The 101,111-nt window shown below is 52.5% G+C and overlaps 2 protein-coding genes across 2 annotated transcripts; one reads left to right on the top strand and one right to left on the bottom strand.

Annotated features, from left to right (window-relative positions):
• Positions 1-1,678: 1,678 nt before the first annotated feature.
• On the bottom strand, positions 1,679-56,154 carry LOC105478541 (microtubule affinity regulating kinase 4). The gene is given in 18 exon segments (XM_011735944.3): positions 1,679-2,959; positions 2,961-2,994; positions 5,223-5,267; positions 7,035-7,313; positions 10,836-10,939; positions 18,245-18,462; positions 25,897-26,056; positions 26,148-26,257; positions 28,673-28,772; positions 29,271-29,390; positions 36,108-36,344; positions 40,789-40,845; positions 42,458-42,528; positions 42,619-42,684; positions 43,962-44,010; positions 44,163-44,216; positions 47,958-48,158; positions 55,882-56,154. Coding segments are annotated over 18 exon segments (2,259 nt in total). The 5' UTR covers positions 55,933-56,154; the 3' UTR covers positions 1,679-2,656.
• Positions 56,155-61,183: 5,029 nt separating this feature from the next.
• On the top strand, positions 61,184-95,360 carry LOC105478539 (exocyst complex component 3 like 2). Its single transcript, XM_071087130.1, is given in 13 exon segments — positions 61,184-61,360; positions 68,357-68,537; positions 68,539-68,896; positions 72,941-73,574; positions 76,210-76,321; positions 77,768-77,869; positions 77,973-78,073; positions 78,275-78,385; positions 81,135-81,270; positions 88,846-88,968; positions 89,472-89,627; positions 91,272-91,393; positions 94,379-95,360. Coding segments are annotated over 12 exon segments (2,409 nt in total). The 5' UTR covers positions 61,184-61,360; positions 68,357-68,372; the 3' UTR covers positions 94,668-95,360.
• Positions 95,361-101,111: the final 5,751 nt, after the last annotated feature.

Genomic DNA, 101,111 nt, shown 5'->3' with positions numbered 1-101,111 from the left:
CTAGGGATGTCCCCAAAAGTTCCCAGGGAGATTACTAAAGGTTAGAAGAGATCCCAAACATCAAGGTACGCAGAACCTGTGAGATGCTGGGATGTTCTTTACTGTACTGTCCCCAGTTGAAGATCCCAGCTCCACACCCAGAGGCTACACAGACCACACATGCCAGTGGGGACCATCTGAGCCAGCCAAATCCACAGTCCAGACACCTGTCAGTAACCATGTCCCGCCCACTTTGCCTCATAGGACTCTCTTAATCTATCCGTGCTTTCCCCATCTGTCAGGCCCAGACCTCTTTCCTGCTCTTCTGACCTGTTAACTTCCCTCCCTTCCACCCTGCACATAGCACAAACCCGCCCATCTCTACACTGCCCACAACCTTGCCATGGTTCCCTCAATGCCCTTGGAAGAAAGCCCAGTCCCCTGTCCATAACCTTCAAAGCCCTACTGACGCCCCTAGCCCCATACCTCACAGCAAATCTACACTTACCAAGTCACATGCCATTTGTTGAAGAATGTGTCCCCTCTCCTGCTCCCTGGCCCTTGTATGTGCCATTCGCTCTGCCTAAAATGCACTCCTATCCATGTCTAGCTGGCTCCTTCTCCTCCAGGAAGCCCTCCCTGGCTGAGGCAGGCATCACCTCTGGACTCCCCGACACCAGCCCTGCCCAGTCGCTGCCTGAGGACACATCTGCCTCCTCCATTGGAATGTGAGCTCTATGAAGGCAGTGTTGGGGCTGTCTTGATTACCACTGTGTCCCCAGCACAGAGGATGCTCTCAGTAATTGACCAAGCCTCTTCCCTGAAGTTCCCTGAACTTCCATGGCTCCCCAGTGCCATGGGGAGAAAGTCCAGCTTATTCATTTTGGCCCCAAAGGCACTGTGTGAATAAGCTCCGCCCTTCTGTACTGCACAGCCTTCAACCACTATAATCTGTCCAGCTCCCATGCCTTTTCTGCTCGTGACACTTGACCTTCCTTTGAGGAACCCCTACTAACTGCAGCTCTAAGTATGAGTCTGGCCACTCCAGAGTCACAGTGATTGGTTTAGAGAAAATCACATGGCCCATTTGGGCCAATGAGAGTCTGCCCTGGGACTTTTGCTGGGAAACTGACAATGAGGATCTTTCTGCTGCAGAAAGCTGGAGGGATAGAAACTTCTAACTGCTGAAGTCATCTGTGCCATCAGGAAAGGTGCACTTACTTGATACAAACTACTAGAATTCAACTTACACTGAAAAATAGATGCAATGGTCTGATGCCTGGATCAAACCTACCTGAAGTCAGGTGCCCCTGTACTATTGAGTAAGCTAAGCCAACAAATACCTTTTTGCTTAAGCAGTATAGATGGATTATTAGTCCTAATACAGCATTTCTCTTGTTAATTCTCCATCCATGCCCAACACAGTAGCCACACTGAAATTACCCAGTTCTCTGAAGATATACCACATACTCCCACTTCTGGGCTTTTGCCCAGGGCAAACTCAATGCCTAGCCAACTCCTACTCATCCTTCAACACTCCACTCAAGCATTAATTCCTCTAGAGCATCTTCCCCAGTGACCCCACCCTGCCCGCTTTCTCTTCTGGACTCCCCTGTCCAGTGTGTGTGTCAGAATCCATGTCTCCCACAGACAGGGCTTTGTGTGTCTGTGTCCAGCACTGGACCTGGCATGGAGTAGGCACGGGTCAATGATTGTTTATTGAATAAATTTACTACTGGAGTAAGAAGTGGCTTAGAGTCCAGTGTAACATGGTGGCTGGGAGTGTGAGTGGATGAATGGGGGGCCCGATGTAGGAACTGGGGCCTCGGGGATGAGGCCGAGTTCCATCCTGCCTTCTTCCATGACCATCCTTACCTTCCCACCCCCACTGCTCCCATTCTGCAGATGAGAAAACCGAGGCTCTGAAAGGAAAAACCACTGCCTGGATTCCCAGACCTCTTCTTCAACTCATTTGCAGGTGAGGGCAGGGAAGGAAAATTCTAGGGTCAGCACTGGGGTGGGGGGGGGGACTCTCCTAAATTTATTGGGCAACAGGCTGCAGGTGAGGGGGCTGACAGGAGGAGGGTCGGGGTGTAATAACTTAAAAACCGTAGGTGACAGCGGCAGCTCCTCAAGAGACCTTTGCAGAGGGGAGGGTGTGGGGTATTTACAAGGATTTGTACAAAGTGCCCCGCGCCAGCCTGGGGCAGGAAGTGGGGGTTTGAGCGGGAGGGGAGGGGAGGGGAAGGAATCTGCCTCTCTGACCCCCACTCCCAGTCCCCCAGATTCTCCAGTCTTTAGGCTCAGCAGCTCTCCCTGCCCTTGCCCAAGGCCTAATTTTGAGCTGTTGGGAGGAATGGAAGATTTCCTCAGTTTCCCTCCCTGCCCCTGCCCTGTCCCCAAAGTCTCCTCAGGTGCCCTCTTGGTAGGGTGAGGGAGGACAGGACTGGCTGGAGGCTCCAGGAAGGTGCCAGCTCCCCCCGCTGAGCCCCCTCATCCTTCTTCTGTGCTGAGCGGCCCCAGAGAACAGCAGAGGGGACAATCTTTGCCCCCAAATCTAATTCAGGGAAACTGAGGTGATGATAAAGGGAGAATTCCCCTCCCTGGCCCCTTCCCCTCCTTTAGAAGTGAAGGGGACAAGGGAGAGGAAGAGGAAGGGCCCTGGGGCCGTGGTGGCTCAGAGCTCGAGGTCGTTGGAGATGCGGGTGACGAGGGTGCGGAAGGCCAGGGCGGTGCCCGCCACACGGCGGAAGAGAACTCCCCGCAAGCCCGGCCGGGGCAGCTGGCAGACCTCCACTTCGAAGTGGGACAGGGGCTCGGGCCCGCCCGCACCCCCGTGCAGGCAGGCCAGCAGGAACGGCTGTGGCTGGCGGCAGCGGCAGCGGGCGGCTGCTGTGGCCTGGCGCAGAGCTGCCATCAGGGCCTCGGGAGGGCGCGAGCTGGTCAGCTTCACACTCCAGGGGAATCGGAGCAGCCGGGGGGGCGGTTTCCGTTTGATCCCAAGGTAGATGGCAACTGAGGCGAGAAGATATCAGGGGTCAGAGATGGGAGCGAAGAGGAATGTGGTGGAGGGCTGAAGGGATACCTCTTCCCAATTTGGGACAGATTCCTAGCCGTCCCCTCAAAAAACTTCTTCCCCTGCTATGCCAGTGACAGTTTCAACTGGAACAGAGCTGCCCCCCAGCTAGAGACCACACTTTCCAGCCTCCCTTGCAGCCAGGTGTGAGCCTGTCTCTAAATTCTGGGACATGAGCAGAAGTGAGGTGTGCCACCACATCAGTTCCTTCAGAGAACCTGCATGCTCCAGGCTCTCCTGTCCCGCATCTCCCAGGAGCTGGACTTAGCAGTGGCACAGGCCAGCCTCAACTGTGAAGATGACATGAGGGCTCCAGGGAATGGGGATGGAAAAACCTGGGGACGTGAATGATTGCACAGATCCGGGTGGCCCTACCAGCCTGGCTTGGCCACATGGTTTGAATGAGAAATTTGTTTTTTTTTTTTTTTTTTTTTTTTTTGAGAGGGAGTTTTGCTCTTGTTACCCAGACTGGAGTGCAATGGCATAATCTCGGCTCACCACAACCTCCGCCTCCTGGGTTCAAGCGATTCTCCTGCCTCAGCCTCCCCAGTAGTTGGGATTACAGGCATGTGCCACCACGCCCGGCCCTGGCTAATTTTTGTATTTTTAGTAGAGATGCGGTTTCTCCATGTTGGTCAGGCTGGTCTCGAACTCTCGACCTCAGGTGATTCACCAGTCTTGGCCTCCCAAAGTGCTGGGATTACAGGCGTGAGCCACCGTGCCCGAGCCACAGTGCCCAGCCACTTTTTAGTTTTTTTTTTGAGACAGGGTCTTGCAGTGCAGTGGTGCAATCACGGCTCACTGCAGCCTTGACCTCCTCGGCTCAAGTGATCCTGCTGCCTTGGCCTCCTGAGTTGTTGGAATTACAGGCATGAGCCACTTGTGTTCGGCCTCTGGGGGCTTTTTGTCATATGTTTTAGGATGGGAGCACTGTTGGCATTGACTAGGTTGGGGATGGGTTAAGTCAGGGATGATAAACATTCTCCAACGTGCGAAAGGGCCCTGCACAACAAAGAAATGTCCCGCCTGAAGTACAAGAGTGCTGCACTGGATGAGCAGCCCAAGGCTAGCCCCCCGTGTTTCCGTGTGGCCACCCCTCAGCTTGGGAGAGCACGAGCCTCAGCTCTGCCAATGAGAGCATTCTACTTCCGACCTCTGTGCTTGGATCTAGGGTGACCACATGACCACGTCTGACCAACCAGAGTACTTCTCCTCTCTGGCTGCAGACATTGGCTTAGGAATGAGCATGTGACCTAGTCCCAGCCAATGAGTCAGCCCTGGCAGTTTGTTGCAGCTGCTGGCAAGGCTCGGGTTTCCACCTGGGTCTCTAAACCGGGAACTCAGACTAAACCAGGGCTTGGCAAACTTCGGTGCTGTCTGCTTTTGTAAATCAAGTTTCATTGGAACACAGCCATATCCATTTGTTTTGTGTTGAATATGACCGCTTTTGCACTACAGTGGCACAACTGAACAGGCGTGACAGGGGGTGCCTGGCCCTCAAAGCCTAAAATCTTCATGATCTGGGTCTGTACAGATAATGTTTGCCTCCTGCTGGCCCTGAGGTGCCGGCAAACATTGTGCCATGACTGGATGAGAAGCAAAAGGAGGTGGGGGCATTGACCAGAAGTTGAGTTGTAGATGGGATCAGGCTTTTTTTTTTCTCTTTTTTTAGACGGAGTTTTGCTCTTGCTGCCCAGGCTGAAGTGTGATGGCACGATCCCGGCTCACTGCAATCTCTGCCTCCCGGGTTCAAGTGATTCTCCTACCTCAGCCTCCCAAGTAGTTGGGATTACAGGCATGCGCCACCACGCCCGGTTACTTTTTGTACTTTTAGTAAAGACGGGGTTTTTCCATGTTAGGTTGGTCTTGAACTCCCGACCTCAGGTGATCCGCCTGCCTCGGCCTCCCAAAGTGCTGGGATTACAGCCGTGAGCCACGGCGCCCGGTCGGAGGCTGAAGTTTAAGATGGTCAAGAGAAGGTGCTTGTGATGGGGTGGGAATGAGAGGAGCTGGCAGAGAAGGCGGGGGCCATAGGGCATTTCAGGAAGTTGGCCTTGCAGGATGAGACTGGGGCCCCATCTAATTCCCTGGGGTAAGTGTCAGGAGGTGCGGAGGCAGGAGAGGGGAAGGGCTGGTGTGGCAGTCGGGGGTAGGCCCAAGCACTCACCTTGTGACCTCAGGTCCCCCGATTCTCTCAGGTTCGTCTGCGACCCTAGGGGAGGGGAGGGGGACAGAGTGTCTAATCTGGACATAGGGAACCCACCTCCCCCAACCCACTGCCTCTGGGATTCTGAGCAGCCCCTGCCTCAACCCCAGTCCTTCCGGGCTGGCTGGCGAGGGCCCGGAGTCAGGATTTGATCTCCCTGTCCATCCCCATAATGGGGCTCATTCTGAAATGGGTTAGTGCAGGTCACAGGAAAGATACTGAAGAATGTGGAAGATGAAAGGGAGGGGAGTGGGCAGAGACACACCCTTATATAGAAAAGTGGCCAGAAAGAGAGAGACACGCACACACACACTCACATATACAATCATGCTTTGCTCAAACAACACCTTTGTGAGACCTGCCCTTTTTTCTTTTTTTGAGACAGAGTCTTACTCTGACATGCAGGAGTGGCGTGATCTCGGCTGGCTGCAGCCTCAATCTCCTGGGTTCAAGCAATCTTCCTGCCTTGGCCCCTGAAGTAGCTGGGACTATAGGTGCGTGCCACAAATTTTTTTTTCTTTTGGTAGAGATGAGGCTTTGCCACATTGCCCAGGCTGGTCTCAAACTCCTGGACTCAAGCGATCCGTCCAAAGTGCTGGGATTACTGGCCTGAGCCACCTCATCCAAAGGCCTGCCCATTTAATGCTGCACCCCTCCCTTCCCCACACCTCTCATTCTCCTAACTGTTCTATTTTTTTTTTTTTTCCAGAGACAGGGTCTTCCTCTGTTGCCAAGACTGATGATCATAGCTCACAGTAGCCTCAACCTCCTGGGTTCAAGTGATCCTCCTGCCTCCCAAGTCCATGGGACTACAGGTGTAGTCGCCATGCCCGGCCAATTATTTATTTTTTGTAGAGATAGGACCTTGCTATGTTGTCCAGGCTGGTCTTGAACTCCTGGGCTCAAGTGATCCACTCGCCTCAGCTTCCCAAAGTGCTGTGATTCCAGGCATGAGCCACCAAATGTGGCTTCTATTCTATTTTTCTTCTTCGTTACTTCGCACTACCTAGACGTCTATATAATAAGTATATTTTACTGATTTATTTTTTTGTCTAGATCCCTTGATAGAATGTTGGCTTTGCCAGGGCAGAAGTTTTATACTTTTTGCTCACCCTCTACTACAGGGCCTAGGACAGTGCCAGGCACACAGTAAGGACTCAATGAATAATAGCAATTAATAACTAATACACATGTAAAACACTTTCCAAGGCAAGGTTCTAAGCTCAGTCCATATATCACTTCATTTAGTTCTTACAATAACCCTAGGAGACAGGTACTGTTATTACTATACCCATTTTACAGAAGAGGAAAGTGAGGCCCAGAGACCTTGACTAACTGCCATTTGAACCCCCGAGTCTGGCTCCAGAGGCTATGCTTCTGTGAGTAAATGAACAACCAGACCCCACGTACTGACCCTGCACTCCACTCATATCCACAGAGCCCCCTCCCCAATGCCCGCACACACAGGTGAGACATGCAGACAGGGAGGCAGGGCCAGCGAGAACAGGGCATGGACGGGACTTACTGATCTTGGATCCCTGGGGCAGAGAGGCGCCCGAAACACAGCGGTTAGAGTTCTGCCGTTTAGAGGGATCGAGGGTAACCCTGCAGTGTGAGGAGGGCGGTGAGGGACGACAGGGGAGGAGGAAAGGAGAAGGAGGAGGAGGAGGAAATGTTCGGGTACAGGAGACAGAGCAGAGTAGAAGACAGGTTAGGTCCCACCAGCCCCCCCACCCTGCTCCACCCCGCTTCTGCCATCCCTGCGGAGCTCACCTTCGGGTCAGTTTGGAGGTCAGCTTGGTGAAGAGGTTGGTGGTGGGGCGGGGCCGCCCGGCAGGCAGGGGTGCAGCCTCATGGGCCAGCGTGGGAGAGGCAGGGGGCCCATTCTGCACACCCCCACCACCCCCACCCCCTGCCCGCCGGTCCCGGACCTGGCCACCGTGGAAGGTGCTGCGGATGGTGGAGCCGCGTGCCAGGCGGCTCCGCTCCCCTGATGGGGGTGCCAGGCTGTGACTGGAGGGGGAGGCAGGGGGCACCCGTGGGGTGCCTGAGCTGTGGGCAGAGAGACAAGTCAGGGTCGGGGACTGAGGCAAGCCAGGACCCCAGTCCCTCTGATTCTTCATAATCCTGTCCTGAGACCAGGGACTGCAACCAGCCTGGAACTCAGAGACAGGGCTGCAATGTACAGTTGTGCAGGCTGTGCACTATACAATCCTAGCATTATTTTACTAACTCTCCTCTCCTATTACCCCTCCTTCAAACTGTCCCTTCTTCAAACTCTACCCCCTCCAAACCATCTCCTATCACAACTCTCCTCTCTCCAAACGCAGCAACTGAATAGACGCACAGAAATTTTTGGGTGACTTCCTTGCTATTTCCCAAAACCCCAGGAACCAAATCAACTTGGCAAACACTTTGCTATCTGAACTCCCATCATCTAAAATCAGGAAAGGGAAAGATGTAAAGATCAAGGATACCTGTATTCACTATGATAATTTGAGCAGTGGGGGTCCCACTGTCCCAGGACCCTCCTCCAGCCCCTCGGACCCTCCTAGTCGACAACAGGGGCCAGACCTCCATCTTCTGAGTTCAATTCTCCTGCCTCACCCTCCCGAGTAGCTGGGATTACAAGTGTGTGCCACCATGCCTGGCTAATTTTTTTTTTTTTTTGAGACAGAGTCTTAACTCTGTCACCTAGGCTGAAGGGCCATGGGGCGATCTTGGCTACTGCAACCTCCGCCTCCAGGGTTCAAATGATTCTCCTGCCTCAGCCTCCTGAGTAGCTGGGACTATAGGCATGCAGCACCACGCCTGGGTAATTTTTGTATTTTCAGTAGAGATGGGGTCTCACCATGTTGGCCAGGCTCGTCTCAAACTCCTGACCTCAGGTGATCCACCCGCCTTGGCCTCCCAAAGTGCTGGGATTCCAGGCGTGAGCCACTGCGCCAAGCCCAGACCTCCAATTTCTATCCTTCCAGGGACTTCAGGCCCAGCTTGGATCTCAGAGAAGAATCCTGATTGTGGCAGAGGCTGTTACTTCTCCCTTAGAATCCATCCTCCCTGTTTTGCTCTTGGTACCCCTAAGGGTATGAGCACTGCACACGGCCACCCAGCCAGAGTCTACATTTCCCAGACTCCCTTGCAGTTAGGGATGGAGTCATGTGACCATGCTCCAGCCAATGGGATATAAGCAGAAGTGCTCTGTACGATCTCCGGGTCACGCCTTTAAAAAGCATTGCTGCTTGTCCCCTGCTCTTTCCCCACTTCTTGCTGATTAGGAAATGATGGCAGCTGGTGCAGTGGCCTCAGTCCCAGAGCTGGAAACTCATGTTGGGGCTGGAAGAACTTACCTGGGTCCTTGGAGGACCCTCTGGACTAAGCCTCCTTTTTATTTAAATTACTTTACCCTGGGATCTCTTTGTTTTTGTTACAGCAGCTGAGTCTATAATTTTTATTTTTTGTGTTTTTAAATTTTAAATTTTTAATTTTTTTTTTTTGTCTGAGTCTGTAATTTAACTGTTCTACTGTCTCTTGAGCAGAACTGGAAGGCCATATATTATGGTGATTACAAATAGATTCTGGAGGCCGGGCGCGGTGGCTCAAGCCTGTAATCCCAGCACTTTGGGAGGCCGAGACGGGAGGATCACGAGGTCAGGAGATCGAGACCATCCTGGCTGACATGGTGAAACCCCGTCTCTACTTTAAAAATACAAAAAACTAGCCGGGCGAGGTGGCGGGCGCCTATAGTCCCAGCTACTCGGGAGGCTGAGGCAGGAGAATGGCGTGAACCCGGGAGGCGGAGCTTGCAGTGAGCCCACTGCACTCCAGCCTGGGCAGCAGAGCGAGACTCTGTCTCAACAAAAAAAAAAAAAAAAAAAGAAACCAAATAGATTCTGGAGTCAGTCTGGAATCTGCTTCTTGACTTACCAGCTGTGTGGCCTTGGACAAGTTACTTAACCTCCCTATGCCTTATGTCCTCAGCTGTAAAATGGAGATATTAGGATCTACCTCACAGAGTTGTTAGGGGCATTGAGCCAGGCGATAGACATAGAAGCCCGGCATGTGGCTGCTGCTTCAGAATGTTCACTACTATTATTTTTATTTGATAACCACCAAGAAAAAGCACTCTCAGTCACTGAATGAAGGCCTCCTAAGCATCAGACCCAGTGCCAGGTACAGGACACACCTGATCTCTACTGGATCTCTATAATGGGGCCTGGAAGTAGACAGCATCAGCCCATTTTTTTTTTTTTTTGAGATGGAGTCTTGCTCTGTCGCCCAGACTGGAGTCCTGTGGCGCCATTTAGGCTCACTGCAAGCTCCACCTCCCAGGTTCACGCCATTCTCTTGCCTCAGCCTCCTGAGTAGCTGGGACTACAGGCACCCACCACCACGTCTGGCTAATTTTTTGTATTTTTAGTAGAGACGGGGTTTCACCATGTTAGCCAGGATGGTCTCGATCTCCTGACCTCGTGATCTGCCTGTCTCGGCCTCCAAAAGTGTTGGGATTACAGGTGTAAAAAGACCGCACCTGACCTTTTTTTTTTTTTTGAGACAGAGTCTCGCTGTGTGGCCCAGGCTGGAGTGCCGTGGCGTAATCCCAGCTCACTGCAACCTCTGCCTCCTGGGTTCAAGCGATTCTCCTGCCTTATTCAGCCTTCTGAGTAGCTGGGATTACATGCGCATGATACCATTCCTGGCTAATTTTTGTATTTTTAGTAGAGACAGGGTTTCACCATGTTGGCCAGGTTGGTCTCGAACTCCTGACTTCAGGTGATCTGCCCACCTCGGCCTCCCAAAGTGCTGGGATTACAGGCGTAAGCCACCGTGCCCAGACAGCATCAAGCCCATTTTATGGAGGAGGAAACAGAGGCTCAGAGATTTACCCAGTCATTCAGCTAGCAGTGCGAGCACAGAGGTAAGATTCGAACTCAGAACTGAGTATTCACAGAATCGTGACTGTTAACTACCTCATTCCCCTGCCCACACCCAGTGGGAAGATCTGCATCCACTAATCAGGTGCATCCCAGAGTGTGCCCTGGTGTTGGCCATCAACCTGCCCTACTGTCCCGGTGGGTGGCAGTGTCCTCGTTGTGGAGCCGGCCCCACTCTCACTGGCCTTGACCTGTGATGTGAACCAATCCCTTCCCTCTCTCTGCTCCAGCCAGTCTGAACTGGTTTCTCTCCCTTGCCAGCTGGAAGAGACCTCACAGACTCAGGCCAACAAGCTGGAAAACCAGCCAACCAGATGATGCCGAAGCTGTGACATTCTGGGGCTTCTCTCGCCTTCTAAAAATGGATCATTCAAAAAATCAATTCAGGTTCCCAAGGCTTGTAGGCGGAGAACAGGGCCAACTGCTTTCCTGGTGCTGAAGACTAATTAATTAAGTGGGGAGGATTTTCAGGGGGGTACATGGCAAGGGCACATGGCCAAGGGCAGGGCAGATATACTCCCTCTCTGGGCCCCGGTCCCCATGGCACCAGCCTCCAACGCCTACCATCTCAGATCCAGGGAGGTCCTATTTACCTACCCCCTACTTCCCACCCCTCACCCTGTTGCTGCCCCCTCCATACCTGTTTTCTTTCCCATTTGGCAACAGTGACGGGCGCTCAGCCCCCGGGCGTTCTGTGCAAACGTAGGTGTTTCTGCGGGTCATCATGCTGGGAGGGAGGTTGTTCTGCAGGAGACACGGCCAGGAAGGGAGTGAGGGGGTGAAGACACGCCCCTGAGCTCCACCCTCTTCCCTTGTCTGCCCTCCCCATCGACGAATGAGTCAGGGGCTCGTGTGGGAAGCCAGGGTGAGTAGGAGATGGTCAAAGGTCTCAAAGACGTGAAAGGCTCATGAGAATCCCAACCACCTAGGCTGAGTCAAGGGAGACCCCTGGAGCCCGGAGAAGAGGGCGACACTGAGGGAAAACGAGGCAGGGAAGGTTTCCAGGGGGCATCCTTGTCCATCGCTCTTCTCCCAGCAATGCCCACCTTCTCAAGGTCCGGCCCAGCCACACCAAACGTTTGCTAACGTACTTATTCATGCCACATTCTGTCACTCTGCCTAGCCTTTGCACTGGCTGTCTCACCTGTTAGAACATTCCTCCTACCTTTTCCCCTGACTCACTCCTACATATCTTTCAGGTGTCAGTTCATAATCTACCACCACCCCCGGCCCCAGGCTGAGTCACGTGCCTCCTTTGGGTTCCCACAGGTCCCTGGGCTCCCCACTGCAGCTTCAATCACTGCGCTATCAATGTCTGTTCTCATATATGTCCCCATCCCATACTGGGCTGTGAGCTCTGGGAACATAGGGAATATCAGGATTACGCTGCCTCATAAACATGTTAGGCAGAGAGCTTGGCCGGGCGCGGTGGCTCAAGCCTGTAATCCCAGCACTTTGGGAGGCCGAGGCGGGTGGATCACGAGGTCAGGAGATCAAGACTATCCTGGCTAACATGGTGAAACCCCGTCTCTACTAAAAATACAAAAAACTAGGCCAGGCGTGGTGGCGGGCGCCTGTAGTCTCAGCTACTTGGGAGGCTGAGGCGGGAGAATGGTGTGAACCCGGGAGGCGGAGCTTGCAGTGAGCCGAGATCACGCCACTGCACTCCAGCCTGGGAGACACAGCGAGACTCCATCTCAAAAAAAAAAAAAAAAAGGCAGAGAGCTCTCTTTTTCTATTCTCTGGAAGTTTGTGTAAGGTTAGTGTTATTTCTTAAGTGTTTGGAAGAATTCCACTGGTGGGAGTCATCACAGCTGGAAATTTTCTTTATGGGGAAGGTTTTCAGTTACGAATTCAATTTCTTTAACAAGAATAAAAGACTGTTCAGGTTTTCTATTTCTTCCTGTGTCAGTTTTGATACAGTGTGTTTTTAAAGTAATGTGTCCATTTCATCTAAGCTGTTACATTTATTGGCATAAAGTAGTTCCTAATATCATCTTACTATCTGTCAATGTTAGAACAAAGTTCCCCTTTTCATTTTGGATACTGGTAATTCATGTTTGCTGTCTTTTTTCCTTAATTGATTTTTACCAGGGATCCATTGGATTTTATTTATTTATTTATTTAGGACAGAGTTTCACTGTTTTTGCCCAGGCTGGAGTGCAATGGCATGATCTCGGCTCACTGCAACATCCACCTCCCAGGTTCAAGTGATTCTTCTGCCTTAGCCTCCCAAGTAGCTGGGATTACAGGCGTGCGCCACCACGACCAGCTAATTTTTTGTATTTTTGGAAGACACAGGGTTTCACCATGCTGGCCAGGCTGGTCTCAAACTCCTGACCTCAAGTAATCCACCCGCCTCAGCCTCTCAAAGTGCTGGGATTACAGGTATGAGCCACTGCGCCCAGACTGATTTTATTAATCTTTTCAAAAAACCAACTTTAGGTTTTGTTGCTTTATTGTACCTCTTCCTTCTCCTTCACTGATTTATTCTCTTTAATGCCTCCTCCCTTCTTTTTTTGAGATGGGGTCTTGTTCTGATGCCTAGGCTGGAGTGCAGTGGTATGATCATGGCTCACTGCAGCCTCCCAAGTAGCTAGAACCTCAGGCATGTGTCACAACACTTAGCTAATTTTTATTTTTGGCAGAGACAGGGTCTGTGTTGCCCAGGCTGGTCTTCAACTCCTGGGTTCAAGCAATCCTCCTGCCTCAGCCTCCCGAAGTGCTGGGATTATAGGCGTGAGCCACCACTTCTGGTCCCTTCTACTTTCTTTGAGGTTTATTTTCTTTTCTTTTTTTTTTTTTTTTTTTACCTTCTTAAGGTGTGGGTTTCATTTAGCAATAACAATAGCTCTCATTCACTGAGTGCTTACTGTGCCAGTATGTGAAGTACCTCATGTTTGAGATCTTACAAGATCCTCACAATGACCCAGGTTCTCTAATGAGCCCATTTCACAGAGTGAGATACTAAAGCTCAGAGAGATGAAGTTATTTGCCCAAGGTCACACGGCTCATTAATGTAATTCAAACTCTACGTGGCTTCAGAATCTTGGCCACTTTCTCAAACTGCCTCCACCCTTTTTCTCTTTTTTAAGAGAGAGGATCTCACCATGTTGCCCAGGCTGGTCTCAAATTCCTGGCCTCAAGCAATCCTCCCACTTCAGCCTCCCAATAGCTGGGACTACATGTGTGTGCCACCATGTCCAGCTGCCTCCACTCTCCTGTTCCTATATTGAGGATATTTTCATACTATGCTGTTCTTGGGAACTCAGATGCAGGAAAGGCAAGTACTACATTTCCCAGAGTCCTTTGCAGCTCAGGTTCTGCATACAAGTTGGGTTCCGCCAATCTTTGCATTCACGAAGATTTGGAAGGTGTAAATGGGGCAGCAGCTGCTGTCCTGCCTACTTTGACTTCAGCTCACACAGGCAAGGCTATGAGATGAAGGTCTTTGCTTCAGCAGGGCCCCATTGCCAGTTGTTCAGCCCTCTAGGCATCAATAAGCTCTTTTGACTGATGGAGGATGAGGTTTTTGAGTCTTGGGTTACAGCCATGTCAATGTGCCTTTTTTTTTTTTTTTTGAGACGGAGTCTCGCTCTGTCCCCCGGCTGGAGTGCAGTGGCACGATCTCGGCTCACTGCAGGCTTGGCCTCCTGGGATCACGCCATTCTCCTGCCTTAGCCTCCTGAGTAGCTGGGACTACAGGCGCCCGCCACTGCGCCAGGCTAATTATTTGTATTTTTAGTAGAGACGGGGTTTCACCGTGGTCTTGATTGATCTCCTGACCTTGTGATCTGCCTGCCTCGGCCTCCCAAAGTGCTGGGATTACCGCGCCCAGCCTTTTTTTTTTTTTTTTTTTTTGAGACGGAGTCTTACTCTGTCACCCAGGCTGGAGTGCAGTGGCCGGATCTCAGCTCACTGCAAGCTCTGCCTCCCGGGTTCACGCCATTCTCCTGCCTCAGCCTCCCGAGTAGCTGGGACTACAGGCGCCCGCCGCCTCGCCCGGCTAGTTTTTTGTATTTTTTAGTAGAGACGGGGTTTCACCGTGTTAGCCAGGATGGTGTCGATCTCCTGACCTCGTGATCCGCCCGTCTCGGCCTCCCAAAGTGCTGGGATTACAGGCTTGAGCCACCGCGCCCGGCCCCTTTTTTTTTTTTTTTTAAGACAGAGTCTCGCCCTGTCACCCAGGTTGAAGTGTAGTGGCGCAATCTCAGCTCACTGTAACCTCCGCCTCCTAGGTTCAGGCAATTCTCCTGCCTCAGCCTCCCAAGTAGCTGAGATTACAGGTGTGCACCACGCCAGGCTAATTTTTGTATTTTTAGTACAGACGGGATTTTTGCCATGTTGGCCGGGCTGGTCTTGAACTCCTGACCTCAAGTGATCCACTGCCTCAGCCCCCAAAGTGTTGGGCTTACAGGCATAAGCCACCATGCCCGGCCTAACAGTGCACTCTTGAATTTACCAGTGCTGGGGCAGCCTCAGAAGCAGCAGCTCCCTTGGTGGGTCAGTTCTGCGGTGTGGTTGGGACTGTTGTTCCTGCAAATCCCGCCCACTGTCCGCCCCGCCCACTGTCCGCTCCTCCAGTCCTTCCTACAATTTTTTCTTTTTTCTTTAACCACACTCCCACCTCATCCTCTCCTTCTCTGGCCCTGCGGCTCCCACCCATTCTCTGGGCTGTGGATCACTCTCTGACACATGGGCCTCAGAGGCTGCCAAGTGGAGCTCCAGGTCTCGGGGCTGGGGAGGAGCCAAGGGGCGTGAATTTGTACTGATCCGGAATACTCAGGACACACAGGCATCCCCGCCTCCCTCCTGTACCACCTGCCTGAAGTCGAGTTGATGCCCTCAAGATCTGTTTCCCTAAGGCCCTTCTGGTATAAGGTGGCCAGTGAGCTGTCCTCAGGGTCACCCTCTCCTGCCCCATCCCCACAGGGTCCCCTCACAACATTCCACTCCCCTCCCTGTACTGACCCCGGGCTCTGCACAGCCCTGGAGTTCAGGGCCCTCAACACGGACTAGCAGTCCTCACAGGTGGCGGCAGGGTCACAGCTGGTCAAACCAAACACAGCCGGTCACTGCCAGTCACTGCTGGCTACCGCTGGTCATGGCCTGACACTGCTGGTCAAAGCCTATCACAGCAAGTTAAGGCTGGTCATAGTCAGACACCAACAGTCAGGGACAGTTAAAGCTGGTCATGAGTGGCAATGGCCAGACACCACTGGTCACAGCCAGATACCATTGGCCAAGGGTGGTCACGGCCAGTCAAGGCTGGTCAAAGCCGGTCACAGCCAGTTGCTGCTGGTTAATACTGGTCATGGCTGGACACTGCCAGTAAAGGCTGGTTAAAGCCGGCCACAGCTGGCTGCCACTGGTAACAGGCGGACACTTGCAGTAAAAGCTTCAGTAGGGCCCTGGCAGGCATTGCCAGTGAAGGCCAGTCACAATCGGTCAGCCAGTCAAGGCTGGTAAACGCTGGTAACAGCCAGACACCACCAGCCACCACGGCTGGGTTCCTCCTGATGGTCAGGACCTCCGCAGAAACACCCCTACCCCGCAAACAGCCGTGCAGTGAGACCTTGGTTTGCCTTGGGTGTTTAGAACCAAAATAAAATGGAAGTACCCAGGGGCACCAAGAGCACTAAGAAGAAATTAAAAAGATGAATGTTCTCAAGTATGTACAAGAAAAATTAGTATTTAAAAACTTATTTTTTTGTTTGTTTGTTTGAGACAAGGTTTCCCTCTGTCGCCCAGGCTGGAGTGCAGTGGCGCAATTTTGGCTCACTGCAACCTTCGCCTCCTGGACACAAGTGATCCTCCTGCCTCAGCCTCCCATGTAGCTGGGACTACCGGCACGTGCCACCACCACACCGGACTAATTTTTGTATTTTTTGTAGAGAAGAGGTGTCACCATTTTGCACAGGTTGGTCTCGAACTCCTGAGCTCAAGTAATCCACCCACCTCAGCCTCTCAAAGTGCTGGGATTACAGGCATGAGCCACCACACCCGGTCAACTTATTTGTTAAAGAGCAAAATCTTATGGTAAAAATAAGATAACTATAAGTATTTTGTGTCTGTGTGGGTGGTAACCCATGCTTTTTTTTTTTTTTTTTTTTGAAAGAGTCTCACTCTGTCGCCAGGCTGGAGTGTAATGGAGTGATCTCGGCTCACTGTAAGCTCTGCCTCCCGGGTTCATATCATTCTCCTGCCTCAGCCTCCCGAGTAGCTGGGACTACAGGTGCCCGCCACCACGCCAGGCTAATTTTTTTTGTATTTTTAGTAGAGACGGGGTTTCACCGTGTTAGCCAGGATGGTCTCCATCTCCTGACCTCATGATCTGCCCACCTCGGCCTCCCAAAGTGCTGGGATTACAGGTGTAAGCCACCACGCCCAGCTGACCATGCTTTTTTTTTTTTTTTTTTGAGACGGAGTCTCGCTCTGTCGCCCAGGCTGGAGTGCAGTGGCCGGATCTCAGCTCACTGCAAGCTCCGCCTCCCAGATGTACACCATTCTCCTGCCTCAGCCTCCCGAGTAGCTGGGACTACAGGCGCCCGCCACCTCGCCCGACCATGATTTTAAAAGTTTAGGCCCACAACTGGCTCAGACACATACCTGTGTGCACCCCGGTCAAGGCTGGGACTTGGCTGGTAGTAACCTGCCATGACCAGCCTCGAAACACCAAGGGCACAGCCACGTGGGGCGGCTCCTGAACATGTGCAGAGCAGAGGAGCAGGGAGTGGGACAGAATGTAATGTAGATGCCGGAAGAGCTGAGGAGCTGGGGAAGCTGCTGCTGCTTCCTACGACATTTTTTTTTTTCTTGAGACAGAGTCTCACTCTGTCACCCAGACTGGAGTGCAGTGGTGTGATCTTGGCTCACTGCAACTTCCGCCTCTCGGGTTCAAGTGATTCTCCTGCCTCAACCTCCAGAGTAGCTGAGACTATAGGTGGATGCACCACATCCAGCTAATTTTCTGTATTTTTAGTAGTGATGGAGTTTCACTGTGTTAGCCAGGACGGTCTCGATCTCCTGACCTCATGATCCGCCCGCCTCGGCCTTCCAAAGTGCTGCGAGTACAGGCGTGAGCCACTGCATCCAGCCTTTTTTTTTTTTTTTTTTTAATGGAGTCTCACCTGTCACCCATTCTAGAGTGCAGTAGTACAGTCTTGGCTCACTGTAGCCTCCGCCCCCTGGATTCAAGCGATTCTCCTGCCTCAGCCTCCCGAGTAGTTGCGATTACAGGTGCCCGCCACCACGCCCGGCTAATTTTCATATTTTTAGTAGAGACGGGGTTTCGCCATATTGGCCAAGTGGATCTCAAATTCCTGACCTCAAGTGATCCGCCCACCTCTGCCTCCCAAAGTGCTGGGATTATAGGCGTGAGCCACTGCGCCTGGCCTGATTTTTTAAATTACTATTAATATTTTATTTATTGATTCATTAAGACAGGGTTTTGCTCTGTCACCCAGGATGGAGTGCAGTGGCAGGATCACAGCTCCCTGTAGCCTCAGCCTCCCTGTAGCCTCAACCTCCCGGGCTCAAGTGATTCTCCCACCCCGGTCTTTTGAGTAGCTGGGACCACAGGCACATAACACAATGCCTGGCTAATTTTTTTGATTTTTAGTAGAGATGGAGTGTTGCTATGTTTCTTAAACTCCTGGCCTCAAGTGATCCTCCTGCCTCGGCTTCCCAAAATGCCAGGATTACAAGCATGAGTCACCATGCCTGGCCCTTCCCACATTTTTAAAAGCACTTAATTTCCTGTATTAAATCCTTTCTGCCAAGAGTATGTTCTTCGCTTCTTTGACACAGAACGTTATACACGAACATCAAGTGTTTGTGTATAAATTGAGCTCAGGCAAACAGAGGCTCTCGATAAATGTTTGTTGTTTGTTGAATGAATGAATGGGTATAAGAAGGAATTGGTAAGAAGGAGTTCTGCCTGGGGAATGAGATGAAGGCAGGGCCTGAGGAATGTGGCTCGGGTGGTGTCCGCAGGCTGGCCACAGGTGGCGGCGCCCCCAGCCCTGCCCCCCAGCCCTGGTCACTCACGGGGGTGCTTGTGCTGTCCTTCCGCCGCTCTGGGATCTCTGCCTTGTTGGGGTTGTGGGCGCTGCTGACCATGGGGCTGGAGGGGGGCAGCCCTCGACTCCCGCTCCCCGCGGCACTGCAGCTCGCCTTCCGGCCTGGCAGCCGCTCCTCCTTCAGCTCTGCTTCCCCCGTGCTCGTCGGGCTGCGTTTGGGGTGCAGGGGTGCAGGGGATGGGCCACCTGGGGGAGGGGGCACCGTTTAGAGCTGGCATCACCACGGAAACCCAGAACTGACTCTGGGGGATCGTTGGAACCTAAGAATTCCTCACGTGGGCTGCAATCTCTGTGTGGGCCATTCTGACAGTATCTGTCAAAATTACCTCAAGATTACCAACGCACATATACTGACCTAGAAACTCCAAATCAATGACATCATGCACATACAGGCCATTCATTGCACCTTCTCTTTTTTTCTTTTTTGAGACAAAGTCCAGCTCTGTCGCCGAGGCTGGAGTGCAGTGGCGCAACGTCTGCTCATCGCAACCTCCACCTCCCAGGCTCAAGCGATTCTCCTGCCTCAGTCTCCCAAGTAGCTGGAATCACAGGTGTGTGCCACCCCACCCGGCCTGCCATTAGACCCTTAGTGGGGGAATGACTACGTAAGTCAAGGTATTTCCACAGTGGAAAATTATGCAGCTATAAAAAAGAATAAGGAAGCATTTTATGCACCAATACAGAATGACCTTCATGATAGACTAGAAAGTAGAAAAGGCAAGACAAGAGATGAGTCAACAATGTGTTATCATTTGTCTACAAAAGCAAAAAAGTGTGTATCTATAATCTCTATCTACTTGCTTATATATGAATATCTCCAAAGGACTATAACTTGTTTCAAAAGGGGAGAATTTCCTTATTGTTTTTATATATCTTCAGTTTCCTTCTTTCTTTCTTTTTCTTTTTTTGAGACAGGATCTCGTTCTGTTGCCCAAGCTGAAGTACAGTGGCGTGACCTCAGCTTGCTGCAACCTCGGCCTCCTAGGCTCAAGCCATCCTCCCACTTCAGCCTCCCAAGTAGCTGGGACTATAGGCACACACTACCATGCCCAACTATTTTTTGTACTTTTTTTGTAGAGACAGGATTTCGCCATGTTGTCCAGGCTGGTCTTGAACTCCTGGACTCCAATGATCCTCCCAACTTGGCCTCCCAAAGTGCTGGGATTATAGGTGTGAGCCACCACGCCAGGCCTCATATCTATCTCTTTACATGTTTGTTTATGAATAAAATCTCTCCAAAAGAATTCATATAAAACCCATAACAGGGCCAGGCACAGTGGCTCATACCTGTAATCCCAGCACTTTGGGAGGCCGAGGTGGGCAGATCACGAGGTCAGGAGATTGACCATCCTGGCCAACATGGTGAAACCCCGTCTCTACTAAAAACACAAAAATTGGCCGGGTGCGGTGGCTCACGCCTGTAATCCCAGCACTTTGAGAGGCCGAGACGGGCAGATCACGAGGTCAGGAGATCGAGACCATCCTGGCCAACACCGTAAAACCCTGTCTCTACTAAAAATACAAAAAAAAATTAGCCGGGCGTGGTGGCGGGCGCCTGAGCAAGACTCTGTCTCAAAAAAAACCCCCAAAATTAGCTGGATGTGGTGGCACGCGCCTCTAATCCCAGCTACTCGGGAGGCTGAGGCAGGAGAATCACTTGAACCCGGGAGACGGAGGTTGCAGTGAGCCGAGATCACCCCACTGCACTCCAGCCTGGGTGACAGAGCGAGACCCTGTCAAAAAACAAAACAAAAACAAAAACAACAAAAAAAAAACTCTAACAGTCGCTGTATTTGAGAAACTGTGAGCCGGGGATATGTGCTGGATGAAGACTTTTTCACTGTCTATCCTTTCCAAACTAACACATTTTCAAGGATGTGATTGTATGTACAATTTCAAAAGCAACACAAAATAATTCTGGTCCCTTGAAACATCTTAGGAATCTACTGTTTTAGAACCCAAGGGTGCAAAGTGATCTCAAACTTGAGAGAGTCAGAACATCTGCATGTTAGATCCTTAGGAGCGATACATGCTCAAAAATCCCAGAGCCACAAGCTGAGAGCTCTACAATGACAATGACAGATACCTGGCAGCTGCCAGCAATCCCTCTCCTGAGAATCCCTAGAACTCAGGTCTCAGTGTGGGGAGTTCTGAAGGTTACCATGTTCTAACCATATGATACCGAACTCACAAGCTCCTTAGGAACTTTCTGGGCACACCCTGTCATTTCACAGGTGGGGAAGACAAGACACAGGGGCAGGGAATGGTTTGACCATCCAGCAATGGTGGAGGTAGGGCAGAAGCACCACTTCCCGTGTGGGGCTCATGCTGACACCTCTCTCCTCCCTTACTTCAGTGTGGAGGGGAGGCCAGAGCACAGGCTCTCAGCAGCCACTTTGTGCCATGTGTCTTCCTGTGCCCCTGTTACAGTGGATTAATCCCAACTGGACTCAGTATCAGAGCTCCATCCTGATCCTGATGAGTGGACCAAGGAGATTCTAGCTAACACTTGGGGTAGATTTTTTTTTTTTTCCTGAGATACAGTTTAGCTCTATCACCCAGGCTGGAGTGCAGTGGCATGATCTGGACTCACTGCAACCTCAGTCTCCCAGGCTCAAACCATCCTTCCACCTCAGCCTCTCAAGTAGCTGGGATTACAGGTGCACACCACCATGCCCAGCTAATTGTTTTGTTTTGTTTTTGAGATGGAGTCTCTCTGTTGTCGCCCGGGCTGAAGTGCAATGGCACGATCTCGGCTCACTGCAACCTCCACCTCCCAGGTTCTAGCAATTCTCCTGCCTCAGCCTCCCAAGTAGCTGAGATTACAGGCACCCACCACCACGCCTGGCTAATTTTGATACTTTTAGAAGAGACAGGGTTTCACCATGTTGGCCAGGCTGGTCTCAAACTGCTGACCTCAGGTGATCCACCCAGGTCAGCCTCCCAAAGTGCTGGGATTACAGGCATGAGCCACTGCGCCCGGCCTAATTTTTGTATTTTTTTGTAGAGATGAGGTTTCGTCATGTTGCCCAGGCTGGTCTCGAACTTGTGAGCTCAAGTGATCCACCAACTTCAGCCTCCCAAAGTGCTGGGATTACAGGTGTGAGCCACTGCACTCAGCCCTGGGCTGGATTCTAAAACTGAGATGTAAGAAATCTAGGAGCGGCCGGGCACAGTGGCTCACGCCTGTATTCCCAGCACTTTGGGAAGCTGAGGCGGGCAGACCACCTCAGGTCAGGAGTTCAAGACCAGCCAGGCCAACATGGTGACACCGTCTCTACTAAAAATACAAAATTAGCTGGGCGAGGTGGCCTGCGCTTGTAATCCCAGCTACTCAGGAGCCTGAAGCAGGAGAATCGTTTGAACCTGGGAGACTGAAGTTTCAGTGAGCCAACATTGTGCCATGGCACTCCAGCCTGGGCAACAGAGCGAGACTCTGTCTCAAAAAAACAAACAAACAAAAGAAATCTAGGAGCTGAGAGATCTAGAAAAAGATAAGGTGAAATATGTAAGGGACAGAAAAAAAAAGATCAGACAAGCAGACACCCCAGTGCCTGACCCAGAGTAAAAACTTCACCCCTGCAGACAAGCAGGGCTGTAAAAAGAACAGAGAGTTGGAAAACACTCTGGAAGTTCCTCAAACTATTAAACACAGGATTACCAGATGACTCAGCAATTCCGCTCTCAGATATGTACCCAAGAGAAATGACGGCAAAACACAGCCACATGAAAACATGGACACAAATGTTCACAGCGCGTCATTCACAAGAGCCAAAAAGTGGAGGCAATCCACATGCTCATGAATGAATAAACAAAATGTGGTCTATCTATGCAATGGAATATTACTTGGCAATGAAAAGGAATGAAGTGCTGATACCCATATCATGGATGAACTTTGAAAAATTTCTGCTAAATGAAAGAAGCCAGTTACTGAAGGCCACACATCGTATAATTCCATTTACCTGAAACATCTAGAATAGCCAGATTCATAGACACAGAAAGTAGATTAGTAGCTGACACCCGGGCTGGAGCGCAGTGGCCGGATCTCAGCTCACTGCAAGCTCCGCCTCCCGGGTTTACGCCATTCTCCTGCCTCAGCCTCCCGAGTAGCTGGGACTACAGGCGCCCGCCACCGCGCCCGGCTAGTTTTTTTTTTTGTATTTTTAGTAGAGACGGGGTTTCACCGTGTTAGCCAGGATGGTCTCGATCTCCTGACCTCGTGATCCGCCCGCCTCGGCCTCCCAAAGTGCTGGGATTACAGGCTTGAGCCACCGCGCCCGGCGAAGAAGTCTCACTCTTATCGCCCAGGCTAGAGTGTAGTGGCAGGATCTCGGCTCACTGTAACCACTGCCTCCTGGGTTCAAGCAATTCTCCTGCCTCAGCCTCCTGAGTATCTGGGATTACAGGTGCCTGCCACCACGCCTGGTTAATTTTTGTATTTCATTGTGGAGACAGGGTTTCACCATGTTGCCCAGTGGTCTTGAACTCCTGCGCTCAGGTGATCTGACTGCCTTAGCCTCCCAAAGTGCTAGGATTACAGGCATGAGCCACCGCGCCCAGCCTGAAAGGTGACTGCTAAAGGTTGTGAATTTTCTTTTTTGGGGTAATGAAAATGTTCTGAAATCACTCATCATTATAGATGTACAATTCTGTAAATATGTTAAAGCCATTGAATTGTGCACTTTTTAATTTACTTTTTGAGGTGAGGTCTCGCTCTGTCACCCAGGCTGGAGTGCAATGGCGCGATCACGGCTCACCATGACCTCGATCTCCTAGGTTCAAGTGGTCTTCCTACCTCAGCCTTCCAAGTAGCTGGGACCACAGGTGTACACTACCACACCTAATTTTTAATTTCTCGGGGGGCAAGGGGACAGAGTCTCGCTTTGTGGCCCAGGCTGGAGTGCAGTGGCATGATCTTGGCTCACTGCAACCTCCACCTGCCAGGTTCAAGCAATTCTCTGCCTCAGTCTCCCAACTAGCTGGGACTACAGGTGCCCACCACCATACCTGGCTTTTTTTGTATTTTTAGTAGAGATGGGGTTTCACCATCTTGGCCAGGCTGGTCTTGAACTCCTGACCTCGTGATCCGCCCACCTTGGCCTCCTAAAGTGCTGGGATTACAGGCATGAGCCACCGCGTCTGGCCAGTGTTTAATTTTTTGTAGAGACGGGGTCTTGCTTTGTTGCCTAGGCTGGTCTAGAACTCCTGGGCTCAAGCAATCCTCCTGCCTCAGCCTCCCAAAGTGCTGGGATTACAGGTGTGAGCCACTGTGCCCGGCCTGAATTGCGCACTTTAAATGGGTATGTTGTTTGGGATATGAATTTTAACCTTAATAAAGCCATTAAAAAAAATAGCAGAGAGGGTTAAAATTTGAGGAGTGTGGCCGGGCGCGGTGGCTCACGCCTGTAATCCCAGCACTTTGGGAGGCCGAGGCGGGCGGATCACAAGGTCAGGAGATCGAGACCACGGTGAAACCCCGTCTCTACTAAAAATACAAAAAATTAGCCGGGCGCGGTTGTGGGCGCCTGTAGTCCCAGCTACTCGGGAGGCTGAGGCAGGAGAATGGCGTGAACCCGGGAGGCGGAGCTTGCAGTGAGCCGAGATCGCACAACTGCACTCCAGCCTGGGCGACAGAGCCAGACTCCGTCTCAAAAAAAAAAAAAAAAAAAAAAAAAAAAAAAAAATTTGAGGAGTGTGTGGGTTAAAGGACCTCTTGGAAGTTTCTATATATAATGGGTGCTGATGGTGGGTGTATCCATTTTTTTTTCTTTTTTTAATTTTTTTGAGACGAGGTCTCTCTGTTGCCCAGGCTGGAGTGCGGTGGTGTGATCTCGGTTCACTGCAACCTCGGCCTCCCAGTTTCAAGCAATTCTCCTGCTTCAGCCTCCCGCGTAGCTGGGATTATAGGCACGCACCAACACGCCCAGCTAATTTTGTATTTTTAGTAGAGACAGGGTTTCACCATGTTGGCCAGGCCAGTCTCAAACTCCCAACCTCAGGTGATCCGCCCACCTTGGCCTCCCCAAGGAATTACAGACGTGAGCCACCGTGCCCGGCCCAGATTTAAACTCAGACTCTCTCTTAATTTTCTGCAGCAGATGAAATGTCTGTCAGCTGCAGAATGTGGGGTATAATCAGCTGTCTACCCAGCCCTCTTCCACTAGGAAGAGCCTCCTTCACTTCAGTGTGGAGGCAAAGCCAGAGGGCAGGCTCTCAGCAGCCACTTTGTACAATGTGTCCTCCTGTGCCCCAGTTACAGTGGATTAATTCAAACTGGACTCTGATATCAGAGCTTCATCCTGGACCAAAGAGATTCCAGCTGCCATTTGGTCTGGTCTCTCAAGGCAAGAAATCGGGGACAAGGTGCAGTGGCTTACACCTATAGTTCCAGCACTTTGGGAGGCTGAGGTGGGCAGATCATGAGGTCAGGAGTACAAGAGCAGCCTGGCCAATGTGGTGAAACCCTTCTCTACTAAAAATACAAAAATTAGCCAGGTGTGGTGGCAGGTGCCTGTAATCCCGTCTACTCAGGAGCCTGAGGCACAAGAATCGCTTGAACCGGGGAGGCAGAGGTTGCAGTGAGCCAAGATCACGACACCGCACTCCAGCCTGGGATACAGAGTGAGACTCTGTCTCAAAAAAAAAAAAAAAAAAAAAAAAAAGAAAAGAAAAAAAAAGGCTGGGCATGGTGACTCACACCTGTAATCCCAGCACTTTGGGAGGCTGAGGGTGCATCATGAGGTCAGGAGTTCAAGACCAGCCTGGCCAACATGGTGAAACCCCGTCTCTACACTGAAAACACAAAAATTGGCTGGGTACGATGGCAGGCACCTATAATCCCAGCTACTCCAAGAGGCTGAGGCAGGAGAATCGCTTGAACCCGGGCGGCAAAGGTTGCAGTGAGCCGAGATCACACCACTGCACTCCAGCCTGGGCGACAGAGTGAGACTCCATCTCAAAAAAAAAAAAAAAAAATCGGGCAGCTAGGAGATCAGGAAAAAAGATAGGATGAGATAAGTAAGAGACAAAGGAAAAACCACACAAGCAGAGAGGAAGCAGGACAGAGAGTGTCTGCTCTGGGTCTGGCTGCTTTTCCGGTTTTTTTTTTTTTTTTTTTTTTTTGAGACAGAGTCTTGCTCTGTCACCCAGGCTGGAGTGCAGTGGCCGGATCTCAGCTCACTGCAGCCTCCGCCTCCCGGGTTCACGCCATTCTCCTGCCTCAGCCTCCCGAGTAGCTGGGACTACAGGCGCCCGCCACCTCGCCCGGCTAGTTTTTTGTATTTTTTAGTAGAGACGGGGTTTCACCGTGTTAGCCAGGATGGTCTCGATCTCCTGACCTTGTGATCCGCCCGCCTCGGCCTCCCAAAGTGCTGGGATTACAGGCTTGAGCCACCGCGCCCGGCCTGCTTTTCCGGTTTTAATCCCTTCCTGAGCCTGGCTGTGCACTCCTGCCTCCAAGTTCCGTGCAATGCCCTGTGTCTTTGTAAGACGTTCTTCTCTCTCTGCAGTTAGCTCCAGTGGGCTTCTGTGGCTTGCCAATCAGAGAACCCTGATATAACTGTAAGTCTGGGCCTTGGGGAGGAGGAGGAGGGCGCGTGAGGGCGTGGGGTTGATACTCACAGAAATCGCTATGCCTGCGCTGACGGTGGTAGGTGGAAGAGGAACTCCGTTGCCCTTTGCTGTGGCTGGTGCCTTTGCTGGAACTTGTTCCATTGGTGGTGTCGCTGGGCGCCCGCACCCGTGCCAGGGCCAGCCCTGGGGCGCCCCGGTCCCCACCCTCCTGTGAGAGGATGACAGATGAGGCTCTTCTGCACCCCAAGTCCCTCCACCCAGGCATCATGCATTCCCAAGGGCCCCTGGCGCCCTCTGACCTCAGTCTTCCTGCCCAGCAGGAGGTAGGTGGCGGTCACTTCGTTGTACTTCTGGCTGGTCAAGGCCTCTTTGATTTCTTCCCGTGTGTAGCCCATACCCACCATCACCTCTGGGAAGCGGGGATGGAGAGAAGGTTCAGACTTCCGGCAACTTTAACTTCTACTCATTTCTCTCTCTTTTTTTTTTTTTGAGACAGGGTGTCACTCTGTCATCCAGGCTGGAGTGCAGTGGCACAATCACAGCTCACTGCAGCCTCGGCCTCCCCAGGCTCAGCTGATCCTCCCACCTCGGTTTTTGTATTTTTAGTAGAGACAGGGTTTTGCTATGTTATCCAGGGTGGTCTGAAATTCCCGGGCGCAAGCAATCCACCCACCTGGGCCTCCCAAAGTGCTGGGATTACAGGCATAAGCCACTGCACCTGACCCACTTCCACCCATCTCCGTATCATTCAGCGGTGTCTGCTCTTTGACCTGTCCAGTATCCATCCTCAAGGCCTTCCCAACAGCATGCTGATTTCCTCTGAACGAACATTCTTGGCCAGGCGCGGTGGCTCACGCCTGTAATCCCAGCACTTTGGGAGGCCGAGGCGGGCAGATCATGAGGTCAGGGGATCTGGACCATCCTGGCTAACACAGTGAAACCCCATCTCTACTAAAAATATGAAAAAATTAGCCAGGTGTGGTGGTGGGCGCCTGTAGTCCCGGCTACTCGGGAGGCTGAGGCGGGAGAATGGGGTGAAACCAGGAGGCAGAGCTTGCAGTGAGCCAAGATCCTGCCACTGCACTGTAGCCTGGGCGACAAAGTGAGACTCTGTCTCAAAAAAAAAAAAAAAAAAAAAGAAAGAAAGAAAGAACATTCTTTCCGCTCAGATGATGTGGATGGCCCCCCTGCTCCAACCCTAAGGCAGGCAGATAACCCAGGTCTGGCTAATTAGTGTGTTCTACACCCAAAGCCACACTGACTGGTTCATTGCAGGCATGCGACCCAGATCTGCTTGCCTCCTGGGGTGATAGCAGCCTGGGAAAAAGCTACCATAGAAAACATTCCCCAAAACTGTCTCTGAGCACCTGGATTCAACTGTGCCTGAAGGCTGCATACTCTATTCATTTTAGTTATGTGACAGAATAAATTATCACTATTAGGTTAAACCATACAAAATTGGTGGTACTGACAACTTTAAACCAATAAAATGGCAATTTCAAATGGTTCAACTTTTTGTTGTGTTCAACCTATTAATATAATTAGGTTGATGCAAAAGTAATTCTGGATTTTGCCATTTAATGGTAAATAGCGTAATTATTATTATTATTATTTTAGATGGAATTTTGCTTGTTGCCCAGGGTGGAGTGCAGCAGCGTGATCTCAGCTCACTGCAACCTCTGCCTCCCGGATTCAAGCAATTCTCATGCCTCAGCCTCCAGAGGAGCTGGGATTATGGGTGCCCGCTACCACACTCATCTAATTTTTGTATTCTTAGTAGAGACGAGGTTTCATCATGTTGGCCAGGCCAGTCTCGAACTCCTGACCTCAGGTGATCTGGCAACCTCAGCCTCCCAAAGTGCTGAGATTATAGGCGTGAGTCACTGCGCCTGGCCTTTTTTCCTTTTTTTGAGACAGGGTCTCACCCTGTTGCCTGGAGTACAGTGGCATGATCATAGCTCACTACAGCCTCAAATTGTTGGGCTCAAGGGATCCTCCTACCTCAGCTTCCTGAGTAGCTGAGACTACAAGTGCACACCACCACAACTGGCTTTTTATTTTTATTTTTTTGTACAGACAGGGTCTCCCTGTGTTGGCCAGGCTGGTCTCCAACTCCTGAGCTCAAGTGATTCTCCTACCTCGACCTCCCAAAGAGCTGGGATTACAGGCATGAGCCACCTCGCCTGGTCTCTTTTTATGTCTTTTTTTTTTTTTTTTTTTTTTTTGAGACGGAGTCTTGCTCTGTCGCCCAGGCTGGAGTGTAGTGGCCGGATCTCAGCTCACTGCAAGCTCTGCCTCCCAGGTTCACGCCATTCTCCTGCCTCAGCCTCCCGAGTAGCTGGGACTACAGGCACCCGCCACCTCGCCCGGCTAGTTTTTTGTATTTTTTAGTGGAGACGGGGTTTCACCGTGTTCGCCAGGATGGTCTCGATCTCCTGACCTCGTGATCCGCCCGTCTCGGCCTCCCAAAGTGCTGGGATTACAGGCTTGAGCCACCGCGCCCGGCCTTTATGTCTTAATATCAAAGTGAACATGGGCCAGGTGCAGTGGCTCACACCTGTGATCCCGGCAATTTGGGAGGCTGAGGTAGGCAGATCACCTGAAGTCAGGAGTTAGAGACTAGCATGGCCAACATGGCAAAACCCTGTCTCTACTAAAAATAACAAAAATTAGCTGGGCATGGTGGCAGGTGCCTGTGGACACAGCTACTTGGGAGGCTGAGGAACAAGAATCTCCTGATTCTGGGAGGTGGAGGTTGCAGTGAGCTGAGATTGAGCCACTGCACTCCATCCTGGGTGACAGGACGGCTCTCCCTGACCCTCACCGATTCTCTTGGTGTCCCCGAAGTCCTCCTCGGGCTCTGTGTATGGCTTCAATTCCTCACCCTCATAGCCGATGTTGATCCATTTGTCTTTCATGATTTGCTGCAGGCATCAGGAGCAGGGAAGGCGGAAGACAGGTGTCAGAAGGAATCATACAGCTTCCCACCTCCCAGAGGCCCCCAGGTGGGGCTACCTGCCCTGCCCCAAACCTCCGAGGCCTAACACCCAGTACTGTGGGCCTCCTAAGAGATAGCGCCTCCTGGGCCTCCCTCTCCCCCGCGTCCCCTGCCGGAGCCTCCTGATGCCACCCTCCCTCCTCCGCATCATCTGGGTCCCTGGCACCCTGTAATCATCCTAGGAGCTCATTAGCTAATTACTGGCAAGGCGGGGAGTGGGTGAGCCTGTCGGGGGGGTGGCGTCAGGACAGGCCCGGGAGCTTTTCCCTGGACGGCCTGTCTACCCCCACTCACCAGCGGCAGATCTTAGGTGGGCACGGGAGAGGAAAAGTGTGTCAAGAAGGCTTTTGTGGGTGGGGGCAGGCAGAGTTTAGGGGAGTCAGGAGACAAGAAGGGCCCCCGCTGGCTGTGAGGCTGGGCTCACCTCGAGAGTACAGCGTTTAGCTGGGTTCAGCACCAAAAATCTCCGCAGGATGCTCTCACAGTCTGTTGACATGTAGAAAGGGACCCGGTACTTCCCTCTGAGGACTCGCTCCCGCAGCTCCTGCAGGGAGGGGGTTACTGGAGGAGGGGGTCTGCCTCGCCCCCCCACCTATTACACACACACGTGTGCGCACGCACACACATACACGCACTGTGACACACACATACACACACACACACTACACATGCACACACACGTGTGCACACGTACATACACACGGCACATACGCACACGCACACACATATACACACACTCACACATACACTCACACACACACACAGACACACACACACATGCGTATGCGCGCGCACACACACACCTTTGTCCCAGCCCCTTTGATAGAAGTGACAGAAGCTCTGAGTCCCAGCTCTTGACAAGGCAGGCAAAACCCCATTCCCCTCTCCTGACCTCAGTTCCCTATCCATAAAATGGGAACACCATACGGACCCTGCAATTAAAAAAAAAAAAATTCTTGGCCAGGCGTGGAGGCCAAGACGGGAGGATCGCTTGAGCCCAGGAGTTCAAGAACAGCCTGGGCAACACAGGGAGACCTCATCTCTACAAAAAATAAAAAATGACCTGAGCATGGTGGTGCACACCTGTAATCCAAACATTTTGGGAGGCCGAGGGAGGGGGATCACTTGAACCCAGGAGTTCAAGACCAGCCTGAACAACCAGTCTGTCTCTACAAAAAAACAAAAAACAAACAAACAAACAAAAAACTTAAGCTACATAACTTTTCATTCAGAGGAAAACTTGCAGAGAAAGTTTATTCTCTGGCCAGGCACGGTGGCTCACACCTGTAATCCCAGCACTTTGGGAGGCAGAGATGGGTAGATGGCCTGAGGTCAGGAGTTTGAGACCAGCCTGGCTAACATGGTGAAACCCTATCTCCACCAAAAATACAAAAATTAGCTGGGTGTGGTGGTGGCTGCCTGTATTCCCAGCTAGTTGGGAGGCTGAGGCACGATAATTGCTTAAACTCCCAGGAGGTGGAGGTTGCAGTGAGTTGAGATCACGCCACTGCACTCCAGCCTGGGTGACAGGGCAAGATTCCGTCTCAAAAAAAAAAAAAAAAAAAAAAAAAAGGAAGTTTATTCTCTAAGTCAGGTAAGAGGGAGGTAGGTAAGTGAGTCAGCCACTGGGGCCTCATTCTCCCTGTCTGTGAAAGGGATTACAGGACCCACTTCACATGCTTGCTGCCAGGGTACAAGTGAGTTAAAAATATCTGTAAAAATGTGGCCAGGTGCCGTGGCTCACGCCTGTAATTCCAACACTTCGGGAGGCTAAGGCAGGTGGATCACCTGAGGTCAGGAGATTGAGACCAGCCAGGCCAACATGGCGAAACCCCATCTCTACTTAAAAAAAAAAAAAAAATGAGCCAGGTGTGGTAGCAGAAGCCTGTAATCCCAGCTACGTGGGAGGCTGAGGCAGGAGAATCACTTGAACCCAGGAGGCAGAGGTTGCAGTGAGCCGAGATCGCGCCACTGCACTCCAGCCTGGGAGACAGAGCAAGACTCCGTCTCAAAAAAAAAAAAAAAAAAAAAAAATCTGTAAAATGCTTACCACATGCCTGTCCCAGAGCCAGCGGTATGTAAATACGAGATTCACTCAAGGGCAAGGAGAAGACCCTACTGCCCCTCCTGCCTTCCCATCTCTCCCCTCCCCAAGCCATGCCTGTTGTCCAAAGACATACTCCTCAAGGCCATTCATGGATTTATCTGATGGCTTTCTCTTTAAGGGCCATTTATGAGAGGCCCTACCAAAGCTGTGAAAAATCAGATAAATCCATGGCTTGGCAGACCAGGGGGAACTCTTTCCATCTGAATAAAAAACGGCAACAGCCAGGCGTGGTGGCTCATGCCTATAATCCCAGCACTTTGGGAGGCCGAGGGGGGAAGATGGCTTGAGCCTGCAAGTTCGAGACCAGCCTGGGCAACACAGTGAGACTCCGTCTCTACAAAAATTACAAAAATTAGCCAGGTGCGGTGGTATATGCCTGTGGTCCTAGCTACTCGGGAGGCTGAAGCAGGAGGATTGCTTGAGCCTGGGAGGTTGAGGTTGCACCGAGCAGTGACTGCACCACTGCACTCCAGCCTGGGTGACTGAGACCTTGTCTCAAAAAACAAAAACAAACAAAAAAACGGAGGGAGGCAGAAAACCGGTAGGAATGAAGTGAGCGTGGGGGGTGAACAGGACTCTTTTGGGACAGGGTCTCTGCTGGGGCATTCTCCTAAAATGGCTGAAAGATGCCCATGCCTGGGGAGCCTCTGCAGATCATAAAGGGCTATTAATATTTAATGTGAATCACTTTCAGGACACTTACCCCTTAGCAGGCAGTGTTCTAAGTGCTTTATGCATATTACATCAATTTTCACAACACCGCAAAGCCCAGTTATAATGCCCGCTTTCCAGACGAGGAGGTTGAGGCCCGGAGGGGTTTGGTCACTTGTCCCAGAATTGCACAGCCAAAAAGTGGCAGGGCCTTGGTTCTGGAGCCTGTGCTGTGTGACCACCATGCCACACTGCCTGTCATGTGATGGGGAGCAGCAGCCATCAGGCCACCACTGCCATCTCCAGCGCAGCTCCCAAGCATGATGCTGTGGCCAGATGCCAAGCTCCAGCGAAGGGCTTAACATACGCAGATGGGCTGTAAGCAGACGCTTTTTTTTTTTTTTTTTTTTTTTAAAAAGAGACAGGCTCTTGCTCTGTCACCCAAGCTGGATGCAGTGGTGTGATCATAGTTTGCTGTAGCCTGGAACTCCTGGGCTCAAGCAATTCTCCCACCTCAGCATCCCAAGCAGCTGGGACTACAGGCATGCACCACAATGCCCGGCTAATTAAAAAAAATTTTTCTTTTTGTAGAGATGGGGTCTTGAAATGTTGCCCAGGCTGGTGTCAAACTCTTTTTATTTTTTTGAGATGGAGTCTTGCTCTGTCGTCCAGGCTGGAGTGCAGAGGTGCAATCTCGGCTCACTGGAGCCTCTGCCTCCTAGATTCAAGTGATTCTCCTGCCTCAGTCTCCCGAGTAGCTGGGACTACAGGCGTGCGCCACCACACCTGGCTACTTTTTGTATTTTTAGTAGAGACGGGGTTTCACCACGTTGGCCAGGCTGGTCTCGAACTATTGACCTCCAGTGATCTGCCCGCCTCAGCCACCCAAGGTGCTGGGATTACAGGCGTGAGCCACCACACCTGTCCCGAATACTCTTAATGTCTTCATCTTATAGGTGGGGAAATTGAGGTTCAGAAAAGGACATGTCCAAGATCACTCAGAAAGGAAATGACAGAGCTAGAACCTGCCTCTTCTCAGCTGTGTGCCTCCTTTGCCCAGCAAGGCCAGGAGTGCCTGGTGGGAACACCAGGAAGGCAGAAAGTGACAAGGGCGCCGGGCGCAGTGGCTCAAGCCTGTAATCCCAGCACTTTGGGAGGCTGAGACGGGCGGATCACGAGGTCAGGAGATCGAGACCGTCCTGGCTAACACGGTGAAACCCCGTCTCTACTAAAAAAATACAAAAAAACTAGCTGGGCGAGGTGGCGGGCGCCTGTAGTCCCAGCTACTTGGGAGGCTGAGGCAGGAGAATGGCGGGAACCCGGGAGGCGGAGCTTGCAGTGAGTTGAGATCCGGCCACTGCACTCCAGCCTGGGCAACAGAGCGAGACTCCGCCTCAAAAAAAAAAAAAAAAAGTGACAAGGGCCTGGGGCAGGTGAGACACTGGCCTGGCCCTTCAAAAAGGTCTCTTAGCTTCATGCTTGAGGCTCAGAAAAATTACTCTGTGACAGCCCCTCCCTACCCCAGGCTTCAGCTATGGCCGGAGTGTCAGAGGCTTTTTTGTTTGTTTGTTTGTTTTGTTTTTTTGAGACAGAGTCTTGCTCTGTCGTCCAGGCTGGAGTGCAGTGGTGTGATCTCAGCTCACTACAACCTCTGCCTCCCTGGTTCAAGTGATTCTCCTGCCTCAGCCTCCCAAGTAGCTAGGATTACAGGTGTGCGCCACCACGCCCGGCTAATTTTTGTGTTTTTAGTAGAGACAGGATTTTACCACGTTGGCCAGGCTGGTCTTGAACTCCTGACCTCAGGTGATCCGCCTGCCTCAGCCTCTCAAAGTGGTGAGATTACAGGTGTAAGCCACTGCGCCCAGCCAGGAGGCTGTCTTGAATGAGCACTTTGCATCCCAGATCTCAGCCAGTCCTTAAAAATCACTGCCACAAGGTTGGTATCATCTTTTTTTTTTTTTTTTTTTTTTTTTTTTGAGATAGAGTCTTGCTGTGTCGCCTAGGCTGGAGTGCGGTGGCACCATCTCGGCTCACTGCAAGCTCCGCCTCCTGGGTTCACGCCATTCTCTGGCCTCAGCCTCCTGAGTAGCTGGGATTACAGGCGCACGCCACCACGCCCAGCTTATTTTTTGTATTTTTAGTAGAGATAGGGTTTCACCGTGTTAGCCAGGATGGTCTCGATCTCCTGACCTCATGATCCGCCCGCCTCGGCCTCCCAAAGTGCTGGGATTACAGGCATGAGCCACCGCGCCCAGCCTACGGGGTTAGTATCTTTATGATCCTCACTGAACAGCAGGTGAGACTGAGGCTTAGAGGGGTTGGCTACTTGGCCAAGGCCACTGTGAAGAAGGGACTCCCTCCTCTTCATCACTGAGGGCTCTGCTTTGATGGTCTGTCCCCTGCAAGTATTTCCCTGACTTTCCAATTTCAGATCACAGTACGTGCTCCTCATGGATCACGCAGAGCAGGGCAGCGCGTCCCAGCTGCAGAATTCCTGCCCCAATGCATCCCGGATTCCAATCGAGAGGAAACACCAGGCAACCCAAACTGAGGGACGTTCTGCAAAATTAACTGGCCTGAACTAATCGATAATGTCAATGTCACGAAAGACAAAAGAGAGGCTGAGAACTGTTCCGGATGAAAGGAGACACAAGAGATGGCGCAGCTAAATGCAACTCGGGGACCCGAGTGGATCCCTGACTGGGAAAAAAAAATAGCTGCCAAAAATATTCGTGGGATGATGGATGAAATCTGAGTATGGGCCATGGGGTAGAGGCCAGGATTATACCACTGTTGTATTTCCTGTATGTCACCATCAACAGGAAAACGCCCCTGGTCTCAGGAGATAACCCGCTGTCGCCTTTAGGGATAAAAGGACACAGTGTCTGCAACTGTCAAATGTCTCATCAATACCAATGACGGCAGCAAAGATCATGTGCAAATACAGACAGATACAGCAAATGTGGACACAGGCCAGCGATTGTGAAGCTCCTGAAACATACCATGTGTTATTCGCTCTATTGTTGCAACTTTTCCATAGATTGGCAATGGTTCAAAACAAAAAGTTCAAAGGAAAAAAAAAAAATAAAGCAAGCAACAACTCAGCCCACACCTCCCACCCCCTTACAACATTCCCCCCACCCCGCATAGCACTGGCCAGCATCTGATATCGTATCTAGTTCGCGTATTTGTTTTGTTAGCTGCCTGGCTCCAGTAGGAATGTTAGTCTGAGAAGACAGGAATTGTTTTGTTTGCACAATTCGATGGTTTTTAGTATACGCACGGAGTTGTACAATCATTACTACATTCAATTTTATTTATTTTTTTGAGACAGAGTGTCGCTCTGTCACCCAGGCTGGAGTGCAATGGCATGATCTCGACTCACTGCAACCTCCGCCTCCCGGGTTCAAGCAATTCTCCTGCCTCAGCCTCCCGAGTAGCTGGGATTACAGGCCCCCGCCACCATGCCCAGTTAATTTTTGTATTTTTAGAAGAGATGGGGTTTCACCATGTTGGCCAGGCTGGTCTCAAACTCCTGACCTCAAGTGATCCACCCGCCTCAGCCTCCCAAAGTGCTGGGACTACAGGTGTGAGCCACCAGGCTGGCCGCTACATTCAATTTTAGAACATTTTTCAGCCCCTCAAAAGAAACCCTGTACCCTTTAGCAATCAGCCTCCAAATCGCTTCTCCCCACCAGCCTCAGGCAACCAGTAATCCACTTTCTGTCTCTATGGATTTGCCTGTTGTGGACATTTCACATTAATGGAATCATACACTCTGTGACCTTACATGACTGGCTTCTGTCACTTAGCACAATGTTTTCAAGGTTCACCCACAGCGTAGCATATACGAGGGCAGGGTTTTTTTGTTTGTTTTTAAATTTCTTTTTGGAGACAGGGTCTCCCTGTGTCACCCAGGTTGGAGGGCAGTGGCATGATCTCAACTCACTGCAGTCTTCATCTCCCAGGCTCAAGTGATCCTCCCACATCAGCCTCCCAAGTAGCTGGGACTACAGGCGTGCGCCATTATGCCCGGTTAATTTTCGTATTTTTTGTAGAGACAGCGTCTCCCTATGTTGCCCAGGCTGGTCTCGAACTCCCAGGCTCAAGTGATCCTCCTGCCTCTGCCTCCCAAAGTGCTGGGATTACAGGCATGAGCCACCGCACCCAGCCAAGCGGGAGTTTTTGTTCTCGCCTTACATGCAAAGCCCAAGACAGAGCCTGACACAGAGAAGTGGGCCATAAATATTAGCTCAGTGAACAGATGAGTCAGGATTTGAACTCAAGCCTGTTGGCTGCAAAGATCATGCCCTTAACCCCAGCATGGCACAGTCCATTCGGCCGGCCTCACTGCAGAGGGGACTTGAATCCTGCCTGTCCCGTCTTCCCATGGGAACTCAGGCCAGTCCCACCACTGAGGCCCTCTGCAGGGGAGGTGTGTGGGGGATGGGGGCCTGACTGTTGGGAGGGGCTGACACTGCCACACCCAGCCCTGCCTGGTACCTTGAGGTTGTGCCCGTCGAAGGGCAGGGAGCCGCTGACGAGGGTGTACAGGATGACTCCCAGGCTCCAGATGTCCACCTCCGGCCCGTCGTACTTCTTGCCCTGAAACAGCTCCGGGGCAGCGTATGGGGGGCTCCCACAGAACGTGTCCAGCTTTGAGCCCAGCGTGAACTCGTTGCTGAAGCCAAAGTCAGCGATCTTGATGTTGGCCTCGGCGTCCAGCAAGAGGTTCTCAGCCTGCGGGGAGAGGAGGAGAGGGACTCGAGGCCAAAGCCCTTCGTGGACGTGGGAGGCGGACAGGAGCGCAGGCTCTAGGGTTGGCCCACAGGGATCAATTCTTGGGCCTGTCCCTTACTCTCTGCCTGACCTTAGGTAGTGACTTTACCTCACTGAGCCTCAGTTTCCTCATCCATAGAATGGGGATAATCTTAGTCCCTACTTCATAGAGTAGTTTGAGAATTATGAGTTAATCCGCATAGAAAACCTAGCACGGGCTGGGCATGGTGGCTCACCCCTGTAATCCCAGCACTTTGGGAGGCTGAGGTGGGCGGATCACCTGAGGTCGGGAGTTCAAGACCAGCCTGACCAACATGGAGAAATCTCGTCTCTACTAAAAATACAAAATTAGCTGGGCATGGTGGCACATGCCTGTAATCCCAACTACTCAGGAGGCTGAGGCAGGAGAATCGCTTGAACCCGGGAGGCGGAGGTTGCGGTGAGCCAAGATCACGCCATTGCAAAAAAAAAAGAAAGAAAAGCTAAAACAGTATTTCATACCCAGTGAACACTATGGAATATCACTATTACCCCGTGTGGTCTGCAGAGCTGGGGGTCTTCAGGTAATCTCCTGCCCCTCTTGGAGCCTCAGGTTACCCAGCAGAAACAAAATGAGGCCTGACTGCTCAAGACCCAGGAAAATGAAAGCAATAATTTAATCCTGGTTGCATACCTACCATGCACTGGGCTCTGTTGACTATCAATTATAACAGTGTCCATCTGCATAATGTGAAGGTGAAACTACAGACTCTTGGAGAATTCCCGCTGCAAATCCCAGCTCCACCACTTACTCGCTGTGGGACTTTAGATAGGTTACCAGACCTCTCTGTGCCTCAGTTTCCTTGTATGTAAACCGAGGGTGATCCCGACACCTGCCTCAAGCACTGTTGTGGGTTTAAGTGTAAAGTGCTCACAGCAGCCCCAAGAACGCAGTCAGTGATCAGTAAACATTTCCTGGCCGGACGCTGTGGCTCATGCCTGTAATCTCAGCACTTTGGGAGGCCAAGGCAGGCGGATCTCCTGAGGTCAGGAGTTCGAGACTAGCTTGGGCAACATGGTGAAACCCCGTCTCTACTAAAAATACAAAAATTAGCCAGGTGTAGTGGCGGGCGCCTGTAATCCCAGCAACTCGCGAGGCTGAAGCAGGAGAATCGTGTGAGCTGAGACTGCATCACTGTACTCCAGCCTGGGCAACACAGCGAGACTCCATCTCAAAAATAAATAAATAAATAAACGTTCTGTATTGTTATAAAGTTTTGTCTATTTTTTTGTGGCATGCAGTCTTACAATTGCCATTTCACAGGGGAGGAAACAGAGGCTCAGGGAGGCCACACCTCATGCCCATTGCAAGAAAGCAGCAGAACTAGAATCTAAACAAAGCCACCCATTTCCACAGTGCGTGGAGGAAGAAGCCTCCAGCCTTCTGACTACAAACAGACGCACAGTTCCACCTTTCAAAATGTTACCCGCGTCTGGTCCATCCCAACTGCGGTCCTTCCCTCGCCCAGGTCACCAGCATGCCTGGCTTCCTCCCAGGTCTCCCTATGTCTCCTGGTTTATTTCTGGACCACACTTCCCCAGCTCCTGCCCCAGTAAAGGCCCAAACCCTACAAAGACACACCAGAGAGCTCCTCCCCAAACCTGAATCTAATAGCATCTGCCTTGCTCAGGGCATATATATATATATATATATATACTTTTTTGTTTCTTTTTGAGATGGCGTCTCATTCTGTCACCCAGGCTGGAGTGCAGTGGCACAATCTCGGCTCACTGTAACCTCTGCCTCCTGGGTTCACGTGATTCTCCTGCCTCAGCCTCCCAAGTAGCTGGGACTACAGGTGCATACCACCACCCCCGGCTATTTTTTTTTTATTTTGCTTGAGGTGAGGTGATCCGCCCTCATTTTTTTTCCTGCCATTTGAGGCTCCACAATCCAGCCCCAAGGTCACATTTGGGTTGGTCCCCTTGGTTGGTACCCCCGGTGTACTAAAAGGACCCCAAACTTCGTGTTAGCTGCTTTGGGGACCCTCCACCAGGGGGCGTACGACCTCCTGGTTAATCATGGAAGCCTCGAAGGTGCTGCCTCCAGGGCTGTGTGGAGGGACACCCTGGCCTAGCAGAAGGAAGTCAAGAGAAGGTTAGCACTTCAACCTCTACAGCAATTTGTTTTTTGTTTTCATTTTTTGTTATTTTTCTTTTTTTCAGATGCACTTTCTGCTTTTGAATTTTTTGTTGTTGTTTTTAGAGATAGGGTTTTGCTCTGTCACCCAGGTTGGAGTGTAGTGGTGCAGTCATGGCTTCCTGCAGCCCCAACCTCCTGGGCTCAAGGGATCCTCCTGCCTTAGCCTCCTGAGTAGTTGAGACTACAGGCATACGACCTAATTTTTTTGTTTTTTTTTTTTTTTTTTGAGATGGAGTCTTGCTATGTTGTCCAGGCTGGAGTGCACTGGCATGATCTCAGCTCACTGCAACCTCCACCTCCTAGGTTCAAGCAATTCTCATGCCTCAGCCTCTCAAGCAGCTGGAATTACAGGCACACGCCACGACGCCCAGCTAATTTTTGTATTTTTAGTAGAGATGGAGTTTTACCATGTTGCCCAGGTTGGTCTTGTACTCCTGGCCTCAAGTGATCTACCTGCCTAGGCCTCCCAAAGTGCTGAGACAGGTGTGAGCCACTGCGCCCAGCTAAGCTAATTTTTTACAATTATTTTTTGTAGAGATGGGGTTTTGCTGTGTTGCCCAGGCTATTCTAGAATTTCTGGGCTCAAGCAATCCTCCCACCTCAGCCTCCCAAAGTGCTGGGATTGCAGGTATGAGACTGCACCTGGTCCTGCATAGGAATTCAACTGTGGAATTTTGCGTCTTTAGAATCTGACAATAGCTTTTAAAATGGGGTTTGTGGCTGGGTGCAGTGGCTCACGCCTGTAATCCCAGCACTCTGGGAGGCCAAGGCGGGCGGATCACCTGAGGTCAGCAGTTCGAGACCAGCCTGGCCAACATGGTGAAATCCTGTCTTTACTAAAAATACAAAAATTAGTGGTGGTGCCCATCTGTAGTCTCAGCAACTCCGAAAGCTGAGGCAGGAGGATCACTTGAGCCCAGGAGTTCAAGACCAGCCTGGGCAATGGAGTGAGACCCCCATCTCTACAAAAAAATTAGAAATTAGCCAGGCTTGGTGGCTCACACCTGTGGTCCCAGCTACTCAGGAGGCTGAGATGGGAGGACTGCTTGAGCCCAAGAGGTCGAGGCTACAGTGAACTGTGATGGAACTATCACACGTCAGCATGGGCAAGAAAAAAACATAACAAAACAGCAAAAGCAACCCAGTCCTTCCTCACAGATAGTTCCAGCAGCACTTCCTTAAAGCACTTAGGATGCCGTCTAGCACACAGGTACTCACAAAACCACAGTCAAGACAATGGGATTTGAGCCAACCAAACGTTCAGCCACCTGGTCTTGGAGCAGGAGGCCAGAGACATGCAGTGGAAGGTATGGAATGGGGACCCTGGGGCCACAGGTACTTGAGGAGGCTGCCCGGCTCAGCTCCTACAGGCAGCTGGGCTGGAGCCTTGCTGAGTCCCTTCCGGCCTGGTACTGGCCAAAGTGGTTTTTCTCTCAAAGTCCTTTCTGGGACTGGGCGCAGTGGCTCACATCTGTAATTCCAGCACTTTGGGAGGCTGAGGCAGGTGGATCACGAGGTCAGGAGTTCAAGACCAGCCTGGCCAACAAGGTGAAACCCTGTCTCTACTAAAAATACGAAAATTAGCCGGATGAGGTGACAGGCACCTGTGATCCCAGCTACTCGGGAGGCTGAGGCAGGAGAATCGCCTGAACCCGGGAGGCAGAGGTTGCAGCCAGCTGAGATGGGGCCACTACACTCCAACCTAGGCAACAGTGTGAGACTCTGTGTCAAAAATAAAAATAAAAACAAAGCCCCTTCTCAAGTTCATAGAAACAAAGCCCCTTCTCAAGTTCTCAGATACCCTGCAGGCAGAGTGACTCTGGGGCTCTGCAACCTAAATCCTCCAGGAGTCCTGAACGTCCTAAGGTCAGAGAATGCCAAGGTCCCAAAGGCTCTGAGAGCAACAAATCCCTTATCACGTCCCAGCGTCCTTATCCAACAGCCCTGTAGCATCCAGGGCCGTTCTGGGACACTTTGTTTCTCCCCGCTTTGTTCACACCCCCTGTCCCCTCCTCCTCATCCGCTCCCCCATCTGCTGGCCTTGTTTCTGCCACAAAAGCTTGGGAAAGGGTCAAGGGGGTGCTGGGTGCAGAGGGAGGAGCAGGAGGAGAAAAGGGCTGGGGGAATTTGCTGGAGACCACGGGAGCCATGCAGGGGTGGGGGCAGGGAGAAGTCTGAGGGCTGAGCTGGGGTCCCCGAGATCACAGCAGGGCGGGGGCTTACCTTCAGGTCCCTGTGTACAATGTTTTTCTGGTGACAATAGTGCACAGCCGAAACGATCTGGGAGGGAGGGGGAAGGTTGGTTATTTGTGACTCCTGAAACCCTCAGCCTCCCTCAGTGGACTGTGAAACCACTCACAACCGAGCCCCAGGCCTCCCCAAGGCACAGCCTGAGACCTGAGGCCTCGCACCCCAATTCAGTCCCAGCAAGAGGTGCCCGTGGAATCTGGGCAGACACACGCCTCCCACAGGACACCCCCATGCCCAGGGATGTCGGAACCAAGGCATGGGCACCAGCCTCTCTTGACTTTCATATCTGGAAGTTCCCATGAGGATATCCCATACCTGTAGATAGACACGCTACCCCAACTCACCAGGGCTTACGGCCCTTGAGTTCAGGACAGCTGTGTCAAGGCAGCTAGACAGTCCCGAAGAGACACTCTCACACCGGCACATCTGCTTACCCCTCACGCCCCGGCACCCTCACACCTGCATTTCCTCTTACCCCACACACCTGGCACCTTCACACTAGCACATCTACTTACCCCTCATGCCTGGACACCCTCACACGCGCATCTCCTCTTACCCCACACCTGGCACCTTCACACCAGCACATCTACTTACCCCTCATGCCTGGACACCCTCACATGCGCATCTTCTCTTACCCCACACCTGGGCACCCTCACACCTGCACGTCCTCTTACCCTACACCTGGGCACCCTCACACCTGCATCTCCTCTTACCCCACACACCTGGGCACCCTCTAACCCACATCTCCTCTTACCCCACACACCTGGGCACCCTCACACCTATATCTCCTCTTACCCCACACACCTGGGCACCCTCACACCTGTATCTCCTCTTACCCCACACACCTGGGCACCCTCTAACCCACATCTCCTCTTACCCCACACACCTGGGCACCCTCTAACCCACATCTCCTCTTACCCCACACACCTGGGCACCCTCTAACCCACATCTCCTCTTACCCCACACACCTGGGCACCCTCTAACCCACATCTCCTCTTACCCCACACACCTGGGCACCCTCACACCTGCATGTCCTCTTACCCCCCACACCTGGCCCCCTCCCACACTCTTATACACCTGGGTGTCTTCACTACCACACACCTGGAAACCCATACATCTGGGCACTCACACACCCGGGCACCCACATACCGGCATGCCCTAGTACCTACAAACTTACACAACCACCCCTCGGCCCTTTCTTGCCCATCTACCTGGGGTGCCCTACACTCTCTTCCCCACACACCTACATACCTGGACATCCACATACCTACTGCCCACACATCTTCTGAATCACACTCTGGCACACTCACACCTGGCACCCTGGCACCTTCGTGCCCCCTCACCCACACACCTACGCACTGGGCACACCCACATGCCCCACACAAGAAACACCTGCCCACCGGGGCGCCTTCATGCCCAAACATCCTCTCACCCACCCAAAGGGGCACCTGCAAACCTACATCCGGATGCCCTCACATCGGGACGACTGCATGCCCAGCACACCCAGCTCTGCACCTTCACCCCTGCCCAGACTTAGGCCCCACCCCCAGGTCGCTGGACAACCTAGACCATGCCCAGCTCTCGGACACCCTTCCCAGGGACCCAGGCACCCCGTCAGCCCCACCCTCAGCCCTGCCCCAACCTGTCGGAACTTGGCTCGAGCTTCCTTCTCCTTCATGCGGCCATGCGACACGAGGTAGTCAAACACTTCTCCTGCAGGGCAGAGGCCGAGCGGGGTCAGGATCAGGTGCAGGGGCAGGGGGAGGCAGCACAGGGGCAGGGTGGAGAGGGTGGGCAGCTCACCGGCACTTGCATACTCCATCACCAGGTACAGCGTCTTCTCAGTCTCAATCACCTCGAAGAGCTTCACTACAATGGTTGGGAACAGTGTAGGGGGTTAGGGAGAAAGAGCCCCTCCTAACCTGTACTTGGTAACTATGCAAAAGGCCAACCATAATACCCACCCACCCCCAACTCAAAAACACTCAATGGCTCCCTACTGACAGCAAGATCTTCTAAACTCCTCACCCACCTCTACCACCCTTTTTGTTTTGTTTTGTTTTGTTTTTTGTAGACGGAGTTTTGCTCTTGTGGCCCAGGCTGGAGTGCAATGGCGCATCTCTGCTCACTACAACCTCTGCCTCCCGAGTAGCTGGGATTACAGGCACGCACCACCATGCCCGGCTAATTTTGTATTTTTAGTAGAGACGGGGTTTCTCCATGTTGGTCAGGCGGGTCTCAAACTCCCGACCTCAAGTGATCTGCCTGCCTCGGCTTCCCAAAGTGCTGGGATTACAGACGTAAGCCACCGCGCCCAGCCACCCTTTCCACTTTCTCTCTCACAAGAATGTCGGCTCCATGAGGCCAGAGATTTGTCTTGTTTTCTTCCCTGCTGTGTCCCCAGGGTCCGGCACATAGCAGCCACTCAATCAACAGTTACTGAGTAAATGAATGAATGCTGCAGCCACATCCACGCGGAGCTAAACTCCGCTTCTCTCACTAAAGACCCCTCTCTCCCCGCTCTGCCCAGTGATAATGACAGTGAGGATGCTGATGCTGGTGGAAATAATCGGACCAAGTCCCATAGCTCAGCCCAAACTAAGCATTTCGGACGCATGATCTTTGTCAATCCTCACAATGACTTGGTAATAGGCCCTATTATCATCCCTACTCCAGAAAAGAAAATAGCTCAAGGAGGTTAAGTGACTTGCCCAAGGTCACACAGCAGTGATGCAACTATGAGAAACCAGGTCTCTAACTCTTTTTTTTTTTTTTTTTGAGACAAAGTCTCGCTTTATTGCCCAGGCCGGGGTGCAGTGGTGTGATCTCGGCTCACTGCAACCTCTGCCTCCTGGGCTCAAGCAATTCTGCCTCGGTCTCCCAAGTAGCTGGGATTACAGGCATCCACCACCACACCCTGCTCATTTTTGTATTTTTAGTAGAGAGGGTTTCACCATGTTGGTCAGACTGGTGTCGAACTCCTGACCTCAAGTGATCCACCAGCCTTGGCCTCCCAAAGTGCTGGGATTCCAGGAGCGAGCCACTGCGCCTGGCGGGTCTCCAACTATTCTAACCACTGCCACCACCCCCAACTCCTTTGCAAGTGTCCGGCTGGTGGCCTGCCCCTGCACCCGTTCCCTCCTCACCGATGTTGGGGTGGTTTAGGCCCTTCATGATGCGGACTTCTCGGAACAGCTGGGTGTGGCCAGAAAGGAAGACAGAGGAGAGTGAGGGTGGGTGGCTTGGGGGATCCTTTCCCCAGCCGGGCCCCCGCAGGAGGGGTCAGGTGGGTCACCCGGCTGTCCCGGAAGCCTGGCTCCTGCTCTCCCCCATCTTCCCAGCCTCACCTTCTGCAGGCTGCTGGGATTCAGCTGGGTTTTGTCGATGATCTTGATGGCAACCTAGAGAGGGAGGAAAGGAGGAGGGAAGGTCAAGGTACCACAGGCCCCACTGGGCGTGGTGGCTCAGGCCTGTAATCCCAGCATTTTTTGGAGGACCAAGACGGGAGTATCACTTGAGGCCAGGAGTTCGAGACCAGTCTGGTCAACGTGATGAAACCCTGTCTCTCCTAAAAATACAAAAATTAGTCGGGTGTGGTAGCGGGCGCCTGTAATCCCAGCTACTCGGGAGGCTGTGGTGGGAGAATCGCTTGAGCCTGGGAGGTGGAGGTTGCAGTGAGCCAAGATGGTGCCACTGCACTCCAGCCTGGCCCAGCTCAGATCACCCTAGGATATCCTTCCCTTGCCCCCTCTCCCGGAAGAGCCCTCACTCTGGGCCATACCCAGTGGATGGGGAACTTGGGGACTCAGGGCCTTTGCACAAGCTGTCCTCACTGTCTCCACTGCCACCCTCACTTCTGCAGAGAAATATCCTTATTCCACAGCAGGGCCTGGCTGACGCTCCAGAGCTGCCTGAGGGGATGTGGGCATGGCCAAGACCTTGAGGGGACCCCTTTGTAAGGGCACCGCAGATCACTCGCCCATCACATCTTTGTTTTGAACAAAAGGACAGTGGAATAAATAACAACTGGCTAACACGTACTAAGTCCTCACTCTACCAGGCCTATGTGCTTTACTAATGAGAACTCTTAATCTTCACAACCACCTGTGAGGTAAGTGCTAGGATTATCCCTCCCATTCTCCACACCCACCCCCTCTTTTGTTTGTTTGGAGGCAGAGTCTTGCTCTGTTGCCCAGGCTAGAGTACAGTGGTGTTACAGTGGTGTCATCATAGCTCACTGCAACCTTGATCTCCTGGGCTCAAGCGATCCTCCCACCTCAGCCTCCCAAGTAGCTGGGACCACAGGCACGTGCCACCAACACTTGGCTAACAGGATTATCCTCATTTTACCAACAGAGAAACTGAGGCACAGAGCTGTTGAGTCACTTGGCCAAAGTTATATGGATAGTAAACTGTAGTAAGTTGTGGGCCAGATTTGAATTTACGCAGCACGATGGAATCTACCTTTTAAACACAACTTTTAAAACAGCTTTGAGATACATCATGGGAAGGAAATCAGAATGTCACTGAACTCTCCTTATACTTCTTTTGCAGTGAAACTTTTTTTTTTTTTTTTGAGATAGAGTTTCCCTCTTGTTGCTCAGGCTGGAGCACAATGGTGCCATCTTGGCTCACAGCAACCTCCACCTCCCGGGCTCAAGGGATTTTCCTGCCTCAGCCTCCCGAGTAGCTGGGATTCCAGGCATGCGTCACCACACACAGCTAATTTTGTATTTTTAGTAGAGACAGGGTTTCTCCATGTTGGCCAAGCTGGTCTTGAACTCCCGACCTCAGGTGATCCGCACACCTCAGCCTCCGAAAGTGCTGGGAATACAGGCATGAACCACCGCACCCGGTCTGCAGTGAAACTTTCATTTTATTTTTAAAACAGAGATGGGGCCAGGTCCCTCTCAGAAACCCCTGGAACCAGATCCACATACAGGGAACCATGTGTTCTTCATGGAAGAGGGGGCCCCTTAGCTTTCCTCATATTCTCACGAATGGGTTTTTAAAAATTTTATCAAACACTTTTTATGCCAGTATTGAGACGATCATATGGTTTCTCTCCTTTAATCTGAGAATGTGGTGAAGTACATGAATAAATTGTCAAAGGGAAAAGAACTTTGCATTCCTAAGATAAAGCCAGCTTCATCATCACACAGTTTTCTTTAATTGATTTGCCAGGTTCTGTTTGTTAATATTTTGTATAAGATTTTTGTACCTATGTTCACCAGACTGGCCAGTAATTTTGTTTCTTGTCTGGTTTTGCTCTTAAGGACAAACTGGCACCTAAAAACCTATCGGGCAGTGAAGTTCTTTCTTTAGTCTCTGGAAGAACTGGCATAAAATGTGAACATCCGGTAGAATTTGCCCGTAAGACCATCGGGGCTTGGTGTCTTTTGCGTGTATGGTGTAGACAGTGTGAGGGAAGGAGAGAGTCCATCCAAGGCAGGATAATTCATTCCAATCATTTCTCTAAAACTGAAGGAGGGGTGGGGAAATCATGAAATCATCCACCATTCTTTTTCCTCTAAGTGAGTTAGAGACCTCGTATCTAGGCTGCAAAGCCTGTGTGGGCCCTTTTCGCAATGTCGCCATACTCAGCACAGATGCCTGCTCTGAAAGAGGAGGTGGGGAGAGTGAGGCTGTGTGTAACTGAGAATACAACATAAATAAACCTGCTGTGTTCTCCAGATCACAGGAAGATTTCAAGGAACCAAAGTTTACCCTTAAAACAGACAGGCAGCTCAGGTTTATTTAACTTTACTTTTCATTTTTAATTTATTTACTATTTATTTTTGAGATGGAGTCTTGCTCTGTCACTCAGGCTGGAGTGCAGAGGCATAATCTCAGCTCACTGCGGCCTCCGCCTCCTGGGTTCCAGTGATTCTCCTGCCTCAGCCTCCCAGGTAGTTGGGATTACAGGCACGCACCACCGCGCCTGGCTAATTTTTGTATTTTTTTTTTTTTTTAGTAAAGATGGGGTTTTGCCATGTTGGCCAGGCTGGTCTTGAACTCCTGACCTCAGGTGATCCACCTGCCTCAGCCTCCCAAAGTGCTGGGTTTATAGGCATGAGCCACTGCACCTGGCCAATTTTTTTTTTTTTTTTTTTGAGACAGAGTCTCACTCTTGTTGCCCAGGCTGGAATACAGTGGCGCGATCTTGGCTCATTGAAACTTCTGCCTCTGCCTCCTGGGCTCAAGCAATTCTCCTGCCTCAGTCTCCCAAGTAGCTGAGATTAGAGGGGCCTGCCATCACGCCCAGCTAATCTTTATATTTTTAGTAGAGACAGGGTTTTACCATGTTAGCCAGGCTGGTCTTGAACTCCTGATCTCAGGTGATCCACCCGTCTCGGTCTCCCAAAGTGCTGGGATTATAGGCATGCGCCACCACGCCCAGCTAATTTTTGTATTTTTAGTAGAGACAGGGTTTCACCATGTTGGTCAGGCTGGTCTTAAACCCCTGACCTCAAGCAATCCACCTGCCTCAGCTTCCCAAAGTACTGGGATTACAGGCGTGAGCCACCGTGCCCAGCCCTCTTTTATTTTCATTTTTTGAGATAAGGTCTCACTCTGTTACCCAGGCTGGAGTGCAGTGGTGAGGTCACACCTCACCACAGCTTCAAACTCCTGAGCTCAAGTGATCCTCCGGCCTCAGCCTCCCAAGTAGCTGGGACCACAGGCACGCATCACTGCACCCAGCTAATTTTTTTAAAATTTTATTTATTTTTCAGTAGAGACAAAGTCTTGCTATGTTGCCCAGTCTGGTCTCAAACTCCTGAGCTCAAGCAATCCTCCTACCTTGGCCTCTCAAAGTGCTGGGATTACAGGTGTGAGCCAACGCATCCAGCCACAGCTCAGGTTTATCTACAAAAGCCGCATGCATCCTTAGCAATGCACACATTGGACTGCCTGTGATCTGAGATCTCCCGGCAATTTCAGGGATACCTGAAATGGGTTCTCTTTTCCCACGGGGGTGGTTCTGGGAACATCGGGGATATTGTGACCTGTCCCATAGAGAGTCGGGAACTTACCTGAGGCCGTAAAGCAAACCCAGGGCCGATCCCGACCTCTATCAACGTACCCCGAAGACCTGGTCCCGCGGGAAACTGCCCCGAGCCCCACCCTGTGCCCATACTCACCTCCCGACCAGTGAGGATGTGCCGAGCCAGCTTGACTTTGGCAAAGTTGCCCTTCCCGATGGTCCTCAGCAGGCGGTAGTTGCCCACATGGGGCTGCTCCTCGGGACAGGAGGCGATGGAGTTCCGGCAACGGGCACCCAGTGAGCGGCTGGACCAGGACGGGCCTTTGTCCGAGGAGCGGCCACTGCCCAAGGTGCCATGCTGGGCGGGGGAGACGCAGCATGAGCTATCCAATCCCACCTTCCGTGGCACCCGTAGGCTGGTGCAGTTAACTTGAGGTCTGGCTACCGACCCCTTTGTGGCCCTTTTCAACCTCAGGTCACAGACAGCCAAGCATCCTTCATCTTTCTCTACAAAAAGATGCCTCCAGGAACAAAAGTTCCCGTGTCCCCCAAATCTGCAACATCCAGGACCCCAGGCATCAGACCCCTTCTTCAACCCTCACTGCAGTCTGACTACTACCAACTTTATCTTTTTTTTTTTTTTTCTTGGGATGGAGTCTTGCTCTGTCACCCAGGCTGGAGTGCAGTGGCACAATCTCAGCTCACTGCAACCTCCGCCTCCGGGTTCAAGCCATTCTCCTGCCTCAGCCTCCCGAGTAGCTGGGATTACAGGCGTGCACTATCATGCCTGGCTAATTTCTGTATTTTTAGTAGAGACGAGGTTTCACCATGTTGACTAGGCTGGTCTCAAACTCCTGACTCAGGTGATCCACCTGCCTCAGCCGTACGGATTACAGATATGAGCCACTGCATCCAGCCCCAACCTCCTTTTCTAATTACATACATACCTCAGAGATATTGCAAGTTTGGTTCCAGACTACCATAATAAAGCATATATTGCAAAAAAGCAATGCACATAAATCTTTTGGATCCCCAGTGCATATAAAAATTATGGGCCAGACAGCCTGGAGCAGTGGCTCACGCCTGTAATTCCAGCACTTTGGGAGGCCGAGGTGGGTGGATCACGAGGTCAGAAGTTCGAGACCAACTTGGCCAATATGGTGAAACCCCATCTCTACTAAAAAAAATACAAAAATTAGCCAGGCATGGTGGCAGACACCTGTAGTCCCAGCTACTCAGGAGGCTGAGGCAGGAGAATCGCTTGAACCCGGGAGGTGGAGGTTGTAGTGAGCCAAGATCTCTCTACTGCGCTCCGGTCTGGGTGACAGACTGAGACTTGGTCTAAAAAAAAAAAAAAAAAAAGTCCAGGCACGGTGGCTCACGCCTGTAACCCCAGCAGTTTGAGAGGCCGAGGCAGACAGATCATGAGGTCAGGAGATTGAGACCATCCTGGCTAACACGGTGAAACCCCATCTCTACTAAAAATACAAAAAACTAGCCAGGCGTGGCAGCTTGCACCTGTAGTCCCAGCTACTCAGGAGGCTGAGGCAGGAGGATGGCGTGAACCCGGGAGGCGGAGCTTGCAGTGAGCCGAGATGGCACCACTGCACTCCAGCCTGGGCAACAGAGCAAGACTCTGTCTCAAAAAAAAAAAAAAAATTATGGGCCAGGAGGGGTGGCTCACGTCTGTAATCCCAGCACTTTGGGAGGCCAAGGCAGGTGGATCACCTGAGGTCAGGAGTTTGAGACTAGCCTGGCCAACATGCGGAAACCCCGTCTCTACTAAAAATACAAAACTTAGCCGGATGTGGTGATGCACACCTGGAATCCCAGCTACTCAGGAGGCTGAGGCAGGAGAATCACTTGAACCAGGGAGGTGGAAGTTGCAGTGAGCTGAGATCGTGCCACTGCACTCATCTGGGCGACAGAGTGGGACTCCATCTCAAAAAAAAAAAAAAGAAAGAAAGAAAGAAAAAATGTGTTTACACCATACTGTAGTCTACTGAGTGTGCAATAATAGCATTACAGCTATAAAAACAATGTACATACTTTAATTTTATAATACCTTATTGTTAAAAGATGCTAACAATCATCTGAACCTTCAGTGAGTGAATCACAATAAAAAAAATCATTGACGAGGTGGGAGGATTGCTTGAAGCCAGGGAGTTTGAGACCAGCCTCAGCAATGAAGTGATATGTCCATCTCTAGAAAAACTAAAAAAAAAAGAAAACTAGCTAGACATGGTGGCATGTGCCTATAGTCCTGGCTACTCAGGGGGCTGAGATGGGAAGATCGCTGGAGCCCCAGGAGGTCGAGGCTGCAGTGAGCTATGATTACCGCACTGCACTCCAGCCTGGGCAACAGAGCAAGACCCTGTCTCTTTAAAAAAAAAAAAAAAAAAAAAAAAAGGCCGGGCGCGGTGGCTCAAGCCTGTAATCCCAGCACTTTGGGAGGTCGAGACGGGCGGATCAGGAGGTCAGGAGATCAAGACCATCCTGGCTAACACGGTGAAACCCCGTCTCTACTAAAAAAATACAAAAAACTAGCCGGGCAAGGTGGTGGGTGCCTGTAGTCCCAGCTACTTGGGAGGCTGAGGCAGGAGAATGGCGTGAACCCGGGAGGCGGAGCTTGCAGTGAGCTGAGATCCGGCCACTGCACTCCAGCCTGGGCGACACAGCAAGACTCCGTCTCAAAAAAAAAAAAAAGAAAAAAGAAAAAACATCACTGATCACAGATCACCATAACACCTATTATAATAATAATGAAAAAGTTTGAAATATTGTGTGAATTATCAAAATGTGACAGAGACATGAATGGTGCACAGGCTATTGGAAAAATGGAGGCTACAGGCTTGCTCAACGCAGGGTAGTCAGAAACCTTCAATTCGTAGAAAACACAGTATCTGTGAAGTTTGATAAGGCAGTGCGAAAAAGCAGGATATGCCTGTCCTGGAGCCTGGATCACCTCTACGATATTTTGCTCTAAATGAGACTGCCCTCAACCCCAATCAACACTGACCTCAATCTGGACTCGAGGCTCCTCCTCCACCACCACTGGTTCTGACATGCTATTTGACCCATCGACCGTCCCCTCTCCAGCCACCAAATTCTACTTCAAACCCAAATGGCAACATTTGATTCCCAGTGGAATGCCCCTAACATTTTATCCCAATCACTGTTGCCCCAGATTGGACTCCAAACATTGTAACCAAGTCTTTTTGTTTGTTTGGTTTTTTTGGACGGAGTTTCGGAGTTTCGCTCTTGTTGCCCAGGCTGGGGTGCAGTGGCGGGATTTGGCTCACTGCAACCTCCACCTCCTGGGTTCAAGTGATTCTCCTGCCTCAGCCTTCCTGAGTAGCTGGGATTACAGGCATGTGCCACCATGCCTGGCTAAGTTTGTATTTTTAGTAGGAACGGAGTTTCATCATGTTGGGTTGGTCTTGAACTCCTGACCTCAGGTGATCCACCCACCTTGGCCTCCCAAAGTGCTGGGATTACAAGCGTGAGACAACAACCCCCCCGCGGTATAACCAAGTCTTTCACTGGCCCTGAGACCTGGCTGAATCCCTGTTATCCTCCTTCCATGGGAAACATTGTTGCTTCTGCCACCCCCTGAAACACCCAGGGTTTGAGCAGCCCCTGACTTGCTGTCTCCCACACCATGGCTTCTCTCCTCCCGATGTTCTGTTCCTACGGTCCCGCCCCTCCCCGCCTCTCTCCCCCACAGGTCACCTGCCGGCTCCAAGCTGCCCTGGCCTGATTGGAAGCCCCAGGGACTGTGTCTCCCTTTCAGGGCTGGGACTCAGGGTGCCTGAGGCCCCCTGCCAAGGCAGTTCTGCCTGTGCCCTTCTAGCTGGGAGTGGGAAGCCGGAGGACAACAGGAGGGGAGGAAGAAAGTCCAGGAGGCTGATGGGCTGGTGTCCCAAGTCTCTGAGAAAGGCACTGCCAGGCCACTTGATAGCAACAACTAACATTTAATTAATGCTGGTCATTGATGCAATATGAGGCCATTACCACACTATCATCTCCACTTTACAGGTGGGGAAACTGAGGCCCGGACCCAAGATCTGAACCCAAACAGTTTCCGCTAGTCTTTTTTTTTTTTTTTTTTTTTTTCTTTTTTGATGGGGCTTCACTCTTGTTGCCCAGGCTGGAGTGCAGTGGCATGATCTCAACTCACTGCAACCTCCACCTCCCAGGTTCAAGCAATTCTACTCCCTCAGCCTCCCGAGTATTACAGGTGCCCGCCACCACGCCCGGCTAATTTTTGTATTTTTAGTAAAGACGGGGTTTCACCATGTTGGCCAGGCTGGTCTTGAACTCCTGACCTCAAGTGATCCGTCTGCCTCAGCCTCCCAAAGTGCTGGGATTACCAGGGTGAGCCACCATGCCCAGTAGTTTCCACCAGTCTTGATGCTCTTCTCTGTCACAACACCACACTGCCTCTCACACCTGAACCTTTTTTTTTTTTTTTTTTTTTGAGACAGGGTCTTGCTCTGTTGCCCAGGCTGAAGTGCAGCGGTGCAATCAAGGCTCAATGCAGCCTCAACTGCCTGGGTTCAAGCAGATCCTCCCACCTCAGGCTCCCAAGTAACTGAGACCACAGGAGTGCCCCACGACACACAGCCAATTTTCAAATTTTTTTGTAGAGATGGAGTCTTGCTATGTTGCCCGGGCTAGTCTTCAGCTCCCAGGCTCAAGCCATCCTCCCGCCTGGGTCTCCCAAAGTGCTGGGATTATAGGTGTGAGCTACCACGCTGGGTCATGAACCATTTCTACAAAGCAGCTCACGCTATGGACCAAGTCCTGTGTAAACAGGCAACTCGCCTACACTTGATTCCTGCAGTAACCCAGTGAGTGACTCCACGTTCCAGCAGAGAAACTGAGCCTTGGAGAGGGAAGATGCTATGTGAAGGTCACACAGTCCATTCACAGGGGCAGAAAGACAATCTCCCCACAGCTGGGCAGTTCCAACCACCACAGCCGGGGCTCTAACCATGCGTCTGCCACTGCCTGCCGTGCCCTCACCCTGGCCTCCAATGTGGGTCCAATTATGATCTGCAGTCTCCAGATGGGGACCCCCAGGCTCAGGCAGGGGGAGTCCCTCCCCCAAGGTCACAGGGCAGATGGAGCAGAGTGCTGGGATGCGAACCCCAGCCTGCTGATTCCTCCTGAGTGCTGAGCCAGGCTTCCCCACTGCCCCAGGCTTCCTCCCAGCAGAGACCAGGGAGGCAGGTGGAGATCCTGGAGATAAGGCCTCGGATCCCCACCGAGATAAGGACCTGGAGAAGAACCCCCGTCAGGTGGCACCAGGGCAGCCAGCTGGAGGTGGGATGGCACCACGCTGAAGGCAGCATGGCTGAGGGACCCCTGCGAGGGGCAGCTGGGGCAGTGGGTGACAAAGCCCCTGGGGGCCGGGGGTGGGAGCTAAAATTGGCCTGCACCACCAGCTGGCCTGGCTCCCTCTCGCCCGGCTGGCGCCCCAACACCCGGGCCTGTTGCTAGGGAACCTGGGGAGGCTGGCCCCCTGGTGGGGGGCCCTGGAACTTGGGGTGGGGGAGCATGACCCTATGTGGCTGTAGCTATGGTAACCAGGTAACAGGAGAGGGGGCTGCAACCTCCTATTCCAGAGGCAGGCAGGTGACTCCCCATCAGGACTGACAGGCAGGTCTTAGTGACAAGAGTTAGAGGAGAGAAAAGGGGATTAGCCATCCTCAAATCCGCACCATGCACGCATCTTAACAACCCAGGGAACAGCAAGTCGTCATCAGGCGTTCCACTTAACAGACAAGGAAACCAAGGCTCAGAGAGGTGAGGTTACTTGCCCGAGGTCACACAGCTAGGGAGGGACAGAAACAGGATATGAACCCAAGTTTATCTGAACAATTAAACTAGTACTAATAACCACAACAGCCACGACACATGCCAGGCCCTGTGCACCTTAGTCACATCACGTCATTGGCTCCTGCAAACATCCCTAACAGCGGAGGGCCATCAGCAACCCGATTTAGAGATAAGGAAACTGAGGCTGCAAGCTGGGAGTGAATCTGCAGCCTCACTCAACAACTAATAACAGCCCTGAGCTGAGAATCCACGGGCCGTCTGACTCATACCCACAGCCACAATAGCAGCTGGCATTTGTGGAGTGCTTCCTAGGTGCCAGGCTTTGCCTGAATCGAGTAAGCCAAGGAGGCACTCAAGCGGTCACCCCTATTTTCCAGGGCAGGAAACTGAGGCTCAGAAAGGGAGAACTGGTTTTCTGAGGACACAAGGCAAACCAGCTGGCCATGCCAGCATTGGAACCCAGGACTGTGGAGCCCCTGGCACCTCACTGTAGATTGCAGTGACCAAGGAACAGAGGTAGTAGGCATTTCATTAGACTCCAAATTGGAGTTCTGGCCCGTAGTGATGATGGGGGTGGTCTCTGTGAGGGAGGGATCTGCAAGATGAGGAAGGGACAGATACAAATCTCTGATGGTGTGTGTGCGTGGGGGGGGCGGTCTGTCAGAGGTGAGGGAAACAGGGGGAAGGGGAACAGGGACCTGGCAGAAAGATTTGGAGAAAGACACAAAGATCCCAGCTGGGGAGACGTCTAGGATTGGGTGGTGGGCAGGTCTTTGGAAGTGATCAGAGTGATCAGAGACACAGGAGATGGGGAGGGGCCTCCCTGGGACTCTCTGGGAAACAGTGTAGAGGCAGGGGGCGCCTGGGAATGGTGGAAAGTGACAAAGCCATTGGGGCAGTGGAAGTCAGAGGCCAGGAATCCCTGGATCTTGGGAAGCTCCTAGGAATCAGAGAAGGGGGTTTCTAGGAGCAGTCCTTGAAACTAGAGAAGGGTCTGGGGGACCTGGAAGTATGGGGTAGGGGTTTCTTGGGCAAGGAGCAGCACAGACGAATAAAGGCTGAGCCCTGGGGGAGGTCAAAGGGTCTAGAAATTTGGGGAGAAGGCTTCCAACAGATTGACCCCAAGGGAAAAGGGCTTGAAGCCAGGGCAAGATGAGGGGCTTGAAGCCAGGGCAAGATGAGAGGCTTCAGGTCTGGGAGTTTTCTGGAAGAAGGATCTGGGGCCAGGCCCTGTAGCTGAGGAAGGCCTCTGAAGCTGAGGAGGGGGCTTCCTTGGGAGGCCAGACCCCCAGCAAGGAAGGGGGAGGCCCTGGGGCAGGAGAAAGGACGGTGGTTTGTGGGGAAGGGGCCTAAGTTTGGCCTAGCATGGGTGGAGAGGTTGGGGGTTGGGGAAGGGGCTTGCCTGAAGCTGAGAAGTTGATAAAGGGCGGATGAGGCCTGGAGTCAGACTGGTCCAGGGCCTAGAAATACGAGCCTGGGTGAGGTGGGGGCCTGGAAGTTGGAGGCCAAGGCTTCCTGGGAGAGGAAGAGACCAGAAAGGGTCCAGGTGGCTTCTGGGGGCCCCGGAGTGCTGGGATCTAGGGACAGGGCTGCTTGGAAGATGGGGACCAGGCCTGGGACAGGAGAGACCTTGAAGGCGGCAGAAAAGGGCCGGGGCCCAGGAGAGGTGGAAACCAGCTTCCTGCCAGGGGCTGCCCACAGGCGCCCCGGGTGCGTCCTGGAGGGGCAGAGGACTGGGAATGAGAGGAGAGGGGCTCCTGGAGAGCCGGCACCAAGCCCCAGATAGGGAAGGCCGGAGCCAGAGGCAGGACAGGGCCAGGCCCCGCTGGGAGAGCCAGGGCCGGGCCTTGGGGGGTCAGGGGCCCTGCAAATCCGGGAGGGGGCGAGGTGTCGGACGCGGACAGCCTGGAGGGGAAAGGGCTTAGCACGCGCGAGGGAAGGGAGGGGCTCCTGGAAGCAGGGGAGGGGGCTTCCTGGAGGGAACGGACCTGAGCGGAAGCGTTCTGCACGGGGACAAGAGAGGGGTCCCGAGAGAGGGGCGCCCCCAGGGGTCGGGCTGGGCTGGAAAAGGTGGGGAGGGCCGAGAGGCCTGGAAGTCCGGGAGGGGTCGAGAGGCGATGAGTAGGGTCGAGCCCAGGAAACGAGGGTAGGGGCTCGCGGGGCGAGGGGCACAGCGGGGCGAAGGGTTTGGCGGCTGGACCCAGTCAGGGCTCCCCAAGGGGCCGGGCCCCACTCACCGTGTCCGAGTTCCGATCGTTGCCCGGGGCCAGCACCGTCCGCGAAGACATCTTCTCCGGGTCCCGGGGGGCAGGGGCGGCCGGGTGGGGGGGGCGGGGGTCCCAGGGTCCCCTCTCTTCCCCTCCCCCCCCTGCCGGCCTGGGGACGCGAGCTCAAAAGCTGGGCGCCGAGAACGCCCGGGTCCGCGCCGCGGGAGAGAGGACAGGGCGGGGGAGGGGAAGGGACCCCGAGGGTCCTAGTGGCCCCGTGCAGCGGGGACCCCGGGCGCCATGGGGGCGGCGGGCGGGCAGGCGGGCGGGCGGGGGCCGCGGAGGGGGCGCGGAGCCGGCCCAGGCGGCGGCGGAGGGAGGCGGTGGAGGGGCTGGGGAGGGAGGAAGGGACGTCAGGGGGAGGGGCGGGCAGGGCGGGGCACCGGGACCCCGCCCCCCGCCGCCGGCCCTTAAAGGCGCAGGCCCGGGCTGGTCCGGGGCGCCGGGGGCGGAGGCGGGTCTGGGCGCGCCGGCGGGGAGCGTGTTCTCGCCCAGAAGAAGAGGCGCACTGGAGAGGAGAGAAGGGGAGAGAGAGACCGGGGCAGAGCGCCAGAGACGCAGAGAGAGAGATCGAGAGGCGTAGAGATAAAGAGACACAAAGAGAGAGAGACGAGTTACAAAAGGTTGGAGAGAGAGGCGCAAGGAGATGAACGGAGAGCCAGAGGACAGAGAGGGAGAGATACAGGGACACGGAGACAGAGAGACCCAGAGACGCAGAGGGACAAAGACTAAGAGAGACCCCCCCACACACACACACACAGGGAGAGACAAAGAGATACAAAGACGCAGAGATCTGTGAAGAGATGGAGATAAAGGGACTGAGCCAGAGAAGCCCCCAGAGGCGCTGCCCACATTGTCCCTCCCCCCTCCCCGTCCATTCTCTCCCCAGTTGGCGGGGGGGCAGGGGAAGCTCTTCCCTCGGAGGCCTAAGGGTGGGGTGGGTCAAGGGGATGGTGTGCAGGGCTTGGCCAATGCTGAGGGCTCAGCGACCTCCCTAGTCAGGCCGCCTCCACCAACCCACAAAGCTCCAGACCCCCAGGTTGGGGCTGCAGTATCCTCTCCTCTGCACCCCAGCTGGGGACCATCTCTGTCCACCTGTATGACCCAGGGCAAGTACTTGCCCTTTCTGGGCTTCACTTTCCCAGTTTGTAAAGTGAGAGGAAGAATCCGTGTGTTGCTCACTGGCAGGTGCGAAGGAACCCTGTGCAGGTATTCGCCTGCAGGGCACGGCCACTCCCCATGCGGGCAGACTGAGACCAGAGAGGACAAAGGCCTCTCGGAGGCCACACAGCGCTGTGGGGACCATCCACAAGAAAAACGGGCATTACATAGTCTTGGCCTGGGAGTCACACGGTTTTGGGAAGGGGTCTGTGCCCTGCCTTCGTCTATCTGAGGGCCACTTTCCTGACCCTCAGTTTCCCCTTCTAAAACAGCAGTGTGCTGGATCTGGCTGGAGCAAGCTGATTGTTATGTCTCAGGAATTTTGGAACTGGTTGTTAAACACAGCCATTATTAAAAATTAAATTATGCAAACATACAATTAAATTATATTAAAAGTCCAGGTAATACATACTCATCACGTCCTAATTATCTTACTACATTTGCCATTATCTGTGATCTTGAGGTTACTTACGTCTATTGTAGCTGCACAGTAAAAGTACTATATAATGGGGGGCAAAAATGCCTTGTGACATCACCTTGGTAGCTTGAAATTAGCCATGGTGGGAGTATTTACACCATGGAAATTGGCAAATGCTATCAATTAAGGCTCCCCACCCCCACCTGCAGAGAGCTGGGGGTGTTTTGTTTTGCTTTGCTATGTTTTGTTTTTGAGACAGGGTCTCACTGCATCACCCAGGCTAGAGTGCAGTGGTGCGATTATGGCTCACTGCAGCCTGGACATCCCGGGCGCAAGCAATCCTCCCAGCTCAGCCCCACCGAGTCGCTGGGACTACAGGTGTGCATCATCATCACACCCAGCTAATTTTTTGTAGCCATATTGCCCAGGCTGATCCCCAACTCTCAGGCTCAAGCAATCCTCCCGCTTGGGTCTGAGTGCTGGGATTACCCTGCACTCAGCCAAAAGCTGGTTGTGAAACAGTCAGCAGCACAGCACTGCTTCATACAATGAACAACACAGACTCATGGCAGCTGCGCTTATACCAGGCTCTGAGCACTTTCTCCTTTCTGCCACCCCAGGAGGTAGGGAGCATCTTTATCAATCCCATTTACAGATGAGGAAGCAGAGACCCAAGGAAGGGAGAAATGTCGCACGTTGAAGGTCACACGGCAAATTAGTGGCAGGGCTACGATTTGAATCCGAGTGCTCCCAAGTTCCCAAACTTGGACCCTCTCTCAACCACTGTGGTTTCCTGTCTCCAAATAATAATAGCAGCAACCTCAGGCTGCTACTATTTTTATTTGTCAATTTGTTTATATTTATTTGTTATTTTAATTTGTTACTACTAACAAATAAATGAGAATTTGTGAGTAAAGTGCTTCACAGGGGGCCAGATTCAAAATTCGTATGTGGGAACATTATTATTACTATTTGGCAAATATGGCCCGAGGAGTCTCAGGGACAGTGGCAGAGAGGGAGGAGTTCCAGGGTAGTGTTCTAGAAGTATTGTGATCCCAGGGACGCTGCCGGGTGAAAGTGGGGGTCTTGGGGGTGGGCTAGAGGGGCTGAGCGCCGCCAACCTCTTCCCTGCATTGGCGCTGAGAGCTGCAGTTCTACCATGCACCACACGGGGGCAGCCGATCACCTCCCTACACGCGCCCCACACACACCAGGGTCCACCCCTGCCCTCCCTTTCCCAACAGCGTCCCCACCCGATTTCCCAGATGCTCAGGGACTGAGGCTTACTGAGAGGGAGGCTGCAAGTGGATGAACCTTGAAAACAGCATGTTTAGCGAAAGAAGTCAGACGCAAAAGATCACTTATTGTATGCTTCCATTCATATGAAATATTCAGAGTTGGCCAATCATAGACAGAAAGTAGATTAATGGTTGCCAGGGGTTGCCAGAGGGGGGAATGAGAAGTGACCGCTGATGGCTACCAGGTTTCTTTTTGGGGTGATGAGAATGTTCTGGAATTAGATAGTGGTGACGCTTGCTGCAGCCTTGTGAATATACTAAAACCTACCGGACTCTCTTTGAAAAGGGCGAATCTTAGGTATGTGAATTGTATTTCAAGAAAATTAAAAAAAATTTTTTTTGAGACGGAGTCTCATTCAGTTGCCCAGGCTGGAGTGCAGTGGTGCATGTTAGCCAGGATGGTCTCGATCTCCTGACCTTGTGATCCGCCTGCCTCGGCCTCCCAAAGTGCTGGATTTTTAGTAGAGGTGGGGTTTCATCAGGTTGGCCAGGCTGGTCTCAAACTTCTGACCTCAAGTGATCCAGCCGCCTTGGCCTCCCAAAGTGCTGGGATTACAGGCATGAGCCACTGCAACCAGCCTAGTTTTATTATTGGAAAAAAAAAAAAAAAGTTTTTTTATTTTTTATTTTTGAGACAGTCTCTCTCAGTCACCCAGGCTAGAGCACAGTGGTGAGATCATGGCTCACTGCAGCCTCCACCTCCTGGGATCAAATGATCCTCCCACTTCAGCTCCCTTAGTAGCTAGGACTACAGCGTGCCACTACGCCTGGCTAATTAAAAAAAAAAATTTTTTTTTGTAGAGATGGGATCTTGCTATGTTACCAGGCTGGTCTTGATCTCCTGGGCTCAAGCAATCCCCCTGCCTTGGCCTCCCAAAGTGCTAGGATTACAGGCATGACCCACCACACATGGCCCTAGTCTTTTAAAGTAACCCTGACTCTCATACCCAGCTCCACCCAGCACCAGCTCCAGCCCCAGCCCTCACTTCACTTGGCATCTCCAACTCTAGCTGGAAGTCCATCTCCAAACCCACCTCCAACCCTCGGCTTCAGTCTGTCCCCACCGATGCATTCATTTAAATTTCATTTAAATCTTGACTGCTGAGGGCCAGGCACGCAGCTAGGCTTATAAAGATGAACAGGATCAACAAAGTGAGCTTTGCTGAGTTTATCTGCAAGGAATCCAGCTGCATCTGATAATTTCACATTGTAGAAGGTGCAATAAAGAAATCGACAGGCCGGGCGCGGTGGCTCAAGCCTGTAATCCCAGCACTTTGGGAGGCGGTGGCTCAAGCCTGTAATCCCAGCACTTTGGGAGGCCGAGATGGGCGGATCACGAGGTCAGAAGATCGAGACCATCCTGGTTAACATGGTGAAACCTCGTCTCTACTAAAAAAAATACAAAAAACTAGCCGGGCGAGGTGGCGGGCGCCTGTAGTCCCAGCTACTCGGGAGGCTGAGGCAGGAGAATGGCGTAAACCCGGGAGGCGGAGCTTGCAGTGAGCTGAGATCCGGCCACTGCACTCCAGCCTGGGCGACAGAGCGAGACTCCATCTCAAAAAAAAAAAAAAAAAAAAGAAAGAAATCGACAGACTGGGCACGGTGGCTCACGCCTCTAATCCCAGCACTTTGGAAGCCGAGGCAGGAAGATGGATTGAGGCCAGGAGTTTGGGACCAGCCTGGAGAACCTAGTGAGATCCCTGTCTCTACAAAAAATACAAACATTAGCTGGGCGTTGGTGGCGCATGCCTGTAGTCCCAGCTACTCAGGAGGCTGAGGTGGGGGGATTGTCTGAGTCTGAGAGATCCAGGCTGCAGTAAGCTATCATTACGCCACTGCACTCCAGCCTGGGCGACAGAGAGAGACTCTGTCTCAGGGGGGAAAAAAAAAAAAAGCAAAATAAATGGACAAAGCAGAGTGACGCCTCTGTGAGACGGGACCGTGGAGAACAGAGGAAGAGACCATGGGGCTGGAACTGGGATGATACAAAGGAGGGGCCCCATGTACAGACCTGGGTGCAAGAGCTTCTAGACAAAGAGAACCACAGTTCCAAAGCCATGCCCAGTGCCCTCCTCCATAGGTCCCCCTCCCCAGCCCCTGGGCCCAGCAAAACTTCCCTCCTGGTCTTCAGCCTGTGGCAGGGAACTGTGGAGAGATGCTTGCCTGCCCCCAAGTTCTCATTCCAAGTCCTCGGGGCTTGCCCATGCTGGAGAGCAGCTCTGGGCTGGTGTCCAGCTTGGGGGTGTCTCCCTGGGGCTCCCAGGATGGTGTTGTCACCTTGGGAGGCGTGAAGAGCATCCAGGCGTGGGCGGATTCCGGCCTGGAGCAGGGGTGAGGGTGGGGGCCCGGCTGTGGGCCTCGGCCTTCCCAGCCCAACCGCAGCCTGGCCTAAAAGGGCAGACAGATAATGAGTCCTTCCCGCCCCTGGCCCAGAGAGGGAGGGGTTTCCTGACAGGAAATTGTCCTCCTCCGAGCACCCCCCCAACTCAGATCCAAGCTCTCAGCAGTCCTGGCTGAAGTAGCCTGGGGACAGGACAGCAGCGGGAACAGAAGGACGGGCAGGAGGACAGAGGTGAGTGTGCTGGGGACAGGGGGAAGGGGTCCCACCCACCTCCCACTGGGAGCCCTTCTGAGAAGAGAGTTGCCCTGAGTTGCACTGGACCAGAGCTGATGAGAACCTGTGCCTTGAACCCAGCAGGGGCCGGGGGGCAAGAGAGAATCTGGGGCCTGACCCCAGCGGGGTGCCGGTGAGAAGGCAGAAAGGAGATGAGAACAAGAGGAGGGTGCAGGGGAGAATTTGAGGACTCGAAGGGTCCAGAGAGGGTGCAAGGGAGCACTGGAAACCTTGGCCACCAAGGGAGAAGAGAGATGAGACGACACTGGGTCAAACGTCCTGCGAGTCTGGGTGGGAAGACTGAGGCCAGGACGGATCGAGTGTGTGTTCTGTCCCAAGAGATGGGGTCTCGGAGATGGGAGACAGGGACCAGGTGGGGATTGACATCAAGCAGGAGAGACGAGATCAGGTTGGGATTGGAGATGCGGATGAGCTTGCAGTGGGCTGGGCTGATGACAGGATTGTGTTTGGGGTCAAGGACTGGTTTGGGGTTGCACTGGTTGGGGTTGGGCTTGGGGACACGCCATGCAGAAAGACTGTTCTCTAATGTAGACGCTGGCGTTAGAGGTGATGGATTCTACAAACCGAGGTCAGGGCCGCTGCAGAAGGTTAGGGACTCCAGGGAAAAGGCTGGCAGTGAGGAAGAGGAGGGGCTCAAAGAGGGAAGCTCTGGTGGCCAAGACATCCTGCGGGCCTGAGAGGCTGGGGGCTTGAGGGATGCCTCGGAAGTGAGTCAGGGGCTGGGCACTGGGAGGCAGACAGAGGGTTGGAGGGGGCAGGATGTCAGCACCCGTTTGCAGAGGCGGGTGTTGGAGCCAGGAAGGGGAAAGACGTCGGAGCCAGTTTTGGGAAAATGTTGCAGCCAGATTTGGGGATGCTGGATCCAGATTGGGGGCGATATTGAAGCCAGGTGGGGGAAAGTCAGACGTCGTCTGGGCAAGGTTGACTTCAATTGGAGGGAAATTCAAGCCTGAAATTTTGAGAGGAAGATGGAGACAGCTATGGGGTGGAGGGGGGATGATGGAGCCATTTTGGGATGAGGCATGTGGATGCCAGTTCAGAGGATGAAAGAGAAATCAAGGATGGCTGTGGTGGCTCATGACTGTAATCCCAGCACTTTGGGAGGCTGAGGCAGGTGGATCGCTTGAGCTCAGGAGTTGGAGACCGGCCTAGGCAACAGGACGAAACCTCATCTCTACTAAAAATACAAAAATTAGCCAGGTGTGGTGACTCGCACTTGTAGTCCCAGCTACTCGGGAGGTTGAGGTGGGAGGATTGCTTGAGCCTGGGAAGCAGAGGTTGCAGAGAGCCAAGACCATGCCACTGCACTCCAACCTGGGCGACAGAGTGAGACTGTCTAAAATATAAAAGAGAAGGTCAGAGTGCAGTGGCTCATGCCTGTAATCCCAGCACTTCGGGAGGCTGAAGTGGGTGGATCACAAGGTCAGGAGTTTGAGACCAGCCTGGCCAATATGGTGAAACCTTGTCTCTACTAAAAATACAAAAATTAGCCAGGAGTGGTGGTGGGCACCTGTAATCCCAGCTACTTGGGAGCCTGAGGCAGGAGAAATCGCTTGAACCCAAGAGGTGGAGGTTGCAGCGAGCTGAAATCGTGCCATTGCACTCTAGCCTGGGTGACAGAGTGAGACTCCATCTCAAAAAAATAAAATAAAATAAAAGAGAAATGAGCGTGCAAATAATGTGTGTGCATGGGGGGTATCTATTGCACATCCCTGGGGGCTCCAGGCAAGGGGTTGTCATGGTGACTGCCTCCTGGAGGGTGGGGGCCCATGGAGACTGGAAGGAGGTCCGAGAGCATTTCTAGGAACCGGAGGGTTGAGAAGCAGCAGCTCAGGGGTTGAAATGGGGGAGGAAAGAAGGGGCCTCCCCATCATGGAAAGGGGTGCTCTTACCCACAGCCTAGGCAACCCAGGCCTTTTGCACACCACCCTCTTTCCAGGCCTCCTGTCCACCCCCACACGTCTGCATAATCCTGACCGTGTCCCGACCTGCTCAGAACCCTGTCCTGGTGACAAACAAACTACAGGTCCAGCAATAGGAGAACGAGTGAACATCTGACCCTTTACGCAATTCATACAGTGGAATATTACATAGCACTTAAATGAACTGGAGCTGTATAGCTAGACATGGATAAATCTCACAAGTTCATAATGTGGGCAAAAAAATAAATTTTAAAGCAAGTTGCAAGATACAAATAGTATGATACCATTTATAGAGAGTCTGAAACCATGTAAAACAGTATATTATTTCTGGATACAAGTCTATGGAGCATGGGATAAAAATCTACTTGGATGAATAGACAGTACGTTCATTCTGGATGCTGGGTTCCTTAAGAGAAGACTAGAGCGAGTGGGACCAGGAGAGGTGGCGGGAGGAGGCTGCACGCATTTGTAATTCATTCTTTTTTTTTTTTTTCTTGAGATGGAGTTTTGCTCTGTTGCCCAGGCTGGAGTGCAGTGGCACAGTCTGGGCTCATTGCAGCCTCTGCCTCCCAGGTTCAAGCAATTCTCCTGCCTCAGCCTCCCAAGTAACTGGGACTACAGGCACCTGCCACCACACCCAGCTAATTTTTATGTTTTTAGTAGAGACAGGGTTTCACCATGTTGACCAGACTTGCCTTGAACTCCTGACCTCAGGTGATCCACCCGCTTCGGCCTCCCAAAGTACTGGGATTACAGGCGTGAGCCACCGCACCTGGCTTATTCTTTAAAACAAAAATCAGGCCAGTTTGCAGTGGCTCACACCTATAATTCCAGCACTTTGGGAGGCGAAGGAGAGAGGATTGTTTGAGACCAGGAGCAGGAGTTCCAGACCAGCATGCACAATATAGCAAGACCTCATCTATAACAAAAAATTAAAAAATAAAATTAGCAGGGTGTCCCCGTTGCTTGGGAGGCTGAGGTGGGAGGATCGCTTGAGCCCAGGAGTTCGAGGCTGCAGTGAGCCATGATCACGCCACGGCACTCCAGCCTGGGCAACAAAGTGAGACCCTGTCTCTAAAGACAAAAGCAACAACAAAAACCTGAACCAAGAGAACAAATGATCGTGTGAGCTGTGGCTAGGATGGTAGGCCCAGAGGTGTTTATTAAGCTTGTCTTCTGTACTCTTCTGAATGTTTGAACTATTTCATCGTTTTAAAAAGCACCCATCTGGCCGGGCGCGGTGGCTCAAGCCTGTAATCCCAGCACTTTGGGAGGCCGAGACGGGCGGATCACGAGGTCAGGAGATTGAGACCATCCTGGCTAACACGGTGAAACCCCGTCTCTACCAAAAAAATACAAAAAACTAGCTGAGCGAGGTGGCGGGCGCCTGTAGTCCCAGCTACTCGGGAGGCTGAGGCAGGAGAATGGCGTGAACCCGGGAGGCGGAGCTTGCAGTGAGCTGAGATCCGGCCACTGCACTCCAGCCTGGGCGACAGAGCCAGACTCCGTCTCAAAAAAAAAAAAAAAAGCACCCATCTGTGGCTCTGCAGGGCTCTTGGAAGAAAGTCTGTCCCTTATCAAGGAATTTAAAGCCTTGTATGGCCTGCTCCCTAGTGACCTCTTCCAGCTTGACTCACCCTCCTCCTCTCCACCCAAGGAATGAACTGTCTTGCCTCTTTCCTTCCTTCATTTCCTGTTTAGCACCCATTCCCTGAGTGTCTGCCCTGTGCTGGGAGCTGGGGACACAGTGGTGACTGAGACAGCCCCAGCCCTGTCCTCCTGGGGTTTGCAGTCCAGTGAGGGACACAGATCTGTCCCCAGACAGGGACGACCCAGAGCAGGCAGGGGTGAGGTGTGGGAACCCAGGGGCTGTGGGAGCCTGAGGGTCAGGGAGGGCTTCCTGGAGGAGGGGGCATGGGGCTGAGTCCTGAAGTGTGAGTCCTGAAGTCCTGACTGGAGCATGGAGAAGAGGTGTCTATGTAGAAGCACCAGCAGATGCTGAAACCTGGAGGGTCCTGGGGTAAGGAGGAGGCTACGGGACAGCGCTAGTGAGGTATGCAGCTGCCAGAGCATGAAGACTGTGGTGACAGGCCTCAGCTTTGTCCCGAAGTCACTAGGGAGCCATGGAAGGCTTAAGAGATGGAGAAGAGCAGGTCTGTGCTTTTTCAAGGTCCTGAAAGGTGCACTGGAGGTGCTAAGACTAGAGGCTGGGGACCAGGGAGGAGGCCAGGGCAGGGAAGTGGGTAAGGGTTCCGCTTGGGGTAGGGGCTATGGGAAGGGAGTGAAAGGAGGGAGCGCAGACTGAAGAGAGGCTTAGGAGATGGAATGGGCAGGACTCAGGAAGCTGTGAAGGCAGGGACTGGGGCTGCCCTGGCCACCGCTGTGTCCCTAACACCTGCACAGGGCTGGGCCCATGGCAAATACCTAGTAAATTTTTTTGTTTTGTTGTTTTGTTTTTTGAGACTGAGTTTTGCTCTATCTCCCAGGCTGGAATGCGGTGGCACGATCTCAGCTCACCGCAACCTCCACCTCCTGGGTTCAAGCAATTCTCCTGCCTCAGCCTCCTGAGTAGCTAGGATTACAGGCGCCTGCCACCATGCCTGGCTTTTTTTTTTTTTTTTTTTTTTTTTGAGACGGAGTCTTGTTCTGTGCCCCAGGCTGGAGTGCAGTGGTGCAATCTCGGCTCACTGCAAGCTCCGTCCCCCCGGGTTCACGCCATTCACCTGCCTCAGCCTCCCGAGTAGCTGGGACTACAGGTGCCCGCCACCTCGCCTGGCTAATTTTCTTGTATTTTTAGTAGAGACGGGGTTTCACCGTGTTAGCCAGGATAGGATGGTCTCGATCTCCTGGCCTCGTGATCCGCCCGCCTCGGCCTCCCAAAGTGCTGGGATTACAGGCTTGAGCCACCACGCCCGGCCTTTTTTTTGTATTTTTAATAGAGACAGGGTTTCGCCATGCTGGCCAAGCTGGTCTCGAACTCCTGACCTCAGGTGATCCGCCCACCTCCGCCTCCCAAAGAGCTGGGATTACAGGCACAGGAGCCACCACACCTGCCCTCAAGCCATTTAAAAGCACACAATTAAGTGGCATTTAATGCATTCACAATGTTGTCCAACCATCCCCTTTATCTAGTTCCAGAGTGTCTTCCTTTCCCCAAAAGGAAACCCTGCATCCATTAGCAGTCACTTCCCATTCCCCGATTCTCTCCAGTCCTATAGGTAATTGTCAGTCTCCTTTCTGTCTCCAAGGATTTGCCTAGAGACCTGCGAGGTGACTCACACCTGTAATCCCAGCACTTTGGGAGGCAGAGGCGGGCAGATCCCTTGAGGCCAGGAGTTTGAGACCAGCCTGGGCAACATAGCAAGACCCTGTCTCAAATAAATAAATAAATAAATAAATAAATAAATAAAGTTGGGCATAGTGGTGCACACCTGTAGTCCCAGCTGCTGAGGAGGCTGAGGCATGAGGATCGTTTGAGCCCAGGAGTTTCAGACTGCAGTGAGCTATGATGGGGCCATTGCACTCCAGCCCTGGGTGACAGGGTGAGACCCAGTCTCAAAAAAAAAAAAAAAAAAAAAATTTAGGCTTTGCCTATTCTAGACATTTCCCAATAAGTTTTTGCCGAAGACATGAATGAGGGAGAGATGACGAGGGTACTAATCAAATGGGAGAGATGAAGGGGATGAGGGGGTATAGGCAGGTGCTCAGGAGTCTGTCCTGGATGTCTGGATGGATGGTGGGGCCTGGGTCCCCATACCATCTCTGTCCTTGGCTGACTGTGTCATCTTGGGAGGCAGCCTTCCCCTCTCTGAGCCTGTTTCTCCACGGAGTAGGAGGATCAAGAGGATCAACTTAAGATAGAGAATATTCCAGGCCAGGAGCGGTGGCTCACGCTTGTAATCCCTGCACTTTGGGAGGCTGAAGTAGGTGGATCACCTGATGTCAGGAGTTCAAGACCAGTCTGGTCAACATGGTGAAACCACATATCTACTAAAAATATAAAACTTAGCCTAGTGTGGTGGCACGTGCCTATAGTCCCAGCTACTCAGGCTGAGGCAGGAGAATTGTTTGAACCTGGGAGGCGGAGGTTGCAGTGAGCCGAGATTGTGCCACTGCACTCCAGCCTGGGTGACAAAGTGAGTGAGTGAGACTCCATCTCAAAAAAAAGGGAGAATATTCCAGACATAAACATTGCTCCTTAGTGACAGGGCAGGAGTAGGGTAAGGAAAGGTTCTAATGTGGATATGCAGGGACAGCACCCAGGCACTGGAATCAGACGGTCTGAGGGCAAATCCTGACTTTGTTCTTGAATCATCGTGGGACCTTAGGCAGGTGCCTTTGCCCTTCTGAGCCTCCATTTCCTCATCAAAATGAAGATAATGAAAATCCCCACCATGGCCGGGCATGGTGGCTCATGTCTGTAATCCCAGGACTTTGGGAGGCTGAGGCAGGCGGATCACCTGAGTCCAGGAGTTTGAGTCCAGCCTAGGCAACATGGCAAGATCTCCATGTCTACTAAAAATATGAAAAATTAGCCAGACGTACTGTCATGCGCCTGTAATCCCAGCTCCTCAGGAGGCTGAGGTGGGAGGATTACTTAAGCCCAGGAAGTGGAGGCTGCAGTGAGCTGCACTCCAGCCTGGGCGACAGAGTAAGACTCTGTCTCAAGAAATAAAAACAACAAAAAAAGTCCCCACCTTGGGCTCCTGTAATCCCAGCTACTTGGGAGGCTGAGGCAGGAGAATGGCGTGAACCTGGGAGGCGGAGCTTTCAGTGAGCCGAGATTGCGCCACTGCACTCCAGCCTGGGCGATAGAGTGAGACTCCGTCTCGAAAAAAAAAAAAAAAAAAAAAAATGTCCCCACCTTATAGGCTTGTGCAGATCCAGGGGTTATTAAGTGCTCAGGCAAGCGTCTGGTACACTCACCCCAAAGTGCTCGGTACACAGAGGTACTGTCATCCACACCACCGTTGTCATCAGCATCGTCCATGGTCATTATTTTTTTCCCCAGGTCCTCACCTGTCAAAATGCCTATCCTGAAGAACCTGGGAGTGTCAGACCCTAAGGTGCCCCGGGCGGGGACCCTGCCCCTGAGGTCCTCTCGGAACCCCTTTGAAGAAGTTTCAGGGCTGGAGGAAGAAGAGGCCGGGGAGCTGGGGTCCCTCCCCAATGGAACATCTTGTCGCCGCCAGCGCCACCCTGGAGAAGCTTGCAGGCCTGGCTCCCTTCCGTCTGGGCTGGGCCCCGGGCCGGCGGGCAGGCAGCCCCGGGGATGGGCAGTCCCGCTCTTTCCTGGGCCGTGTGCTGGTACCAGGGATACGCAGGAGCTCAGCAGATTTTGGCCTCCTGGCCCGGCTGCATGGGACCCGAGCCCATGGCGACGAGGAGGCAGCAGGGGAGGCTGCCCGGAGACTGGCCTTCCTGAGACTCGGGCGTGGATCCAAGCCCCAGCGTGCGTCCCTGGCTGAGAGAGTGGTGCCTGCAGGCGAGGCAGCTCCAGAGCCCCCACCCAAGGTCCCAGAGCCCCCAAAGATGAAGGAGCCATTGTCAGGTGAGTCCAGAGCCCTGACCCAGTCCTGGGAGAATTCCAGTGCCCATGTCCATCCCCAGCCCTGGTGGTCCCAGGCTTCATACTTAAGCCCATCCCAGCTGCCACCTGTGACCCCGACCTGCAATTCACATGTCTGACTCACATCTCCTGCCTCCATGCCAGCTCCAGCCCATTACTACTGCCGTCCTAACTCCTGTCATCAACCTTCTTCAGAGCCACCTGTTAATATACGCCCACCCTCAATCTTTGCCTCCTCCACCTGCCGTCTTCAGCCCTACTCCCACGTCTAAAGCCACGTGAATACCTGATTTTGGTCCCATCTCTCCCCCTTCCCTTTCTATCCCCAATTTCTTCAATTTCTTTATTTTATTTATTATTATTATTTTTTGAGATGGAGTCTCACTGTGCCGCCCAGGCTGGAGTGCAGTGGTGCAACCTCAGCTCACGGCAATCTCTGCCTCCTGGGTTCAAACGATTCTCCTGCCTCAGCCTCCCAAGTAGCTGATATTACAGGCATGTGCCACCACGACCAGCTAATTTTTGTATTTTACTAGAGATGAGGTTTCACCATGTTGGCCAGGCTGGTCTCAAACTCTTGAACTCAAGTGATCTGCCTGCCTCATCCTCCCAAAATGTTGGGATTACAGGTGTGAGCCACGGCACCTGGCCAATTTCTCCTTTTTATGAGGATACCACTCATATGGGATTTGGGTCTGCGCTATGATCTCACTTTAATTTGATTGCCTCTGTAAAGACCCTATTTCCAAATCAGGTGACATTCTGATGTACTGGGGTGAAGACTTCACATATCCTTTTTTTTCTGGGGGGACATAATTCAATCCCTAACACCACCCCATCTTCATCCTCAGTCCCCATTCCTACTCCAAGCCCCAGTGTCTTCCTCAATGCCTTTTCTGTTCTCACCTCACACTTATTCCAAGCCCACCATCAGTCTCTATCTGAGACACATCCATATGCTTCTCGTACAGCTCATCCTTTCCTCCAAATGCCATCTCCTTTTGGAGACAGGGTCTCACTCTAACACCCAGACTGGAGGCTAGAGTGCAGTGGTGCAATCATGGCTCTCTGCAGCCCTGACCTCCTGGGCTCAAGCAATCCTCCCACCTTAGCAGCCTGAGTAGCTAGGACTACAGGCACACCCGATCACACCTGGCTAATTTTTACATTTTTTGTAGAGATGGGGGTCTCACTATGTTGGTCAAGTTGGTCTTGAATTCCTGGCCTTAAGTGATCCTCCTACCTCAGCTTCCCAAAGTGCTGGAATGACAGGTGTGAGCCACCACGCCTAGCCCAAACACCATCTTTTTTTTTTTTTTTTTTAAGACAGAGTCTCTCTCTGTTGCCCAGGCTGGAGTGCAGTGGCATGATCTCGGATCACTGCAAGCTCCGCCTCCTGGATTCACACCATTCTCCTGCCTCAGCCTCCCAAGTAGCTGGGACTACAGGCGCCTGCCACCATGCCTGGCTAATTGTTTATATTTTTAGTAAAAATGGGGTTTCACCAGGTTAGCCAGGATGGTCTGGATCTCCTGACCTCGTGATCCCCCTGCCTCGGCCTCCCAAAGTGCTGGAATTACAGGCATGAGCCACCACGCCTGGCCCCAAACACCATCTTTAATATCAATGTCTATGTCCAACACCATGGCAACCCCCAGCTGGTCCAGTCCCATTTCATATCCCATTCTTCCCCATGTTCACCTTCAACCCTTTTACACTCTTTTGGTCTCACTCTTAACCCCCAGCCCCAGGCCCCTCTCAGCACCCACCTTCCACCCATTTCCCTCCGGCAACCTCCTTTTTTTTTTTTTTCCTTTGAGATGGGGTCTCACTCTGTTGCCCAGCTGGAGTGCAATGGTATAATCTCGGCTCACTGCAACCTCCACTTCCCCGGTTCAAGCAATTCTGTCTCAACCTCCCGAGTAGCTGGGATTACAGGCATGCATCACCATCCATGCCTGGCTAAAATTTTTTTCTGTATTTTTAGTAGAGATGGGGTTTTGCCATGTTAGCCAGACTGGTCTCGAACTCCTCATCGCAGGTGATCCACCTGCCTCAGCCTCCCAAAGTGCTGGGATTACAGGCATGAGCCACCACCCCTGACCAGCAACCTCCTTATTCAGTCCTACTTGATATCCTAGTGCTTCCTCAGCCCCCAGTTTCAACTCCAACTCCAAACTCAACCTCATCTTCATCCCTAATCTATCTTCACCCCTATCCTGAGTCCCAATCCTAAACCCTCATCCCCAACCCCTCCATCTTCAATTCCATCCACGTTCCTATTCCCAAGCCCAACTCACTTCCAGAATTCATCTTCAAACTCACATCAATTTTTTTATTTTTTTTTTTTTTGCGACGGAGTCTACCTCTGTCATCCAGGCTGGAGTGCAATGGCGAGATCTCAGCTCACTGCAACCTTTGCCGCCCCGGTTCAAGCAATTCTCCTGTCTCAGTCTCCTGAGTAGCTGGGACTACAGGCACACACCACCATGCCCGGTTAATTTTTGTATTTTTAGTAGAGATGACGTTTCACCATATTGCTCAGGCTGGTCTCGAACTCCTGACCTCAGGTGATCTGCCCAACTCCCAAAGTGCTAGGATTACAGGCGTGAGCCACCGTGCCCGGCCTTCACATCAATCTTTACGTCCTTTCTATCCTCAGCTTTCACTTACACTCCCCTCCCCCACCTTTCCAACCTCATCCCTACCCAGATCCCAATGTCATTCTTCCCTCCTTTCCCATTTCTGTCCAGACTCCCACCCGACTTAATCCTAACCCTAAACTCCCTCATCCCCACCCCCACCTTCCCCCCATCCTCACCTCCAGCCCCATCCCCATCCTTGTCCCAATCCCCATCTTAATTCACTGCCATCCCCAACCCTGCCTCTATCTCTGCTCCTGTGCCTGAGCTCTGCTTTTAGCCCTGAGGCCTGAGCTGCTCCAGGGCTGGGGACTCAGGAGAGCCTTTTCTGTCCTCTGATGCCCTCCGCGTTCTGGCCAGAGGCTATTTCAGCCCCAGCTCCCTGGGGACTGGGAGGGCACTGGAGGGAGGTGAGGAGGGGGTGACTAGAGCCCCGCCTTCTGGAAACGGATGGGCAGAAATAGCGCTGGCCAGGAAATAGTTTCTCTGCCAGGGAGGAAGTGGAGGGGGGTGGAGGTGTCGAGGGTAACCCTGGGCTGCCAGGACCCTCCTTCAGCCTCAGAGGCCTTCCAGCCCCACGACTCCCCTTTCTTGAGGCAGTCTGAACTCATCAGAGGGCCAGATCACCCCACAGCCATCCCCACCCCAAAAAGACCCCATCAGTGGTCCCATATCCTCTCATCTCCAAGCCCCCACCCTGCCCCTCCTGCTCCCACCGCTGCCTCCATCCCACTCCCCCTTACCTGGCTCCTCTCTCAACCCTCTCGCCTCCTCCGACCCCTCCTCCATTTCTCCATCCCGCAACCTCCCGAGATCCCTTCCTCAGTCACAGGCATTTTTCTTTTCTCTCTCTCTCTTTTTTAAGTTTTTATTTATTTATTTTTGAGATAGAGTCTCACTCAACATGTTGCCCAGGCTGGAGTGCAGTGGCGCAATCTCGGCGCCCTGCAACATCCGCCTTCCGGGTTCAAGCGATTCTCCTGCCTCGCCCTCCCGAGTAGCTGATATTATAGGGGTATGCCACTACGCCCTACTAATTTTTGTATTTTTAGTAGAGACGAGGTTTCGCTGTGTTGGCCAGTCTGGTCTTGAACTCCTGACCTCAAGTGATCCGCCAGCCTCGGCCTCCCAAAGTGCTGGGATTACAAGCATGAGCCCCTCACCCTGTCCCCTCCCCTACATCCTTTACCCAACACCCTTCTTTCTTGCTCTTCTCCGGGCTCTTCTCTGCCCCCAACACCTTCCCGCCTCCTGTAACCCTCTTCCCGTCATCTCCCTTCCCTTCCTAAGCACCCACCCTACCCCTGCGTCCGGCATTGCCCCCATCCCCCCCCATCCCCCCCCCACCCCGCGCACTGCTGACCTCCCGCCTTCCCCCCTGCAGTGCTGGAGATCCTGAGCCTGATCCAGCAGCGCGAACTAGCGCGCGCGGACGAGCACATCCTGGAGCTGGAGGCCGAGGCGCTGGCGCCGTCGGGGGGCGGCGCACCTGGGCCTCCCAAGGCCGAGGGCGCTGGCGGGGGCCGCCGGGCGCGGGACGTGGCGCTGCTGTACGAGGCCCTGCAGCGTGAGCTGTGGGCGCTGGTGCGCGAGACGCTGGCGGGCCCCGGGCCGGGCGCGTGCGCCGGGGCAGGCGCTGTGGCGCAGCTGGGCCAGGTGCTGGTGCAGGAGGAGGCGGCGGATGGGCGTCGGGGGCCCGGGGCGGCCCGCAAGCTGCGCGCCCGCTGGGCCGAAGCTGTGGCGCGCGCGGCCCGGGAGCGCCTAGAGGCGGCGGCTCCTGGGGCGCCCGGAGGTCTGGCCGGGCAGCTGGAGGCGCTGCGGGCGCGGTTGCTGGAGGATATGGCCGTTGTGCGGGGCCGCCTGGCCCCCGCCTACCCCGCCGGCCTGGGCGCCTTCGGCGTCTACCTGCGCGGCTACCACGGGGCCCTGGCCGAGTGGCTGGGGGCCTCTGCCCGTCGCAGGCTGCCGCTGGCCGACCGCTACGCGCTGCTGCATTGGCACAATCAGGTCTACCCCAGGTGAGCTGGGCTCGGTTGCCCAAGGTCGCGTGAAACCCCCAGCCCCAACCCCCAGCACTGGCCTCTTCAGACATTAAGGACCTTGGGACAGCTGACCTTACAGTCCTAGCACTTAACACCATTGACCCATCCAGTCGTCAGCACCGCTGACAGTTATAATCCTAGAATCGAATTGCTACCCAGGCTTCCGGTTCCAGCACCTTACTGCCACGAACCCTTGCAGTCCTAGAAGAGCTCCGGCACCACTGTTGTCCAAGAACCTCAGCGCTCTGTCAACACTTACACTCTAGATCGCCTCACTGTCCACCCTTCCAGTCCCCGAATCTTAGCACCGTTGATTCCTCCAGTCCTAGAACGTTCGCGTGTCTACGTTTCCGTTCCTAAAATCTCAACACCATTCATTCTTCTAGACCTACATACAACCTTAGCATCATCGGACAGTTACACTCCTAGCACCTAAGTAACACCGATGCTTCCAGTCTTAGAATCCTAGCATTCCCACCCTTTCAGACCTAGAACCTATTGGCACCATTGAGTCTTCAAGTTCTACAATTGTAGCACTATCAACAGTTTCAATCCTAGTAGCTCAGCACCGTGGGCTCACCAGTCCAAGAACCTGGGCTTCATGACACTTACGCTACTGGAATCTTAGCTGTTCACACTTTGAGTCCTAGAGTTTTAGCCTTGTTGACCATTCCTTCCTAGAACCATAGCCCCACTGACCCTTAACCTTAATACAATGACACTTAGAATTCTAGAATCCTGCACTGCTCTCTCTTTAGAGCCTAGGTCAGTAGTAGTGTTGACGTTTCCAATCTTAGAACTTAGAATTGATGACTCAACCATAGAAACTTAGTACCAATGAACCTTTGAATCGTAAACCTTAGCCTCATTCCCTCTTTCGGTCTTAGAACCTCAACACTGTTGATCCTTCTAGTTTTAGGACTTTATTTATTTATTTATTTATTTATTTATTTATTTTTGAGACGGAGTCTTGCTCTGTTGCCCAAGCTGGAGTGCAGTGCTATCATCTCCGCCCACCGCAACCTCCGCCTTCCGGGTTCAAGCAATTCTCCTGCCTCAGCCTCCCAAGTAGCTGGGATTTATATAGGCACCCACCACCATGCACAGCTAATTTCTGTATTTTTAGTAGAGATGGGGTTTCACCATGTTGGCCAGGCTGGTCTTGAACTCCTAACCTCAGGTGATCCACTTGACTCAAACTCCCAAAGTGTTGGGATTACATGCCAACCATGGGATTACGAGCCACCATGCCCAGCCTAATTTTTTTGTATTTTTAGTAGAGGCGGGCTTTTACCATGTTGGCCAGGCTGGTCCTGAACTCCTGACCTCAAGTGATCCATCCACCTTGGCCTCCCAAAGTGCTTCGATTACAGGTGTGAGCCACCACACCTGGCCCAGTTTTAGGACTTGAGTGCTGTTCACCCCTTGAATTCTATACGGGTAGCCCCCAGAACCTCAGTACCATGGTCCCTCCCAGTCCTAGAATCTTACTACTCTTGAGCCTTTGTGTCCTAAAACATACCCATTCTTGTGGCCGGGGGATGGAATATGGTGATTAGCTACCTCCAGGTCACCTGTCTACCCCAGAGAAAAGGGAGTTAGCCACATCCAAGCCACACCTTGGGCAGTGAAGGGGGTGGGTGGTTCTTCCAACAAAATCAGGGTGCTGTCACCAGAAGACTGGGAAGATCTCATTTGGGAATGTATGTTGATAATGCTCTCATGTTATCTATAAGGGATGGAGGCAGGATAGGGAGTCCAGAAAGCTTCCTAAAGTGCTGGGAACTGGGTTTGGTCCAATTTGTAGGGAGATGGTGTTTATTTTTTTATTTTTTTATTTTTTTGAGACGGAGTCTAGCTCTGTCGCCCAGACTGGAGTGCAGTGGCGCGATCTCGGCTCACTGCAAGCTCCGCCTCCCGGGTTCACGCCATTCTCCTGCCTCAGCCTCCGGAGTAGCTGGGACTACAGGCGCCCGCCACCACGCCCGGCTGATTTCTTTTTGTATTTTTAGTAGAGACAGGGTTTCACCGTGTTAGCCAGGATGGTCTCGATCTCCTGACCTCGTGATCCGCCCGCCTCGGCCTCCCAAAGTGCTGGGATTACAGGCTTGAGCCACCGCGCCCGGCCGGGAGATGGTGTTTATAATTGAGAGGATGCCGTGAGCCCAAGTCTGGGGTATATGGGGGTGGATATTGATGATGTCACATAGCTCCAGGCATGTAATCAAGTAGAAGGTGGGGAGCAAGGGCTGGACTGGGGAAGCCTGCAAGGCCAGGTAAGGGAGCAGGGCTTCAGAGCATAGGCGCAAAGGGAACTTCTGTCTGGTGAAATGGATCATGGGCGAAGCCTTGCGTGTCAGATCTTCAAGCCTGGACTTGACCCTTAAATATCATGCCCGGACACCATCCATCAGGGAGCTGACTCAGAGAGCTGGAGCCGGGGAAGCAACAATTCCAAAGACTTCCTCTGAGGGATGAGCAGAGCTGACTTAAGAGAGAGGAAGGGAGTGGCCTAGGGTCACAGAAACAGTGGGTAGGAGGGTGTAGGGAAGGGTCCAACTGCCCAGCCCCACTTTTCACAGACCTCCTTTTCTCTCACCCCCACCCCCAGAGAGGTCTTAGGGTTGGTGGACATGGCTGCCCTGGAGAATGGGGAGCTGGGGCCCCTTTTGTCCCCTGGCACCCTGCGGGGTTTGGAGGATGAATGCGTCACAGATGTTAAGGTACCTGGGATTTTGCATTTTGGAAGTGGGAAGTGCTGTGGAGGGAGGGAGGGGGTCACAGTGGGCTTCGGAGGCCTGTCCCCTCCCCCTTTCACTCTTTCCAGCTCCCTTTCCCCTTTATGAATTTCTCAGTTCTGTCCATACGCCATAGACACAAAGGCCGCCTGTACAGACACTTAGTAAAGGTTCAGTATATCTGGACACTTCAAACCTTAGAGTACAAGAAAATCACAGAACTGGGCCGGGCGCGGTGGCTCACGCCTATAATCCCAGCACTTTGGGAGGCCGAGGTGGGTGGATGACGAGGTCAGGAGATCAAGACCATCATGGCTAACATGGTGAAACCCCGTCTCTACCCAAAAAATACAAAAAATTAGCCAGGTGTGGTGGCGGGCGCCTGTAGTCCCAGCTACTCGGGAGGCTGAGGCAGGAGAGTGGCATGAACCCGGGAGGTGGAGGTTGCAGTGAGCCAAGATGGCGCCACTGCACTCCAGCCTGGGTGACAATGCGAGACACCGTCTCAACAACAACAAAAACAAAAATTGTTTTGTGAAACATTTAAAAAGTTAGCTGGGTGTGGTGGCATGTGCCTGTAGCCTCAGCTACTCAGGAATCTGTGGCAGGAGGATTGAGTCCAGGAGTGTGAGGCTGCAGTGAGCCATGATGGTGCCACTGCACGCCAGCCTGGGGGACAGAGCAAGACGCGGCCTCTAAAGAAAAACAATATTTAATATAAATAATATTTAATACATATTATGTAATAGTAGGATTTATATTAAATATATTTAATTTAATGTATATTAAATATAAATATTAAATATACATCATTTACGTATACGTATTAACATAAATATGTATACACATTGTAAATAATATACACGTGTACATTAATGTACGTATATGTATATTAATGTACATGTGTCTTTTTTTTTTTTTGAGATGGAGTTTCGCTCTTGTTGCCTAGGCTGGAGTGCAGTGGCACGAACTCGGCTCACTGCAACCTCCTCCTCCTGGGTTCAAGTGATTCTCTTGCATCAGCCTCCCAAGTAGCTGGGATTATAGGCATGCACCACCACGCCCGGCTAATTTTGTATTTTTAGTAGAGACGGGGCTTCTGCATGTTGGCCAGTCTGGTCTCGAACTGTTGACCTTAGGTGATCTGCCCACCTAGGCCTCCCAAAGTACTGGGATTACGCACATGAGCCACTGCGCTCGGCCAAACCACAGACTTTTGATATAAAGTTCCAAACCACAGAGTTAGGAGTGGGAAGGGCTGTGGAAGTTTTCTGGCTCAGCCTCCCTCCCCAGCATCACCTTGACAAGCTCACAGGTAGAAACCGGAACTGCTTGGGGCTAAGGGCTAGGGGATTGTGGTGGGAAAAAGAGATAGAAAAAGACCCCCAGGCAGCCCCCAAGTCCTACCTGTCTCCCATCTCCCCACTGTAGGCTCAGACCAGGGCCGCCCTTCTCCGCGTGCTGCAGGAGGACGAGGAGCACTGGGGGAGCCTGGAGGACCAGCACAGCAGCCTGGCCCAGGATGTGTGTGAGGTAGGAGGTGGAGGGAGGCTTGGGGATGGACTGGACGACGCAGGCATGGGAAAGTGAGACCTTGCCCCCTCCTCACCTCTTCTCGTCGCCCTGGACCTCGCAGCTGCTGGAAGAGCACACAGAGCGAGCGCCCCGCATCAGCCAGGAGTTTGGGGAGCGGATGGCCCACTGCTGCTTGGGGGGGCTGGCAGAGTTCCTGCAGAGGTAGGTGGACCTGGGAGCACGGGTTAGCTCTGCTGGGGTTGGGCATCGGGGCCTGGGATCCTACAGAGAGAGGAGAGATGAGAGGGAGTCACCTGAGGACAGGTAGAGTGCCAACGCAGGGGTGGTGGCTTTGGCAGCCTGGGTGCCCAGCCAGGAACCCTGACCCAGCAGCGCCCCATCTGTCCCCTTTCCTCCCACCAGCTTCCAGCAGCGCGTGGAGCGATTCCATGAGAACCCAGGAGTCCGGGAGATGCTACCTGACACCTATATCAGCAAGACCATCGCCCTGGTCAACTGCGGCCCCCCGCTGAGGTGAGGGCATCCCCGGTATGATGGAGGGAGGACCAATCCAAGGTGGAAGCTGACCTGGGATACCCGGATCCTGGGTGGGGATTGAAGAACTGATTCAGGGGAGCCTGAGCATGGCACCTTAGAAGCATAAAATCTGCGAGTCCTTGAAACAGCCATAGTACCACAGAGCATCTGAATATTGGAATGTTCGAATTATAGAAACCTAGACCCCAGACTCAAGACTCTTAAGAATGACAATTTTTTTGTTTGTTTGTTTGTTTGCCTTTTTATCCTTTTTGATTAGTTTAATTAAAAAAAAAAAGATGGGGGCTGGGTGTGGGGGCTCACGCCTGTAATCCCAGCACTTTGGGAGGCCGAGGCAGGTGGATCATGAGGTAAGGAGAGCAAGACCATCCTGGCTAACACGGTGAAACCCCATCTCTACTAAAAATACGAAAAAATGGCTGGGCGCGGTGGCTCAAGCCTGTAATCCCAGCACTTTGGGAGGCCGAGGCGGGCGGATCACAAGGTCAGGAGATCGAGACCATCCTGGCTAACACCGTGAAACCCCGTCTCTACTAAAAAAATACAAAAAACTAGCCGGGCGTGGTGGCGGGCGCCTGTAGTCCCAGCTACTCAGGAGGCTGAGGCAGGAGAATGGCATGAACCCGGGGGGCGGAGCTTGCAGTGAGCCGAGATCGCGCCACTGCACTCCAGCCTGGGGCACAGAGCAAGACTCCGTCTCAAAAAACAAACAAACAAAAAAAAAATACGAAAAAATTAGCTGGCCGTGGTGGCGGGTGCCTGTAGTCCCAGCTACTCAGGAGGCTGAGGCAGGAGAATGGCATGAACCTGGGAGGCAGAGCTTGCAGTGAGCCGAGATCGCACCACTGCACTCCAGCTTGGGCAACAGAGTGAGACTCCGTCTCAAAAAAAAAAGAGAGGGAGAGAGATGAGGGTCAGCTGGGTATGGTGGCTCACACCTCTAATCCCAGCACTTTGGGAGGCCGAGGTGGGCAGTTCATCTGAGGTCAGGAGTTCAAGACCAGCCTGATCAACACGGTGAAACCCTATCTCTAAAAAAAATAGAAAAATTAGCCAGGCATGATGACAGGTGCTTGTAATCCCAGCTACTCAGGAGGCTGAGGTGGGAGAATTGCTTGAATCCGGGAGGCGGAGGTTGCAGTGAGCCAAGATCCCGTCACTGCACTGTAACCTGGGCAACAGAGCAAGACTCTGTCTCAAAAAAAAAAAAAAAAAAGAGATGAGGGTCTCTCTATGTTACCCAGGCTGGGCTCGAACTCCCAGGCTCAAGTGATGCTCCTGCCTCAGCCTCCCAAAATGCTGGCATTACAAGTGTGAGCCACCGCACCTGGCCATTCCCATTTCCTATCATTGTGGCAGTCTGTGTTCTTCCATTGCTGAATGGAGAATAGTCCAGACTGAGCACTTTCTGCCCAAATCACAAACACTGGGACCTTGACCTAGCAGATCCTCTAGGAATCCACCCTTTAGAGGCCAAAAGCTCATGGGAGATGACATGTGTGCGGGGTTCCTCCCTGGAAAAAATGGAACCAACTGTCCATCTATCGGGGGCCAATTAAATAAATGATGGGACAGCTAAGCAGTGGAATCCAGTTCAGATATTAAAAAGGAGCATGAGAACTCTTCATGCCCTAACGGAAAAGTCTCCAAGCTGTTGAAGGAAAGAGCAGAAGTGGGTATACCATTCTACCATTTGTATTACAAAAAATAATAACAATGGCCGGTGCGGTGGCTCACACCTGTAATCCCAGAACTTTGGGAGGCCAAGGCGGGCAGATCACGAGGTCAGGAGATCGAGACCATCCTGGCTAACATGGTGAAACCCCATCTCCACTAAAAATACAAAAAATTAGCTGGGCGTGGTGGCGGGTGCCTGTGGTCCCAGCTACTTGGGAGGCTGAGGCAGGATAATGGCGTGAACCCGGGAGGCGGAGTTTGCAGTGAGCCGAGATTGCACCACTGCACTCCAGCTAGGCAACAAAGCGACACTTTGTCTCAGAATAAATAAATAAATAAATAATAAATGGCTGGGGCAGGATGCAGTGGCTCACACCTATAATTCCACACTTTGGGAGGCCAAGGTGGGCAGATCTCTTGAGGCCAGGGTTTCAAGACCAGCCTGACCAACGTGGTGAAAGCCCGTCTTTACTAAAAATAACAAAAATTAGCCGGGTGTGGTGGTGGGCACCTGTATTCCCAGCTACTTGGAAAGCTGAGGCAGGAGAATCACTTGAACCTGGGAGGCGGAGGCTGCAGTGAGCCGAGATCGTGCCACTGCACTCCAGCCTGGACAACAAGAGCAAAAGTCTGTCTCAAAAAAAAAAAAAAAAAAAAAGAGTAAGGGTAGAGTTTCAGAGCTGTGGACTATCAGAACCACAGACTTTTAGAATGGAGGCCTCCCCACTCTCACCCGGAAAGCACCAAGAGAAACTGAGACCCGAAGACCCAGCAAGACCTCCCCCAGTATACCCTAGACCTCCTGGCCATCCATCCCTCAGCCTCCCAATATCCATGAGTCCCCTGACATCCCCAGACATCCCCAATCCCCAGACACCCCCAACCTGTCAAGTATCCCCTGTCCCCTCTCCAGAGTCCCTGACCTTCCCCAGCCTCCCATCTGACCTGTCACCCCTGTGGCCCTCTGCTCTACCTAGGGGGAGACTGGTCTAGGCAGTTGGGCTGAGATGTTGGGGTCCCTCACTTTTGGCTCTGTTGATCCCTACAGAGCTCTGGCCGAGCGCCTGGCCCGGGTGGGGCCCCCAGAAAGCGAGCCGGCCCGGGAAGCATCTGCTAGTGCTCTGGACCATGTGACCCGGCTCTGCCACCGTGTGGTGGCCGACCTGCTGTTCCAGGAGCTGCAGGTGAGTGAGATGGGAGGCCAGGGTTGGGGCCCTTGCCAGGACAGGGAAGTGCTCCCCACCTCCAACCACCATCCTCCAGTTCCCTTCAGCCCATAGCTCAGTGTTTGGGAAGCACACAGGGGTGGGTGGCGGGGGCGGTTAGGGCCATGCCTGGCCTGTTGGTGGGGTGGAGAGGGTGCAGGAAGGAAGAGGTGAGGATGTGACCAGGGGGAGAACAGAGGGCCATCAGCAGGAGTGGGCTTGAGGTTTGGGTGGAGCCCCTCTCCACTGAGGTCCCCCAAATCCCTGCTTAGGCTCTGCTAGACCCCAGAGCCCCCTACGCCCATCTCTAGGCCCTCATGCCCGCCCTATAAGGGTTTGGTGCAAAGGTGGGTTAGTGAATGTGGTGGGGGGTCGGTGGGAGCACTGAGGAGAGAGACTGCAGGCGGAGTGTGTTCCTGGCCATAACACAAGCTCAACCCATGTTATACAGTGAACCACTCCCCTTTGCTCAGAATCCTCCCACAACTCCCAGCTCATGCAGAGCAAATGCCAAAATCCCGCCGTGGCCCCCACAGCCCTGCACAATCAGCCCCTTCCCTCTCCCCTCTCTCTCTCTCAGACCTCATCTCCTCCCTCTGCCCGCTCCCTGACTCTCCCGCTAACCCCCACGCCAGCCACACTAGCCCCCTTGCTGTCTCTTAACCCAGTAGGCACATTCCTGCCTCAGGGCCTTTGCACTTGTCCTTCCCTCTGCCTGGAACGCTCTCCCTCTCACAGCCACATAGCTCCTTCTCATGCCTCTTTCAAGTCTTGTTTTGTTTTGCTTTGTTTTGTTTTGTTTTGAGACAGAGTCTCCCCGTGTCGCCCAGGCTGGAGTGGAGTGGCACAATCTCAGCTCACTGCAACCTCTGCCTCCCAGGTTCAAGCAATTTTCCTGCCTCAGCCTCCCTAGTAGCTGGAACTACAGGCATGCACCACCACGCCGAGCTAATTTTTGTGTAGTTTTAGTAGAGACGGGGTTTCACCATGTTGGCCAGGCTGGTCTCGAACTCCTGGCCTCATGTGATCTGCCCAGCTCGGCCTCCCAAAGTGCTGGGATTACAGGTATGAGCCACCATGCCCTGCCTCAAGTCTTGACTCAAATGTCACCTCAGTGTGACCTTCTCTGATTGCCCCATTTAAAACAGAAGCCCGGGCCGGGCGCGGTGGCTCAAGCCTGTAATCCCAGCACTTTGGGAGGCCGAGGCGGGCGGATCACAAGGTCAGGAGATCGAGACCACAGTGAAACCCCGTCTCTACTAAAAATACAAAAAAAAAAAAAAAATTAGCCGGGCGCGGTGGCGGGCGCCTGTAGTCCCAGCTACTCAGGAGGCTGAGGCAGGAGAATGGCGGGAACCCGGGAGGCGGAGCTTGCAGTGAGCCGAGATCGCGCCACTGCACTCCAGCCTGGGCAACAGCGTGAGACTCCGTCTCAAAAAAAATAAATAAATAAATAATAAAAAAAAAAACAGAAGCCCGGGCCAGGTGCGGTGGCTCATGCCTGTAATCCCAGCACTTTGGGAGGCAAAGGTGGACGGATCACTTGAGGTCAGGAATTTGAGACCAGCCTGGCCAACATGGCTAAACCCCGTCTCTACTAAAATTACACAAATTAGCCAGGCGTGGCAGCACAGGCCTGTAATCCCAGCTACTCTGGAGGTTGAGGCAAGAGAATTGCCTGAACCCAGGGGGCGGAGGTTGCAGTGAGCCGAGATCATGCCATTGCACTCCAACCTGGGTGACAGAGCGAGACTCCCTCTCAAAAAACAAAAAAACAGAAGCCCCTAGACGAAACCCTCCTCCCAACTTCCTGCTGTTTTTCTCCAAAGCACTTACTGCCACCTGCCATGCTATAGTGTTTGCCACCACGCCCAGCTAATTTTTGTATTTTTAGTAGAGACGGGGTTTCACCATGTCAGCCAGGATGGCCTCGTGATCTGCCCACCTTGGCCTCCCAAAGTGCTGGGATTATAGGCATGAACCACCGTGCCCTCCCTATTTATTTGTATTTCTGGTAGAGACAGGGTCTCACTATGTTGCCCAGGCTGGTCTTGAACTCCTGGGCTCAAGCAATCCTCCTGACTTGGCCTCCCAAAGTGTTGGGATTACAGATGTAAGGCACCACACCCAGCTTGCTATCTTAAATGTACAGACTTCGTAGCAACAGCAAACACATTCTCAGGACTCACTGTGCCAGGTGCTTGAGAGTATCGGCTCGTTTAATTCTCACCGCAATCCTACGAGATGGACTGTAGGTTCATTTTACAGGTGAGGAAGATGAGGCCAGCAAGTGGCAGAGCCCATTGCGAATCTACAGTCTTAATCTATAAACCACTGTGTGGCCGGGTATGGTGACTCACGCCTGTAATCCCAGCACTTTGGGAGGCCGAGACTGGCGGATCACGAGGTCAGGAGATGGAGACCATCCTGGCTAACACGGTGAAACTCCGTCTCTACTAAAAATACAAAAAATTAGCTGGGCGTGGTGGCAGGCGCCTATAGTCCCAGCTACTAGGGAGGCTGAGGCAGGAGAATGGCATGAACCCGGGAGGTGGACGTTGCAGTGAGCCAAGATTGTGCCACTGCACTCCAGCCTGGGCGACAGAGCGAGACTCCGTCTCAAAAAAAAAAACAAAAAACAAACAAAAAACACTACATATGTTTGCTTTTTTGTTTTTGTTTTTGAGACAGAGTCTCGCTCTGTCACCCAAGCTGGGATTACAGGTATGAGCCACTGTCTCTGGCTTTATAAACCACTATGTATGTTTTGAGAGACAGAGAGAGAGACAGAGACAGAGAGAGCGGAAGCAAAAGAAACAGGGAGGCCGGGCGCGGTGGCTCAAGCTTGTAATCCCAGCACTTTGGGAGGCCGAGACGGGCGGATCACGAGGTCAGGAGATCGAGACCATCCTGGCTAACACAGTGAAACCCCGTCTCTACTAAAAAATACAAAAAACTAGCCGAGGGAGGTGGCGGCGTCTGTAGTCCCAGCTACTCGGGAGGCTGAGGCAGGAGAATGGCGTAAACCCGGGAGGCGGAGCTTGCAGTGAGCTGAGATCTGGCCGCTGCACTCCAGCCTGGGCGACAGAGCCAGACTCCTTCTCAAAAAAAAAAAAAAAAAAAAAAAGAAACAGGGAAAGACTGAGAAAACAAGATAGGTGAGGGAGGAAGGAAAGGAGAGAGACTGGGACAGAAGGACAAAGGGAGAGACATCAGAACCAGCTAGAGATAGACCGCTCATGGTGGCTCACGCCTGTAATCTTAGCACTTTGGGAAGCCAAGGCGGGCAGATCACTTGAGGTCAGGAGTTTGAGACCAGCCTGGCCAACATGGTGAAACCCCATCTCTACTAAAAATACAAAAAATTAACCGGGCATGGTGGCAGGTGCCTGTAATCCCAGCTACTCGGGAAGCTGAGGCAGGATAATCGCTTGAACCTGGGAGGCAGAGGTTGCGGTGAGATGAGATCATGCCACTGTACTTCAGCCTGGGCAACAGAGGGAGACTCTGTCTCAAAAAAAAAAAAAAAGAAAAAAAAAGAACCAGCTAGAGACATGAAGAGATAGGACACAGTGCTGTGCTTGCATGCCTGTGTGAGTGTATGAATGGCTGTAGGCTTTTGAGGGAGTGTGTGTGTGTGTGTGTGTGCCGTGTGCATGAGTATGCATGTGTGTGTAAGCATCAGCCAGGGTGTGGACCCTGGGAGAATCACCAGGGCCCAGGCATTATGTGGGTTCCCTCATGCCTTGCTCCATTTTTGGAGGTTCAGTAAACAGAGCTGGCCAGGCACAGTGGCTCACACCTGTAATCCCAGCACTTTGGGAGCTGAGGCGGGAGGATCGCTTAAGCCCAGGAGTTGGAGACCAACCTGGGCAACATAGTAAGACGTTATCTCTACAAAAAATAAAAAACAATAAGCTGGGTGTAGTGGTGCATGCCTGTGGTTCCAGGTACTTGGGAGGCTGAAGTGGGAAGATTGCTTGAGCCCAGGAAGTCAAGGATGCAGTGAGCCGTGTTCGCACCATTGCACTCCAGCCTGGGAGACAGTGCAAGACTCTGTCTCAAAAAAGAAAAAAACACCCTGCCGGGCGCAGTGGCTCACACGTGTAATCCCAGCACTTTGGGAGGCCAAGGCGGGCAGATCACAAAGTCAAGAGATCGAGACCATCCTGGCCAACACGGTGAAACCCCTTCTCTACTAAAAATACAAAAACTAGCTGGGCATGGTGGCAGGTGCCTGTAATCCCAGCTACTCAGGAGGCTGAGGCAGGAGAATTGCTTGAACTGAGAGGCGGAGCTTGCCGTGGGCCGAGATGGCGCCACTGCATCCCAGCCTGGTGACAGAGTGAGACTCTATCTCAAAAGAAACAAACAAACAAAAAACCCCCAGCAACACGCTAGACATGGTGGGTCACACCTGTTGTAATCCCATCACTTTGGGAGGCTGAGGTGGGAGGATCGCTTGAGCTCAGCAGTTCGAGACTAGCCTGGGCAATACAGTGAGACCCTACCTTAAAAACAAAAACAAAAACAAACAATAAAAGAAAACTGGGCTGCTGTCAGGGTGAGAGAACAGGAGGGGGTGCTGAGGCTGAGCTGAAGAGGGAATTAGACCCCCCCCCGTGGATACCATCCTGGGGATGTCTCCGAACCTCACATGCCCTGTGTCCACCCAGACTGCAGCCTCTCCCCCAACCCTCCCCTTGCCCCTGTATCAGGGAGAGACCCACAGCCTGCCCATCTCCAGGGTCTCTGGTCTCCTCCAGATACCTCCTTTCCCTCCCCATGGGCGGTGGTCACTCACTTCATCCTATGAATTCTACCACTTGGATTCTCCTCTTCCCCCTCCTCACTCTTTCATTCCCTCCCTATCTCCACTTTCCCCTTTGTTCCAGCCTCCTCCCATTTTGGTAAAGCACAAATCTGACCCTCTCCCTCCCCAGCACAAAACTGGCCATGACTCCCTACTGCCCTCAGGAGAAAGCTGGGGCTTCTCCCCCAGCCCAGGAGGCCCTGTGCACCCCAGGCCTGCCCCAGCCTCACCTCTCCCCTCCCTGTCTTATACCTGGAATAAGCCTCAAAACCGGCTTAAGGGTCGCACAGCTCCCCTCACCCCCAAAACACACACTTCGAAAGGCCCAAGCTTGGTTTAATGCTCTCCGTCACTGTCTTAAAGTTATTATTATTTTTTGTTTTGGACGGGGAAAAAGAGTTTTGTTTTTGTTTTTGTTTTTGTTTTTAGAGATAGAATCTTGTTCTGTCGCCCAGGCTGGAGTGCAATTGCATGATCATAGCTCACTGCAGCCTCAACCTCCTGGGCTTACGCGATCCTCTCACATCAGTCTCCTAAGCAGCTAGGACCACAGTGTGGGCCACCATGCCCAGCTAATTTAAAAAAAAAAAATTACAGAGAGGGAGTCTCACTATGCTGCCCTGGGCTCAAGCAATTCTCGAGCCTCAGCCTCCCAAAGGGCTGGGATTACAGGCATGAGCCACCGTGCCCAGCCCTTAACATTTTTTTTTTTTTTTTTTTTTGAGATGGAGTTTTTCTCTTGTGGCAAACACATTTCCTTGAAAGTCACAGTTGCATATATATACCGTGCATTCTAGAAAAGAGGGGGCAAGACAGGTTCCACCCACTTTCACAAGTTTCATCAAATACCGGATCTACTCAAGGGTGGAGAGAAAAGGCAACTTTCAAAAAGGAGGATGTTATTAACTGAGGCATTTACTATATTCCTTCCTAAGTGCCCCAGATGGGGAACCTGTTTTCTCAACCAGATCTAGGAAGTGGAATGTGGAAGCAATTCGTCCTCTTCCCCTTAAGGGCTGTGCATAGTTAATGAATTTTAAAAATATGTCTTAAAGTTCTTTCTTTTTCTTTTTTCTTTTTTTTTTTTTTTGAGACAGGGCCTCCCTCTGTTACCCAGGCTGGAGTGCAGTATCATGATCATATTTTACCGAAGCCTTGAACTCCTGGGCTCAAGCGATCCTCCCACCTCAGCCTCCTGAGTAGCTGGGACTACAGGCACATGACACCATACCTAGCTAATTTTTATTTATTATTTTTATTTATTTACTTATTTTTGAGATGGAGTCTTACTCTGTCACCCAGGCTGGAGTGCAGTGGTGCAATCTCGGCTCACTGCAGCCTCCACCTCCCAGGTTCAAGGAATTCTGCTGTCTCAGCATCCAGAGTAGCTGGAACTACAGTTGCACGCCATCACACCCGGCTAAATTTTGTATTTTAGTAGAGACAGGGTTGAACTCCTGACTTCAGGTGATCCACCCGCTGCAGCCTCCCAAAGTGCTAGGATTACAAGCGCGAGCCACCACGCCCAGTCCCAGCTAACTTTTTTTTTTTTTTTGAGACGGAGTCTCACGCTGTTGCCCAGACTGGAGTGCAGTGGCGCGATCTCGGCTCACTGCAAGCTCCGCCTCCCGGGTTCCCGCCATTCTCCTGCCTCAGCCTCCTGAGTAGCTGGGACTACAGGCGCCCGCCACCGCGCCCGGCTAATTTTTTGTATTTTTAGTAGAGACGGGGTTTCACCGTGGTCTCGATCTCCTGACCTTGTGATCCGCCCGCCTCGGCCTCCCAAAGTGCTGGGATTACAGGCTTGAGCCACCGTGCCCGGCCCCAGCTAACTTTTAAATGTTTTGTATAGAAGGGGTCTCGCAGTGTCAGGCTGGTCTCAAACTCCTGGGCTCAAGCTACCCTCCTGCCTCGGCCTCCCAAAGTGCTGGGATTACAGGTGTGAACCACTGTGCCCAACCTTTAATTTTTTTTTTTTTTTTGAGATTGAGTCTTACTCTGTCACCCAGGCTGGAGTGCAGTGGCGCCATCTTGGCTCACTGCAAGCTCCGCCTCCCGGGTTCCTGCCATTCTCCTGCCTCAGCCTCCTGAGTAGCTGGGACTACAGGCGCCCGCCACCGCGCCCGGCTAATTTTTTTTTTTTTTTTTGTATTTTTAGTAGAGACGGGGTTTCACTGTGGTCTCGATCTCCTGACCTTGTGATCCGCCCGCCTCGGCCTCCCAAAGTGCTGGGATTACAGGCTTGAGCCACCGCGCCCGGCCTGAAGTCCCCTGTTTTCATCAGCCACTCTGACCTTTTTGCTGGTCCTCTCCCTGGCATGCCCATCTGAAATCTGAACTGTCTTAATACTCACGATTTTCTCCCATTGAGCCACTCCCGCCCCCATCCCTCCCTTGGCTAAGGAAGGTCATCACCAGGGCATCAGTTCTGGTGTCCCTTCCTCCAGGAAGCCCTCCTAGGCTCTATGCTGAGTCAGGCATCCCCTCTGGGCTTCCTAAACCCCTGGGCTCCCTGGTCCCAGCCTTGCCAGCTTTTGGTCATCACTACCTGGGGACCAGTCTGTCTCCCCTTCTGGACTGTGAGTCCCAGGATGCCAGGGCTGGGGCTATCTGTTCCCCATGTGTTCCGAGCACCACACAGCTTGGGTTCAACACGGAGCAGGGTTCCAGGAACAAATTCCTAAGTGAAGAAGGAGGGTGGGAGGGAGGAGAGCCATTACCCCCTACTATGTCCCTGCCAGCCACACTTCAACAAGCTGATGCGCCGGAAGTGGCTGAGCAGCCCGGAGGCCCTGGATGGCATCGTGGGCACGCTGGGTGCCCAGGCCCTGGCCCTGCGCAGAATGCAGGATGAGCCTTACCAGGTGCGCCTGCCTGAGGGGAGGGGAGGTGAGGGTGGAGGAGAAGAGGGGAGGAGGAAAGGGGAAAGGGGCGGGAAGAGGGGAGGTTGGGAGAGCAAGAACACTCCTGCTGAAGGAAAGCCCTCTAAGGTGGGGAGCGGCTCCCTATGGATGGAAGAGGTGGCCCCTGCCCAGGGTCTGCGGGGAGGCGTGTGCGTGGAACTGGGGTGTAAGGCGGGGTGCAGACTGAGTCAGGGCCCCTGAGAGTGGAGCTTGGGGAATAGGGAGAGGCTGGGATGGAGCACCCTTTGGGGGCCGGCAGGGGCTGTCTGCGGGCTTATTAGGGGGCCAGGGAAGACATCCTAGGATAGTGCAGGGGCTGGGGGCTGGGGCGTGGGCACGGGAAGGGTGCCCATGGGTGCCTGAGTGGATATGGGCGAGTGGGGCGGGGCTGGCCTTCAGACTGGCGGGATGGGAGTCAGTGGGGCACGGCTCACACCCCTCGGGTTTCCCTCCTCCGCTTCCAGGCGCTGGTGGCCGAGCTGCACCGGCGGGCGCTGGTCGAGTACGTGCGGCCCCTGCTCCGTGGGCGCCTGCGCTGCAGCTCGGCGCGGACCCGCAGCCGCGTGGCTGGGAGGCTCCGGGAGGACGCTGCGCAACTGCAGAGGCTGTTCCGGCGGCTGGTCAGTGTCGGGACGCGGTTGGGGGGCTTTCAGAAACCAGGACAAGGCTTGGCTTCCGAGAATCTCAGGTCTCAAAAGCCAGGGGGAGAGGGGCAGGGCTCAGGACAGAAACTCTCAGCCAACTTCTGGTCAATAGCAACCAGTAACTTTGATCCACACCCTTTGCACTTAAAACCTGGCTTTCTTGCTCTGAGAACTCTCCTCTGGGCGCTTTCCTTGGCTGTTAAGGCGAATAATGGTCCCTATCCATTGTTTTGAGGATCAGATTGGTTAATTCCTGTTAAGTACTTAGGACGGTGCCTGGCTCAGAGTTAAAACTCCTTGCATTACCAAAATTACCCGGGTGTGGTGGCTCATGCCTGTAGTCCCAGCTACTTGGGAGGTTGAGGCAGGAGAATCCCTTGAACTAAGAGGCGGAGGTTGCGGTGAGCCGAAATCCTGCCACTGCATTCCAACCTGGAGACTCAGTCTCAAAAAAAAAAAAAAAAAAAAAAAAAAAAAAGACTCCATGAACGTACAGAGAAGATACATGCAAGAGAAATGCAGAAATCCTAACATTTCTAAACCCTGGAATTAAAAACCGCCAGATCTTATTTGTACCCAGTTGTATTCAGCTGGGCTGGAAGGGCCTCATTCAGTCGCTCTTCCCGGAGTCTCAAGCCCGGAGTCCTTGGAATGTTTTCTTTGGAAAATTTTTGAGATAATTGTAGATTCACATGCAGATGTAAGAAAGAATGCAGGAAGCTTCCTTGTACACTTTATCCAGTCTCCACTCCCCCAAAGGCAAGATTTTGCAAACTTGGAAGAGGTTTGGAGAAGTGTCCCAGAGTTCCAAATTATCTGCAAAACTGGGAGGAGATTATATTATGGATTTTTCTCAAATGTGACCACAGTATGTCTTCTGCTACATTTTATTTTTTATTTTTATTATTTTATTTTATTTATTTATTTTTGAGACAGAGTCTCGCTGTATCGCCAGGCTGGAGTGCAGTGGTGCGATCTCGGCTCACTGCAAGCTCTGCCTCCCAGGTTCACGCCATTCTCCTGCCTCAGCCTCCCGAATAGCTGGGACTACAGGCGCCTGCCACCACGCTCAGCTAATTTTTTGTATTTTTTGTAGAGATGGGGTTTCACCGTGTTAGCCAGGATGGTCTCGATCTCCTGACCTCGTGATCCACCCACCTCGGCCTCCCAAAGTGCTGGGATTACAGGTGTAAGCCACTGCACCCAGCCTATTTTGATTTTTATTCTTTATTTTTGAGACAGAGTCTTGCTCCATCGCCCAGGCTGGAGTGCAGTCGTGCAGTGTCCGCTCACCGTAACCTCTGCCTCTCGATTTCAAGTGATTCTCCTGCCTCAGCCTCCTGAGTAGCTGGGATTACAGGTGTGCACCACCACGCCTGGCTAATTTTTGTATTTTTAGTAGAGATGGGGTTTCACCATGTTGGCCAGGTTGGTCTTGAACTCCTGACCTCTAGTGATCTGCCCACCTCAGCCTCCTCCCAAAGTGCTGGGATTACGAGCTTGAGCCACCACGCCTGGTTTCTGCTACATTTTAGAGATGGGATAACAGGCCAGGGGGGGCAGGAATTGGCAGGGTCAATCTTGGGAGGGTGTGAGCCCTGCGACCTCCCTCCCCTGCAGGAGTCCCAGGCCTTGTGGCTGGACGCCGTGGTGCCCCATTTGGCTGAAGTCCTGCAGCTGGAAGACACGCCCAGCATCCAGGTGGAGGTGGGAGTGCTGGTGCGCGACTACCCAGACATCAGGTGAGACGCCCCGCCTGGGCCGGGGCTTTGCAGTGCCTGGCCGAGGTCTCCTGGCGGCCTTGGCATCCGTCCTCATGTTTCCTGCCTCCTGGGCGAGGGAGGGAGCCGGCGAGCGTGTCTGACGGCCGTTTCCTGTTGGAACCAGGGCATTATTAATACGATTTCCCTCCTTCTCCTGCCGCTGCTGCTGCCTCCGCCGCCACCGCCACCAGGGCTCACAAACAAACAGGCGGTCACAGGAAGCCCAGGGCAGGGGGGCGCAGGGCTGCCCGGAGGCAGGAAGGGCCGGCCCGCAGGGGAGCCGCGGGGGACTCAGGGACACGCAGGGCACACGGGCGCACACGCACTGGGACAGCGGCAGGCGCAGGCGGCATTCAATGCCTGCTAGGTCACTTCCTTTCTATGTGACCTTCTCAGAGCCTCAGTTTCCTCATCCGTTCCATGGGGATAATAGTATTCTCGTCATAGGGTTATTAGGGAAATTTATCATCATCAACATCATCATCATCATCATCCATGACTATAGTAACAATTGCAGTTCTCATTCAATGAGTTCTTATTTCAGACCTAAATAAGCATCTTACATGCCAACCTTTTTTTTTTTTTTTTGAGACAGGGTCTTACTCTGTTTCCCTGGCTGGAGTGCAGTGGCACAATCATGGTTCACTGCAGCGTTAACCTCCTGGGCTCGAGCAGTCCTCCCACCTCAGCCTCCTGAGTAGCTGGGACCACAGGCACGCACCACAATGCCCAGCTAATTTTTTGTATTTTTTTGTAGAGATGGGTTTCACCATGTTGCCCAGGCTGGTCTCGAACTTCTGGGCTCAAGTGATCTGCCTGCCTCAGCTTCCTACAAACAGGGAAACATGAGCCACCGTTGCCCAGCCCATGCCAACTTTATAAGGGGTATTTTGTTGTTGTTGTTTTGCTTTGTTTTTTGAGACAGAATCTCACTTTGTCGCGCAGGATGAAGTGATCTCAGCTCACTGCAACCTCTGTCTCCCGGGTTCAAGCGATTCTTCTGCCTCAGCCTCCCAAGTATAGGCATGTGCCACCACACCCAGCTAATTTTTGTATTTTTAGTAGAGAGCGGGTTTCACCAAGTTGGCCATGCTGGTCTTGAACTCCTGAGCTCAGGTGATCCACCTGCCTCTGCCTCCCAAAGTGCTGAGATTGCAGGTGTGAGCCACTGCACTTGGCCTGTAAGGGGTATAATTAAAGCTATTGAAATACCACGCCTAGCAAGTGGCAAAGGTGGAACTTGAACCCGGGCAGTAGACTGGCTCTAAAACTAGTGCACCAGATTGGCTGGGCATGGTGGCTCATGCCTGTAATCCCAGCACTTTGGGAGGCTGAGGCAGGCGGATTACCTGAGGTCAGGAGTTCGAGGCCAGCCTGGCCAACATGGTGAAACCCCATCTCTACTAAAAATACAAAAATTAGCCAGGTGCGATGGCACATGCCTGTAATCCCAGTTACTCGGAAGGCTGAGGCAGGAGAATTGCTTAAGCCCGGGAGGCAGAGGTTGCAGTGAGCCAAGATTGTGCCACTGCACTCCAGCCTGGCCAACAGAGCTAGACTCTGTCTCAAAAAAAAAACAAAAAAAAAAACTAGTGCACCAGATCAACACACTACACAACCATGTGACAGTGCTGGATGGTGGTGGCAGTGGTGGTGGCTGCTGGCAGTGCTATTCAGGCAGACAGACATTCTATACTCAGAAACAGAACCCCAGAAAAACAAGGAGTGAGGCATGAGTGGGTTTCAGTTTCAGCACTGAGGGTGGGGGTCTTGGAACTGATTCAGGGTGGTCAGTTCTGGTTCTGGGGGATAGGGTCATGTCCTTGGGAAGGCGCAGATTCCTGGAGTCCCATGGGGTCCCAAGAAGTCCCAGTATTCTTGCTGATAATGGAGTTTCTGAACTTGAATATTGGATCATGAGTCAGAACTTGAATCTGTAGCTAAGTTTGAGAGTTTGCTAGCTGGGTTGGGTTTAGGGGGTTGAGCTTGAGGAGATTAGGAGGTGCCTAGGGCTGAGGATTTAGGGGGAGTGGGGTACAAGGTTTCTTTCTTTTTTTTTTTTCTTGAGACGGAGTCCTGCTTGTTGCCCAGGCCTGAGTGCAGTGGTGCGATCTCGGCTCACTGCAAGCCCCACCTCCCGGGTTCATGCCGTTCTCCTGCCACAGCCTCCTGAGTAGCTGGGACTACAGGCGCCCGCCACCACACCCGGCTAATTTTAGTACTTTTAGTAGAGACAGGGTTTCACCGTGTTGGCCAGGATGGTCTCAATCTCCTGACCTTGTGATCCGCCCACCTCGGCCTCCCAAAGTGCTGGGATTGCAGGCGTGAGCCACCTCGCCCAGCCTCTTTTTTTTTTACTTTTGAAACGGAGTCTCGCTCTATCAACTGGGCTGGACTGCAGTGGCACGATCTCAGCTCACTGCAACCTTTGCCTCCCAAGTTCAAGCGATTCCCTTGCCTCAGACTCCCGAGTAGCTAGGATTATAAGCGCCTGCCACCACACCCAGCTATTTATTAATTATTATTATTATTATTTATTTTTAGTACAGATAGGGTTTCGCCATGTTGGCCAGGCTGGTCTCCAACTCCTGACCTAAGGTTATCCACCCGCCTTGGCCTCCCAAAGTGTTGGGATTACAGGCGTGAGCCACTGCACCCAGCAGAGAAGGTGAATTTTAATCACGAGCTGAGGCTTGGGGTGAAAAGGAAGATTGCAGGGCTGGTTCTGGAGTTGGTTGTAAGGGGGATTTGGAGATGGTTGGAAGTGAAGTTCTGGAGGGACCTGGTATGAGGTGAGGGCCTGGGCAAGGGAGCTGATTGGATGGAAGGCTCTGGAGGGGGCACAGAGGCAGAACTCGGGCAGGTTCTGGGACAGGTGAGGGGGTCAGGTGGGGTCTGGGGGTGGGCTGGGTGTGTGTCTAGAGCTGGGGAGCTGCACACACCTGTCTGTTCCTCTCCCCACAGGAGGAAGCACGTGGCAGCCCTCCTCGACATCCGTGGCCTGCGCAACACAGCCGCCCGCCAGGAGATCCTGGCCGTGGCCCGGGACCTGGAACTCTCTGAGGAGGGAGCCCTGTCGCCCCCTCGGGACCGTGCCTTCTTTGCAGACATCCCCGTGCCCCGCCCATCTTTCTGTCTCAGCTTCCCTCTCTTCCTGGGCCGCCTCCCCCTCTCCCGGCTGGCCAGGCCCAGTTTGGCCTGTCTGCCCCGGCCCCGGCCTCCGTCTCTAGTGCGGCCTCGGGCCCGGCGCTGAGGGTCACCCAGCCGCCTGCCTTAGTGACCCCATCTATGCTGCTGACAAGCCAACCTCCCGTACGGCGCCTCTCCTGACTCCCTGCCTGGGATCACACACCCCTGGGATAGAAAGACCCTTAGATGTCTTCTCACTCAACCCCAAACTCCCTGTGCAGAAGGGAAATGAAGGCCAGGCACGGTGGCTCATGCCTGTAATCTCAACACTTTAGGAGGCTGAGGCCGGAGGATTGCTTGAGTCCAGGAGTTCAAGACCAGCCTGGGCAACATAGTGAGACCTGCCCCCTATCTCTACAAAAAATAAAAAATTAGCTGGGCATGGTGGTGTGTGCCTATAGTCCCAGCTATTGGGCAGGCTGAGGTTGGAGGATCGCTGGAGTTTGAGGCTGCAGTGAGCTATGATTGTGCCACTGCACTCCAGCCTGGGCAACAAAGCAAGACCCTTTCTCAAAAAAAAAAAAAAAAAGGTGGGGGAAACAGAGGCCAAAGAGACAAAGGACTTTCCCAAGGCCGTGAAGCCTGTTCCCAGCACCTCCCCTCCTGCCATAGCCCAGAGTGGTGAGTGGCGTTCTGGAAGTCTCTACAGAAATATCCCAGCTCCCCCGCCCCTTTCCCCGACCTCAAGGTCTGGCCCCAATCCAATGTATTAAGGAACGTTCGATACTTAGAATAAAGAGGTTTCTATTTAACACAAGGAAGGGCTGAGTCCTGAGTGTGTTGAGGGGAGGAAGGACCGGGGGAGTAGGGCCCCGGGCCAGTGGCTTTTCACACGCCCAAGGCCAGGCTGGGCTCCAGCTCCTGGGCAGGGCAGTGGAGGCAGAGGGAGGCTGCGTGTGCCGGGAGCGACGCCAACCCATGTATACCTCCCGGCTGTGTGGCTCTGAGGCCAGGCCTTGGCCACTCTGAGCCAGGGTCCCTCATCTGGTCAGTCTCAAAGTGCCTGTCCATTCCTGGTCCTGGTGGCTCCATCTTGGCGCGCCCTCCCCATCCATCCTTAGCCGGGAAGCTGCCCTGTCAGGAGAGGAAGGAGGTTGGGGGCAGGGCTGGCGGCATCCAGGGCGCCCTCCTGGGTTGACGCAGGAAAGTCTCAGGGTGGGAAAATTTCCAGCCTCTCACCCCCAGCCCCGCCGGATCCTGGTCCCCACGGAGACCTTGAGGTCACCTCCCTGTTGACCCCTGCCCCTCCGGCCTGGGCTGGACAGCCCGTGATGGATGTTTCCTGACTTGCGGGATTTTTGTGTGTATGTGGTGGTGGTTGTTTTTTTTCCCTGAGAAGTCAGAAAGAGGAGGCAGCCAGGGGTTAGCGTTGGGGCTGGGTTTGAAACCTCATGCATGCACATTTGAACTTGGGGAGGTAGAGACGAGGGACTCTTGGAGCCCAAGGCTGTGCTACCCAAGGCAGGAAGCTGCCCCTCTCTGGGCTGAGGTTCCTGTGCCTTTCTGGGGAATTGCTTAAACTCTCTTTCCCCAGGCTGAGGCAAGAATGTCCTGAGGGTGCACCCTCCTCACTTTGCCCTCTGAAAATGACATTTTATTTTATTTTATTTCTTTTTTTTTTTTTTTTCAGTCAGAGTCTTGCTCTGTCGCCCAGGCTAGAGTGCAATGGCGCGATCTCAGCTCACTACAACCTCCGCCTCCCAGGTTCAAGCAATTTATTCTCCTGCCTCAGGCTCCTGAGTAGCTGGGATTACAGGTGCCCTCCCCCTCCAACCACCACCATACCCAGCTAATTTCTGTATTTTTAGTAGAGACAGGGTTTCACCATGTTGGCCAGGCTGGTCTCCAACTCCTGACCTCAAGTGATCCACCTGCCTCAGTCTCCGAAAGGGCTGGGATTACAGGTATGAGCCACCGTGCCCAGCCTGAAAATGACACTTTTTCTGTTGCCAATATGCAAAAGAGCAAGAGAGGAATTGAGGAATCAACAGTATTGTGCAGTCCATAGGCATTTATTGTTTATTTTTTAGAGACAGGGTCTTGCTCTGTCGCCCAGGCTGGAGTGCAGTGGCACGATCATAGCTCACTGCAGCCTCTACTTCCTAGCCCAAGTGATCCTCCTGCCTCAGCCTTCTGAGCAGCTGGGACTACAGGCCCACGCCACCACACCCAGCTAATATTTTAATTTTATTTGTTTGGTAAAGACAGAGTCTCACTATGTTGACCAGGTTGGCCTCAAGCCATCCTCCTGCCCCATCCTCCCAAAGTGCTGGGATTACAGGCGTGAGCCACTGCCACTGCCCTGTAGGCATTTAATTAAACATATAAGAGCCTCAGTTTGTCAGTGTCCTTTTCAGATGTTAGTCCCCCATTTAAAAACAGCTTTTGGCTGGGTACAGTGGCTCACACAGCAGTTTGGGACACAGAGGTGGGAGGATCGCCTGAAGCTAGGTGTTCAAGGTTGCAGCTGGCTATGATTGTACCTCTGCATTGTAGCCTAGATGACAGGTGAGACCTTGTCTCATTAAAAAAAAAAAAAAAAAAAAAAAAAAAAAAAAAAAAAAGGCTGGGCACAGTGGCTCAAGCCTGTAATCCCAGCACTTTGGGAGGCCAAGACGGGTGGATCACAAGGTCAGGAGATCAAGACCATCCTGGCTAACACGGTGAAACCCCATCTCTACTAAAAAATACAAAAAGCTAGCCGGGCGAGGTGGCAGGCGCCTGTAGTCCCAGCTACTCAGGAGGCTGAGGCAGGAGAATGGCGTGAACCTGGGAGGCGGAGCTTGCAGTGAGCTGAGATCCGGCCACTGCACTCCAGCCTGGGTGACAGAGCGAGACTCCGTCTCAAAAAAAAAAAAAAAAAAGGCCGGGCGCGGTGGCTCACGCCTGTAATCCCAGCACTTTGGGAGGCCGAGACGGGCGGATCACGAGGTCAGGAGATCGAGACCATCCTGGCTAACACGGTGAAACCCCGTCTCTACTAAAAAATACAAAAAACTAGCCGGGCGAGGTGGCGGGTGCCTGTAGTCCCAGCTACTCGGGAGGCTGAGGCAGGAGAATGGCGTGAACCCGGGAGGCGGAGCTTGCAGTGAGCTGAGATCCGGCCACCGCACTCCAGCCTGGGTGACAGAGCGAGACTCCGTCTCAAAAAAAAAAAAAAAAAAAAAAAAAAAAAAAAAAGTGGCCGGGTGAGGTGGCTCACACCTGTAATCCCAGTGCTTTGGGAGGCCAAAGTGGGTGGATCATGTGAGGTCAGGAGTTCGAGACCAGCCTGGCCAACATGGAGAAACCCCATCTCTACTAAAAGTACAAAACTTGGCCGGGCGCGGTGGCTCAAGCCTGTAATCCCAGCACTTTGGGAGGCCGAGACGGGCGGATCACGAGGTCAGGAGATTGAGACCATCCTGGCTAACACGGTGAAACCCCGTCTCTACTAAAAAAATACAAAAAACTAGCCGGGCGCGGTGGCGGGCGCCTGTAGTCCCAACTACTCGGGAGGCTGAGGCAGGAGAATGGCGTGAACCCGGGAGGCAGAGCTTGCAGTGAGCTGAGATCCGGCCACTGCACTCCAGCCTGGGCAGCAGAGCGAGACTCCGTCTCAAAAAAATAAAAAAATAAATAAATAAATAAATAAATAAATAAATAAATAAATAAATAAAAGTACAAAACTTAACTGGGTGTGGTGGCGCACCTATAATCCCAGCTACTTGGGAGGCTCAGGCAAGAGAATCACTTGAGGCTGGGCGCGGTGGCTCAAGCCTGTAATCCCAGCACTTTGGGAGGCCGAGACGGGCGGATCACGAGGTCAGGAGATCGAGACCATCCTGGCTAACACGGTGAAACCCCGTCTCTACTAAAATACAAAAAAAATTAGCCGGGGCCGGGCGCGGTGGCTCAAGCCTGTAATCCCAGCACTTTGGGAGGCCGAGACGGGCGGATCACGAGGTCGGGAGATCGAGACCATCCTGGCTAACATGGTGAAACCCCGTCTCTACTAAAAAAAAAATACAAAAAAACTAGCCGGGCGAGGTGGCGGGCGCCTGTAGTCCCAGCTACTGGGGAGGCTGAGGCAGGAGAATGGCGTAAACCCGGGAGGCGGAGCTTGCAGTGAGCTGAGATCCGGCCACTGCACTCCAGCCTGGGCGGCAGAGCGAGACTCCGTCTCAAAAAAAAAAAAAAAAAATTAGCCGGGCGAGGTGGCGGGCGCCTGTACTCCCAGCTACTGGGGAGGCTGAGGCAGGAGAATGGCGTGAACCCGGGAGGCGGGGCTTGCAGTGAGCTGAGATCCGGCCACTGCACTCCAGCCTGGGCAACAGAGCTAGACTCCGTCTCAAAAAAAAAAAAAGAGAATCACTTGAGCCCAAGAGGCAGAGGTTGAAGTGTGCCGAGATCATCCCCCTGCACTCCAGCCAAAGAGACAGAGCAAGACTGCATGTCAAAAAAAAAAAAAAAGTTAAAACAGTAGTAAATTTTATGTGTATTTCAGCACAATAAAGAAATTTTATATAAAGAAACCTCATACTCATTTGTAGTTAATATCCAACCTCCTTAGTCACTTTCTAGCCCTAAGCAGACACTAATCTGTCTGTCTCTATTAATCTACCTATTTTGTACTTTTCACGTTTGGAAATACACAATGTAGTCTTTTGTGACTGATGTTTTTCATGTGCATAATTTTTTTTTTTTTTTTTAGATGGAGTTTGGCTCTTGTTACCCAGGCTGGAGTGCAATGGCGTGATCTTGGCTCACCACAACCTCCGCCTCCTGGGTTCAAGCAATTCTCCTGCCTCAGCCTCCTGAGAAGTTGGGATGACAGGCATGCACCACCATGCCCAGCTAATTTTGTATTTTTAGTGGAGACAAAGTTTCTCCATGTTGGTCAGGCTGGTCTCAAACTCCTGACCTCAGGTGATCCACCCACCTCGGCCTCCCAAAGTGCTGGGATTACAGGCATAAGACACTGTGCCCAGCCTTTTTTCTATTTTTTTAAGGTAGAATCTTAGATGATTTTAAATCCTCCTCCCTCTCTTCCTTCCTTTCCTTCTTTCCTTTTTTCTTTCTTTCCATCCCTCCCTCCTTTCCCTCCCTTCCTTGACAAATAAAATTATATCTATTTGTGTCATACAACATGATGTTTTGGGGCCAAGCTCAGTGGTTCACACCTGTAATCTGAACACTTTGGGAGGCCAAGGTGGGAGGATCGCTTGAGCCCAGGAGTTCAAGACCAGCCTGAGCAACATAGGGAGACCCTGTCTCTATAAAAAATTTAAAAAATTAGCCAGGTGTGGTGGGGCATACCTATGGTCCCAGCTAATTGGGAGGCTGAGGTGGGAGGATGGCTTGAACCCGGGAGGTGGAGGTTGCAGTGAGCCGAGATGGTGCCACTGCACTCCAGCCTGGGTGACACAGAGAAACTACATCTCAAACAAACAACAACAACAAAAAAAAACTGTAGTCACCATATTGTGCAATAGATCTCCTGAACTTATTCCTCCCGCCTAACTGAAATTTGTATCCTTTGACTACCGTCTCCCCAATCTTCCTTTTCCTCTTTTCTAATTAAGCATTTAAAAATCTATCAATGTCTTTCTAAGCATTACTTTATCTCATGTCATGTACTTTGATATGTTAATTTTTTTCATTGAGTTTTACGTAGTTTATACTTTCTCTTTTGATTTCTTCTTCGACTTCTGGGTTATTTACTTTCCAAATACTTGTGGGTTTCTTTTTTTTTTTTTTTTTCTGAGACAGAGTTTTGCTCTTTTTGCCCAGGCTGGAGTGCAATGGCACAGCCTCAGCTCACTGCAACCTCTGCCTCCTGGATTCAAGTGATTCTCCTGCCTCAGCCTCCCAAGTAGCTGGGATTACAGGCACCCGCCACCACGCCCAGCTAATATTTGTATTTTTAGTAGAGATGGGGTTTTACCCTGTTGGTCAGGCTGGTCTCGAACTCCTGACCTCATCAGGTGATTCACCCACCTTGGCCTCAAAGTGCTGGGATTACAGGCATGAGGCACTGCACCCAGCCAAGGGTTTTTGTTTTTTTGGAGTTATCTTTGTATTACTGATTTCTGTTATGGTCACAAAACATATTTCATAATATTTTAACCTTCTAGATAGATCTTGCCTTTTATTTATTTATTTATTTATTTATTTATTTATTTATTTTATTTATGTTTTGAGACAGTCTCTTCTGTGGCCCAGGCTGGAGTGCAGTGGTATGATCTCAGCTCACTGTAACCTCTGTCTCCTGGGTTCAAGCATTTCTCGTGCCTCAGCCTCCTGAGTAGCTGGGATTACAGACGCCCGACACCACATCCGGCTGATTTTTGTATTTTTAGCAGAGACCGGGTTTTGCCATGTTGGCCAGGCTGGTCTCAAAGTCCTGACTTCAAATGATCCACCCGCCTCGGCCTCCCAAAGTGCCTGGATTACAGGCATGGTCCACAGAACCCAACTGATTATTTTTATTTCTAAGAGACTATAGATTCATAAGAAGTTACAAAAA

The sequence above is a fragment of the Macaca nemestrina genome, chromosome 20 (assembly GCF_043159975.1).
Source record: "Macaca nemestrina isolate mMacNem1 chromosome 20, mMacNem.hap1, whole genome shotgun sequence".
Taxonomy (NCBI): domain Eukaryota; kingdom Metazoa; phylum Chordata; class Mammalia; order Primates; family Cercopithecidae; genus Macaca; species Macaca nemestrina.
Note: the sequence above shows the minus strand (reverse complement) of the source record. Positions and strands in the feature narration are given on the sequence as shown.